Source organism: Physella acuta, unplaced genomic scaffold, assembly GCF_028476545.2.
Source record: "Physella acuta isolate Inbredline_101_S28 unplaced genomic scaffold, ASM2847654v3 ptg000839l, whole genome shotgun sequence".
NCBI lineage: Eukaryota > Metazoa > Mollusca > Gastropoda > Physidae > Physella > Physella acuta.
In genome coordinates, this window is record NW_026732356.1 from 31312 (window position 1) to 165742 (window position 134431).

The 134431-nt window shown below is 34.8% G+C and overlaps 12 protein-coding genes across 28 annotated transcripts; 7 read left to right on the top strand and 5 right to left on the bottom strand.

Moving 5' to 3' along the window:
* The first annotated feature begins 7038 nt into the window (after nucleotides 1–7038).
* On the top strand, nucleotides 7039–16508 carry LOC131951931 (excitatory amino acid transporter 1). The gene is made up of 9 exons (XM_059314385.1): nucleotides 7039–7174; nucleotides 7562–7760; nucleotides 8451–8658; nucleotides 9294–9562; nucleotides 9960–10086; nucleotides 10517–10750; nucleotides 11222–11416; nucleotides 11720–11854; nucleotides 12462–16508. Exons 1-9 carry the CDS (start codon nucleotides 7082–7084, stop codon nucleotides 12652–12654), a joined length of 1653 nt encoding a protein of 550 aa, XP_059170368.1. The 5' UTR covers nucleotides 7039–7081; the 3' UTR covers nucleotides 12655–16508.
* Nucleotides 16509–18755: 2247 nt separating this feature from the next.
* Nucleotides 18756–28964, top strand: LOC131951942 (EEF1A lysine methyltransferase 1). 3 transcript variants are annotated; one of them, XM_059314412.1, is made up of 5 exons: nucleotides 18756–18895; nucleotides 27163–27325; nucleotides 27583–27665; nucleotides 28022–28299; nucleotides 28823–28964. In XM_059314412.1, exons 2-5 carry the CDS (start codon nucleotides 27179–27181, stop codon nucleotides 28951–28953), a joined length of 639 nt encoding a protein of 212 aa, XP_059170395.1. In that variant the 5' UTR covers nucleotides 18756–18895; nucleotides 27163–27178; the 3' UTR covers nucleotides 28954–28964. The 3 variants fall into 3 exon arrangements, with proteins under 3 accessions (XP_059170395.1, XP_059170394.1, XP_059170396.1); XM_059314411.1 differs by having other exon boundaries at nucleotides 18794–18939; XM_059314413.1 differs by lacking the exon at nucleotides 18756–18895 and adding an exon at nucleotides 19334–19519.
* Nucleotides 28965–29640: 676 nt separating this feature from the next.
* Nucleotides 29641–34049, bottom strand: LOC131951941 (importin subunit alpha-1). Its single transcript, XM_059314410.1, has 12 exons — nucleotides 33940–34049; nucleotides 32869–32952; nucleotides 32535–32666; nucleotides 32252–32433; nucleotides 31875–32047; nucleotides 31673–31755; nucleotides 31338–31551; nucleotides 31127–31236; nucleotides 30837–31013; nucleotides 30572–30754; nucleotides 30222–30371; nucleotides 29641–30114 (listed from the first exon to the last, which is right to left on the bottom strand). The coding sequence occupies exons 2-12, from the start codon at nucleotides 32935–32937 to the stop codon at nucleotides 30016–30018; spliced, it is 1572 nt and encodes a 523-aa protein (XP_059170393.1). The 5' UTR covers nucleotides 32938–32952; nucleotides 33940–34049; the 3' UTR covers nucleotides 29641–30015.
* Nucleotides 34050–39148: 5099 nt separating this feature from the next.
* Nucleotides 39149–53806, top strand: LOC131951936 (centrosomal protein 43). 6 transcript variants are annotated; one of them, XM_059314394.1, is made up of 18 exons: nucleotides 39149–39269; nucleotides 40775–40828; nucleotides 40978–41032; nucleotides 41165–41253; nucleotides 41766–41909; nucleotides 42722–42736; nucleotides 43735–43791; nucleotides 44171–44303; nucleotides 45324–45347; nucleotides 46919–47034; nucleotides 47449–47606; nucleotides 47911–47946; nucleotides 48432–48512; nucleotides 49903–50078; nucleotides 50236–50310; nucleotides 50494–50536; nucleotides 50687–50828; nucleotides 51198–53806. In XM_059314394.1, the coding sequence occupies exons 1-18, from the start codon at nucleotides 39189–39191 to the stop codon at nucleotides 51276–51278; spliced, it is 1560 nt and encodes a 519-aa protein (XP_059170377.1). In that variant the 5' UTR covers nucleotides 39149–39188; the 3' UTR covers nucleotides 51279–53806. The 6 variants fall into 6 exon arrangements, with proteins under 6 accessions (XP_059170377.1, XP_059170381.1, XP_059170380.1 ...); XM_059314398.1 differs by lacking the exon at nucleotides 48432–48512; XM_059314397.1 differs by lacking the exon at nucleotides 47911–47946.
* A 359-nt stretch (nucleotides 53807–54165) lies between these two features.
* On the bottom strand, nucleotides 54166–62233 carry LOC131951938 (arginine/serine-rich protein PNISR). Of its 6 annotated transcripts, XM_059314400.1 has the most exons (13): nucleotides 61830–62009; nucleotides 60687–60785; nucleotides 60120–60365; nucleotides 59900–60036; nucleotides 59429–59542; nucleotides 58992–59190; nucleotides 58110–58300; nucleotides 57593–57781; nucleotides 57375–57486; nucleotides 56783–56836; nucleotides 56209–56367; nucleotides 54711–56118; nucleotides 54166–54320 (listed from the first exon to the last, which is right to left on the bottom strand). In XM_059314400.1, exons 2-13 carry the CDS (start codon nucleotides 60757–60759, stop codon nucleotides 54299–54301), a joined length of 2904 nt encoding a protein of 967 aa, XP_059170383.1. In that variant the 5' UTR covers nucleotides 60760–60785; nucleotides 61830–62009; the 3' UTR covers nucleotides 54166–54298. The 6 variants fall into 6 exon arrangements, with proteins under 6 accessions (XP_059170383.1, XP_059170385.1, XP_059170389.1 ...); XM_059314402.1 differs by lacking the exon at nucleotides 61830–62009 and adding an exon at nucleotides 62145–62233 and having other exon boundaries at nucleotides 54166–56118; XM_059314406.1 differs by having other exon boundaries at nucleotides 54166–56118; nucleotides 59483–59542; nucleotides 59915–60036.
* Nucleotides 62192–66240, top strand: LOC131951940 (ubiquinone biosynthesis O-methyltransferase, mitochondrial-like). The gene is made up of 5 exons (XM_059314409.1): nucleotides 62192–62490; nucleotides 64053–64317; nucleotides 64832–65074; nucleotides 65476–65635; nucleotides 66039–66240. The coding sequence occupies exons 1-5, from the start codon at nucleotides 62192–62194 to the stop codon at nucleotides 66176–66178; spliced, it is 1107 nt and encodes a 368-aa protein (XP_059170392.1). The 3' UTR covers nucleotides 66179–66240.
* A 635-nt stretch (nucleotides 66241–66875) lies between these two features.
* On the bottom strand, nucleotides 66876–73550 carry LOC131951939 (putative tyrosine carboxypeptidase MATCAP2). Of its 2 annotated transcripts, XM_059314408.1 has the most exons (8): nucleotides 73388–73550; nucleotides 72238–72450; nucleotides 71632–71867; nucleotides 71327–71477; nucleotides 70967–71135; nucleotides 70572–70739; nucleotides 70168–70448; nucleotides 66876–68926 (listed from the first exon to the last, which is right to left on the bottom strand). In XM_059314408.1, exons 2-8 carry the CDS (start codon nucleotides 72433–72435, stop codon nucleotides 68903–68905), a joined length of 1227 nt encoding a protein of 408 aa, XP_059170391.1. In that variant the 5' UTR covers nucleotides 72436–72450; nucleotides 73388–73550; the 3' UTR covers nucleotides 66876–68902. The 2 variants fall into 2 exon arrangements, with proteins under 2 accessions (XP_059170391.1, XP_059170390.1); XM_059314407.1 differs by having other exon boundaries at nucleotides 66876–70448.
* A 251-nt stretch (nucleotides 73551–73801) lies between these two features.
* LOC131951935 (guided entry of tail-anchored proteins factor 1-like) lies at nucleotides 73802–78100 on the top strand. The gene is made up of 5 exons (XM_059314393.1): nucleotides 73802–73933; nucleotides 76262–76427; nucleotides 76635–76702; nucleotides 77027–77141; nucleotides 77675–78100. Exons 1-5 carry the CDS (start codon nucleotides 73853–73855, stop codon nucleotides 77749–77751), a joined length of 507 nt encoding a protein of 168 aa, XP_059170376.1. The 5' UTR covers nucleotides 73802–73852; the 3' UTR covers nucleotides 77752–78100.
* Nucleotides 78101–78317: 217 nt separating this feature from the next.
* Nucleotides 78318–92149, bottom strand: LOC131951932 (lebercilin). Of its 3 annotated transcripts, XM_059314386.1 has the most exons (10): nucleotides 91984–92149; nucleotides 90999–91231; nucleotides 90103–90219; nucleotides 83722–83891; nucleotides 83237–83388; nucleotides 82029–82242; nucleotides 81370–81507; nucleotides 80790–80984; nucleotides 80177–80386; nucleotides 78318–79948 (listed from the first exon to the last, which is right to left on the bottom strand). In XM_059314386.1, exons 2-10 carry the CDS (start codon nucleotides 91144–91146, stop codon nucleotides 78923–78925), a joined length of 2370 nt encoding a protein of 789 aa, XP_059170369.1. In that variant the 5' UTR covers nucleotides 91147–91231; nucleotides 91984–92149; the 3' UTR covers nucleotides 78318–78922. The 3 variants fall into 3 exon arrangements, with proteins under 3 accessions (XP_059170369.1, XP_059170371.1, XP_059170370.1); XM_059314388.1 differs by lacking the exon at nucleotides 90103–90219 and having other exon boundaries at nucleotides 91984–92148; XM_059314387.1 differs by lacking the exon at nucleotides 91984–92149 and having other exon boundaries at nucleotides 90103–90290; nucleotides 90999–91124.
* Nucleotides 92150–92182: 33 nt separating this feature from the next.
* Nucleotides 92183–102591, top strand: LOC131951933 (glutamic acid-rich protein). Of its 2 annotated transcripts, XM_059314391.1 has the most exons (8): nucleotides 92183–92390; nucleotides 93701–93886; nucleotides 94498–94602; nucleotides 95145–95180; nucleotides 96253–98112; nucleotides 98543–98587; nucleotides 100815–100864; nucleotides 101034–102591. In XM_059314391.1, the coding sequence occupies exons 1-5, from the start codon at nucleotides 92346–92348 to the stop codon at nucleotides 98104–98106; spliced, it is 2226 nt and encodes a 741-aa protein (XP_059170374.1). In that variant the 5' UTR covers nucleotides 92183–92345; the 3' UTR covers nucleotides 98107–98112; nucleotides 98543–98587; nucleotides 100815–100864; nucleotides 101034–102591. The 2 variants fall into 2 exon arrangements, with proteins under 2 accessions (XP_059170374.1, XP_059170373.1); XM_059314390.1 differs by lacking the exon at nucleotides 98543–98587.
* A 2494-nt stretch (nucleotides 102592–105085) lies between these two features.
* Nucleotides 105086–110650, bottom strand: LOC131951934 (uracil phosphoribosyltransferase homolog). Its single transcript, XM_059314392.1, has 7 exons — nucleotides 110403–110650; nucleotides 109155–109197; nucleotides 108237–108306; nucleotides 107954–108016; nucleotides 107678–107839; nucleotides 107461–107559; nucleotides 105086–107282 (listed from the first exon to the last, which is right to left on the bottom strand). Exons 1-7 carry the CDS (start codon nucleotides 110606–110608, stop codon nucleotides 107176–107178), a joined length of 750 nt encoding a protein of 249 aa, XP_059170375.1. The 5' UTR covers nucleotides 110609–110650; the 3' UTR covers nucleotides 105086–107175.
* Nucleotides 110651–112836: 2186 nt separating this feature from the next.
* Nucleotides 112837–117669, top strand: LOC131951930 (transmembrane protein 216-like). Its single transcript, XM_059314384.1, has 6 exons — nucleotides 112837–112998; nucleotides 116160–116176; nucleotides 116571–116664; nucleotides 116835–116927; nucleotides 117254–117455; nucleotides 117648–117669. Exons 1-6 carry the CDS (start codon nucleotides 112947–112949, stop codon nucleotides 117667–117669), a joined length of 480 nt encoding a protein of 159 aa, XP_059170367.1. The 5' UTR covers nucleotides 112837–112946.
* The last annotated feature ends 16762 nt before the right edge of the window (nucleotides 117670–134431 follow it).

Below are 134431 nucleotides of genomic sequence, written 5' to 3' on the forward strand. Positions count from 1 at the left end.
GGTATTAAGTTGGAGGTTTTGTAATGTTTCACGGTATAAAGTTGGGGGTTTTGTAATGTTTCACGGTATTAAGTTTCAAAAATCTTTTTTTCAAATTGGAACTTTCGGGCACCTGACCTGAAGCCCGTGATGACCACGTCTGCAAATAGCCGGGGTCATCAGGTCGATTGTAGGCGTCTGCAAACATCCGGTGTCATGTTGTTCGCTTAATGGTAGGTCGCCTGGGTTCGTTGACTTCACACAGGAAGATTTAAAATATTTTTTTATTGTTTTATTTTGGGGGGTGACGGGGGATAATAAACCACCCCTCATATCTATAGAAAATTACAATTCAAACATACAGAATAGAATCAAAAGAAGTTGTTTTTTTGTTTTGTTTTTTTTTAATGCCCAAAACTTTAAAAACAATTTTCAAGTTTATATTATAATAAAATATTGAAGAAATATTTATGACTTCTTAGTTACTAAAACAACGTAATGAATTTTACTCCTGTAATTTAGACTAAAGTTTAATCTCTGCACCAGCCACTGCTTCTGTGCTGTCATGATTTCTGTGGTCTCTAAGACACTGTCACTGTCAAGTCCCTGTCACTGTCAAGTCCCTGTCACTGTCAAGTCCATGTCACTGTTAAGTCCATGTCACTGTCAAGTCATTGTCACTGTCAAGTCCTTGTCACTGTCTAGTCACTGTCTATTCACTGCCACTGTCAAGGCCTTGTCATTGTCAAGTCCCTGTCACTGTGAAGTCCCTGTCACTGTCAAGTCCCTGTCACTGTCAAGTCCTTGTCACTGTCAAGTCCCCGTCACTGTCAAGTCCCCGTCACTGTCAAGTCCCCGTCACTGTCAAGTCCCCGTCACTGTCAAGTCCCTGTCACTGTCAAGTTCTGTCACTGTCGAACCCTGTCTATTCACTGCCACTGTCAAGTCCTTGCCATTTTCAAGTCCCTGTCACTGTCAAGTCCCTGTCACTGTCAAGTCCCTGTCAAGTCACAGTCACTGTCAAGTCCCTGTCATTGTCAAGTCCCTGTCATTGTCAAGTCCCTGTCATTGTCAAGTCCCTGTCAAGTCACTGTCACTGTCAAGTCACTGTCACTGTCAAGTCCCTGTCAAGTCACTGTCACTGTCAAGTCACTGTCACTGTCAAGTCCCTGTCACTGTCAAATCACTGCCACTGAGCCACTCCCAAAGTCACTGTCCCTATTGTGTAACGGCTACCCACTAACCCACTATCCCAGTAGTGTGGCCTGTGTGATTTGGTTCCTACGGGCCGCACGATAAAAAAATGTGTTAGCTTTCTCGTTTGGCACCAAATGAGTGTGAGGCTGCCAACGCACATATTTAATTCCTAACAGATCTATTTTTTTATCGAAAGCGTCGCAATTAATGCTAATTTTTTTTTAATTAAACAATTGTATTTTCAATGTATTAATTTACCAAAACATGTAGCTACCACTGAAATATTCCATTCTTAAATTTACTGTACATTTTACATTGTTTTTTTTTTTTAAGAAGAAGAGGCAAAATTTAGGTTTCTTGGGGATTGGAGCGGGGGGGGGGTGAATTAATGAATGTTACAGCTATGATTCTTTCCCATCTACGTTACTTTCCCAGCTACGATACTGCCCCAGACACAGAACTCTCCCAGCTTCAAAACTGTCCCAGCTACGATACTGCCCCAGATACAGTACTGTCTCAGCTACGATACTGTCCCAGCTTCAAAACTGTCCCAGCTACGATACTGCCCCAGATACAGTACTGTCCCAGCTACGATACTGTCCCAGCTACGATACTGTCGCAGCTACGATACTGCCCCAGCTACAATACTTACTCAGCTACGATACTGTCCCAGCTTCAAAACTGTCCCAACTACGATACTGTCCCAACTACGATACTGTCCCAACTACGATACTGTCCCAACTACGATACTGTCCCAGCTACGATACTGTCCCAACTACGATACTGTCCCAACTACGATACTGTCCCAGCAAATGTTTACACCAATTACAGCGTCCAGACAGTATTTCTACGGCACACTTGTTGGATATTTACATCTACAACTGACGTCCTATCATCTGTCTTAAAATTATAACAGGTCTACTGTAGGCCTACAGTAGCCAGCAGTCTAATAAATCCTCAGCTCACAGTTTTTAAAGCCCGCCATAAAAAGTTTTTTATTATTAAAACAAACAAACCCAGCCCAGTAAAATAATATCACGACTGAAATTATTTTATTTAAAAAACGAATCTCTTTTTCTACGGTGGATGATTTTATGTGGTTTACTACCGTATCTGCTGATGAACGATTTGTTCATTACATTTGGATAGAGGGACGTCTGTTTCATTCGTACCGGCACTACGTATTCCCCAGTTCCTTGCAACTGTTCCTTGTTGTGTACCAGTTCAACTGTTCCTTGTTGTGTACCAGTTCCTTGCAACTGTTCCTTGTTGTGTACCAGTTCCTTGCAACTGTTCCTTGTTGTGTACCAGTTCCTTGCAACTGTTCCTTGTTGTGTACCAGTTCCTTGCAACTGTTCCTTGTTGTGTACCAGTTCCTTGCAACTGTTCCTTGTTGTGTACCAGTTCCTTGCAACTGTTCCTTGTTGTGTACCAGTTCCTTGCAACTGTTCCTTGTTGTGTACCAGTTCCTTGCAACTGTTCCTTGTTGTGTACCAGTTCCTTGCAACTGTTCCTTGTTGTGTACCAGTTCCTTGTAACTGTTCCTTGTTGTGTACCAGTTCCTTGCAACTGTTCCTTGTTGTGTATCAGTTCCTTGCAACTGTTCCTTGTTGTGTACCAGTTCCTTGCAACTGTTCCTTGTTGTGTACCAGTTCCTTGCAACTGTTCCTTGTTGTGTACCAGTTCCTTGCAACTGTTCCTTGTTGTGTACCAGTTCCTTGCAACTGTTCCTTGTTGTGTACCAGTTCCTTGCAACTGTTCCATGTTGTGTACCAGTTCCTTGCAACTGTTCCTTGTTGTGTACCAGTTCCTTGCAACTGTTCCTTGTTGTGTACCAGTTCCTTGCAACTGTTCCTTGTTGTGTACCAGTTCCTTGCAACTGTTCCTTGTTGTGTACCAGTTCCTTGCAACTGTTCCATGTTGTGTACCAGTTCCTTGCAACTGTTCCTTGTTGTGTACCAGTTCCTTGCAACTGTTCCTTGTTGTGTACCAGTTCCTTGCAACTGTTCCTTGTTGTGTACAAGTTCCTTGCAACTGTTCCTTGTTGCGTACAAGTTCCTTGTAGCTGTTCCTTGTTGTGTACCAGTTCAGCTGTTCCTTGTTGTGTACTAATTCAACTTTTCCTTGTTGCGTACAAGTTCCTTGCAGCTGTTCCTTGTTGTGTACGAGTTCAGCTGTTCTATGTTTGTACAAGTTCAACTGTTCGATGTTGTTCCCCAGTTCTTTGCAACTGTTCCTTGTTGTTCCCCAGTGCCTTGCAACTGTTCCTTGTTGTTCCCCAGTTCCTTGCAGCTGTTCCATATTGTGTACCAGTTCCTTGCAACTGTTCCCTGTGTACTGTACGTACACGAGTTCAATGTTTACAAGTTGAAGTCACGTGATACAGGACAAACGTAAGAACGGGTTTACCCCACATACAGCTACGTCATTTCACATATACCGGGGGGGAGGGGAGGTTAAACTCAGCCCTCACCCACACCCTCGAGTGTAAGGACAAAAGGAACATTGTTCTAGAAACTCAATCACGTGGTTGGAACACCTACGTTTTTTTTCTGGGTTTTTTTTTCAGTTTTTTTTAAATCGCATTTTGATATTTAGATCGTGAGAGCGACATGGGTATTTTTGGAATTATTACCTTTTGGAGATACTTATAAAATCGGCTTGTTTTGTTTAGTTTTAATTCGAACTTGGCTTTTTTTTTTTTTTGCAATTGTTTTTTGGTGATCCACTCTTAAGGTTTGTAGAGCCATTTTTGGCTGTGTGCAGAGTTTCTGGCACCTCATATTGTCTATCTCCAACTGTCACACGTTCAAATGACCAACTGACGCTTCACTGGCCCGCTGACCGGCGCACGTGACTGGTCAACTCGTTTTTAATTGGCCGGGTTATTTGATGGGTTCTTACTTCTTGTTTCTGTTTGACCAATGGCTATTTCCTAACTTCTGCATTTATCTATTCTGTTGGACCTATTTTGGAAATATATATTAGTTCGCGTCATCACAGACTTAAGTTGGGTGCTCGGTGCAAAACAATTAACGACCACCCTCCCCCCCCCCCCCCCCACCCCGACCTCCATTGGTGTCAAAGCTAGGCTTTTGTCGACCCGACTCTGATTTTCTACTTTCAGTAGCTTCAATACTCTGCTGTCAGTTACATCGTGTTGGTAAAGTCAGCCCTAATCGAATCCTAACCCCGTCCTTTTTTTTTTTTTTTTTTTTTTTTTTTTTTTTTTTTTACAACACTGGGTAACACTTGTTTTCGATTTTTGTTTGTTTGGTTAAGTTCTCCTGTTTCAATAGCCTGTTCAAACATCCAAATAGTTGTGTGTGTGTGTGTTTCAAGACGACTATTCTATTTAAAATGTTTTATTTTATTTTGTTGATTTTTAGTTCATTCACATTTAAACATATTTCAGTATTTATTCTAGCCCTAACCCTGACCCTAACAAAAGCATTCGCAGATCGTCGAGAACTTATTACAGAATGGATACATTTCTGCTATATCCATGAGACTGGGTATCATTAACATCCATAATGTATATAATTTGCCAGCAGTTTCCATTATGTATCACGTACTTGATAAAACTTTGCAGCAACATCAGGTCAATAACTGGGTACAATAATTTGTGAACAAAATATATATTTTACAAAATTGATATAGTAATATAAACACAATTCTCAGATATGATAAGTACTCTGGATTGGACATTATTGGTCAACATATGATATATATATATATATATATATATATATATATATATATATATATATATATATATATATATATATATATATATATATATATATATATATATAATATGAAACAACCAGAGATGGAATGGATACAATATTTTGACAACATCCGTCATCCCGCTTCTGGTATGAGGAGATCCACGGACGGATTGTAATTAACTAATTATTGGATGGAGCTTTAATTAGGAAGAAACCTGGTGCCCCTGTCCGTTGACGTGGTGTCACTTTCAGGTGACTCCCACCCTATGCTCACCCACCCCCCCCCACACACACACACCACCACCCCACCCCCACCACACACACACATCCCACACATACTTTCACAACTCTTCCCCCCCCCTCCCCGACACACACACACTCGACCCATATCTGCTTCACCCCAAGCCGTCGATGTTTTATTTGAGTGGGGCAGTGGGTTTGTCGGGTGGACGACCGGTGGGGGGGGGGGGTGTTGAAAATTACCATAAAAATCTCATCAATGAGCGATTTTGTGGAGAGACTTCGGCGTGACAAAAAATTATTTTTGCTCTTCTGGCGATTTTATTTTAAATAACTTCTGCACAAGATCATGCTAATTGTATTGGCTTGCTCGTGCATCAAATATGTAGTGTCTGTTTTGTTCAATAATTCTGTCCATCCCTTAATCGCCTCACCATCCTAAGTGTGTTTGGCACTTGCCATTTTAAAATACTCACAACCACTTTACAACATTCACAACCACTTTACACTTTACATCATAAATATTTTACACTCAATATCAGAACCAATTACACTCCACATCACAATCCCTTTACACTTCACATCGCAACAGCTTCACACTCCGTACTACAACCACTTTATACTTCACATCATTACAATTTTACGTTTACATCACAACCACTTTACACTAACAATGACAACCACGTTACACCCAATCTATAGCAGTTCTACACTCCATATTTAGCCCTTATTTAGACCACCCTGAACCTAAACCCAACAACACCATCCAGCTGTATCTAGCACAACACCACCAAAAACCCCACCAAACAAACTCTACTCTCACCAGCTGGGTTACATAACGGTTTGACGGTCACGTGATAAGTCTGGTCCTTGCTGGTTTTATCTTTGATAGAACAGCAAAGTACGTCGAGCAGTGCTACACAATTATTTGCTGTATAGCTGTTGCTATGTTACATGGGCCGCTTTGCTGCGCACTATTACATCGCACTTCCCCGATAACGATGCGAAACATCACATTCCCTGTTAATCTTACATCTGTGTGTGCCGAGGGTGAAAATATGTTTTTCTGTAAGTTTTACTTTTGGTCTTTTTTTTTTACTTTCTCTTATACGAAGCATAGAGAAAGTATTGTAATCGTGCAAAAAAAAAAAAACGAGACGACGTTTTACACCTCCCTGAGTCGAAAAAACATGGTTTTCAAATCTTGTTTCTCTTGGAGTTGGGTTTTTATTATAATTTTTAAACCCGACTTTTATAAAACAACGGTAGAAAATATTAAGATATACTTTAAAAGCGTGTTGTCTGTAACGAAAAAAAAACTTTAATTAAATGCGGATTTGAATCAGAGGTAGAAAGGGAAAACCTTTTTTTTTATAAAAACTGTGTCATTTTCGTAGATGTAAGCAGCTAAAAAATTAAAACCAGCTCTAATTGAAATAAACATGGATGGATATTTTGATAATATAAGTGAAAAGTCGTCACGTTCACTCATGGCCACCCTTGCCTCGAAAACCTGGCTATTTTATACTTGCGATGGTGGGGTCTTTTTTTCTCTTTCTGATCAACCCAAGCATTCTGAGGCTTGTAATGAGTTCATCACAGCTGAAAGAATAAAGCTACGGATGGGATAGCACTCTTAATACTAACCGTCTTTTGAATTATGTTTGTTTTATGAACCTTTCTCATATTTTGTTTTACAGATTTACATTTACTTATAATGATGGGCCTTTATACCGTGAAGGTTTCCACCCTACAACTGAAAGCAATAGACCTCTCATTTAGTTCCAATACTCCCAATGTTATTATCAAAAGACCTCCTCTCATTGAGTCCCCAGACTTCCAATGTTATTATTTTGTCCCCAGACTTCCAATGTTATTATTTTGTCCCCAGACTTCCCCTGAAGCAAGCACTAGAGGCCTGTAGATAGAGGACGATGGCGGACGCAGGGGAGCCAATGATGAGCTCGGACCAGAAGAACTCAGTCCGTGTGAAGCCAGTTGATTCCTGCGTCTCGTGTGTCAAAAGTGTGAGTTGTATGTGTGTGTGTGGGGGGGGGGTGTAGATTATATGGGAATTTTGTGAGGAGAATGTTTTGTGGGGGGAATGTACACTGTATGGGAAGTTTTGTGGGGGGAATGTAGACTATATGAGAAGTCTTGAGGGGGAAATGTAGACTATATGGAAAGTTTTGTTGGGGAATGTAGACTATATGGAAAGACTTGTTGGGGGAATGTGAGAGTATATGGGATGTCTTGTGGGGGAATAGACATAAGGTATTGTCGGGGATATCAGAAGTCTTGTTTGGGAATAGACATGAGGTGTCTTGTGAGGTAATAGACCCGGGAAGTCTCGTGGCTATACACAGTACTATCCACCATGAAATTAAAGTGTTTTATTCTCCTGGCTGCTCCAGACACCGGGATGGTGCAGAAAGAATTTGCTGTTGGTGCTGACCATAGCTGGGGTCATCCTGGGAATCATATTTGGCTTCTCCCTGAGATCAGCCCACTTATCGGGAGATACCATCATGCTCATCTCCTTCCCTGGAGACCTCCTAATGAGGATGTTGAAGATGTTGATTGTCCCACTCATCATCAGTAGTATGATCACAGGTCAGTCAAAAGTTCACTAGCAAAATCAAAATTACTTGATTACAGAATTTTAGCTGATTTGATTACACAATCCTGTTGACCTGATTACACAATCTTAACTGACTTGATTACAGAATTTTAGCTGATTTGATTACACAACCCTGTTGACCTGATTACACAATCTTAACTGACTTGATTACAGAATTTTAGCTGACTTGATTACACAATCTTAACTGACTTGATTACACAATCTTAGCTGACTTGATTACACAATCTTAGCTGACTTGATTACACAATCTTAGCTGACTTTTGATTACACAATCTTGGCTGACTTGATTACACAATCTTAGCTGACTTGATTACAGAATTCTTGCTGGTATTTTACACTTTAAAAACATAGGATAACATTAAAAACATCAAACTTGAGTCTTGTGGTAACTCTTCCAGTGTAGACAACAGTTAAGTGAAACATTTGGGAGTTGATTTTAATGTACTGCATGGCATTAATAGTTATAGTAGTAAAGCTTGTAAAGGGACACAACTCTAAATAAATTATTCTACATACCACTATAGTATAGTGATCCTAGCTCTGTTGTCTATGATCTCAGTCCAACTAGTTATTTTATTTAATTCATTTACTTGAGCACCTCAGTAAATATTATTTTTGTTTCAGTGTAAAATATTTTTTTAAATCTTTCCATCCCCACTCAGGCTTGGCCTCGCTTGATGCAAAGAACTCTGGCAAAATGGGTCTCCGTGCCATTGTGTATTACTTATCAACAACTTTCATCGCTATCATCCTGGGCATCATCCTAGTGCTGAGCATTCACCCAGGTGAATATGACGGGGGCATCAGAAAGAGGAGCAAGAAGCAGAAGCACCCACCTTCTTCATTGGACGCTTTTCTTGATCTCATAAGGTATCAATTTGTTTTGTGTATTTATTCACATGAAATTTTGAAGCAAATGAAAAAAAAATCTTTTCCTATTCTTTTACTGATTAGCTTTTTGGCTTTGGTGATATTGATTTGGTAAATTTATGTCATTAATTGCTCAAGACTTTTGTTCAGATTTTAGGCATGTTTGTAAGTGTCTGTCAAAATTTAAAGTAAATCTTTGACATTAATTTTTTTTCAAAATAAATATTACTTTCAAGTAATGTAAACTTTATCATGAAGGCAATTTAAAAGCAATATATTTGAAGATTCTACTCACTAAAAGAAGTGTTTCCTAGACTGCAAATGATAGCTAGCTTGTTGGTTGAGTTAGAATTCTCATCTACTTGAATTATTTAATTCATTCCATGACTTGCATTTCAATAAGTGAAGGAGATATGAGAAGGGGGGAGGGCTTGATATTGCTGTCTTTACATATCCCTGAAAAAAAGTGTAACTACACTTTAAAAAACAGCTGAACTCTACCTGTTCTATTTCTAGGAAAGATGTCCAAACTAAATGATTCTTATAGACGATAGCTATTTTCTTAATATAATTTAACAAACAATGATTGGACTTTTCTTTTGCCTTGTTAAAAAACAAAACATTTTTTTCTCCAGAAATATCTTTCCACCCAACATTCTCCAGGCCTGTTTTCAACACACACTGACCGTGTACACAGTGGACGAGCCGGAGGAGTTCATCACAACACAGCCCAACACAACCACCTCATCAGATCTCAACACAACCCTCGCCACCACCATCACCACCATCATCACCACCACACAGAGGACCATCATTGACAACTCCACCAACCAAACCATCATCACAGAGGAGGTAACTAAATGGGTGCGGACAACTCCAATGGCCGATGGAGTCAATGTGCTCGGTAAATTCTTATCTCATTTTTTTTAAAATACAATTTCTGCTGACTTCCTTAAAGATGTATAGCCTGGCTCATCAAGTTACGCTTGTTTTTTTTCTAATTTATTTTCTCTGTTTTTAACACCCAATTTTAAAGGTAAAAAACCAAAAACAGATATTAATATGATGAATTTATATCTTAAAAATTTAAGCTACTTTCTCATTTGTTTTGAAAATATCCTAATATATTTTTAAAGTAGACTAAATACATTACTCAATGATTTAAAAAAGAACTGTTTACCAAACTAAATTATCCTTAATTTTTTTAAAATAATATTTACCATTTGGTCAGCATTCTCAATCATTTATTAAGGGAGACAACTGCAAATTTTAAAAAATGACCTCTAGTGATTCTTTTTCAGGAATTATTACCTTCTGTACTGCCTTTGGAATCCTCATTAGCATCATGGGACCCAAGGGGAAGATCATGATTGATTTCTTCCAGGTCCTCAATGAAATCATTATGAAGATGGTTTTGATGGTCATGTGGTAAGTATCTTTTTATACCTTCAATTTTAAATCTAACTTCTTCATATGTAGGTCTGCTGCATATGTAGGACCTGTATATGTATTTATGTGTACATATATATATATATATATATATATATATATATATATATATATATATATATATATATATATATATATATAATATATATATATATTTAATAAACGCGTATATGTATGTATTTAATTATGTATATATGCATATATGTATGAGTATTTATAATTATGTCTATAGATATATATGTTTGTGTGTGTATATATATGCATCTGTGTATATATATATATATATATATATATATATATATATATATATATATATATATATATATATATATATATATATATATATATATCTGTATGTTATATTTATAATGCATATTTAATTAACAACTGTGCTGACTTGAATTCACAGGTACTCCCCAATAGGTATCATGTTCCTGATAGCAGGTAAAATTCTTGAGCTGGACGACCCAGCTAAGGTGGGCCAGCAGCTGGGCATGTACATGATCACCATCCTGGTCGGCCTGACCATCCACACTGTGGTCGTCTTGCCTGGGATTTATTTTGTCATCACTCGCAAGAACCCTTACCTGGTCATGTGGGGAGTTATCCAAGCCTGGGTTACGGCCCTTGGCACGGCTTCCAGGTCATTGACACTTACTTTTTTTATATATTTCTTTTAACATACACAAAAAATACTGCTGATAATATAAATATAATTGTAAGGGAAGGAAATAAATGATCTTGTACACTTGGTGAGAGGGTTGGTTTGTCCCTTGGTTAGAGATGAAGTGACAAGGGGGGGGGGGGGGGGGGGGGGGAGAATAATCTAAATGAACCAGAAAGCAGGGTATCACATTTTTTTACACTTTAAAACTATTTGTATGCTGCAGTTAAGCAGTAATTTTTTTTATTTTTGTAAAAACTAATAAACATTCAGTATTCAAATAATGAACCGTCTCCTTTAATATTTAAAAAATAAATGGTTTCTATTTCCATTTTGTGGAGGGGAGGTAATAATTGTCCAAAAAAGGTTGTACGAGTAGGCATTATTCTTTCATTGCACACGCGTGAATTTGAAAGTAGTCTGAACCTATTCTGATTTATTATCCTGCAGCACAGCCACATTGCCAGTGACCTTCAGATGTCTGGAAGAAAATCTACACATTGACAAAAGAGTTACACGTTTTGTTCTACCTATTGGAGCAACCATCAATATGGATGGAACAGCTCTCTACGAGGCAGTCGCACCAATTTTCATTGCCCAAATGAACGGAATGGAGTTGTCTTTCGGGAAAATAGTAGCAATCAGGTTTTGATTTTTTTTTTTTATTTCTTTAAAAAATTAATCAATTCTGAAATATTTTTTTCAGTACCAGAACAATTTATTCTCCTTTTAAAATTTTAAGGATACATCACTGTATTTAATCAAATTTTGTTTAAACAAAAAAAAAAAAAAAAAATTCAGTATAGTAACACAACCTTTTAGGTAAAGCTGGGATTGTTTTTAATAAAAGAAATGTTGCATGCCTCTCTATTCAACCATAATCTTGCAAGTTGTAGTTCAACAAAACTTGTGTTGTTGTGTTTTGATAAACCAATTATTCTCCCACAGTCTGACAGCTACGTGTGCCAGTATAGGTGCTGCCGCCATACCTAGTGCTGGTCTGGTTACCATGATCATGGTCTTAACCTCAGTGGGGCTTCCAGCTGATGACATCAGTTTGATCCTAGCAGTTGATTGGTTCTTGTAAGTTTTGCTTTAGACAGTAATTAGCTGACTCATGTTAACAATTCAAAGGACAAATGTAGACCATAACGTGGGGACAAAAAACATATTCAAAACGCAACACTTGTGTTCCTTAAAATTAAAATTTACAGATTTTCGTTTATGAGAAGAAGTAGAGAGGTACAAATATCATTACCATAAAAACCTGATTGCTTTTGGGCTAAGTTATCGTCAGGTAAAAGGGCATGTTAAGTTTAGACTCTTTAGACCAGAATTCAAATATTTTCAACATCCCTGTAATCTAACTCTACTAGTTCGCAACATGAACTTGAAAAAAAAAAACTTTTTTTTCTGTCATGTGACCATTGACACTGATGGATGCACTATTTATAGTGTACCAAAAGTTGTTTCTATTTTTTCATTGAGTTTAACAGACTACACAATATACACATAGTTCAAATGATGTTGTTATTAATATTTTATTTACATTTTTAACATGTTTTTTTCAATACTCCAAGGATGACTACCCCACATCTACTCATTATTTACACTATATATTTTTTTAATCCTCTAAGGATCACTACCGAACCTCTACCCATTATTTACACTACATTTTTTTTAATCCTAGGGATCGCTTCCGCACCTCTACCAACGTTCTGGGAGACAGCTATGGAGCTGCTGTTGTTGATCACTTATCTCGACATGAGTTGCAGCTTGACCGTCATGTGATTGATGACAACACTGATTTTGATATGCATGAGAACGGAAAGAGAAAGTCCCTAACCAACAGTCAAAAAGGTGGCATCGAAGCGCAACTCTAAATGGCTTCTATCAACTCAGACAATGAAATAAAAACAGTCATGGGATTTTTAGCTTAAAGAAATATTAAAATAACTATTTTTAAAAACAAATTTTAAAAACAGGTTGTTGATATTATTAAAATTTTATATTTACATGAATGAAGTGAGAAGATAGCTTTAAATACGGCAGATGTAAGAATGGGTAGTAGGCCTACATAGTACAAAGTAGAAGATATATATTTTATTAAATCTTAACATATTTTTATAAAAAAACTTATGACCACTAAATGTTTAACATCACATTGGAATATAGATTTTATAACGTGTAAAAATATTTTGCTGGTAAGTAAATTAGATGTCTGCGGTAAATTAGTTGAATTTTTTCTTGGGGTTGTGCAGTAATCAGATTATCAAGATTTTGTTGAGCTGTTATGGTCAGCTGTTGTGAATATCATCTTGTACAATTATATCACAATTGCACATTTTCATGCATCTTCAACTTAACAGTTTGGGCACCTTTCATGGCACTCACAAGAATATTATTAAGTCTATTAGTCACAGTCAACAGAGTTACTCATATAACAAGTTATGGTAACGGCTACAGGGGTCGTAATTATGTTTCCTTTTATGTTCCTTTAGAGTTTATATGTATCTTGATAGATAATTTAGTTATTATCAGTCACTTAAATATGTTGACCAATCCTGCAAAAGGCCCATTTCAACCCCATATATAATCATGCATGATGTTGCTAAAGAATTACTTCTAATTAAGATTCTTCCACTGATTACTAAAATAAAAAAAAACCTAGTACACTGTGAACTATCATCTTGTCCACTTTATTATGAATGTCTTCACCTTCCTTTGATCCAAACACACTGTTAACGTGTACGTGATCAATTTTATTTTAAATAGAAATGGAGAAAGATTGTTTCACTTTACAATAACTCTGAAACTTTATATAATAAATTGCATTGTGATAATTGTTTTTAATTACCATGATGCTAAGCATGATTTTCATTTTTTTTAACCTTGTATATGTAAAAAAAAAAATTAAAAGCTTTTTAATCTTATTCTGTTTTATTTTGGGGTAGCAGGTCTTTCACTATTTTGAGGCCATTTCTAATTCTAAAAAAACACTAATCCATTCCTTAATTATTAATTTCAAGTCAGTTCCTTAGTTCAGCAACTGAATGTATTTGAACTTCTCACTTTTAAAAGTTGTACACTCTCAATTATTAAAATTATACATTTATAAAATGTCACTTTTTTCGGTAATGATTGAAACCACTTGAATAATTGTTTCCATATTGTAAATACACCACGATGATGACTTTGAAATGTTATTATAAATATGAGAACTTTGTAATGCTTTTAATATCTAAATTATACATAGTCAGATATACTAATTCGTAGGCCTACTATTTCTAAAAAATTTAAATGTGCAGCACTAAAATAAATTGTAACTATTTAAAAATTTTAATTCATTTTTATATATTCTATATAATTGTATGCACTGAAAAAAATAATTATTAAAGAATTTTTTGTTTTGGAAAACAACTATATTAATTAATAAATGATATATTTATATAGGCATGTAACCTTAAGTGTTACATACTGTTTACTCAAGACAGTTTAAAAGTATTATTTGGGAAATAAATAATTTTGAACTCAAAAGGGTTTACTAACTAAATCTAGTTAATTTTTCCATTAAAATATGGAGGATCATTTTTTTTAAAACAAACATTTTTTTTCTATAAGAATAGTTCTAAAATAGCTTTTTGTTACATTAAATTTAAAGTTTCTCTACCTGCATAATTTCAAATTTGGTAAAAAAAATTTTGAGGAAGAATAAAGTGCAATATTAATATTACCCTTTGTACAATACTGATATCATTCTTCCATTCTTCCTACTGACAACTTGATTTCACATATAAGATGTCAGTTCTATTTTTATACCTTGTACCAGTTCAAGTATTTCTGATTATAAAACTGTTGAATATGTTCATTTTTGTAACCTGTGTTCAATTTTTGTTTACTATACCATTATCATAAGTACCAGATAACATTTTAAATGAGCTTTTGAAAATGTATAACAGAAGAGAATAGTTTTGAAAAATATAATGTATCTTAAAAAACTGTTTCTGAATCATTTTTTAAATTAATTTCTTTAATGAGGTTTGGAATTGAAATCATTTACAGAAACCATTTTTAAACTATGATAATTAATGTTATAAGATGATGACAATTTTTAGCATGTCCTTTTTCAAATAATGTGAGCTTGTTTTTGGATGTTCAAGCTTGATATTTCATTAATAACATGAGTATTAATGATAGCAAAGTTATGTAAATGTATATATTGTGTATATACTTTTTGTAAACTTTAACCTTCTTTTAACACTTGCTTCCATATATAATCCTACCTTTTCTTTCTGTTATTTGTGAACCTTAAACACTTGCATAAAAGGAAAAAAAAAAAGAAATGATACTTCATTGTTTTATATGACGTACATCCATTAATCTCTTCCTATTATCTTGTTTGCATTATTATGCAAATTTAAAGTTACAGAATTTACCTTTTTGGCAATACTGCTGTTGATTCAATTTATAAACCCTCTACATACTTTAAAATTAGCATGACCAAAAATTCACCATTTGAAGCCAAAATTCATAGTTTCAAATCATATCTTTAAAAAACAGCAAGTTTGACTAAGCATTGGCTGTAAAAAGTGTGTTATAAACCAAGCACTGCCTAATTCTATTATAAATGAAGTTTAACATCTTAAACTGATTTTTTTTATATCAAAATTAAAAGTTTTAATTTTGTTTTTATTTGAAGTTTTTATACATTAATAATTCAGAGTGGTCATGAATAAAACAATTTAAGCTGAATAATTTTTAAGGTTACTGCTGCTAAGTAGAATAACCTTTAATAGATGCTGGGAAAATATTTTAAATTTGTTTTTAAAAAGAATTATGTATATTATATTGTAATCACTTTATTTGATGTATAAACACTTTGATGAGGATTTTTTTTAAAACTGTTTTTTTTTTTTACACCTAAAGCTGTAGAATACTAGTTATTACTGTAATTGTGTTTAGGTTGTTTTTTTTAATTCCTGTGGCAATTAAACCATTCTTTTAACCTAATTAAACTATATAATGGATTTACTATTTGAAATCTTTAGGAAATATAATACTTCATTTCCTAATGCAGTAACCAATTTCTAACATACATAAAAGCACAGTTGTACTATAGTCTCTATAGATCTATATTTCCAGAGTTTCATTTTTTTTTTAAATTGTATCTCTTATAAAAGTTAATTTTATAAATAATATACACAGTACTACATACTGAACAAAGGAATTCAATATAAAGAATGATCTTTTTAAATTGTGATCTATCGGTAGCATTTAAAAAATTGACTTTATGGCAGCAGTAATTTGAAATTTTTATATTTTCTTTATAGCAGAACATTTAATAACTGCTTGTTCCATTGTTTGTTTTCTTTGCCATAAAGATCTTATTTCATCATTAAAATTGCCATTTGTAAAATAAACTTTTTACTTCTTTACTTATACCTAGAGATAGTAAGCTTAAATTTTGGTATCTTTACTTACATGTAAGCTGTTGTTTTTTTTTCCCTGTATTGTTTTACTTAGTATTAATTTTTTTTTACAACAGAGCAGGTCACTGCAGTTTAAAAGTACTTGCACACCCTAAGCTCTTGTTTATGTTATCTTTAGTCCTAGTATAGATGCTAATTTTTACTTTAACTCCAAAACATGTGACAACTTGTGTCTTTTTTTTTATTTACTTGGCATTAACTAAATGCATCTTTAAAAAAATAAATGTTTATTTTATTCAATAATGTCAGTTGTATTTTAGTCTGCATATTTCTGCATTCTCAAAACACTATATTTAGGCCTGTATTCCTATGTTATTACAAGGATGAGTCTTGCTACTGTACACACTAAAATGATTTTCAGGACAGTGGTACCTTTTTCAGAGATGAATTCAACTAAGCCATTGAAAACAATTATTTACAGCTAATGTAAAAAAAAAAAATCATCTTTCTGACACAGCAAACTTCAAGATTCAACAAGGAAATCTTCAATGCAATTTGTATGACTCAGTAGAGTTTCTTCCAGGCATCTCTTCGAACAAAATGAAATGTATATAGAAAATATATACTTTTAACAGTGTGTCCCGTCCCCCTGAAAAAAGTCTACCACCCCCCACCCCCCAAAAATTTCAAGTGCCCCCCCCCCTCCCCAGATGAAAAAAAGTCTGGAAGAAACACTGTGATTCAGACTCATTGCATGCATTCTTCCTCCTTCCTTAGTGCGTAGTGAAGACACAAGCAAGAACAAAGTGCATATTTGTTACCATGACAGTCTTCTCAAGCATTCTTATATATGCTATTTACATCACCCTTACTTGATAAGGGCTGTCGAAGGACAGATCTTTCTTGGACCATTGACTCAGGCTGATTACAAGTCCAGCCTTTGTTTGGGGTGTTAGATAGGATTTATATCATTGTTTATTATTTATACCATCCAAATATTTACTTTCTAGTTGGAGAATGACATGCCTATAACACATATAAAATCGTGCTATTCCTTTAGGTCTCTGAATTGTAAAATAAATACAAAATCAGTGTCGTTTTGAACAGCTCTTATGGAAGCCGTTCTCCTAATGCTGATCCTACGCTTGTTTACAGCGCGCATCGTACTCAGTTCATCAAAATGGCGTCCAGAAAGACTTTACTTTCTAGTATAAGTTGACTGGTTTAGTACTGGCGGAATCATTTGGTTGTTGAACCATCTGCTGCTGGCTGTGGGACGGATGTTTCAAATCGTCACCAGATCCAACAAACTTGATTAGTATGTGCATTCTCTTGACTGGCGTCTTCATGTTCAAGTCGAAGATGAAAATAATTATGATTTTCTAAAATGCAGAATAACTATTAAAATTTAGTTTAATTATTTTTTAAAAATACAAATGTGTTAAGACACATGTGTGCCCCCTCCCCCTCATCACAAATTTCTCAAAATATGAATTTTGATGTTTAATAATGTATATAGATCAACCGCATGGTCTGATGGTAGAGCTATGCAAAAGTCCTGGATGTTCCCAGTCTATCCAGCTCTGATAAGTATCTGATCCACTAAAATTTCAGGAGGGGACACTGTTAAAAGTATAGGCTATATTTTCTATATAAATTCAATTTCCTTCGGGAGGGGGGGGGGGGGAGGACAGTAAACTTTCTTCACTGTTTAAAAACAGTTCAGGATGAAAAAAAACTAATTTTTTTAAAGCTGTAAGGAATATCACCATTAGCATTGCATGTGTGGGGGAGGGGGGGGGGGAGTGAACCATGTAAAAGGGTGACACAAAAATATAAAGATACCAAACATTTTCTAGTTAAGTACCACATGATGGGCAGTGGTGAGGTATTCTAAGCTGCTGCACAAGGTAAGATCCACCCAGGGGTGCCACTTCTAGCGGGTAGGTATTATAACAATGGTCTAGTCATCAGCTTCATCAACATGTGTCTGTCTATGCAGTCACTTGCTGGTTGCAACACTTTTAAAATGCTGCCATTCAAACTTAATAAAATTTATTAAAACAGTTTTCTAAAACAAGAAATAACGGCTAAAATTTAGTTTCCTAACATTACTTTTTTTTTAATGCAAAAGTATGATGTCACACTATTTGAACCCCCCCCCCCCCATTTAATTTTGTTTGTTGAGTGGTAATGATGGCTTAGTAAAGGATGAGTGAAGCTAAAGATGATTTTGAGGGGAAGATATTCGGATGTCAGATTGAGAAAGCCTAAATAATACTAAATAAATTATTAATTAATGTTCTTGTTTGGAATTGTGGATCTAACTAGATAAGTCAAAGACCTAATTACAAATGAAAACTTTTGCTTTGTATGGATATTATATTTGTTTATTATTTTCATAATGCTAATGGCCATGGGCTTGTTATTAATTTATTATTCTCGCATTTTCGCATCCATCTTAAGATCTAGCCAGTGGCAGGCTACGCCTACGGCACGGAGTTTTACTTGAAAATAGTGTAGTGGTAACTTTGGTAGTTATTAGCAGTATAAAATTACACATGAGCTTCGTGGTTACAGACAAATTTCTCATCTTCAACTTCGTCTAACTCTAAGAAGAGTCTAAGACTTTCTAACTTTCTAGATCTAAGTCGTTTTAGCTCTCGACTTTAGATATAAATCTAGACCTATTGTGGTAGGACTAGAAGTTAATATTATAAATACAATTAAAAATTAATAGTAAGTCTAAAAGTAAAGTTATTGAAATTAAATTATATTTAAATTTTAACTAGATTCTCTAGAGTCTAGAGTGAGTCTAGAGATAGATCTGACTAGATTACTAGATTAGATCTAGATCTAGCTCTAGATCTAGTACTAGAAACTAGATCTAGAAATTGTTTTAGATTTAGATCTAGAATCTATCTATCTAGATCTAGTATCTTAGTAATATAGTATCTACACTAGCTACTAGATCTAGCTAGATCACTCAGAGATCTAGCTCAGCATAAGACAAGGACAAGACAGATTGGTTTGGTATTAATAATTAAAGTGCTTGTCTGCTAACCAAAAGTTAAAAGTATTGAGTTTGGACCTCAGTGTCTGCAGTACGTCCCTGAGTTCACACGCTCTGGTGGGTACCTGACTTGAGTTATGGAAAGTGAAAGCAGCTGGGTATAGTGCAGACCACACCATATGCCCAGGTCAAGAAACTTATGGACTCTCTACTTCAGTATAAGACTGTATAAGAATATAAGTATAAGGCTGAATAGATGGAGTTTTATGAGAATAGGAAATCATAACTTAACACTAAGTCACTAAGGTATTAAAAGTAAATTGATCAATTTTGAAATATACACACTAGGCCTATAGACATAATCTGTTAAGCTTAACATAAGCAGTGGCGTGCAGACCTATGTAGATGCCCGGGGCAAACTCAACCGGAAGATGCCCCATAAATACTTATATATATATATATATATATATATATATATATATATGTGACGAGCGAACATTTATCCTGCCGACAACGCCAATTGTAACGAGCCAACAGTTACCATGCTCGCAACGCCACATGTAATGAGACCTAATTGCCTGTAGTGCCACGTGTTAACGAGTTTAACCACTCATTCTAGACAACATTGACCACAGTATAGATACTCAAGATGCAGGTTCGCTATTGATCCTTTATTACATGAATCAAGAAATGCTTCATAATAACACAATAAATCAACAGGAATGCTTCTCAATAATAGTCTGAATCAACTGACCCCTAACAGTCCTTCACTAGGCTTTATATAACTGAATCCACATGTCTATAATCCTCCTTAACACAATACGGCTAACCCGTTCTATAACCGACTTGACATAGTCACACAGACTGACTGATCTAAGCGAGCGATGAAGATGGAAGAGAGCTCGCTGAAACGGGAAGAGAGAGAACGAGTCCTGCCGTGCCCTCCTATTTATGCCTTGTATCCGTACTCGTCCCCGTACTTGTATTCCTCCGTAATCGATACTTGTACTCGATCTCCGACCACCAGTTGCGTAGTTCAAACGTACAGACCGTAAAATAACATCTGCGTCCTATCCATCAAAGTTGACAGGCCGTCTGAATACCGTTTCCCAAAATAGCACGCGTAGCTTTGAGGTTGTTATCAGCCCGACCCAATAAGCCACCTGTTATCGGTTGCATCAGACCAACACCGCGTCTCGGCCTCTCGTTCGTTATCATTTGTAACTGGTAGTTAGGCCTACCCCAGTTACATCCACCCCTGCTTTTTTTGTGTGTTTTCAACCACAAACAACGCCTGGCAGGTGCACTCCTCCAAAGTCAATCGCACAGTCGTAAAAAAAAAATCTATTGTTCTACTCACTGTCCACGACGTTCCATTCGTATACGATTGACAGTTCTACCTATTTCACATATCAACTGTGTCTACATCATCTTCCTGAGACACAAAACAGTTCTAGAATTCACATCCACCCTTTCCATTTGGTGCCTTCACCAGTTCACTTCTATAGCTCTTTGAACAGTCTGTTTTCATACCAGCGCGACCATGAAAGAATTGATGGTTGCTGACAAAAAATTTCGTATTCCTTCTGTTCCTTAAACTTCTCCGCGGACCACTTATCTGATGGTCTACTGTCTCTCTGCTTCTGGAGGGACCGGGATCCTCATTGTTGCCGGTATCCTCCCCTTGCGTATCGCTGTTGTTCTGTTGATGGTGATATGGTTCCGGAATGGGTATGTGAATTTCCGTTATAACTTCCGGTTCCCTAATTGTCTTGGGTTTCTGTGTGTGTGACTGCTCTTCTTGCCTATTCCAATATTTCTTTAATTGAGCAATATTCGCCCACCGATCCGGTTTGGCGTGATCGATGGGTCTTATCTTAAAGGGGCCACCTGCTACTTTAGGCATCTCCACGACTTGCCATATCTCCTGTCCCCAGAGATCGTGGATTTTGTTTCTGCCTAACGGGTGGCTACGCAGTAATACCCTGTCATTCAGTTTGAGTGGCGGGTCCTTCGTCTGTATCGGCGGTTCCCTTCGCCGAGATTCATGTTCTAGTCTTTCCTGTACTACCCTGTACATTTCTCTAATTCTTCTCATATGTTCATTCACATATTCCAGTGCGGTGTATGAGCCAGTCATACTCTCCCTTTTTCCTAGGAACAAATCAAGAGGGAGTCGAGCCTCTCGTCCGAACAGCAACATGTATGGCGAAAAGCCGGTTGTGGCATGTGGTGTGCAGTTGTATAGATATACCAACTCTGGGAGAAAATCAGGCCAACGTTTTTTCTGTTCAGGTTCTAGCGTACGCAGCAAATCATGCATGCTGCGGTTGAACCGTTCACACTGTCCGTTTCCTTTCGGATTAAATGTGGTTGTTCTAGATTTGTTGATCCCGTAGTGGTTGCACAGTTGGTTAATTACTTCTGACTCAAAGGCCCTTCCTTGGTCAGAGTGTAATTGTCTTGGTATGCCATATTTGATGAACCAATGTTGTAATAAGACCTTTGCCACTGTTTTGGCAGTCTGATCTCGTGTGGGCACCGCCACAGTCCATTTGGTGAATACATCAGTCATTACCAACACATGTTCCGTCCCATCCGATGATTGCTCCAACGACGTAAAGTCCATAGCCACAATCTCTAGTGGTTTTGTCGCTAGTAGGTGTCCTGATGGCTGTCTCATTTTGACAACTGGCATTTTCGCATGCTGACACCTCACACAAGCCTCACAATGGCGTTTGACCTCCATTTCCATATTGGGCCAGTAACACCTCCGTCGTAATATTTTGTGGGTTCTGTCCTGACCCTGGTGTCCTGCCCTGTCATGTGCCAACCTTAGCACTTCTTCTCGTAATTGTCCCGGCACCACCACCTGGTGTATTGTGCCATCAATTTGGTCATGAATTCTCCGCATGAGAACACCATCCTTTATACTGAGACGGTTCCACTGACTCAGTATTTTCTTTGTTTCTCGACCAAATTGTTCTCTTTCCCTCCTTCCTGGGAATTTTTGTTCCTGGACGTGTTTCAATAGCGGTTGTAAGCCACTATCCGTTCTCTGGGCATCTCTTATCTTTTGGTGATTAAGGCAATTAAAATCACTACTGTCCATATGTTCGGGTTCCGTGGATATGTGCTCCACCCCGGTCTGCCCGTTTTGCATCACTTGTACCCCATGAGGGATATCTGTTGACGCTCTGACCTCACATATTCCTGTCAGTGTTTCTTCCTCATCACCCGGTCTCTCGTAAGGATTCCTTGATAAGGCGTCCGCATTGCCATTGGACCGCCCCGGGCGATACTTTATCTCTAGGTCAAAGAGTGCCAATTCTGCTGCCCATCGCTGTTCGATGGATCCCAGCCTTGCTGTACTTTGAAGTTCTTTTTCAATATCGGATAATTTCTCTTCAAGTCTTGTTTGAGACTCTTTCATTTCTTCTAGTTTGCCAACACTGTTCTGTTGTCTACTATTTTTATTTACTTCTTCCGATAACAGACACTTTAAAGATGAACATTTCTCCTGTGCTTTTGATTTGCATGAACTTTTCCTATCCAGTTTCCTGGTTAGACTTTGAATTCCTTTATTAAGTCTACCAATTTTCTTCTTATCATCATTTTTCTCTACCAACAAATTGTTCACTTGACACTTTTCAACATTCAAGTTCATTTCACAGTTCATTTTTTCCATTAGTTGTGTTTTACCTTTCTTTTTCTCCCTACTGTGTTTCTGTGTCATTTTGTTTACCAAGTCATTACCTCGCCGCTCTGTAGCCTTGACCTGCCTTACAGAGGGCGATCGTTTCACCGGACAGTACCGTGCCATATGTCCGGGTTGTGAACAAGACAAACAAATTGGTCGACCGTCTGCCGTCCATTGGAGTGATGGCTTGGCAGGACGCGGCCGTCCAACCCGTCCCTGTTTTGTCCCGTTCTTTTCCTGATTCTCAGCTGTTGACCTGCTTTCCAACCTCTCCAAACGTTGGTCAACCTTCTCTAGGTGGGCCAACAGTTGAGCCATCATGGTCTCCATCGTGTCGGCCCCTGTGGGTGGGGATTGTCTCTGTTCAGGCACAGAGACTTTGTCCACCGAACAGTTCGATTGGTCCTCATCCTCGGACCTGCGGATCGCTGAGTTCCTGACCTGAAGGAAGGTCAACTGCTGGTCTCTGTGGACCTCCTCTTTCAACTCTCTCCTTAAGATCGGGGTTGCTAGCCCCTCGATGAAATGGTCCCTCAGTAGGCGTACATCAATGTCCGGTGATTTGCCCTTTACCAAATCAAAGGCCCTGTTCATCCTGTGTGAGTACTCCATCACACTCTCCGCCTTTCTCTGCTTTAAGCCCACGAATCCCGATAGCAGTTGCACTCCCGACCGTCTCTCCCCAAAGGTCTCCATAATCAGATCCAGCACCTTATCTGGATCTGATTGGACGGTCCTATCGTGGCACTTAACCTCTGCCCTAACCGTTTCACCTATACTGCCCATCAGCAGTCTTAATCTTTCCTCTGGTGACATATGTCTCGAGGCCCAGGCCGCTTTGACCTCTTCACTGAACCTGTTGGTTAAAGTTGGGTCTCCGTCCCCGTAAAATTTGTTAATATGGGACTCTCTGGGTAGGACCACTATATGGGTCTGCTTCTCGTCCAGAGTAGACATTTTCTTCCTTAAGTACTAAAAAAAAAGAGTTCTTTCTTACCGTGTGTGTATGAAAAATTTTTCCTCGTTCCTCAATTTTCACAGTTCCTGAATGTCCGAATTCACACACACACTAAACACAGTTATGCACAAGGTTGACTATAGGTGCCTTAAACGGCAAGTCTAGTTGAATTCATCCTGATCGCAGCGCCAATTGTGACGAGCGAACATTTATCCTGCCGACAACGCCAATTGTAACGAGCCAACAGTTACCATGCTCGCAACGCCACATGTAATGAGACCTAATTGCCTGTAGTGCCACGTGTTAACGAGTTTAACCACTCATTCTAGACAACATTGACCACAGTATAGATACTCAAGATGCAGGTTCGCTATTGATCCTTTATTACATGAATCAAGAAATGCTTCATAATAACACAATAAATCAACAGGAATGCTTCTCAATAATAGTCTGAATCAACTGACCCCTAACAGTCCTTCACTAGGCTTTATATAACTGAATCCACATGTCTATAATCCTCCTTAACACAATACGGCTAACCCGTTCTATAACCGACTTGACATAGTCACACAGACTGACTGATCTAAGCGAGCGATGAAGATGGAAGAGAGCTCGCTGAAACGGGAAGAGAGAGAACGAGTCCTGCCGTGCCCTCCTATTTATGCCTTGTATCCGTACTCGTCCCCGTACTTGTATTCCTCCGTAATCGATACTTGTACTCGATCTCCGACCACCAGTTGCGTAGTTCAAACGTACAGACCGTAAAATAACATCTGCGTCCTATCCATCAAAGTTGACAGGCCGTCTGAATACCGTTTCCCAAAATAGCACGCGTAGCTTTGAGGTTGTTATCAGCCCGACCCAATAAGCCACCTGTTATCGGTTGCATCAGACCAACACCGCGTCTCGGCCTCTCGTTCGTTATCATTTGTAACTGGTAGTTAGGCCTACCCCAGTTACATATATATATATATATATATATATATATATATATATATATATATAAATATATAAAGCTTAGTTACAAAAAAAACAAATAAGTTGTGTTGGACGTTAATATACACAGAAAAGCATGTATTTAAAATATTGTACTTATCTTAATTGAGATGAACACGTTGACTACAGCCAGTTAAATCCAAATGGAATGAATGGTTGGAACTTGGGGGGGGGGGGGGGGGGGGGGGGGTTGGAAATGGGGGAGACAATTGCGGGACGTGTCGTGGTGGGGGGGGGGGGGGCTGTGATGCACTACAAAAGAGTCTCATCCGGTTTTATATTACCACCTGAGACCGCAGGGACAAAAACGTCCGTGTCTACAATTAGGGCGTCAGACACGCCTTTATTAATGGGATGTTTCTCTCTTGGCCTGTTTAGGAATTCCTATAGTGTAACTAATACAGGTGAGAGTGTGCATTGAACTAGAGATGTTTCAGATTTTTTTTCTCTAAACCACTTGGTCAAAACGTCAACTCTTTAAAGAGATGGGTGATGCTAGATACTCTCAAACTATCTTAACCTTGAATACAACAGAAGTGTACCTTGGTTTGCTAAAGCTGCCAGCTCTAAAAAAAAAACACTTCTACATCGGACAGTGTTTAAAAAATCCACTATGCTATGTCAGCCCTCCCTAGACTTGGACGCGTTTTCACAAATTTAACACCCAAGTACGCTTGTCTAGTTCAGGGGGGGGGGGGGGGAGAATAATCCACTAGCGGCTTCCATAGCCTAAAAACCCACACCGCATCCCCACATTTCATTACATCAATATGGGCTCAATAACTCTATAGATAGCTCACTATTAACTTTAAAGAAAGCTCTACTCAGAGTTAAAACACTTTAACTTTAACACTACTTAAAGCATGCTCCTCCTATTTGTAAAAATCAATATGGGCGCAATTATTCTGAATGATATCATTACAATGTATCGAAAACAAAATGTTTATTCGTATTCTTAAGTATGCTTATATAATGAATGAAAATAAATATATATTAATGGCTGCCAGTGGCGTAGCTACCGTAAATCTAGAGTAAGCAAAGCATAGGGGCCCAAGGTAAATAGGGGTCATTTTCCTTCTTTTAAAAAGTTAAAACTTTTACATTGGAATTTTGATATTTATTTTATATAAATAATTTTTTTAAAAATGAAATCAAGTTTTTTTTTTCTATTGTAGAAATAATTTAATTTCAAAAAGGCCACAAGTCCTTTCTTAGTGTACAGGCAGTGGCATTCAGTGTGTGGGAGGGCGGGCGACTAACATTATTAACATTGTTAATTTTTGCATAGGGGCCCGAAAATCCTAGTTACACCACTGAAGGCTGCCCATACAATTTAACAAAAAAAAAAGTTTGGGCGTTATTACACTACAAATGGCCATATATTTCACCAAAGATGCCCCAAAAATTTATAATAATAATATGGGCATAATTACCATTTGGATGCCCTTAAAATGGATCATAATGAAGAAGTACATTTTTTAAAAAAGCTTAAGAGATGCCCCCAGTGTTAAAAACGATGATTGGTGTAATTACTGTTGCATGTCCTTCGAGTGTAATACATGAATATAAGCATAATTACTTTCAAGATGCCCCTACAATATATAAAAACAAGATGGGCATACTTACTGTATGGATGCCTTTAAAATGTATTATAAAGTGAAGTGGGCATATTACTAAATGCTCATAAAATATATTATAATGAATATACAAATAATTACTTTAAAGATGCCCCTATAGTGCATAAAAATAAATATGATTTAATTACTCGACGGATGTCCTTGAAAATGAGTATAACGAATACGCGCATATTACTTTAAAGATGCGCTATTACAGTGCATGAGAATAATTTGGTCACAAGTACTCTAAACGATGCCCCTACACTATAGTAAATAAATATCACACGCATTTATTAAGGGAATATCATTGACTTCCATAGGACTACCCTTCACTGATGCCCGCTTTTTCTATATAAGTTTTGGTATACGGACAGTGTAATGTTAAAACGAGTGACAGACGATTGAGTGTTACAATCTTTTTCAGCGAGATCGCAAAACATATGGAAAGTTACGATGACACCATGACACGACATATCGCAACAATTTTTAAATTACTAAAAAAAAAAAAAAAAAAAAAAAAGGCTAAAAAATTTTTTTTACACCTCCGCTGGATGCCCCCCACTGGTGGATGCCCGGGGTCTGGGCCCCGTCCGCCCCCCCCCCCCTCTGCACGCCACTGAACATAAGTCATTTTTGTTATTGATGAATTTTGTTCAGGCCTTTTAACTATTTGTTTTAGATTCTAAAGAAGAAACATGTCTGAGTCAGATGATGAAGTTCAACTATCAGCACAAGCATTGGCAGCACTGCAAGAGTTTTACACAGAACAGGAGGCAGAGAAGGAAAGACTCACAGAAGCAATGTCTGGAAATGTTGACAAATTCCAACCTAAGGAAGACTGGGTGAGCACTGATGCACTAACAACCATTGGAAAACAAAAATTTTATTAATATTAAGATTTAAGCAAGAAATTATAATAACAAATACAATGCTCCTAATTTAATTAGCTTTGCCTAGTAATATGCCAGCACCTCATTATTTTAAAATCAGAATATTTAAACCTATCTATAAATTTAAATATGTAGCTTAAAGCCCTGTATTTTTAGGCAAATATAATTTTGAGCTTCTTCTTAGTGAGAAAATCCTTTTATCTTTCAAGCAACTTAGCCAATTTTGGTACGATGATAAAACTGCTGAGAGACTTGCAAAAGAGGCATTAACTGTTGCTGGAGAGGAAGGGAGGTAATTTATGTGTATGGTTATTAAAACAACTTGCCAATATTTACTTCCTTAAATTTGTTTCATTTAGGCCTACATTTAAATTGATCATTAATTTGATTATTCCAGTAGTCATTTTTCAGGCCAGACGGCATTTGTTTACACCTTGTAAGGACATGTATTCTGCAGTTGCAAATCTACTTACTCAGTATCTTTGATTGAACCCTTGTCAACAACTATTCATCACAAGACAATACAATTAGAAAATCCATTCATAGTTTTCAAAAAATCAGATTAGTTAATATTACTGTATAAAATGTTTCAAAAGTGTGAATTGTTTTACTCTACCCAAATTCTAACTGCTGTATTTCTTTTTACAGGATTGCTTGTGTTAGCTCACCTACAGTGTACAAAAAACTTCGAGAGCTCAAGTCAAACAAAATTGAGGCAAAATGTCTTGAATATGATTCAAGATTTCAAATTTACAATGAGGACTTTATTTTTTATGACTACAAAGAACCTCTTAGACTCGATGAAGCTTTAAAGAATAGTTTTGATATTGTCATCGCTGATCCACCTTTCCTGTCAGAGGAATGTCTCTGTAAAACTGCTATGACAATTAAGTTCCTAGCTAAAGAAAAAATTATTTTATGTACAGGTATATTTTATTGAAATTTTTATTTTGGTTTACTAAATTTTCTTCTGCTTTCAATTAACTCTTCAAAATGAAAGTGAAGTTCCCTTTACAGAGCTATTACTTTTTTTTCATTAAGCACTGTAAGACCAGCTCAGTGTCCTATCCCTTTACTTACTATTAGCCAAATACTTTGTTTTTGGCCCTAGTAGGAGGGTTAATCAAGTTAATGTCAAAATATAAAAAGGGGTTTTTAAGAGGTTAATGTATCGTAAGGAAAAGTTATACAAAATCAAAATATTACAATTCATCAGGGCCCAAATTGTTCTTAAATCAACTAGAGTCAATAGGGAAATTCTGGCTTTTAAAACTTTCATTTCAATCCACTCCCCACTTTTTTGTTTTCAGTCAAAAATCATCACCCTCAAATATTTGGCATGGAGAATTTTTTTTTTAAACCTCCAGTGTTAATATATACATTATGGCTTAATTGAAAGATGCAAAGTCAAAATATGCATTAATTTGATTAATCTTTAAAATATTTCAGGTGCTGTGATGGCAGATTTAGCGAAGAGATTGTTACAGGTTACCCCTTGTAAATTTGAGCCAATGCATGTCAACAGCCTACAGAATAAATTTATGTGCTACACAAACTATGAAAGTACAGGATTAAACTAATAGATTTATCATTTTGTTGTGGTCTTTCTTGGTTCCAATTGGACATGTAGCTAAAGTGTTGGAAATATGTTGATAATCATTATCCATGATTTAATAGGAGTAACCTTAGCAAAGTTGTTCACATCACATATCTAACCAGGCTGTGATTGTATTTGTAGAAGGAACAGACCAAGGAAGATACTGGTCTCGTTATGTAGTCTTTTTAATAGTACTTCTTATATCTAATCTCGCTGAATTGGAGTAGATATCCTTATTTCTATATTGAGACAATATTTCTATTAGATTTCAACCTATTAACACTTTATATTGATCTTTCTTAACTTAAATGCATTCAAATCAGATCTATAAAAGTTGCTTTTACTGTAAGGAACCACACTGATGATATGCTTAGTCTTTAGCAAAGAATGACATGTACACTTATAAATTATAGCATAGTAAAACAGGTTTCCAAAACATGATAAAATGAATTTGAATACTTAGTTTCAAGTAGCAGTTTTCTGTGTGATCATATCTCAAGGAACCCAAAATAGCAAGTGGAAACCAGGAAAAAAAAAGAACTTTCATTCTGCTGATTATCTAAATCTTGTGAGCTTATTATTTTTGCATATTTAATTTCTAGGAGAGATTGCCAGTCAATTTAATTTTAAAAAACATCTAAACCAGAAACATGAAAAAAAGCTTATTAACTTTTGTTTGACATGTTTAATACAATGGTTACAAAAAAATGTAGACATACAAAAAACATGTTTCAAGTCAAAAGAGATAAGAATGTGATGCAAATGTAGATGAAGACTTTCTTGTAGAAGTATTGTGGAGATGCAAGGCACAGCAAATGTAACAAAGAACAAAGCACATACACCTTGACATGATTACAAAATTTGTTAACAGTAGCAGTTAAGTAGCATTATCACAACAGTCAGTATTAAAAATAGTGACAGATGTTTCAAAATAACAGACTAAATTCAGAATTTCAAGATAAAAATATTAGTATATTGAGTCATATAACCAAAACAAAAATAAATTATTACTTTTGTAACAAACCTAACATAAAATTTTGGAAAACTAGAAATTGAATCCCTGAGCTGCATTGATATTTTCTGTACTAAACTGATATTGATTAGACTCTGCATCTCCTTCTGGTGCAAGATTTTCATCCTCACCCTGCAATAAATTAAAAAACAGGATAAAACACACCTATATAATCAATATTAATCCAAGGTAAAATAAATCTGAAACACTATTTGCAAGAAAGAGTTAGAAAGACTGACCTCTTCACCAAAATATTTCTCAATGATATCATAAGCCTTCTTGTAAACTTGCTGGTTCTCATGATTCTGGAGCTGTTCAATTTTATCAAGACCACCAATCTCTTCTAGCATTGTACAGATAGGCTCTACTTGACCAACCTTATCTGCTGCCTGAATATGCAAAGTTTTTTTAATATTCAACATCTACAACTATATACTCATACAGTACAGTGAAATATTCACACAAAAACTGCTGTTAATTTATCAGGACTATTAACAAAACATGGACAAATACAATAAACTTTACATAAATGCCATGAAAAAGTGATGCAAAATGTTCTCCAAGTAAAACACTAAAAAACAATTGTTACCTGCAAAATGTTGGCAATGCCATCCATCAAGACATGCAACAATTTAGTGTCCTTAGATGCTAATAGATCACAAAGTGGTTTGAGAGCTCCACACTGCACAACATAGCTGATCTGTTGTACAGTTCCTCCTGATGTCAAGTTGGTGATGGCCCAGGCAGCTTCCTTCTGGCTTTTGAAATCACCCTACAAAATGTTTTAAATTTTTGTTAATAAATTGGTTAAATTCAATCCAGACAGCTATTTCTTTAATATAAACACAACTTACTGTGCACAACACTTCAATGACTAAAGGAACAAGATTGTGATCAATAACAGCTTGAATTTGTTCAGTAGATCCAGCTGTAATGTTTGACAACATCCAACAAGCCTCCTTTTTGATGCTGGCCTTTATATGCTGCAACAACCCTGGCATCATCTGTAGTACATTTGTGTCAACAACAACCTGACAATGAGGAAAAACATGTTAGCTAAAACTTGTGCATGTGTATTGAAGAAATGAATTAAGTCTGATTTAAAATTGAGATATAAATGATTGTGAGCTTAAGTTAAATTAACCTGGGTTTGAGAGTCATCCCCAGTAACAATGTTGCCGATCGTTCTCAAGGCAGGTGTAACAACGGCAGCATCGACACTTCCCAACAACTCTACAAGCCTTGGCACAACACCTTAAACAAAATTTTTAATACAACAGTTGAGCTATATTCGCTATTAATCTCATTGGAAATGTATCTAAACTAAAAGATAACTAAAACATTCATGAAAGTACCTGGCATATCAACAACCTCTTGGATCTGATTATTAGCACCATCTGTTATATAAGAAAGGGCCCAGCATGTATCTGCAAGAACTTCCTTATCTGAATGCTGGATAAGTGTGGCAAGTGCAGGTAAGCATGCTTTGATGGCTTTCATTTTTGGTGGAGGATTTTTGTTGCGACATAAGTTGGAGAAAGTCCAAGTCAAATTACGGAGGAATGCAGGCTGGAAAAACAATTCAGGTAAATATCAGGAACATACAAAGGGTCTTATTTTGATAAGAAATATATACAAGTGTTATATAGAATAAATGTACATAAATTATATTTAAATATAGACTACATACTGGAGCACTCATGTCTACAAGTCTCATAAGAGGTTCAATGATGCCATTTGAAGTAACCATATCACGCATTTCAGATCCATCACCTGAAAATGGATTAGACAGTATAGGTTAAGTATCCATAAAATAGTTGGCTAAGTGAGAAAACAGAGGCAAGTGAAAGTTATTACAGACCTAGAATAGTAAGTGTGAAACAAAATTTTACCAGCAATATTTCCAAGAGCCCATATACACTGCTCAACTAAATTGATACTAGGTGCACCCAACAACCTAATAAAGTGTGGCACAGCACCAGATCTAACAACTGCCTGTGTTTGTTCAGAAGTTCCTGATGCGATATTGGTAAGTGCCCAGGCTGCTTCAAACTGAAGGCTTGGCCTGAAAACATTCATAAAGTTTTAATGTGCAAACTAAATACCGTCTTACATAAAAATATCCTACTATTCAACAATAATAATGGGTATGATACGATGACTGACAGGCAAATTAAAAAGAACAATCTTCAAAATTTTTACTCAAATGAATGACAACACCAAGCTGAGATTTAAATAATCTAATATACAAAAAATAAGTAATGCCTACTTGTCATTGCAATCAAGGAAAGAGACAAGTTTTTCTACAAGTCCAGCCTCAATCACTTTATCTATTGGTGGATTTTTCTCCTTAGAAAGCAGCTTTCGCACTGCAACAGTTGCATTCAAAACTTTATTGGCATCCATGCTCTTAATACTGGAGATTATTTCAGACATGGACATGACGATTTGCTGTACAGAAGTAGTAATAGAAATGAATTATGTTATGAAATCAATTTTTTTTAAATATTCAGTGCTAGACTAAAAATACACTAAGATCAAAAATAGCATGCCTTATTTTGTTCTTGTAATGGACTAGTTGGCTCATCATCAGAAAGATCAACATTTCTTCTTTTCAATAGAGTCTCTTCCTTTTTTTGCTTCCTTATTTCAACAGATGTTTCAACACGACGCCTGCGCAAATCCTGTGTTTAAAAATTAAAAACAAAATAAATTGTAGGCCTACTACTTAAGATTACTGTAGACTGTAGAGGAACAACCAACATTCAACAAAACCTGGTAAACCTGTGATAATATGTAATCTTATATTAAAACTACATTCAATAAATAATCCTAAAATATTACAGTTATTTGTCATTAGGCCTATGCAATTTAAAATAGCATTACCTCTATGTCCTTTCCTTTGTTCTTGTATGCACTTATGCGTGCATTGTGACCATGTGCATTTTCTGCCATTTTCTAAATTTTATCCTGAAACAAAATAATCATGCTCTTGATAATGATATCAATAAACAAGATATAATCTAGAAATAAAGATTATTTTAGAAAAGTAGGCCTACAGAAGGCTCAGTAAGCGTAACTCACAATTGCAAGGCGGTTAAGTTTGTATTGTTACAAGTATCTCCCAGCTATTGCCCGAGCTATGACGTATGCTGATAATTAAAGTCAATGTGAACTCAGTGAACCCGCGACCATGTAAGGATTTTTCTCCCGCTGTCGATCACACGATATTTAATTGGAACAGTTCTAACGCTTTTTTATGTTTTTTTTTTACCTTTTCTAATTAAAAATCACATTCATAAAAAAAAAGTAGATCTTGTGTTTTCCTAACATTTTTGTGTGTTTTCGGTTGTGTTTATAATAAAATACGCTCAACTGGAGGTGAACGTGAGATGGGGGTAGGGTTGCTTGGTGTCCAGTTCAAAACTGGACAGTCCAGTATTTGAGCAGACTGTCCAGGATAAAATAAATATAAATACTGGACAAGTATATGAAATAATACTCTGTTACCCCCCTTCTTCTGCTTTGCTGCATACCTGAGAAGGGAAGGATGGAAAGGTGTCCAGTATTTTCGGAAAAGGTATCTGGCAACCCTAAGGGGGGGGGGGGGGGATAAAATATGCTAAAATGGAGTTTTACCCTGCTTAGACGGCTTAGTCTATCAGCTAACTAAATCGAAGCTGTATCTAGATCTGGATTGCTAGAAAGTAGAAAGATTAGATTCTAGATCTAGATAATCTAGATTTAGACTAGATTTTAGATCAAATTCTTGAAATTTCCTGTGACATGGCTGCTGGCAAAATACAAAATTTTTGAAAATATTCAATGACCCAGCCCACTTCTTTCTTCTAGATCTATACGTAGATCTAGAATAAAATATTGGAATTAAAATTGACACTAATAAGTAGATTTTCACTTTTTAAATATTAATTATTAACATGAAATTAACATAACTACCTAAAGGATGACTATCACTTCTTGACAACTTTCTTGTGCAGGCTTAGTATTCAAAAACCGTGTGGCTATGAAGGTTTTGAATTTTAGCTCGCTTTCTAATTAGTAGATTCAGTATCGACAACTAAAATCCGTATCGATACTTTATTATTTTTAATGTCTAAATAATAAAATATTAATTAGCGTGGCAGTAGGAGATTTTCTAATTATTAAAACAAACTAATTAATAGTTTTAAACAACAAATAATTACACCAACAATCACATAAACCAATAATAAATTTTAGTCGTTCCATATACTATTGCGACTCATTTCTTGAAACTCGATTATTATGTTATATCTCAATAATTGATTGGCTGCTATTTTTATCCACTACGTTGCCACTGCTAGCCGAGGGATTGACAATTTTTACATGACATTTGCTAGTCCTAACAAAAGTATTAGTAAAATTCATAACTTTCCGTTTTAGTTTTAAAGTAATTTTTTTTAAACAGCGATACTCGGGGTACATCATGCCACCTTTGACATTAAACATAACCTGCATTAAATTCACATTGAACCACACCGATAGTCGTGATTGGGGAGAAGGGGGGGGGAGGATAACACTAGGGATTAGAAACGTTGACGAGATAACAATGCGTTGCTTTTTTTTCTGCTCGCATTGCTCTAGATAAGAATTAAATTTATCTTTACGCAGAAATTAAAATAATCCACCAAAGTAAGGTAAGAGGTGACACTACTAATTAGAAAACAAAAACAAACAATTTTATCGAGAAAATTGTGGTATGTTCAATTGAACATTGACTAATGAGTATAATTAAAATCAAGATTATATTCCCCATCCATGATGCCATTCGGCAGATAGTGGGGGGAGGGACAATAATTTAAAAACTTCCAAAATGACAACAAAAGCAATGTAATCTATAAGTTTGTTTTATAACTTATTATAGCATGATATCATCGGATATAACATTTTATGCGAAAGATTATTAATGGGTGCTGTGCAAAGTTTGCTTTCAAATTTCCCATGAAACCGGGGCACTTGAAACTTCCGCGGGGCTGGGGAGCGGCGAGCAATGTTAAAAGAATATATTTTCTATATACATTTTATATTTTTTTCTATTTCGTCCGGTGGGCAGAGTCGTAGCTAAGGGGGCGCCCCGGTCGCAGACCCTAGGGGGCGCGAAAACGGTAGAAAAAAATGTAAAAGCTAATTTTAAGCTGCAGTTTTGAATTATAAACAGTAAAAGTTAAGAAATGTAACGGCTACAAGCTTTAACATACTGATTTAATTGTTTTCTATATTGTATAACAAATACCCTTAAGAAACAGTGGTCGGGAAAAAAACGCTTTCCGTTTTTTTCCTCGATGGCGGCGCTTTTTCGCTAATTAAAATCGGAAGGATTTACACTGAGTTGGTGAGTAGATAACCTTTATCACTTATAAAAGAAAACAATTGTATTAAAGCGTATTGTACGACTGTGTAACCGTAAAGAAGTTAATGACGTTACAACTGTGTCCTAGTTGGTGGGGGTGGGGGGCGCTTTTTCGTCTACAAAAATAGCAATAATCTGTAATTGATAGGCGATTCAATTACTCTTTTAACACTTAGAAAAGAAACCAATTGTATTAATTTAAAGCGTATTGTGTAACAATAAAATAAGAAAAAAGTAGTGGGTGCGGGGCGCTTTTAAGCCAATGTAAATAGGAAGGATTTGCACTGGAACGGTGAGTTGATAAATCGTTCAACGCTTAAAATAGAAACCAATTGTATTAACGCGGAATCTACGATTTCACTAGCTAGTTTTGTTAGGAAATGACACGACACGTTCTTTGTACGATTCTCTCAACTAAGATATCAGATCCTTTTACTTGATTGCATTACATCTTGCCTAGATCCATTGTATTAAAGAGAAATACATATCACGGATTATTGCGTCACTATATGATCAGTAAAATAGCATACCGTTGGAGCGGGTGGGTGTAGTTGATAATCTTTGGCCGAAATTTTAAGAGCTAAGAAAACTATAACACGGCTTTCTATATTTAAAGTTGCCTAATAAACATGTTTACTAGAAAATCAGTATATTGTACAGAATAGACATTTTTTTATTGCCTGTTTCATAACAAGTCCTAATACTGCAATTTTCATATAGATAACTATGGTAAACTGGTACAACACTACGTCTGCTACTGCTTTGTTACTTTGTTCAACCTAACTGATAAATTAAAGCTGTGATATAGGCCCTACTAATATCGAAATTGTTCTAAATACACGACCACAATTGGACCAACAAAGCTTGCACCTTGTACAAACTGCAATCTAAAGTAGTACTTAACCTTTTTGGAGGTACCAAACTCCATCAGTTTCATATGCGCATTTACCGAACCCTTCTTAATAGCAGTGGCGTCGCTAGGTCGGGTGTCACCCGGTGCGGTACTTCTTGGTGTCACCCCCTATATATATATATATATATATATATATATATATATATATATATATATATATATATATATATATATGTGTGTGTGTGTGTGTGTGTGTGTGTGTGTTTCTGTCGGCCTAAATAGGCCTATAATTCAAATATATGCCGCATACGCGTACATGTATGTGTATATGCTATTTTTTGCCTTTATGTCACCCCCTAAATGGTGTCACCCGGTGCGATCCGCACCACCCACCTCGCCCTCGCTACGCCTCTGCTTAATAGTTCTATCATCCACACTGACAAAATCCGATTGTGATTCACATGGGTTGGGTGCGTGTCTTGACCTTCGCCGAAGCCCTGAGAGCGACTCACAGAACCTCTGGTGTTTGATCGAACCCAGGTTATGAATCGCTGCTCTAAAAACTATATTTTCTCCTTTTATTAGTTTCGGCTTCATGAGAAGCATAAGCGTATGCAACATTTCGTCAACTCACTTGATTTATAATATGAAGATCGACCCCTGATAATTTCAAACGATTTTCTTCACGACTCTTCCTCTTTCCCCGTGGACTTTACACCAGCACCTGCTTAGTAATGTTATTTGCTGTCTTTCTGTTACTATATATATTATTTCATTCTCCAACAGTTTCTTCCAGGCATCTCTTCGTGTGGGGGTGGGGGGGGGGGGCAGAGCGCCCCACCCCCAAGTCTACCGCCCCCGAACGAAATGGAATTTATATAGCCCCCCCTCCCGAAGAAAGTCTACCGCGGAGAAAAAAGTCTGGAAGAAACACTGTTCTCCACTCTCTGTAATCACCTAGCTCCGAAACATACAATAAAAGATACTTCACATTTAGCTATAGATCTTGATTGCATTCTTTTAACAATGCATTTGAATTTCACATTGGTTTAGAAAGTTAAAAAGCATTTCATTATTTTCATCGCTAATGATTCTAATCTGAACGTCATGCCACTATCATTAAACCGGTTATGACTGCTTTTTCAACCAGTTAAAATGGTTTTGCATTTGTAGTTGACATCTCCGAAACCCAAGGTTTCGCAAATGTTGTGTTCGCTGGATTCCATTTGTTTCCTCTAGCTTGTTTCATTATATAATCAACCAGTCAACGAAATACCCATGTCGTATCCCAATGTGTACAATAACTTTTTTTCTGATAACTTTCTATTGTGTATCACTTGAATAACCTTATTCTAACAAACTTATGATCCAACTAAAGACTGGCCTAAACAAATTAGCACCTGCTACAAACTACCTCCTAAACCTAAATCAGGAATATTTTAAAAATATTAATCATCTTTTTTATAAGGATAACGCATCTTGAGGGAAATTTCATTGGCGTCAAGTAAAGCTTTAGGGAACGAAAATCAAACACCGTGATTATTAAATCTTTTCCGGACTGTGAAAAGATCGTGAGACATTTTACATATTTTTAGTGTTTACTAAAGAAAACAAATTATTTTTATATCCTTATTTTCAGCGAAAATTTTTATAAAGATTTTTAAAAAATATTGGTTTTGTTTATGTATCTATTTTTAGTAATTCAGAATTTATTCATTTGACACTAAATAGGCTATGACTTAAATATTTTCTTTCAAAATGATCAGTAGCTCGCGTTCTTTCAACTCCTTTGACATCGGCAAAGGAAACAGAGTGCTCTGCACCATGCTGACTGTCTTGTGTTTCCCCATCTTAAGTCAAGTACCCACCATAGTTGTATGGACTCAAGGACCTACCACAGACTTTCCCGGTCAGCAGCTGTAATCTGAATAATTCAACTACGCCCCCCCCCCCCTCCATCACACTTAGCCTAACCACTATCGTTGCTAAAAATGTTCAAAATTTTCAAATACAAATATAAAATAAATGCTGACGAGTTAGTCTATCATGAAATATTTGCCTAAAAAATAAATTACAATTTAAAAAAAAAATATTTTAAAATTTTTATTAAAAAAACATTTTGAAAGAAATCACACAATTTAATCACACAAGTCGACTATGGGCCACGATATAGAAATAAAATAGTATGTTCGTCAAAAACTCGTATATACACGATCAAAGCGCGTTTGTATAGGTGGCGTTGACACGATTCGGGCCGTATCATGCCGTATGTGTATCATGGCGTCAAGGTTTACATGATGTAAAAATATCACCATACCGATACGTGTTATCTTGCTCTGGCACACTTTGTTACTTGATCTATAATGTAGATTCTATATTGTGCAGTCGTAATTGAACTGTCATCGGCCGCTAGTTCTACCGTCCGGTTTGACAAAATCAGATCGCAAATCATATGAATCGGGTGTGTGTCTTGCAGAGTTTCTTCCAGGCATCTCTTGGGGTGGGGGAAGCCTCCCCGAACAGTCTACCCCCCCCCCCACCCCGAACGAAATTAAATTTAAATAGAGAACATACTTTTACCAATGTCGTCTCCCCCCCCCCCTGGAAGAAACACTGGTTCTTGACCTCTGCCGAACCCCTAAGACTAGTTCACCGAAACCCTGGGGTTCAATTGAACATATTGAGAACCACTGATCTAGTGGTACTGCTCACTGAGATTTTCTTTTTTTGGGGAGAATAGCGCTAGTTAGGAGAATCCGAGAAACCCAAAACTAACAAAATGCGCATGCGTCCAAACATGTTTTCATATGCAACAAAATGGCGCATTCGTTGCTATTTACTCCTCATTTGGCAAACAATTTGTGTGAAAATAGATTTTCCTATTTTAAAAGAATGAGAGCAATCTAAATAAACTACTTTTAATTAAAAATAATTGTGTGAATAGATATATTGTTTATTAAAACCATGTCTGCAGATGAAGATACCGAGCTTAGGGATTTAGTAGCCCAAACTCTAGAAACAAATGGGACACTTGGCAAATTGAGGGTGAATAAAACTGTTTTGCATTTCTAAAGGCATTTTTTCTCTGTATATACTATATAAGTGTGTATTCGACACTTGTGGAATGAGATCTAAAAACTACGTTTGTGACAGTGACATCACTCACGTCTTCTCGTACTTCTTACTGAACTTACTCATCATTACTTGTCTTACTCTCCTATCTTACTCTATTTTTAGATTTTAGAATTTTTAGAGTTACCGAAAATACTAAAAACATCAAATCCATCAAAAGTTTAGAGAAGTCTGACAAAAATTTCACAATAAAGTGCTTATAAAATCACATTTGTTTTAGTTTTAATTTTAATAAGATTGCTACAGTACAGATTTAATTGATTTCTATGAAAGTGGTTTTCGAAGGTTGATCACAGAGTTCCTTTACAGTAAAGTACGGTAGTGTGTACAGTACACTGTACAGTTGTACAGCCAATCAATGACTGTCTTATGAAAGTGAAACTTCAGGTTATAATGTGGGCTTGATGAAAATAAATGAAATGTAGCCTTAAATGCAAAAAAAGTATTTTCAATTTCTCTGCTTTTACAACTTTTATTAGATCTAGATCTATATGGATTCTACAAATATTGAATTTCTGAATTTTTTCAGGCTTGAGTTTTACTTTTTATATTCTTTATAGCCACGTTGATGGCAAACTAGAAAAAAAAAAGCCAATAATAATGGACCCGATCTTGTCAACTCAACTATCTTCATTATAATGAAAGTTTAACACCTATCTGCACTAAATACACACAGAGAAACATCTATTCTAAAATAAGTAACATAGAAGAATACTCATATCATATCTAGAACACAGTGGCTGCTGTACAGAACTAACATACACCTAACCTGGTAGCATGAAATCACTGGACTTTATAACTGTACACAACGTATGATGACACAATGACTACAGATACTGAGGGGTCAAAATGAATTAATGGGGCAGGTTACGAAATAAAATAAAAATATCACCCATTCATCCCCTTCACTTCATTTAGGAAGTGATAACTTCAAATTAAAAAAAAAAACTCATGTCTTAAGATGGATGTAATCTGGATTTTAATTTTATAGAATCACACCCCATAGGAAAGTTGACATGCAGTACTTAAGTATTTTGGAGAAAAACAAAGATGTCGGACTTATTGTTTCTGCTCTCGAATGACGAAGCAATGTTTAAATACAATTATTCCTTCAGTTTTCACATGCAGAAATTTAGATGGATTGGCCACACACTCAATCTGTCATAAGAAGACAGGACCTCACAGGAAGCTACAGTGAAAAAGAAAAAGAGACCAACCATTGAAGACCTGGAGACATGACCTAGAAAAAGTCACCAAGAAAATTGGATGCATCTGTGGACTAGATAGATATGCCTGGAAATCTCTTGTCTTTAGCCTATATCCCAACAGGGCAACAGGCTAACCTAACTTAATACATGAGGAGTGTCATTTTCTGTAGTAGTGTATAGCCTACATACCATCCTTTTTTCTCTATTTAGGCACAATTGAGGGCAAGTGTTTTTTTAGCTCTAGAAGATCAAGAAAATGGTCAGGTAAAAATCATAATTTTCTTGTTTTTTAAGCCATTGGTAGAAAATAGTTACAATTAAGGTATCTACATGCATTTAATAATTTTTTTTTCTGCATTTACAAAAGATTTTGATTTACTTTAAAATAATTTTTAATATTTTTTTTTTTACAGAGCAAAGCTCCCTTTCTTAACAAGAACTTAAGAAACTTCCTGTCAACAAAAGAAGGTAAAACTAAAACACTAACTGAAAAAAAGACTTCATAGCTTAATTAAACAAAATTGTGGCCTTATAGAATAACAAGGTATCAGTGATTTTGATATATTTTTCTTAGCAAGTTACAATTGATTTTCTTTGCAGGAATGTTGGTCACAAGTCTGGTGCAGGAGTTTTTGGAATTCTTCAATCTAGAGTTTACATTAGCTGTATTTAAACCAGAAACAGGGCTTGTGAGTTAACATTTAAATATTTTCCTTGCTTTAGAGGGGAGGCAATAACTATGACTTTTTAAATATAGTCCTACATTATTATAATTTAGAATAAATTAAAGATTAAAAAATTAATAATAACATTGCAATGAATTCGAACAATATATGAATGTATCTTTTAAATATTTCTGAGTCATTACATATTCTGCACTAAATAAAGATTTCTGAATTGATTTAGTATATAAATATTTTTATCACAGTACTAAAACAAATTGAGTTTATCTGATGAAATGATTTCACTATTTTGTTATCTCTGATATGTATAGTCCCATATTTTATTAATTTTTTTTTCTTTTAAGTTTTTATTTAAAAATATCTAAAACAACTTATTTCTCATTTGACAGCTAATTTTAATTAGTTGCAAGCAAAAAGGTTCTGAATAATGCTTAGCTACAGCAAAATAAGAAGAAACAAATTTTTGAGTTTAAGTACAAATATTACAATATAGAGAAATGTGTTCTCCCTTTTTACAGGTAGAATCAGAAAAGAGAAGTGAGTTATTGAAAGCACTGGGCATACAGCCATCAAACATCCCACCCAACACACCGCTACTCTCTGCCTTAGTACACAGTCAACATTCATCATCAGGTGCAGGGGATGCTGTGTACATCTCAAAGGTAAGCTAATCATTTAACACATGATGCTATGATATTTATTTTGAATAGGCACTTAAGAAATGTAATTTAAAAAACTGTAATCATTTAACACATGATGCTATGATTTTTATTTTGAATAGGCGCTTAAGAAATGTATTTTAAAAAACTGTAATCATTTAACACATGATGCTATGGTATTTATTTTGAATAGGCACTTAAGAAATGTAATTAAAAAAACTGTAATCATTTAACACATGATGCTATGATATTTATTTTGAATAGGCACTTAAGAAATGTAATTAAAAAAACTGTAATCATTTAACACATGATGCTATGGTATTTATTTTGAATAGGCACTTAAGAAATGTAATTAAAAAAACTGTAATCATTTAACACATGATGCTATGATATTTATTTTGAATAGGCATTTAAGAAATGTAATTAAAAAAACTGTAATCATTTAACACATGATGCTATGATATTTATTTTGAATAGGCACTTAAGAAATGTAATTAAAAAAACTGTAATCATTTAACACATGATGCTATGATATTTATTTTGAATAGGCACTTAAGAAATGTAATTACAAAAAGTTTGTTTTAGAAGAGTATTTCAGAAACATCGGATTTCTTAGTGTAGTCATTGCTAAGCAAAAAAATGTAACATCTTTGTAAAATTGTTTTTCTAGACACAAGGAAACTAATAAGAATTAGCCTGTGATTAGTTGTAATATAAAAAAACAAGATGCACCCACCATGGGAACCTACATTGTATATTTTTGTTAATAGTTTGTCTTATTGGATATTAAAAAAATATTTTAAACATTGTTCCAGGCAAGATCACACAGGGTAATAATTTTATGCTGATTTATTAAAAAACCTTCGTTTACCAATTTTTTAAATTAAAGATGGACATACATAACAACCTTCTAAGCCAGTTTTTATTATGTTACGCGATCTAAAAAAAATGTATCATGCTTTTGATTTAAATTTGGGTCAATAATATATTTTCACACATTCTATTATTGCTTTCTTAATATTGTATATGCACACTCTAATATAAATTAATGTTTTGAAATATTTTTTTACATTCTTATTATGAAACAATAAAGTTTTAGCTGTACACAACATGGTTAACAAAACAAGTTTTATTTTTGGTCTGTTAATGCTAGCATCAGATGTGTCTAGAAATAAAATTCATGATTACCGAAAATAAAACAATTGAGGAAAACAATCTCAAACAACTGATGGACTCTAAAAGGACTGACCAGCAGATAAGATAGTACCATTAACAGCATATCAAATAAATCTAGATGACTGAAAAACAAACAAAACATTCTTAAACAATGTATGTTGGCTTTCAGGTTCTTTGATCCTTTTTAACGGAGAAGAGTGTTTTAAAAAAAACATTGTATTGTAACCTCTGTTTTAAACATTTTATAATTATATAGCAGCAGAAAAATTTCTTTTTAAAAAAAAAATTTAACTGTATGTTATTAATTTAACTAATTACCTTTTAACGTGCTTTTAAAATGTTTTCTCTTTAAGTACATATACTGATAGTACATAAAACTTTACTTTATACATCAGTTTAACTTTTTTTATAGTAAATTCAGTGATTTTATTATTTACATCACAGAAATTTGATTTTTAAAATTCATAATAAAATGACTAATTACAAGTGTTTTTAAAAGAAAGTCTTTTAGAGAAATTTCTCTTTTTGTCACATGATCAGTAATTTAAAGTGTTTTTAGTGTGTTTTAGTTGTAGACATAACATATGGGACTTTATAAAGCTTAAGTTTAGGTGCAGTTTAAACAAGAACTAATTAATTTTTTTCCCTGTAGGACTTGACTGAAAAACAAATTGAAGAAGCCAGAAAAAAATTTGATTATTATGATAAAGTGAGTTGTTTTCTCATGATTTATCTCTGAACTGTTGTTTTAATTAAATTATAACAGTGGCTTCCAATATGGGGCTATTGATTTCGTTATGTAGGATGGCATTGGTGATGAAATGTTATAGAACTATTAATTTTTAGTGTAGGATGGCAGTGGTACTATGCCATTATGAAGCATGGCAGTGATGCTATAGAACAATTACTTTCTTTATTCAGGATTGTAATGGTGCTATAAAACTATTACATTTGTATGTAGGATGGCAGTGGTGCTATACTATAGACCAATGCATTTCTGTTATGAAGCATGGCAGTGATGCTATAGAAAAATTACTTTCTTTATTCAGGATTGTAATGGTGCTTTAAACTATTACATTTGTATGTAGGATGGCAGTGGTGCTATAGAGAAAGGAGAGCTTAGAGAACTGTTTCTGGATATGTTTCCCAGTTTTCACCGCAATATGCTGGAGCGCTATGTCAATGATGAATTTGCTGCAGTGGACAGAAACTTTAGTAACTGTAAGTCTCAATCGTTTTCTTTTATTTGTTGTCTGGGTGTTGGTTAGGTCCTTATTAGTATTAATAATCTGATGTAAACAGGCATTCAGAGATGTATTTGTTGCCCATATCCTACTTGGGTTTATGGTTATGTTTCTTGGTTGTTTTTATTCTTTTGTTTTATCTTTTTTTTTAAAATGCATTAATAGCCACATGTAGGCATTCACTTGTTTATCTTTAAAATGGGTTATCTGATTTATATTTATCTGATATATAAATACATTTTTTTAGTTGTTGTGTAAAAATTAACTTTTTATTATCTCTTTTATTTTGATATGATGTTCATATTTGATGTTATATGAACAACTTTGGAAATATATCCTTTGAAATATCCATCTTTTGAAAGCACATTATTAACAATGTTCAAAACATTTTCTGTGAATAAAAATTTTGATAAAATAGAGTACACAAAATTTAATTTTCTTCTTAACAGAAGATCAACCATTTCTAATTAAAGGATCAATTAAAAGATTAATCACTATTCACTTGAGACTATTTTCACATTAACTGTGGCTGGTATTGAACCATTGCACATTTCCAAGTTAAAACTGGTACACCAAAATGGTGTCTTCCATACACTTTCTTAGGAATATTTAGAAGCTATGTGACAATAGTTTGTACTACTACAAAAGTTCACTGAATTAAAACAAAAATAGGCTACCTTTTCAAATCAAGCAAATTATTAAGAGTAATTTGCTTGCCTGACCACTGTATTTAAAGGGATTGTGTGGTCAGCATGATGGAAAGCTGCTTTTATTTTTGCTGAGTCAGATACCCTTAAATAGCTGGGTGGACTTTGTGATGTCCTATGGATTTGGATCTTTACTTTCCCCAACTAGTTAGTTACCCAAGCGAGCTGTGTAAACTCCTTGTCCTATTGACTGAAGCCTGGAAACTGAACTCTAGACAAATGTTTTTATTATTCTAGAAAATGATGTGTGGTTGAGGGTATAATCATGTGGTATTCACCTTGTATTTAAGCTCTATATTCACTGACACCAAAAGGTAATCCGTTTCTTACCCGCATGCCATCTTCTTGTTGTTTTCTCTAACAAAAATGTACATAACTGAACCTCAGTTTGTGCAGGCATGATTCAAGTTAGGCATGATATAACAAGCTGCTCACTCTTGATGTGGTTAGGGGTTGTTAGTTAGATGTGTCTCACCATTGTTAGGGATTGGAAAGATGTCTTTGACTGATGTGTAGGGGTTGTTGTGTTAGGTAGATTACCTAGCTCTTATGTGTTGGGTAGATTACCTGTCTCTCATGTGTTGGGTAGCTCTCATGTTTTGGGTAGATTACCTAGCTCTCATGTGTTAGGTAGATTACCGACTTATGTTGGGGCTGTTGAATTCACCTCACTCTTGTGTTCACAGTGTTGGATTTAACTCACTAGAATTTTTGTGGCTCATTGAATATGTATAATCATCTCACTAGATAGTGTTTGGATTATTGGATAGACATATCACACCTTTAAGTTGTATTGACTGTTATATAAAATAAATGAACTTTTCATGTGTGTAATAGTTGCTAGAAAGATATATGGGAGGTATTAGGTAAATAATTTTTTTTTTCAAGGCAGTTCTGGAATGGATTATTTTAAATTGTGTTTATATTGGTACATATTCACACAATCTACAAGTCACCAAAGCTTAATAATAAGGCTGAATTTTGTGACATGCATGGGCTGCATTATTTCAGACACTGAACTGCTTATATTAAACTGAATAGAAAGCTTAGATTTTTAATTAAGCATATGGAGATGATAGCCATTGTCGATGTTGTTTCTTTTTTTTTTAAGTTTTGAAAATGTGTAGTAAAAATACAGAGATTATCATTAGACATTGATAGTGAGTGCTTTAAAAAATTACCACTTGTGATATTTCTCTTTGAATGTATGCTCAATAACTACACACCTTCCTTAACATTTTCCTCAACTCATCTGTACTTTTAAAAATATTGTCATTGTTTCTCTCAGCACCATTCAATACTACACATTTATTAAAATAGATGGAGAACTTGCATTGGATTTTTAGTTGTGTTTAAATTATGATTTCTAGTAAGTCATTTGCCTAATTATTCAAAATACTAATCATTATTTTAAACATTCAAAAATATAAGGGACTATGTTTAACATCCCCCTCATGCACTTTTATGTATTTTGCATTATGAAATGCAGATATTGCCTGGTAAACTATGCATGGAGTTTCTATCAACTAGTTTTGAAGATGCATTATAACGATTGTTTAAAGTGAGATGAACGAGTTAGATACTTTTCTATAAGTAATTAGTTTCTGGTTTTGTAAGGGTTAAATATGTATTATTTCATTCAGTTAAATGTAGATTGTGTATTTTGGCTTATTGGCTAAACTTGACAGCATTCACTTTATTTAATCACATTTGAAATAGATTTTAATGCAGAAATTAATTATTGGTTCTTTAATATCCATAATTTATTATTAATGATTTGCCTTGTTAATTCAACAGCTCTTCAACCAATGAAATTAAATCTATTTTATTTTCAAAACTTAATTGTTAATTTAGATAATTCTAGAATTCTTTCTGTTGGTTTTAGCCATAGACTTTGATGAATTCCTGGGCATGTACAAACGTTTATTCTTGCTGTGCCGAACTGTGGTGTCAGATGATGTGGCAGGTATCATCACACCATCCCAAAAACCAGATGTCAAGGTTTGCTTTTATTTCTCCCACTTTTAAAAAAATATTATTTCTTAAATTATCCAGAGTATTCTCTTGACAAGTTTACGTTCATTATTCAGACAGTGTTTTAAAAAAGTTCCCCTTTCACACCTAATAATGCCTAGGGCAGGTGAAGTAGAGTTCAAGTTTCTTGACCTTTGTATATAAAGAGATGGTGTGGTCAGAACTATATACAGCCGCCTTTATTCAGAGACATCCTGCAGTCTGCACCAAGATCTGAACTTAAGACATTCGGGTTAGCATCCAAACGCTCTACCAGTTGACCATGCCATTCCATATAGTCAAGCTACTAAATTGTAAATCAAGACAGTTCTTGATGAGTAACAAAAGAAAAGTTCTCATGTTTAATTATTCACCATGGTGTTATATTTTACTGCATTAAAGTTACCAAAGCAAAGTGACAGCAGTGATCATGAGAGCAGGAAGTCCCCTCCCCCAGACAACGGCACATCAAACCCACTGAATGATGGGAGTGACATAGAAGAAGATTCTTTTTTTGATGACCACCCACCTGCAGCGGTCAGCTTTAGTACCTTGTCCAGGTGAGAACAAATAATTCAATTTGTTGTTAACAAGTAGGCCCCTATTCTTCGTTCTTTAACTTATATTTTACTAAACTCAATTTTAACAATGATTACGCTTGTGGTCATTTTTTGCATTTTGAATGTGAATAAATACCACAGTTATATAGTTCTCCGCGACTGCAATAACCAATTTATTAAATTTTAAAAAAATTAATTTTTCTAAAATACTTTCATTTTATTGTATTCTTTTTTTTTTATTTTAAATTTTGTTTTTCAAAATGAGAGACAATTAGATATTTTTTGTTGCTATACAATATTTCAGTTTTATCTCCGAGAGATCCAGATCCACATTTTTAAGGTCTCCACAGTTATGTTTTTTTATTTACCCATTGAGCATTTGATTCAGCATTTTTGATTATGTGAACTGTTGGCTGACAAATAATTTCCCATTATTAAAAAATAATACTTAAAACATTCAATATTATAAAGATGTTAATATTGTCTCATTATAATCAATACTTTTTTAGACTGTTATTTAATGTTATTTGGAATAAAGAATAGACTTACATATTTTTGAATTAACTATGTTAACAAAATTAATATTCAACGCTTAGCAAACAGTTTACACCATTGCATTTTGCATTGAATGCTTATACAATTAGTTTCCTTTGAATGAACTTCATTGCATTTTGCAACTTTATTTTCTGAATTTGGATCCTGAGATTTTAATTCCCCACTTGATATTTCTCTACTGCTGCTTAACGCTGTGATGGTTACATAACAGTGCAGCACTGGGGTGATCATGTAGAAAGCATGGGGTAATGTGAGCTTTCAATTTGCTAGTGTTCCAGCTGAGAGTGTGAGCGCCGCCGTCACCAGACAGGCCAACCCCTACCAGCCCCCTCACAGGTCCCAGCAGCAGAGGTAAATGGAATTTGCTGTGGCCGCCTTCATATCACCCCATTTATCACTGCGCTTTTCTTTCTATTTGCTAGTCAGGTTGTTTCACTTTTCCCCCAGTTTATTTTACTGTAACATTATATTTAAAAGTGAAATATAAAAATGCAATGTTATATTTAGTAATATAGATTAAAAAAGTATATTCTATAAAAATCTTTCAAGTCATATTGCTAGCAGAAATTATGTGTGTGTTTGAGAGACTGATATTTGCCAAAGTTCTTTTATTAAGCATTTTTTCTGCCTACCAAATGCTTTTACTTAAAGCCATACTCATTTTTTGTCTTTTCTTATTGTTTGACAAAATGTGAAGTAGAAGTATTAGATTGGAAAAAACATTTTGGCTTTTTAATAAGTAGTTCTCATTAGTCAAACCTGGATATACTTCATCACAATTTTTGTAGTCATAAATTCAGAAACAACCCATAGAAGATGGGCTTTAGAATGTAAACAATATTAATGTTATGGGTGGACAATGATAGATTACATGTACCAAAGTCTATGCAGCTGTAAATCTAGATTTAATTTTCCAGTTTCACACCTTAAGCATGTTGAAACCATTGAATGCATTTTTGACCTGCATGGGTTTTAAGTAATTTCAGCGCAAGATACTTGCGGCCCAATAATACAATAATACATTATTGATACATTATAAGTTAGATTATAATTTTACACATTTTTTTCTTGGATGGATGTTTATGAATCTAAATGATTCATTGATATGAATTTAAAAGAGCCAGTGTAACTACTATCAACTGCATGGGTTCTCTTACAGTTGTTTCAATGCTTAGCATGTTAAGGATTGTCATCTCTGCTAAATTTCTTAATACTTTTTTGCCCTTTTTTATTTATACTTTAATAATTAATACAGTGCTAAAAATTCAGTTTGAACTTTAGCATGCTCTCTTCATGTAACTTTTCATTAAACTTATTTACCTACTTTGTTTATAGAGCTCCTACATTTAAAAAAAAACAATTTTTTTAGCATTTATATGGCATTTTATTTATTGTATTTTCATTTTTCTTATTGCAGTTACAAATTCAACTTTTTTTTGCCTTTTAAATAGCCACAGTTGTATTTCATTACTTTGTGTTAAAAGCATTTGTATTTTCTTTAACTCATATATTCCTCTATTATCAATATAACTTGTAAAACACAAAATTCAACAATTTTCAACATTTATTATTCTTAAAATGGAATTTAGTCCTAAATGCTAGACATCCACAATGGCCGAATACATTTAAAAAACACAGATGTCGGCAATGATCAACATTACATCTCAGACATAGACTCAATGTGACACTGTGCTTGAATTCAGACATAGACTCAATGTGACACTGTGCTTGAATTTCTCAGTGAACTAGAGAAGAACCGTGACTTCCACACAGATACAAAGCTGAATGGGGAATCTGAGAAGGGAAAGAAGTCTGGCAGTGGTTTGAGCTCACTGAATGGCCTCCCTTCACTCGGAGCAGGGCGAGCTTCATTAGCAGGAGCTCCACCCTTAACTAGACCCAAGTCTCCTGAAAATGGTAATTAACATTTTCAGTATGTCATTTTATTTTTGAATGTACCAATAATTTGTTATTACACAAGTGTGTTATTTTGTTGCAGTAAGAGTATTTGTTGCTTAACTTAGAAAAATTACCTATTTTGAAAATGTTATTTTTTTATATTTATTTCTGATAGATTCACGGATGAATGATTCAGATCTAGACAAAAACCTGAGAGAAGTTGACAAAAGGATTGTAGAACTGGGACTTGGTAAATCACATAGTTGTTTTGTATAACTAAAAAAAGTCTTACTAGAGTTTTATACAAGTAATGGACCCTGTCCCTATTATGAATTTTATTGAAACTGAAAATTATCGTAAAATAATTTTGTATTATAGCTGTTAATTTTAATTTCAATTTAATAAAAGTATTTCATTCACTGCTCTATTTTAGATTCTCAAAATGATGAATTTGAATATGAAGACGATTTTAGCGAGTGAGTATAATTGTGGAATAAATGTTTTTAAAATTTATTTTAAAATCTCCTGACTACTATCTCTTGTTGAGATTTCTTCAGCTGTTGCTTATAAGTAGTCAGTAATTGATTATTTCCAATGCTTCTTCCTTTTCTCCTACTTTCTAAAAGCATGAGCCAAAAAAGCCCAAGAAATGTCAGAATAGACAACAAGCCAGAGAATGGCAGTGTAGCAGAGGAGATTGATGATGAGGAAATAGCAGAGGATATTTCTGTAGAAGCTGATGACTTAATGCGCAGTGAGAAAAGTGGTGTAAGAAACATTTATTTATTTCTCTTAAACCAGCCAATTAAAACAACACTGAACAAAAATCAATATCACTTTTTAGGAATCTGTTTTTCAGGATTAATTTCGGCATTAAAAAGAATAAACATTGTGGCCCACCTTAAATTAAAAATCTTAAGTTATGAAAATAGAAACTTTGATCACTTAAATGGATATATTTTGATGAATAGTGACAAAACAAGAAGCATATCAATTAAACTTCAAAAATGATGAAAAATTTTAACAGCAAAAATAATATTAATTAAATAATTATCAGCAATTTTAACAGTTAAAAAGAATTTGAATCTAATTATCTTGATATATATTGATACTAAGGCTTTACACATTTGATTACAGTTTGATGACCTGACAACAGATCGCAGCATCTCTCAAATAGACGGAGGCTTTGATTACATGGAAGATCCAATATTGCCTTAACCCCAGCCATTGTTTACTGCCCTATCACCCTCATCTGAAGACGTACTCTCAGCTAGATTTATCAGCAATAAGAAATCAACTAAGTTGGTTGAAAGCTGTTTATTTGTCTGCACATTACAGCTTTGCCTGTTATGATAAACCTCTAACAATTATAAGAAGTTAGTTTTAATTACCACTAAGATCAAAATGAACGATAATAGCTTCTGTATAGTTTGTACAAATGCTTGCGATCTTCTAGTAAATTTTAAGCTTGAATTACCCATTGAAATTTTAACCCTGTTTGTTTGATTTTAAATCCAGAGTAGTATTAACATTCAGTAATTGATTTAGTATTAAATGTTAGATATATTAGCAGCTATTTGGATGGGAATGTAGCAAAGTATGTTTAGCCAGTAATGAGCAGTAAATAAGTAATTAGGTTTTAAAAATCAGTTTAAACAGTCATTTAGTACAAATACTGTTTCAATATTTATCCACTTGTCTCATAACTTTTAAAAAAACTTAACCTTTAACCTTTAATTTATTTCATATAATAACTATGCTATTTAATACTTTTTAAATAGATCAGTTAGAATTTCTATTTTATATTTCATATATTTTTATTCTTTACATAATCACATTTTAAAAAGAGCAAGTTTAATGTGTTTCATCAACACCCAAGACTTAACAAAATGACACCATTATGAATTAAATGACGCAATATAAAAAGCAAACTCCTTAACTTGTTATGATTTGCCAAGGGAAGGTTAGACTTTTTAAAATCTGAATTCAGTTAACTTTATTCAAGTTAAAGTATGTTTATGCAGTTACAGCTAAATAGTAAAATAGACTTGTCTCAAGTGTTTTCAGTTATTTTCATCCCATTAACTTATGTTAAAATATTTTTTTAATAGCTATTACTATTATGAAATATTTTTTTTTACTGTACTTATTTTTTTATTTTTCTAATTTAAAATATTTATGTATGTAAAAAGTATTATCAATAATTTTTTTTTTGCTTAACTGCAGCCAAACAAAAGTGCACGCTCAGTGTAGGAAAAAATTACTTGTTAGGCATCGATTAAGTTTATATAATATTTCATTTACTTGTTATATTTGTAATACTGTCTTATTCCTTTTTCTTTCTATTGTTAATCAATATTACCATATTTAATTTAGCATTCCTTCAAATCAACTTAAAACTTTAAAAACTAATTTACTAAATATTTAGGATCTGTAGCAACCAGTTCATCACAAAACATTTAGGATATGTAGCAACCAGTTCATCACAAAACATTTAGGATCTGTAGCAACCAGTTCATCACAAAACATTTAGGATCTGTAGCAACCAGTTCATCACAAAACATTTAGGATCTGTAGCAACCAGTTCATCACAAAACATTTAGGATCTGTAGCAACCAGTTCATCACAAAACATTTAGGATCTGTAGCAACCAGTTCATCACAAAACATTTAGGATCTGTAGCAACCAGTTCATCACAAAACATTTAGGATCTGTAGCAACCAGTTCATCACAAAACATTTAGGATCTGTAGCAACCAGTTCATCACAAAACCTTTAGGATCTGTTATAACCAATTGATCTAACTAGATCTGTAGCCAATTAGTTTGATTTTAACTAATTTATATCAAAGAGTTTAATGTTTTTTAAATGTGAATGTTGACAAATAGGGCTTGATTTTCTTATATCCTTAAAGTCGAGAAACATTTTGCACAAATTTTCTTGTGCAACTTTTTTTCTTTAATCTTTCCAACAATTTAAAAAAAGTACATTTGCTCATGTTGATTCATTAGGTTACAAACTCAGCATAGCTGATCAACTTTTGAAGACCATCTCCATATAAAACAATTCACCAACACTTTGCATATTGCAATTGTAAGCATTGACAAGGTATCTTCAACATCACTATGAATATTTTTATTTATTTAAAATGTCTGTACATTTTCCTGTGTAAAATACAGTGCGTTTTTTTTTTGTGTTAAAAATTACCATAAACAGATTTAATGATAATGCTATTAGTACTAACATTTATGTAGGGTAAGCAAGTCTAAAAACTTTTGTACTGGTAGAAATTGTTAATACCAATGGTTGTTATTGAAAACATTCCATAACTTTGTCCATTGAAACAGTAAAAATGTTCAAATTTACAGAAAGTAGATAGTTTGTTTATAAACTACTAGCAATTTCTTTCTTTTAGCAAGTTTTTGTTATGACTTGTTATTTTCTTATCCTAGTGAACAAGAAAAATAGTTTTTTTATTGCTGTTTTGAAAACCGTAGTAGTATTCTATGCCGTCCAAAAAAATCTTATTGTAAATAACTGCATGATATATAAAACAAGCAAAAGTCAAAAATTTTAGACAGGGTACATTGATTTGCTCAATGCTGAATATTTATCTTGCATGAATGAATGAAAGACTAAACAAGAGAAAATCTTTGTTTCTACTTAACTGACTTTACTTGGTCCTTTGAAATAACTCATTTTATAACTTGTATGTATATAATAAACCAAACCTAATTAAAAAGTATTTAAAAAACTCTAGTTCTTTGTTTTTAATTTTGGTGTTGGGATTCCCGCAAACACAATTGAGGATATATGTCAACTGGTTATGCGCCATTGACTGATTTCAGCCCCAGCTTTTACTTTTTGGATTTGCATCCATAGCCTTTGTCCAAACAAGAACTATCAGGCAGCAGTTGTTCTATTTTGGGGTTGTCTCTCCTAGAAGTAGCCATGAGTTTACCTACTGGACCATGCCGCTTAAAAAAACAATTATCATGCCAGCCAATAATCTGCTATTTTACTGAATTGTTTTTTTACTAATATTAATTTACACCAGGAATGTAATTCTAAAAACTAAAATGGAAATAAATGAAATAAAACAAGAAGAGAGGGTCTAAAATTTTAATGCATCAAAATAAACCTATTATACATTGAATTGCAAACATACAAAATATTGTAATGATTTGTATAAACAAACTATGACAATCTACACAACATGTAACAGCTCACACATTTCTTTTATCTCCTCCTTGATGATGATCTGAAAAGAAAAGAAAAAAATTGCTCAGAAAAATTGTCACTTATGTTAAAAGCCACATCGTGGAAGGAATGACTGCACTCTGGTAGGTCCAGAACAAAAAATAGCTATGGGGAACTGTTAAAAAGCTTTTTTGCATTAAGAAGTATATATAAAAAAAATACTTGAATGAATTTGTTTATCTTTTATAACAACAGTTAAAATGATGTAATTAGGATACAAACTGTAGGAGTACAACTAAAAGTAAGTTGAAAATTAGGATGCAAAGATGCTGACCACTTGACCTGTAAGATTAAAAGTGATACCATAGGTTCACCACCTGGTCAGATGTCCTCTGACAAGTGTGAAAGAGTAAATCAGCCTAATTTAGGTTATAATGAAGGGCTTGCATACCTTGATCGAGATCTAACGTTGCGTTTTCCCTTGGATGTCTTACCGCGATCCCTTCTCTCCTTATAATTATCCTCATCTCCCCCCTCTTCATACTCATCTCTGCTTCTGTGACTCTTTTCTTTGTGCCTCTTCTCCTTTGACGGAAGCTCTTTCTTCTTCCGTCGGGAATCCCTATCACTCCCAGAGGAAGATCTGGACAGCTTTCTCTTGCTAGACTTTGAAGACCTGTGACTTTCATCAACTGTACTGCGGCGTGAGGATCGCTCTTTATCTCTACTCCTCTCCCGTCTAGGGTAATCATCCCTACTTACACTTCTCTTTTTTCTAGATTTGCCCTGGTCTCTATGTCTGTCACGGTCTCTGTCATCATCAGAGTAGTCTCTGTTTCTGTCGTGGTATTTGTCTCGGTCGTAAGATGGGCTTCTTCTATTTCGACTACGACTGACACTACGCCTATCTCTTTCCCTGCTCCACCTATCTTCACTTCTATCTCTCCTGCTACTTTCTTTTTCTCTAACATGTCTTTTCTCTACGCTAACACTACGTTTCCTTTTTTTCTTCCTCTCCCTGTACTTATCTGAATCATTGTCTTTCTGTTTTGATTTACTATTTGCATCTTCATTTTTCTTTGCCTTTTTCTCTACTACACTTTCATCAACTAACCTTTTGTCAGGACTACTTTTTACATCTTTAGGAATATTCTCTTCCTCCTTTAACCTAGAAGAACTGGATTTTTTCTTAACATCTTTTATTTTTAAATCTTTTTTGGCGGGTGTATTTTTATTTTCTACTGAAGAAGAAGATGATGATGAGGAAGAATAAGATGATGAAGATGAGGATGATTCTGAACTACTCTCATCACCATTTTCTTCTTCATTATCACTACTGCTGCTGCTACTAGATGATTCTGAATCGGAAGAAGAGGAATCCTCGCTACTTGACTTCTCCCTACTTTTAGATTGAATTTTATTTTTATTGCTAGAGCTATTGGCTTTCCCTTTACTATCAGCAGTTTTTATCACTTCATGTTTATTTACAGTTCTTTCTTTTTTAGTTTCTGAACTATTTTTTCTAACTTTGCTATCTTTTTCTTCTTTAATATCTTTACTCTTTACCTTCTCCCTTTTATTTTTTCTCTTATCTCTATCATCACTTGAATCACCACTAACTCGATGCTCACTAGATTTTTTGGACCTAGCCACTTCACTTTTGGAATCATTGTCTACTGAGTCATCTCTTTTAACTTTGCCTGATTTAGAGTCACTGTTTTGTCTGTCCGTCTTAACGTTTTTATGATCAGCCCTATCACTATGGCGCTTATTGCGATCCTCATCTGCCTTTTTGGATGATTTTCCTGAAGAAAGCTCTTGTTTAGACTTGGATCGGTCTGGTGTATCAACTCTGCCCCCTAGAGATTGGAGTAATATTTTTTCATTAGTACTACTTTAACCCAAAGAAAAACCCTACAGAACATTCAGATTAACACACCACGGCTCACCTCGGGGGTCCTCCTCACCATCACTGTAGGTGCGTCTCTTTGCAAAGTCTTCTTTCTTACGGCGGATCTTTTCCTCCAAGTCTGAATCAGATTCTGTATCATCATCATCTCCTGCATCGTTTTCCTCGTTATCGCTAGCATCACTGTCATAGCCCAATCCTGTCAAATGGTAACAGTCTTATAATGCAGAAACAACTATGCATATACCAAATTTCTGTCTGAATTATTTACAAAAAAAAAAAAAACAACAACATAAAATGCAAAATTATTTCGGCTTGTTTTACTCCCCAATTATAATACCAGTCCTATCCTTGGCCCTGAAATTAATCCCAACCCTAAGTCTTGCAGCAAGTCAGGAAGAAAGCAAAAACAAAATTTAAACAATACTTCATTTTCATGTTAGCAAATGTATGCCAATTTTTTTTTGTTCTCTTGATCAAAGAGATATTAAAGTAGTTTAAAACAGTACAAAGTTGAAATAAAAAAAACAAAATCATAAAAAAAAACAAAAAAAACAAATGTGATGCAACAAACATGGTAAAATTCATCTGCATTACAAAACTGTCACACTTACCCAGGGAGGTCAAAGAGGCCAAAGCCGAGGAATTGGCAAGTTGCTTTGCAGGAGCTTGGATATAATTACATAGAGTGACATTAGTGTGGAAAACAACATGACATAACAAGACACTGACTGCATGGAGCCACAGTGTGGGGGGTCACCATTGGCTCCATCACTCTGAAAGAAAGCTAAGAATTGTAAGTTGCGCTGTGGACAAAAATACCTCCCCAGTCACCTTCTAACATTGTACAGAAAAACTGTTTATGATACTTGAGTTGAGTTCTGAAAAATGAGCAACTTGTTTCCTCATTTGGCATTTAACACTGCCTAAACAGGATTAAAATACTTACCATTCTATTAAACAGTGCAGGCATAAATTATAGAAGCGAAAAAAAAAAAAAAAACACATCAAAGGAATAAAATAAACCTCATTTCAAAAGTACAATTAGCTTGCTGGGGAGAAAACCAAATTTCCCAAAATTTCAGCATAGAAAGCATTTAAGATGTTTTCAATATCAAACTATTCCAAATAATCTTTATCAGTTATTGGGAAAACTTATTAAATTTGAGCTAAAACTTTTCTATCCAGATCTGTGATGACCACTACCTTTCATTGCTTTTTTTCTAGCCCTCTGATACACTGATGTTGCTACTGCTCTGATTTCTTCATTGGTAACTTCCAGTAATGTTTCTGTCAACATTCTCTTCACTTTAAGCATCTGGAAAAGAAAGATTTTATACTGTCAGACACATTGAGCAAAGGTTCTTTTACACATACAGTCATTTAAAGACAGAGTGATGGGTTAATGTGGAACACAGACATACCAATGCCATTTCCTTTTCTTCCTCACTCATAAAACTGCTAGGTGATGGTGAACGCTTCTCTACTGGTGATTTTGATGGTGTGTCAACCTCTTTTAATTTAGGTTGTGGAATTAATATTGCTTTCTCTTCCTTTTCTTCATTCATTTCTTCTATTTTACTTGCATTTTCTTCTTCTTCATCATCAGAATCCTGAAATATAAATGAATAAGAAGGTATATAAACGAAACCAAAACCTCCAACCTTTCAATTACTAAAAGATAACCCATGATAAAAACTGTCAACAAGTTCAGAGAACTGACCTACAATACAGAACTAAGATAACAGACTAAATGTCTTGGGCTGTTTAATGTGTAGTTTTCAGTACTGTATAATTGTTTTATGATGACATAACCAGTATTTATTGTTTTACCCTGTCCCTCCTCAATATTACAATCAAGAAAACACTTTTTTTCTCTTATGATCATTTAATTCAAGTGTATAATATATCTATACGTATCAATTTATCTATCAAACTTACAAATTTGCTTTTCATTGGGTTGACGTCATCCCCTGAGTTTTTCTTTATTAAATCCCTATTCTCATTTTCTTTTAACATTGCATCTCTTTGTTGCTTTGATTGCTCTTTTTCCATTTGTTTTTGTTTTTCTCTTTCCATTTTCTCCAGCCCTTCTCTGATCCATGCAGGAAGAGCTCTCCTCTTAGCTGCATCTTAAAAGAAAAAATAACAAGTTCAATTGTATAAATCCTAGACATTTCATTAACCATAACACTATCTGTGGTGTTATCAGATGCATGTCTGAAAAGAATATAATGTAAGAGCAGACCCGCGGCATATCATACGCCGCTATTTAGTTGTTTTATTTTCTACTTTTCAGTAATTCATAATTTGTGAATTCGACAGTACCAATGATGCCACTGAAAATATTTGCTTTAAAACACTATCAGTAGGTCGTTAAGGACGATACTACCCCCACCCTCCTTTCCCCCAACCCCTACCCTACACCCCCCCGTGGAAGCAGCCTCCTCTTAGTTACCTCCCCTAAGTTTAAAATCGTTTCAAACTAAATTATCTGCCCCTAATAGCGTGAACCACAGCTGACCAGACCATGTAGGGGTGGGGTGGTAGAGAGCGCGATTACAGCTTGTTTTCTAGCGTCTCCAAGAAGAGAATTATATATATATAGATTACTGTAGGAAAAGTTCCCTTTCAGACACGAAGATCTATGAGGCTAATAAAGAGCCCATCTGTTTTTTTTTGTCTCTGAATATGAAGGGATAGTGTGGTCATCTCTATGCCCAACTGCATTTATTTTCAAAGATTGATGGACTATGGCATGCCTATGGATTTCAAGCCTAGATGAATTACTGTATTGAAAACAGTGTGCTCAAGTGCACCTACCAATACTGCCATCCTCTTCTTCAGAGACTGGATCTGTTTGTAAATGGTTGTGTCGACCAGGCCGATGATTTGCATGGTGTGAATGATGGTGAGCTACTCGGATAGGGGGATCTGGGAGGATTGCAGGTTGTGATGAGTCACTGTCTCCGGTTTGCTCATCCCAGTATTGCATAAAGTTGGCATCTTTGCCAGTCACCTCCTACAAAATACACATATATATGCAGTGACCTTCTATACAAAACCAATACATTTGTTAGTAACATCCAGTAAAAATCTTTGTTAATAACTTGCCATACAAAAAAATATGATAAAACATTGTTATTTAAATTTTTTAAAATTATAAATTAATCTAATTTTATAACTTGCATATTCTACACAGCTATGAGATGCCAGTCCCAAGTTGTTCTATTATGATAAAAAAATCCATTGGTAATTACCTGTCCCAATATGGCCCCAGCGAAAAAAGGAGGAAGTCCTTGTGCAGACATTACCTGATTAAAAAACATTGGACCACCAGGTGGAAATCCAGTCATATCACCACTAAATCCATCCTAATTAAAAGATATAGGTGAACATATTTCATGGTTAAAATTTCCACACTTAGTCATTCACATCATCAATATAAGAAGAGTATTTTTATTCTATTTGGGAAAGTAGTGTGTTTTATCTCTTGAGGTTGATGTTTTAGAATATTTAAATAAAGCATAAATAGTAAGCACAGTTTATTCATTCTATTTGGAAAAGTAACGTGTTTGATCTCTTATTGAGGCTGATGTCTTAAAATATTTAAATAAAGCATGAATTTTTGGGTACAGCATATACATTCAATTAGGAAAAGTAGTGCGTTTTATCTCTTATGGAAGTTGATACCAAAGAAAGTTTTTAAAAAAGCATGAATGTTGGGATACCTTGTTGGACACTACCTGTGATCCCATCCACATTTCCCCAGCAGGGCCTGGAGGCCACCATGATGGCTGCTGCTGTGGCACCCAGTTAGGCTGGCTAGGAAACTGTGCAGGAACTGATCCAGTACCAGCTGCAGTAGCTTTCAGTCACAAAATTTAAACATTGTAAAGTTGAGGTTTTATGTTCAAACAGTCAATAACTGTAAATAATAAGTAGGCTTACCAGCGGCGCCATCTTCTCCATCTGAAGCTATGTCCATGCTATTTTCATCTTGGTCATTCTTTGGTTTGTGTACAGTAACTTGTTCATCCTCTGGTGGTGGAGGTGGGGGTGGCGGCGGAGCAGCAACTTGGGCATCTAGAGGTGGCATGGCTGCGTCTGGACCTCCCATCATCATCATCATTGGGGGTGGAGGACCAACTGTTTCTCTCTGAGTTATCCATTGTTTTGCTAAGGCAGCCCAGTCCACTAAATAGCAGTTTGCACATTAGATTATTGATAATAAATCTTTCATTTTCAAAAGAGAAACAACTGGGAGGTTTTTTGTAAACCTATGTTAAACAGTTACAAAGGAATTATAAATTATAAATTTTAATTAGGTCTATTCTTTCCTAAAAAGAAAATTTAAAACCATATGGCAAAGATTATTTTTATATTTTTAAAAAACCATTTTAAATTTATTATATGGAGCTAGCCACCAGAACACTTCCAAAAATTAGACTAGACTACAGAAATATGTAAAAAAAAAGATAACACCATTTTCCATTACAAGTTCAGAAAGCAATTTACCTTGCTCGTGTGGTATATTCTGATAGTCTGCTTGTTGCATAGACCATGTTGTGCCATACGGATTAGCCCACATTTTCAATGTTTGGACGGCATCAAATTCTAATGAAAATATATAAATAGAAGTTAAAGTATTATTAAGTTTGGTATTTTGATTGAATCAAAGTCAAGTAAAATGTCTAGTGATGTTAATAATATTTAGACAATAGGCCCACGCCCCTATATTATAATAATTATTTTCTATAGGCCCTACAACCGTTAATAAAAAGTCAAATTTAATTTTAGTAGGCCCTTTACTCCTATGCTATAGTAGTGGCCTATAGGGATGATTGAAGATACCAATGTCTAAAAATAGACTCTTCCAAAAAATTGGTGTGTTAGGTTGTTAGTGGTATTGTAATTGTAATCTTGACTAGTTTTATTATTAGAAATTGAAATTAGGGTAAGCATATGGTAGGACTAGGGCTGGGTCAGGAATTGGGTTAGCATTGTAACTGACATTACGTCACATAAGAAAGCCATATGTTAATAATTGTTATATGACGGGATATGTGTATTTTAGATAATTACAAGTATCTATGTCAAGTAACCTAACACACACCTTTTTAAAGAAGATTCTATTTATTATCGGACACTGGTGTCAGTAGTGTCCTAGGCCTATAGATCTAGAGACCTACTGCTAGAAAGTAGAAAGATCTAGATTTAGTCTAGATCTAGTTAAGTCTAGTGATGTAGATCTAGCTCTCTAGAATTTTGGAGTGTTGATTGAAAATTTGAAATTCAGACAATTCAGACAAATAAACTGACAATCATGAATCATCCAACCAATTCCAATGATAGCACCTGAGGCCTGAGACTAATAAATAGGCCTACTTAATATATTATTTATATTGCTTATTAATATTTATATTACTATTACTAGAATAGAACTAGATCTTGTATTTGCCTACATTTTTTAACTTCCATACATTACATAATCATTACAACAATCAAGCAACATTGTAGATTCTAGAATCTAGATCTAGATCTAGATGGACATTCAGTGACAAAAGTATAAGTAAAGACAAGTTTTAAAAAGGTTGGCCAAAATCCAGACTCGAGTGAACCAAAAAAATATTAAAGAAAAAATTACTCTTTCATACATACGCGATTCGTAGTCTTCTAAAAGGATTTTAGTTTTAAATACAAGAGTATCTAGATTCTAGATCTAGTAAGTATCTACTATTTTTATTGCATTAAGAATAGATACAGTTATTGTGCTTGCTAATAATGCCAGTCTGTAGACTCAAGTCCGATTACTAAAAGCGGCCATGTAAATATTCCCAGACTACCGATGTGGTTTCCTGTTGATTACAAAACATTCGCTTTTTTCTGTTAAATCAATCGCTAGAGAATCTCTCTCTAGATTCTAGAGATTGAGACAAACATTATTATTAGAGACAAGTGTGAATTTAGGCTTACTGTAAATTGACTGAATTATTTTTCTGTTAAAAGAAAGTTATTTAAAAATGAGCTTTCAGCGAATTTGCCAGCAACGTTTGTTTCTTCCGGTAAGGTGCTTGATAAATGCAAGTCAACAGCAAGCAGGGTGCAAGTCGACTGAAACTGAAAGATGGATTCATAACCAGAATGACCCCCAAACATTCTCTGTGTTTTGGAACCTTTTTGGAAACTACCACAGCTTTAGACGATTTCACATACTCAAACCTAGAACAGAGAATACTCAACATACTAAAAGAAAATGTCCCTATTGCTTTAAATTACAGAGGTTTACTGGTAGCACATCAACTTCATCAAGAGGAGACAAGTACTAAACTTTTTTTAACTTCTCTAAATTTAACTTAAAACTAATTAATTAAAAACAAACCGCAGAACCCTAACCCAAGCCCTAACCCTAGCGCAGCTATTACAGTCACTGCCTATTTTCTGCCGGAAAATCTTTTTCCGAGTAGTCTGAAACTTAATAGACATCTTCGAGAATAGGTGTGTTAGTTTGTTGGTACTACTTGGTATTATTATTAGCCCCAATATTCTTATTATAATTTTTATTTCACTCACAGGTTTATCTTTATATATTATATATTCTATAAAAACATTATATAGGCTACATCTATATAGTATATAGATCTATAAGTGTTATGGTAAAAATATGTTTAGGCTATTTTTTTATGTTTAGGCTATTTTTTTTATGTTTAGGCTATTTTATATGTTTAGGCACTTGAAATTTGCATATATATATATATATATATATATATATATATATATATATATATATATATATATATATATATATATATATATATATATATATATATATATATATATATATATATATACATATATATATATATATATATATATATATATATATATATATATATATATATATATATATATATATATATATATATATATATATATATATATATATATATATATATATATATATATATATATATATATATATATATATATATATATATATTTATATATAAAATTCCGTTGGTGGGGGGAGGGGGGGCTTTGCCATACCAAAGAGATGCCTGGAAGAAATTCTGGCCCCCGAACGTATATTTGATAGTTAATCCGGCCCTCGGGCTGAAAAGTTTTGAGACCCCTGGCCTAGACCATCGTCTTGCCTTTTATATAAGATTTTTCCAATTCTCTCTCCTGCCACAAACCACAACCCAATTCATCATCTTTTTCTGGTCATGCCCAAGACATGGGCAGATTAAGTATTCATCTGTTTCAATTACCCCTCTCAGCAACTTGGGGGGGGGGGGGGGAATGATAATGTGATCAACACTATGCCCATGATCAAATTGGTTCCTACAAAAACAGGTTTTCAAAGTAAATAATTGGGATTGCAGAACTTTCTTGTTGCATCTTTACTTGTAAGCCCCCTATTCATCCAGCCATTCTAAATCACAAAATATGAATAATAAAGTCAAAAGCAGTGGTGTATATTGTATATCACTACCCCCATATATAACAATATAACAAATGATAAACCACCACTGCATTATGTTATTTAACATTAATATGTGCAATATCCCTAAGAACAGAATGAATTATATGCATTAGGCATAATTAGTCGGATGTATTGAAGTTTGTCAGTGTCTCTCCCAATGTGAAACCTGCTTAAGCCTTGATGTTTCCTTCTCATTTTCCTTCCAATGCTAAGAAATAAATCAATTAAAATCTACTCTATGGCTATGATCATAAGATATTAATAGACAATCTAAACTATAAAAATGTTTTTATTTTCCCATTAGTATTGGGAATTGAGGTGAAATAAGAATTTTAACTTCCTTTTTACAAAAAAATTGCTCGTATAAATCAATATATTTCTATGTCTAAATATTTTAGTATTACAGAAGAGAAATCATCTCAACGCCCTAAATCTAATTCAACAATTGACGCAGATGAAGTGAGTAAATTCTCAGCTCTGTCAGCATTGTGGTGGGATGAAGGTGGAGAATTCGAAGCTCTGCACTCACTAAATGATTTGAGAATCCCCCTAATCAGAGATGCACTTGTCTCAAAGAAAAAACTAGATCAGTATGATGTATCTAAGCCGCTGGAGGGCTTTCAGATCCTTGATGTAGGCAGTGGAGGTGGATTGTTGTCTGAGGTAATATTATTTACGCTTCACTGTGTAATTTTGTTGTTGTAGTAAATTTAGTTTTGGCATAAAAAGGGAATAGTTTCTTAGGTAGTCCCACTATAACACAATTAGAACCTCAGTGAAGTCACTGTGCTTTCTTTGATTAAAATATTGTGTTGTCGTTGCTATTGTTAATTTAATTTTTGCAGTGCAGTGGGTTTGTTGTATTAAGTACTATGATTTCCCAAAGTGTAATTTGATAATTAAACACTGAAATTTATGAGTAATAAGTATTTTATACCTAATGGTTCATAGGACAGATACATAGATTTAATCTCTATCTCCTGTGTCCTCTGACATGAAGTGATAGTTTACTCTTGATGATTGTGTTTTTAAAAATTGATTGTAGCATAGCACTTGGCCTTGTCATAGCTATTAATGTTAAGTATTGAGTGTGAAATCAAATAGTTTAATAACTACTGAAGGTAATACAATGCAGTGTAACTGTAAAGAATACATGTTTATATATATCTTTTAACAGCCTTTAGCCAGATTAGGAGCAACAGTAACAGGACTAGAAGCTTCAGATGAAAACATTAAAATAGCCCAAGCCCATTTGATACATGATCCCCAAATTAAAGACAAAATTAGCTATTACCAGTCAACAGTTGAAGATTTTGTTCTGGCCCATGAAGCCAAATTTGATGCAGTTGTAGCTTCAGAAGTATTAGAGCATGTTGCAGATGCACCAACATTTGTTTCTGCTGCTTGCAAGCTTGTGAAGGTAAAATCCATTCTTATATGGCTATGACCTTTCATTGTTTTAGTTTTTTTTATTAAATTATTAGATTAGGGGACAAAAACTTCTTATTTTTACTTAAACTTCTTGGTGGTTTTGGTAAAAGATTTACAGTAAAATATACAATGAGCTACACTAAATGTTACAATTATTTCTAAACAATATTGAAATAGCCGTAGAAACTTCCTAAAAATATTAGCTTTACATTTAACCTTTTTTTCTGATGAATAAGCTGACGATCTAATAAGTTTAACTTCTGTATTTCCTTTAACAAGCATCATAGTGGTCCTGACCCTTATATTCAAGAGTTAGTAGTAAGTTTATGTATTTTATATTTGAATAAAAATGTTTTACAAAAGTTACCCGGTGTTTTAATGTTTTTTTAGCCTGGTGGGTCCATATTTTTTACAACACTAAACAAAACTCAGCTGGCTTATGCTTTCGGGATAGTAGTAGCAGAAAATATTCTTCGGCTAGTACCACCAGGAACTCATGACTGGGAAAAATTTGTTCCACCTTCTGACCTACAAAATATGCTGGAGAAAAGTGAGTTGCTAAGGTTGTATTATTGTCTTAGACAACATTGAACCCCTAACTACAGTACAGGTTTCCATGGTGTTTTAGCATTCCATGCAAAGAATTCTGTTTTTGCGTTTAGTTAAAATAAAAAGAAATAATTATAACATACTTGACTTTTTAAAAATGTGTAAAAGTTAAAGTTTAATATATTTTTCAGGACTTGTCATTTTGTTGAATTAAACATTTTACTTATTCATTAATATAGTTTAAAAACTGTATAGCACTTAAAAAATAAGATATAGTTTATATAATTATTTACAAGTGTTACTAACATTAATTATTGTCTTTTTATGAAAAGTTTTACCATTCCTGAAGTCCAAAGTTTTTAGTTTTAAAAACAAAATAATTCTCATATTTTATTTACTTCTAGATAATTTCTCTGTGAGACTGGTTCATGGGATGTGGTATAACCCATTAGGCAAGCGTTGGTCTTGGGGAAAGGACACCAGCATTAATTATGCCATTCATGCAGTGAGATTATCCAGTGGGGATGAAGGTGACACAAAATAGAATGTTCGTCTTGAGATGATTTAACTCATTACTCTCACATAAATAAAGATGACATCTAGAAGCATTGTTTGTTCAGTTTTATCAAAATTTTATATTCTGTTTTCTCTATGTAAAACAACCCTTTAAAAGTGGTGGTCATTTGGGCAGAAGGGGGTTAAATTCTCTAAAATATCAGTGGTTTACAGCTTTTGATGAGCTTGTTATTTTTTAAGCTTTTAGTTGTTTTAGAATCACAATTTTAATATATTCTCAAAATGAAACAATGGAATATATCTAAATTAAAAGTAAATAGGCCTATAAATAGAGATATATATTGAATATTGTTATTTTGTTTTGTTTCATTTAATTAAAAAAATGTAACCCATCTTGCTCACTTTTCTTAAACTTCATTGATCAGATTATGTTGGATCATGATAGTAGATAATGTCTAAACTACCATTAAAACAACTAAATAAATATAAAAACATTTGGCACTAAAACTAAATGTAATTTTTTTATTTGAAATCTAAACATTTATACATGTTGCTTTAAAAAAATATGTCTAATAATGTTGATAAAAAGATATTGAATCAAAAAAGTAAAATCTTGTTTAAATCAAGGTAGTTCCTAAATTGCTTAGTAACTATCAATCATGACAGTAGAAAAATGTCTAAACTACCATTACAAATAAATAAAAAACATTTGGCACCAAAAGGAATGTCATTGTCAATAATTTTTAATAATAAACATAAAATTCTTTTTTTTTTTAAAGCTGCACAGTGCAATTATCTTTACTAATGAAAAGTTAAGAAATAAAGAAAAAATATTTACTAATTTTAGGTACTCTGGTATCATGACAGTACAAAAATTATCCAATCCACCGTTACTAATAAATTGATATAAATTGATATATGGCACTAGAATGTCACCTTCATTGAATTTTCCTAGTTTAAATTATTTTCGATCACTCCGCTAAACTAAAAAAAAAACCTGCGTTCAAAGCTAGGAAATAAAAACAAGTAAAAAATAATCTACTTAAATTAAGCAATGTAAAGGATATTGAACTATTTCAATACATTTTGTTCTTCTATATATATAAAAGTAGAGTAAATCTGTTGCTTCAAAAAATATGTGAATGAGAATGTGATATTCAAATAACATAAATAAATAAGACCATCACAAAACTGATGCAAAAACAATAAAAAATAAATTAGCCATTTGTAGTCCGCATGAGTGAATTAAATCATTAACAATTCACACTTGTAAATGCATGTGTTAAATTCAGCCAACTTCATAAATGAGGATTAATAATGTTTGATTAAACAGCCACAAGTGAAAAAACATAAATATCTTAAATTAGATTTGTTTAGTTTTAAAAACTTGGATACTTTGTTTAATGATTTATTCATATATGACAGGAATAAAAATTCCTTTTATAAGTTCACTTACATATTTTAACATACTATGTGAAACTTTAAATGATGTTCAATGACAGAAATCTGTATTTATAAATAATTGTATGAACAAGTCATCTTTAAATGAGACAACCCACATTTGTAATTACTGATAAGAAAAACTGTAAAATGTGAGTAATTTTACCCAGGGCAATAAAATTAAATATAAAATAAACAAACAAAAAATGTATGAGACAGATATTAGCTTTACAATGTTTCAAAGCCTGTTAAAATTGGCTGAAAGACATGGTTTGTTTAGACAGATGTTTATGCCATTAATTTAACAAAATAACTTATTTTAACACCAGACTAGTTTACTGAAAAGGGTTTTTAATAAAATCTGACCAGACTTCTGTAAAGCATTCAATACCATAACAAACATAAGCATCTACAAACCAGGTTCATACATAGACCATTGATAGTACATTTCTCTTGTATTTTCTGGATTTTCTTGTATTGTATGGAATAAAAATGGTCAATTTTGTTATAGAAAGATTGATATCTCCTATAAATATAGCAGTATTTAAAATTGTATCTGATATTCCAAGAAATATTGACATATGAATTAAATTAATAAATTAATTATTTAGAAAGATGTTTAGTTATTATTTCATTACTTGTCCAACAGAATGAATTTAAGATTCAGCATTATTTCAAATATTTAACTGATCTATAATTATAAATGCTAATTCTAAAAATGTTGATTGTTAAATCATGTGGAGGGGAGTAGAATAAATATATATATATGTAAGGTAAATAAGAAAAAGATACATGTATGGAACAAAAGTGCGTTACTTGAGTAATAAAGCTATGGTTAAATGTTGAGTCATTTAGATTAAGGAAGCAATATTTAAAAAAAAACCGTTTGATTTTCTTGAGAAATAAATTTTGGTACATCTTTGTTAAAGATTAGAGATGAAATTTTGTATACGGCAATAGTCAGACTCCTGCTTGTTAATTAATTAAGAGAAAAAATAATATTCTGTCTTAGTTTATAGTTAATCTACACCTATTGCATAAAAACGTGTGGAAGTCCAAAACTATGATATTCTAGGCAAAATCACAAACTATATTTTGATCAGGTTTGGAAAATTATTATAATTAATATAATACACAAATTGCTAAAATTATATTGAAACTTTTGGACACTAAAATACTTCTAAAGTTAATGGCAATGGTTGAAACACACTTGGGTAATTAATAACTTAGATATTTTTGATTAATTGATATTGAAAGGAATTGGTTAAATTGTTACAATTACAATTAAGATTTATGCAAATGAATAAATACCTTATAAAGGCCAGCAACCATGTTTCTGAAATGATTGATTTGCATTTATTTCAAATTGTTAATCTCCTAAGTATTGTAAAGTACATGACTTGTATTAAACACATTTTATAGGATCAATGTCAACAAGTTATCGGATACCAGCAAAATGCATTATATGTTCTCTGTAATAGTCCTCTTGAAAGTTACTTTCTGATAACCAGGAGATTGTATAACAGTTTTTCTTTTAACTTGCATCAACACCTTAACCATGACGTCAAACTGAATCTGATAATGTGAAGCACTGTTGTGATCACATTGGAATAAAACAAAATATAGCTCTCAAGCCATTGAGTTAACATGTACCATAGAAATATTCTAAACATTTGAACACTAGAGTATATAGTTGATGAGTCTGTCATGAAAGACAATGTCATTTTCCTGATTGGATCTTAGTAAATTAGGTGAGTAAAAACAAACATCTGCTGAACAGGTAAATTGTTCATTGTAAATAAAATATTTTTATAATGTTTAAGTCTGAATAAGTTTGCGTATACACATTTTTTTCCTCGCTAATGTGTCTGGCCCATTAGAAAGGATAGGTGTTTCTGGCTGTTGCTGTGTGGACAAACTGAAAATGTTTGGATGATGACCTGAAACATTCACTTTATTCAACGATGAACCCCTACTGAGAAGTGCCGGCAAAGACTCTAAACTTGAATCTTTAAACTGACACAATGGCATGATTGTTTGTGTTACCCCGCCATCACCGAAAGCCCCTTCAACATCACCTTCTTTATTCTCTGGGTTTTTTGCAAGCATTATCTGCCTCATCAGTGATTCCTTATAACCGCTATCATTATTTGACCAAACATGTTCTCGGACAATATTTTGTAAACTTCTAATCCTCTCGTTTAATTGACTGTCCAGCTCAAGAATATCAGAGCAGATTTTTCCAACCAGCTGAACTGTTTTCGAGCTCTCTTCTTTCTTCTTCTCCTCAATTCTGATAATTTGATGACGATTGACAAAGCGTTCAGATAATTTAAAACTTTCAACCATCTCTTCATGTTGCACCTTAGCTGCTTTTTTTTCTTTATCAAATGTTCCATCTTTAACCTTACTATCTGAGGCTGATTTCTTCATATCTCTCAAAACAAGACGAACCTGGCCTTCAGATCTCTTTAAGGTGGTAATTTTAAGTTTCTCTGATCTCATTTTGTTATCATTAGCATCCACGCTCAGTAGTATATCACTTCTTTTCCTAGACAACTTCATTTTTGAGCTCACCTTTTTAGGTTTTCTAATCTTTGGCTTGTCAATGTTATTTAAAAAATTGACATAAATTTGTGGCGGGACTTGTTTAGGGTAGCTCTTGTCTAAACCATTGAGGACTGACATTTGTTTAAGTGTGTTTTTGTAAGCTGTCATATTGTGCATGAATGTCGGGAGACGAATGAAGTCTTTGCGAACAACTCTCTTTATTCTGTCCACTTCATCAATGCAGATTTTCCCAGACATCAACAGGTTAAAGTCTATTTTGTCAATGTTTCTAAGAATTGAAACTGCACCTGCAAAATAATTAAGCAAAACAATTGCATTAAAACATAATGAATTTTTAAATTTTATAATAGTTATAGTAAAACAAAATAATATTATATAAATACTTAAACCAGCATTTAAAAGAAAACAACCTTCAAAATAACATTGATCATTGGCTAAACCTCCCAGGTGATTTGGATCAGACAGGCCTCGCTTAACGCGCATGACTTGCTTCCATCTGTAATCAATATTTGATGTGTAACGACCAATGTGGTCAAACAGTTCTTTAAAGTTATACTCTGCTGATTTGCATACAGTATCTAAAGAAAAAAGAATGATTTTTTAAAAGTTATATTTATTTTATAAATCACTAAGGAAAAATAGATGATACATATATTTTGATGTGTTTTGTGAAGTTTATATATCAATTATTTTTATCTTTCTCATTGTAAATTAATAAAAAAACATTTTTTAAAATAATTAAACATAGACTTCTGTTTTTAAATACTGCTTAAGTATAAACACAGAATATTAGTATCATTCTTACAGTAAGTGAAAGCTGCTCCCCAAAGAAATTTAACTCTTCCTCGTAATGCTGTATTGACTGAAGCCAACCCTTCTTCTGTGCTCTGACTTTCAAAAGAACCCATGTTGCGTAATCCAAACTTAGATCGATCTGAAAACCAGGGCTGGAGCCCATCATTGAACATACGAAACTGCATTGAGTTAATTCTTTTAATAATCAATTTATGTGGATTTCCTGGAATGTTACTAATTTCTAATTTTAGAGACGAAATTTTCTTTTTCTTTATGTAGTTAGATATTGTTCAAAATACTGGATTTTTTTGGTTTATAAAATTACAATTTAAAAAATTAAGGACTAAAAAATAAGTATTTAAAAGGATACAAAATGAGTCCCAATTTCATGGTCCATTAAACAGCAAATTCCACTCTCTCTCATATAGTTATTTTCATCAGAAGAATTGATCCATAATGAATATTTTCTGCGTTCAGGTCTGTTTGCATTAACAACTGGACCACGCCATACCATTTTAGCACTGAAAATACATATTAAAAAAATGATTTCAATACAGAATCCAGTTGAATGATTATTCAAAAACATAAGAATAATTAGTTTCTAATGATTTCTTTTTAGTAGAATCTACATTTTGAGTATTGAAATTCTTTTAATAAATATTTATGGCATAATACCTGCAAGCTAAATTGTCACACCAATGAATTTTGAGAGATTCTGATAAGGCATTTTCTTCAATGTATTGTAACAAAAGTGGTGTTGCTTCCTCTGTATTTATACGAGGACCATAAGCATGTTCTAGATAATTCTCTCCATCTCCATACTGATTCCTAACATGCTCTAAAATATACTCTGCCTCAGACAATAAATCAAATCGAATTTTGTTTTTTGCCTTGTTTGCTAATTCAGTAAGCTGAAAAGCAATATTTAATCAATTTCAATAGATTGAATGAAAAGGTTTGTTTTAAAATTTCAAAACCATCCAATAATACAACCCTAATATTTCCTTTAATATGAGGTTAATATCACAAAAATATTATTAACCTAACTATTTTAAAAGAGTCCATTGTCAGATACTGGTAAGAAAAATATTTTGAAATGAAAAATGTTGTCACTAGTACAGTAAGAAGATTTATATTGAAACTATCTGATTTTTTGTAGCAAAAAGCAATCAAATGTTATTTATTTCACCTTAAAAAATAAGTGGGAGTGACAAACTATAATGATCAATATACATTTTAAGCAACATAAATGATATTATTTGAAACAAAATAAAAGCTCACTTTTGACGGATCCTGCACTTCAAAATTAGGAGATATTCCTGTTCTAATAAATTTAGCCTTCTCTTCAGCTAAATTGATAGGTACCGACAAAGGATGTGATGTTATAACTGTTTCCTCAACTTTAAAAGTCAGGCCTGTATATTTTGGCACATAAGGAAGAACTTTAGAAGATGCTTGGCCTTTTTTCTTTTTGGTCATCTTAGTAACTTTTCACTAGAATAAAATAAATTACGTCAGAATAAAATCAATTAGGCATGTGTGTGTTGCAGTAGAAAGTACATGTTTGCAAATCTTCAGAACATAAACTGAAACTTTAACACAAATCTGGTTTTGAGGTTGAGTCAAGCAAATAATTCCTCTTGACTTGGATAATTAAAAAAAGGCAGCAAGGAGAATAAATCACAAAACAGTATGTATGTGAGAGACCTACCCTCCAGATCTAGAATTGAGTTTTGCACTAATTGACTTAATCGTAGCTAGATCTACCTCTGCTGCAAGCTACTAAAAGTGACTTAAGTCTAAAGACTTATACTGATTATACTGTAGTAAATTTATTAATTTAGGCCCCTAGTAATAGTAATAAAATAAATAGTTATTCAATTATTCGGCAGTATAAATATAGATCTAGTATTAGATCTATATAAAAAAAAAGTAAAAGTAAAAGTTTCCCTTTCATACCTGACGTTCTATGGGGCAAGTGAAATAGAGTTCACTTGTTTCTGTGACCTCGACATATGAAGAGATAGTGTGGTCAGCACTATGCCCAGCCACCTTTACTCTCCCTAATGTGAGTTAGGTACCCATCAGAGTTGGGTGGACTCAGGGACAGTCTGCTGACTTGAACCCGTTTTCGAACTCGAGACTTACGGGTTAGTAGTCCAGCTCTCTACCGCTAGACCACTCTCTCCGTCCCTTAGATCTATATATAATAATATATATAGTATATAGTTCTAGTATAACTTATAAATATTCAGTACTATTCAGACAATCTGTCAATCTGAACTTCAACTTTTTATTTTAAACTTGTCTTAGCTCTTACTTTTATCTTAGTCTCTTATTAACTACTCTTAGTCTTAACTAAAGTATTAACACTAAAACGTAAAACAGACAACAGTAACACGATTATTTTATTTATTAAAGGATATTTTACCCATTAGATTCAGGTAGATTATAATTATATAGATCTATGGATTCTATGTAGACATAGATCTATATCTATATATATATATATAATAATCCATATATATTTAAAGGCCACTTGATCTGCTTCTCAAATTTGTTATTAAAAATCATTTACACCATGATTAATCATTCAAACTAACGGTTGCTAAGGTCATTAAAAATAATAATAGCTATTTATTTACAAAACAAACAACTGCAATAACAAAATTAAGAAGTGGATATCTAAATTACATTTTTTAAAATTCTAAAATAAGCATTATAGTGCATTATAATATTGTTAATCGAAAAAGTTACATTTTAATGTAGTGAAATTTTAAATTAAACTATTAATATTTGATACACAATCCGAGCACGGAGAGTTTTTTATGCTGACATCGACAAACTATAAAACAAGATTCGAGAAATCTAATGAAAAGAAAAAAAACAACCGAAAATGTATCTTATGTTTTTTGTGTTTCTCCTAGAACTAATATTTGCTTTTATGCCGTTATTCGTCGGGGAAATAACTAAACTGGTAAGTAGATCTAAATTCATCATCATCATTATCATTCCTTTGTGGTCTGTGCCCAGCTGCTTTCGCCTCCTCTTCAACCGTTCTTCTCCATGTCCATGTCTTCCTCGGCCGGCCCACCCTCCTTTTTCCTTGGGGATTCCAGTCTCTAAAGCAGGGGTCTCCAAACTACGGCCCGCGGGCCGGATGCGGCCCGCGAGGTCCTCTCATCCGGCCCGCTAAGATCTTTTTGTCTACGGAAAAAACTTTTGTTAGTGATGGCTGAAGAACTTTACACAGAAAAAATCAAAGACATGCCTGGAAGAAACTGGCCCCCGAACTGAAATTTGATAGTTAATGCGGCCCTCGGACTGAAAAGTTTGGAGACCCATGCTCAAAAGCATGCCTTGCGATGTTTTCTTTTTCCTTTCTTAATGTGTGTCCGATCCATCCCCATTTTCGGGCCTTGACATCTGTCTCTATTGGCTGTTGCTTTAAAGTTCCCCACAGGTCTTTGTTTGATATTTTGCCTGGCCATCTTATTTTAAGTATTTAGTATAAATCTATGTCGCAAGCATTTGTTTACAAATTCCTGTAGCTTATCAGTATTTGTCTTCATGACCCTCCAAGTCTCCGAGCCATAGAGCAGCACTGCCTTGACATTTGAGTTGAAAATCCCAATTTTGCTCCGGAGTGACAGGGCCGTGGACCTCCACATCGGGCGCAGTGAGTTGAAGGCACATCTAGCCTTGTTGATACATTGATACGACATTTTTTGTCCTTGTCTGCTCCCCCGTCCTTATTGATCACTCTTCCCAGATATGTGAATGTGTTTGTTTCACGTAAATCTTCTCCATTTAGCTGTATGGGCAGGTCCAGGCTGTTATTGATTCTGATGACCTCTGTTTTATTTTTATTTATTTTTAGTCCAACTTTGGAGGCTTCTTCAGATAGCCGATTTAGTTTGGCTTGCGTATGTTGATGCTTGTGAGATAGTAGGCAGATGTCATCGGCAAAATCAAGATCCTCCAGCCTTTTGGTGAAACTCCACTGGATTCCTGTGTTGTTTTTTGTGGTTTTCAGCATGATCCAGTCGATTACCATCAAGAATATCATTGGCGATAGCATACATCCCTGTCTGACTCCCGTCGTCACCGTGAATGGTTTTGTTAGTTTTCCCTTGTGTATTACCTGACAAGTGGAGTCTTCATATAGTTTCTGTGTGATAGATATAAATTTTTTGGGTATTCCATAGTGGCTCATTAACTTCCAGATAGCATCTCTATTCACATTGTCAAACGCCTTTTCAAAGTCGACAAAAGTCATGTATAAGGGGGATTGCCACTCAGGGGAGTGTTCGATAATGATGCAATGTGGTCAGTACATGACCTGTCGTGACAAAAACCAGCTTGTTCTTGTCTCAGCTTTTTGTCCAAGGCATCTCTAAGTCTCTCTAGGATGATTCTTGTCAGCACCTTACTTGGGACTGAAAGAAGCATTATCCCTCTCCAGTTGTTGCATTGTGTCAGGTCTCCCTTCTTTGGCAGTTTTATCAGGTATCCCAGTTTCCAGTCAGATGGGATTATCTCTTCTTCCCAAATCTGCTTAAGTAGAAGATCTAGATTAGTATGATACAATATCATACGACCTACTTTAATACCGAATTCGAGTAAATTGAGGGGTCTTGATAAAATGCGAGACGTGAAAGGGCGAGGCAGTAGAGTGTAGAGTAGGGCCGGTGGCGGTAGGGTGCCAACACGGCCTGACAGTGAAAGTGCCACTTGCCATTTTCGTGTTGCATTTTACCCCCACCCAATTGAGAGCTTGGGGGGTAAATTTCGCTGATATCTGCAAAACATTTACTGCATCCAAATTCCAACGTGCTGAAGATTTACATAAACCTTCATGGGTGTTGGTAAAATGCGAAATGTCGAGTCGGTTAATTACTAATAAAATAACTACTAGTAGAGTAGTAGAAGTACTATTTACTAGTAATAATGACGAGAAGGATGCGAAAACTTCTGGTCACATGACATTTTTGTCTCACATTTTACCTCAACCCGATACTTATGATGGGTAGGGGTAAAATGTGAAGATGTATGTGAAAATTGAAAATTATACTGCACCCGATTTACAATGAACTTTGATACAGACTTCATCAAAAATGTTTTGTTTGTATTGTTATAGCTTTTGATTTTTCCATCGCTAGAAGTGCTGATGATTTATCAACTTCCTTTTGTGTCAACTTTGAATACCATACGCCATGCGTCATATTGCTGAATGATAAACATTCAAATATTATTGTTACTTCCAAAATATTTGAGTTTTAAACTCATTTAATATTTATTTCAGCTATCACGGCTAATTTATAGTGTAACCAATGAAGAGATGAACACAAGAGCAGAAATAAAGGATTTAAAAGATAAACAAGCTGGTATTAGTGTTACTGATGACTTTGCCAGTTATGCAAGGATCCAAAGAAAGGTTGACAAACTTTTACTTGTGATTAAAGAAAAAGGTAATTGATTCAACATAAAAAGCAACTATATACTCAAAAAAATAATACTCTTAGGCTGCTGAGTAAATGTAAATATAGAGGCTTACATATTTCAATCCAAATTTATTAATCAGCATTATTGGAATAAAAGTTTTTTAAAATGTGGTATAAAAAAACATAAAAAAATGTTTTATACATTATACTGAAATAGTGTGCTCTATTTGACAGGAAATGAAAGGAAGCAGCAAATCACTTACTTACGAATGGGAATTACAATTGGTATTTACTGCTTACATGTGAGTGGAGATCTTTTTAATTTTGTCTTGCTGATCTGTGAACAGTTTTGATTACCCTAGCAAATAGGCCAACAAATCAAGTGGAATTAACCTGGTTAAATGAACTAGTTCTAACATGAGAAATCAGTTTAATCCTGTTAGTCTAAGACAGAATAATCATAACAACATAAGGGGTTAGTTTAAACTGTTAGTTAAGGAATAGAGTTAAACCACCATATAATTCTGTCTCTTTAAAGAAATGGAGCTTACACTACAGAACAAAATCACTCCAGGTCTATCAATATATGTATTGTTTAGACCAATTTTTTGTTTGTTTAATCCTAGGTTATCATACTGCTTACTTTTATGATCTTTCTTCGAAATGAACCTCTGATGTTGGTTGAATCATCTTGGTTTGCACCATTTGGAAAAATAGTTGCATTTCCAACAGGTATTCCTGGTAAGTATATTTAGCAATCTATCAATATAAAAAATAAATGTCTATTTATTTGTCTTTTTATGCATTACTATACCTTTCACCTGATTGCCTTGAAACTTTGAAAAGTTGACTTGTCAGGCTTCTACAATTGATGACTAAACCTAACTAGGCGTTGAGCCCCTGCAATAGTGTAACCAGTGGCTCCCAAGACATGGAAGGTGGTTGCCATAAACTCAATGCTTTCATACAGCATGCCTTAGGGTGGTAGTGTGGACAAAGCTGTGCCAGAAAAACTAATATCCAAGAAATATAGTGCTGGTCTTATTTATATTTAAATAATACATATTTAGAAAACAGTGTTACACTTCTATAAATACACAATTAGTAACATGTTGATGAAGCCCTTATAAAATGTTTCAACACTCTGGTAAAAAGAACTAAATCTTATGTACGCTAGTTTATCATATTTGGTAGTTCCAAGTATTAAATATAACTAGTTGAGTTTTAATTATCATCATATCAGTTATATTTATAATGTAAAAATATCTTGACAGGATCTGTAGGGCTTGGCTGCTGGATGCTAGTATCAAACACAGTTATTTCCAGGTTCAGGACGTTAATTGGCATCTGAACAAATTCTTAGGCAGACTCAACTTTTGGATGGAATGAACTTTGAATGTAGAGTAACATTCTCAATGTAATTTGTAAATATTTATTGCACTGATCTGCCACATTTCAGTTTTATGCTATGTGTGTGAAATTGTTTAAGGTTTATTTAGCATGACTGTCTTGTTATGTAAATATAAAATATGGTTTAAAAAATTAATTGCTGGTAATTTTAATCTCTGTAAGTATAAATATATGACTATTTCAAGACTATTGTTCAGTTTTAATAAAATCATTGAAATACTGTCATTGTTTTATTTGCTGTAATAGCTGAAATGGCTCGTGTTGAAATGCCCTGATAAATACAGCACTAACTAAAACAAAGATGCTTAAAACAATAAAAGCAAGCTAATTAGTGTAATAATTTATTTTCATGTGAATATGTGACATTTGAACATTTATTTTACTGCCTGAAGTAGTGAAAACCAGCTGTATTATTACTAGTTTAGATTGACTAAAGACAACTGCTAATTACAAATCAATGAGAGAATAATATGCCCTAACAAAACAAATTCATTATTAATAACAGGAAAAAAACAGCATGGTTAAAAAAATTCCACTTTACCTTAAGGTCAAAAATGTATGAAATTTTTGTTGAAACACCCCCCCCCCCCCCATATTTGTGTGTATTTATTTATTGTAATCAGTTTAAATAAAAAATAAATTAACTTAATTGCATTACAAAGCTAAACAATGTCAAAACATTTCTTGTGAAATAAAGAGGCATTTATAAAATAAAATTGTATGAAATTAAAGTCATATTGGATGTATTAAAATGTATATGACTTTAGAATATAATATATAATTTAACACAGTCAGTAGCTATCCTGACTTATCTCAATAGCTACCCTGACATTTTAAAAAGTAAACTATTCATTTTAAAATCAAGTAAAACAATGTTATGATTCAGTGACATTTAAAAAAAAACTGGACAGTAACAGAACCTTTAGATTAAAAAATATGGAATAGGTTTGATCACAGATTGTCTGTTTTGAATACCACATGAAGACATTCTTTATTATTAATAAATATTAGGCAAACATTTGGAATCTTGTATTACAATTTAAAATAAAGTATATATCTATGGACAATTATCACACAGTTTTTGGTATTGCTAAGTGAATATAAAATACTCATTATAAAACCACTTCTTCAATTTCATCGTCAAAGTTGCTGACGGCTGTCACTGAAGGCTTTGAGGAAAAAGTGTTTACATTCTGTTGTCGTTGTCTTTTCGGCAAAACTTTGTTGGTAGATGCAACGTCATCATCCACTATTGCTGCCCCTCCACCATATAGGGCAGTTTTCTTCTCAGATTCAAAAACAGATTTGTTGCTTTTGCTATTTTTTGGTGGTGCATCCCAGGGGAATGTGGTGTTGGAGCTAGTTTTTTCTACCTTATTGTTGGGAGAGTCACTCAGTAAAAATGGGTCATCTGTGTGCTTGGATGTTTTTGTGGCCGTGGCCTGAGGACCAAATAAGTTTTCAAGAAGGTTGGTTGATTTTTTATCAGCTTTTGTCGTGGAGTTGGAAGTGGAAACTGGTTTAAAAGGTGAGTCGTCGTCATCAAAAAGAGATGGCTGCTTCGTTTTTGTGTTGCCACCAATTTTAGGTGGACCAAATGATGGCTGGTAACCTGCGCTGTCATTTGAAGGCCGTCGCTTCTGGTGTTGTAAATAAGGCACTGAGACATCCTCGTGGGCAGGTTTGCCTTTGTGTAGATTGTTGATGGGTTTGGTGAAAGAATACTCTTTCGGATCCCCCCGCTTAGTGGGGCTGCTCAAACCACTTCCATTTTGGAAGTTATCCTTGGGTTTCATAACAGGAGAGGCAGGCGTGAAAGGGTCATTGCTCTGTTCGTTCATAGAATTCAATTTCCTAAGCAGCTCATCCTTTTTTCTTCTTTCCTCTATCAACATTGGATCGTTTTCCAGCCTTTCTTTCTCCATTTGCAGTTTCCTCTCTTGTTCAGCTTTCTCTGCCTCCCTCTTTTCTTTTTCCAGTCTCTGCCTTTCCTGCTCCTCTTTAGCCAACCTAGATTTTTCCTCTTGTTTACGTCTTTCTTTTTCTTCTTTGTCTTTCCTTTCATTCTCCTCACGTTCTTTTCTCTCTTTTTCCTCTTTCTTCTTGTTGTTTTCATGCAATTGTCTTTTTTCTAATTCCTGTAAAAAAATGTATGTAAGTTTTAAAATTTATTTCCACAAAAAAAAAAAAATCCATTAAAAATTATTAACCATGCGCCTTATGATAATGTTGTTTATAATAAAGTTGCAAAGCCAAATAAAACTTAAATTTGATTGGATAATTATCAAACAAATTAGCTAAATAATTAAAGATGTACTTTTTATAAATTTTTTGTTTCATGTAGCGGTAGTAATTTTTAATCCTACCTTTTTCTTTCTCTCTAATTCCTCCTTCTCCTGCTTCTCCCTATTCTCTCTATCTCGCCACTTCTTATCCTCTTCTTCTCTCCTTGACTTATCTTCCTCCACTTCTCTGTCAGGGTTGTAATAGGATTCTTCTGATGGAGAAGTTGCATCTTTCTCTTTCATTTCTTCTTCCCACTGTTTTCTTTTCTTTCTCTCTTGTTCAGCTTTCAACTAGTCAGTTTTAAACACAACAGATTTAACACCATCAAACACAAATTTCCATTTAAAAATAACACTAATTTCAAGAATTTTTAAGACATGCTTTCATGTTAGTTTTTACTTTTTCACAAGTGGTCAACAATTTAATGTTTATGTTCTGCATGTACCCAGAAAGTTACAAATAAACCAACCAATTTAAACATTGTTAAAGTACCTATTCCTGCTTTAAAAAGAACAACTTAAAGCAATAAACTAATTAAACACAAAATGTTACTCTTCTGTTTGGTAAACTACTTAAAGTTTTTTTAAAGATAAAAACAATAACCTAAGTATAATTAAAACCAGGCATCTCATAAATGCCATCCCCTTCCCTGATGAAAAATGCCTCAAAGAAACACTGATTAAAACTAGCTACCTCTTTTTGTTTCATCACCTCAGCCCGCCTCTTCTCTGCATAGAACTTGGCTTTATCTCGTGGGGTCAACTCAGTGAGGGAGGTGGCCTTTTTCTTTGGCTTTCTCGAGGGGGAATTATCTGGCGAGTTGTCCATTGAGGAGTGAGTTGGTCGATTGCTATAAATATTTTTCATTTCAAGAGCTCTTTCTTTATCCTAGAGAAAAAAAAGTTATTTTAATTTTAACCAAGACATTTAAAACACTCAGGGAAATCAGTAATTGAACTAGGTTAGATAAATAAAATGTCATATGTAAAAAAAAGTATATTCTGGTAGCATGATATAATAAACATACAAAGATTTGAAAAGCAATTCTTCTGGAAAATCATTCTAAATTAACAAAAAATTACCACTCGCAGATATAGTTATAAAAATGTATATCTGCCAAAATAATAAGTTTATATAGAATAATATCTACCGATGATGATGAGATTACACTGATGCATATCAATAACTATGCTGAGTAAATATATTTAGAAGTAAATCTACAGATAAAATCATATCATTAGAACAGTGTATCTAGTCATTTAAATTCAATCACCTTCAGCTGGTTTTCCAGTTGTAAATTTTTCTCTGAAAGCTCGTCCAACTGCTTTTTCATGTCTTTCTGTCTGGCCACCTCAATCCCCAGCTCATGTCTGTGGTTTTTCTTCAGGGCTTCCAGATGTCGAGTTAGTTCCTTAAAATTGCAAAAATTCAATACAACAAGTGCATCTTATGGACTATAGGCCTGATTCTTAGTATGGGAAAGGGGGTTATAAGTCTATTCTTTTTTTCTCCACAGTATGGCATGATCTAGATATCAAAAGATAATTTCTTTTATTTCTCCATATGAAATAATATTCATAAGAAAAAGGAAATTTTTTTTACAACAGTATGGGAAAAAAAGATAATGATGTAGACACTACAGTAAGGGATGATCTAGATATCAAAAGATAATTTCTTTTATTTTTCCGTATGGAATAATATACATAAGAAAAAGGAAATTATTTTTACAACAGTATGGGGAAAAAAGATAATGATGTAGACACTACAGTAAGGGATGATCTAGATATCAAAAGATTATTTCTTTTATTTCTCCGTTTGGAATAATATACATAGGGGAAAAAAAAAAGGAAATTTTTTTTTCACAACAGTATGGGGGAAAAAAGATAATGAACTAGACACTGCAGGATGTTAGGTAAATTATTTTAAGCTGACCTTGATCTTCATATCTTTCTCTTCCACGTCCAGCTCAGCTTTTGTAAGTTTGCGACTCAGCTCGTCGCGCTGCATCAGCTCCTTCTCCTCACACATCTCCTTGTATTTGTTCATCTTCTTCTTGACTCTCTCCAGCTCATCTTCAGCGTCACGCAGGTAGCGATCAGACTTATCAAACTTCTCCTTCAGCTTCCTATTTTGCTCTCGCAATGACCTATAGAAGCAAATATTCAAACACTGCAATGACCTATAGAAGCAAATATTCAAACACTGCAATGACCTATAGAAGCAAATATTCAAACACTGCAATGACCTATAGAAGCTAATATTCAAACACTGCAATGACCTATAGAAGCAAATATTCAAACTGTAAACACTGCAATGACCTATAGAATCAAATATTCAAACACTGCAATGACCTATAGAAGCAAATATTCAAACGCTATCTTATATGACAAACTATACACTGCTACTGTAGAACTAATTCATCCATCTTGATGTTAGGCTTTTTTGGAGATATAATATTTTGTTCTAAATCAGCCAAAGAACAAGGCACACAAAAAATGTAGTTTTATCTTCTACCGGGGATGGTGTGACCTGGTGGTAGAGAGCTAGGCTGCTAAACCGAGAATTTCGAGTTCAAATACTGGTTCAAGTTAGCAGAATGTCCCTGAGTCCACCCAGCTCTGATGGGTACCTAACTTGTTAGGGAAAGCAAAGGCGGCTAGGCATAGTGCTGACCCAACTATCCCTTCATATGCCGAGGTCCTTGAAACAGATGAACTATTTCATCTACCCCATGTGTTTTGCACAAGGACGTGAAAAGATGATGATATCTTCTTACCATTATTACCCACTGATTCTATTTAATTCTACTTAGTAAATAGTTCTCTAATAAGAAAAATAAAAAAATAACAAAGGGATGGAACAGACTTGTACTGGTGGAGCTACACAAAACAAATGTAAATCAGGAAACCAAATTTATAAATTGAGCAAAAATTTCGACAACTGAGAACAATTATTTCAAGTTAAACAGTTGATAGTCCAAATAGCTTGTCATTAAAAAAATGTTTCCCCATCATCAGCGCCGTTATGGCAAGTCATATAAAGTGGCCTTGAAACACAGGTGATGCAAAACAGGAAACTATGCTAACCTGTTAACATCAAAAGCATAAGCAACAAAAACATCAAAAATACAATAGTGTTACCTTATTTCATTGTTATGTTTTTCCAATATACTGGGCAGATCATTTTCTTTCTCTTCAATTTGTTTGATAGCTTTTTCCTGTCTAAATTGCATTCTTTTGTACAGTTTGTTCTCTTGCTCCAAGTCTCGAATTTGTATTTTCATTTCCTCAACCTACAGAAAAACACACATTAAATTCAAATTTATTCTGGATATTAAGTTAATGCAAGCTACATGGATTTATTTCATCATCTCAACCTACAGAAAAACTCATTAAACTACATAATATATTCTGAGGTTATACTTTAACACTAAAATGTTTTTAATCAAATTAATAAAAAAGATTAGCTTGCATTTAAGGTGCCTTAATTAATAAATATATCTTAATTTATCCTTAAGTTTCCAAAAGTAATAAGACCTTTATTTTATATTATTAAAATAAGTTTCATCTATTTTAACAACTCAAAGATTTGAGCAAAGTTTAATTGAAGTTCAGATTTAATGTACCTTGTTCCTGAGTTCGTTAATTTTATTGCGGCTGGCAGACAGCACTCTGGCTGTGACGGAGTCATGACCTTTCTTCATGTCAGCTGGCTCGCTGGATCGGCTGTTCCCCCGTCGTTTAGCTCCCCTTCCTCTCCCTCGTCCCCCACCATACACTTTCCCCTTGCCTCGAACTGTGAAATTTTTATTAAACATTTTGAGGGTGTGCAAAATATTCATATTTTCTTATTTGAAAAATCATCATTGTTCTTTTTGTTATAGAAATTTGAATAGACTTTTAAAACAAAATTAGAATCAATCTATGCGCAGTAACCTAATGCAATTGGAAATTTTAAAAAATGGGATTTAATCGAGAAGGAAAAAAAATTGATTATGTGGTACGGAAAATATGCCTTTGAGTAAATTTAGAATCTCTTAGCAACTGTGTGAAGCAAAAAGAAATCCATTTAGCAGTTATAATGAAATATTAGAATCCGTTAAAAAATAATTAATTAGCATGTTATAAATAGTAATGGTTATAACGAGCTGTTAAAAAACAATGCATCAATAACTGTCATTTAAAATAACAATCAGGTAAGATGGCAGTTTGGTGTAACGACAGGTATAATGACAGGTGTAAAAGTTAAAGCATCAATGTTAGTGTGCTGAGGTGTCACAACAGTGTTGATAGATGTAATGTTACATTATGTGATGTCATAACAGTGTTGATAGATGTAATGTTACATTATGTGATGTCACAACTGTGTTGATAGATGTAATGTTACATTATGTGATGTCACAACTGTGTTGATAGATGTAATGTTACATTATGTGATGTCACAACTGTGTTGATAAATGTAGTGTTACATTATGTGATGTCACAACTGTGTTGATAGATGTAATGTTACATTATGTGATGTCACAACTGTGTTGATAGATGTAATGTTACATTATGTGATGTCACAACTGTGTTGATAGATGTAATGTTACATTATGTGATGTCACAACAGTGTTGATAGATGTAATGTTACATTATGTGATGTCACAACTGTGTTGATAGATGTAATGTTACATCATGTGATGTCACAACTGTGTTGATAGATGTAGTGTTACATTATGTGGTGTCACAACTGTGTTGATAGATGTAATGTGACATTATCACATCCTGGTGTGTGATGTCAAGACATCATGACAGCCAGGTAGGATGTAATACTATTGTTGTTATTTGTCATGTCAGGTGTGAGTAACACAGTACAGATCTACGTTGATGTCACAAGATCACAGGTAAGTGTGGGTCACAACATCGCCTATAGTCAAGTGTGATTAGAGGTGAGTGGATGTCACCTACCTACTCACAGACGTTCTAGGTTCTACTAGCATCCAAGGTAACAAGTAAGAGGTCAGACTAGGTTAATTCACTTCTAACCTGAACTCTAAACCCATCCCCGTAGGTTTCAGTATTAACACATAACACCTAAGGATACAGCTTCGTTTAAAACATTTCATTTATCAACTTACTAAGTGTAAAAATCACCTCACAGTGGTTGTGGTTGAGGAAATTGTTTACGTTGATCTGCTATTTGTTAAGTGCAATGGGTGAATATATTCAGTTTTCAATCAGTCTTTAAAACAACGATCGTTTTGTACGACTATTTTAATTTTATTTTATACAGGGGAGGTAACTCTAGTCATTTAGTTTATTTTCTCAAAACTCCGACACAACGAGACACAGTCAGTAGTTAATTAATTCCAAGTGCGAACACACAGCTACCTCAACCAATGCGCATGAATATGTACGGTAACGTTGTGTGCATAACACATTTACTCCCCCTTTGTTTTTTTCTATCCCACGCGTGGCCGTATCACAATAGAACTGTTCAATCATTTAACAAAGGGAAGGAACTCACAACAGGCCAAGGTTATAGATAACTTCCCTTTTTATGGATACAATACATGCATGACTGCTCCCTGCTTAATAATTCATTACTGCTTAGTTACAGGGATCTAGCTACGACAAATACGTTTGTTTATGAACCTCGCGTGTTTTAAATTCACTCAACCGTATGGATGCCCATCCAATAAGCATGTTGGTTTAAACAAAACTCATACGGGATATCAAAAGTAAACGAAATTAAATCATCCAACCTTTTCCCGATCACCGTATAGGTTTTTTTCACTGTTACCAGTGTTATACCTTTATTCTTAACATTCTACAACAAACTTTGTGGGACGTAAGACGTAGTGTTAAAACTACCCATTGCCATTGCTGTAGTTTTAGATACAAGTGTGCCACATTGGCGCTATTACTGACCAATGAACAGTGTCGTAACACGTCTACCGTCTACACACGAAGGCGCATCGGCAGAAATAAATTTTAAAAAATTGTGTCATAACACATAGGCTGTGTGTTAGAAAAAAAACCCACCACACAATGTTGTTATTCTATGAGCACATTTTAGCGGTATAGCTACACACTTAGCAACTTGGCAGACTCGCGAATTTTTCCTCTCGCTGTAACCGTCCCACCAAACCCAACTGGGAGATGAATTCTGGGTAGCGTAGCAAAAATAAAAATCGGGGCGTGTCATGATTTCATTTTAACCTCACAATAAATAGGCATACATGCCACATAAGATTATAAATTAAAATGTTCTAATCGACACTTACAAAAAAGAATATCATCAATAACTGACAATACATGTTCAATTGTCGAGCCAGGTTGTGGGGCGATTGAAAATTTTTTGCCAGGAGATATCACGTGATTAGCCATTTACAAAAAAAATCTAACATCTACACAGTGGACAAAAATATAAATGTTTGTTTCAACCTCACCCCCCCCCCTCCACGGCACCCACAACCAACCTCTAGTCCACAAACTCAACCCCTTGGCCACAGCCCCCACCCACTCCTCTAGTCTCCAACACCTTGACCACAGTCACCACGCCCTACCTCCACAGTCCCCAAAACCAACCTTAACCACAGCCCCCACCCACCACCCCCTCCACAGCATCCAACAGCACCCCACTGCCACAACCTCCACAGCACCTCACTGCCACAACCTCCATACCACAATGTTACAAACCCAACCCCTTGACCACAGCCACAACAATCACCACCACAGACCCCCCCCCCCCCCCCCCCCCCCACCACCACTCAACACTTCACACCCCAATCTCTTGACCACAGCCCCCAACCCTTCTTGACCTAATTCCCAACAACCACCGCCACAGACCCCAGCCCCTTGACCCCAGCCCCCACCTCCACACTCCCCAACCATCAAGGCATACTAGAGGCTACATAGTAATCCTGGTCACAAGACATCAACAATACGCGGCGTGGCAACCATAATATTATAATAGTGGTTTCTGTTTCGTCATGGGGGGGGGGGGAAGGAAAGGGAGTGCTGTATACGTGATCGGAGGTGGGAGTGCCCCCCCCCCCCCCTGAAAGAGACACTGCCACAGGCACACCGTGTGGTCGTTCAAAAATAGCGTCACGCTATTTTTATCCAGTATCGTCACACATCGTTACGAAATCATAAATCTTCTCCATTTCCCTCACAGATGAGTGACGTCATTCACGGGCAACCCCCCCCCCCCGGTGCTACACTAGTAGAGAGGTAACCTTTCCAAAGCTTCCCTAGGGTTTTGTTTTTGTTTTTAATATTTGATCACGTGAAGAAGGGGTGTCACGTGACCACATCTTGAGCTATGGCAACGGTTGATGCCGATACTCCCCCGTTTATCTCTTCATTGTTCCCCTTTATCGATTTAACGGTTTGTCGTGAACGGCGTCGTTATTAGCTCAGATCGGATCGATGTATCCACAGGCTCTAACACAGTGATTTACAATACCTCGATGGTCAGCAAGACATAACAATAGGGGGAGGAGGAAGGAGATCCTATGTCATCCGCAGTGTTTCTTCCAGACTATTTTCTCCGGGGGGGGGGGGGGTGCAGTTCATATTTTCGGGGCGGGGGGGGGGGGGGGGAGGGGGGCGAACTACATTCCCCCAACCCTCCCCCCAGCCACACGTCATAAAATGAGACCCGCCTCCGAACAAACACAAAGACATCACAACCCCCTTAGTCCATCGCTACAATGTTTGTTCACTTGTATACATTGACAATGGCAGTTTCTTTCCCAGGTATCTCTTCGACCCCCCCCCCCCCCCCTCCCCACCTTGAGTACATCCACTGACGACCCCCCCCCCAACAAAATTGAAATATACAAATATTTTTATAGAAAAAATATATACTTTACCCAGTGTTCCCCCCTCCAAATCCACCCAGAAATTTTAAGCGGTCCCCCTCCCCCTCAAAAATGTGTGAAAGAAACCCTGTACATTGGGCACACAGAAAACTGAAATCATTGCCAGTACAAAATCAAGTAGGCAGAGGTCAAAGTTCACTAATTTGATAGTAAAATTTCTCTTGTTTGTACACAGCATATTAAATGAAAAGTTAATGACCAAAAAACATAAACACAGAATGAGGTCTGCAGTCAGCTTTAATAATTTGTTTTAAAACCTGGTGAAGGACTACTAGATCTACATTATATTTCTTACTCATTACAAAAAATTAGTTCCCTTCTCCTATACTCCAGTAACGGCCCTTTGACTATATGCTATTGATTAATTAGCCTAAAAATATATTTACATGATATGGGCAGGTTGTTTTTACAGGGGAGTAACTCTATCTGTCACAGTTGGATAATAATTATAGACAATTAAAGGAACAACATGGTTAATAATACCTGATCATCTATTCTAATTAGGCTGTTGATTTAGCATTTTTAATATAATTAATTTCTAACTGAATTTTGTCAATCAAGGTGAGGGTGTCAACTGTGCCCAGAGCCGGCGTTAGGGGGTGGCGAACGGGGCGGTCGCCATAGGCCCCGCGCTTGAAGGGGCCCCGCGCTTCAGCAATGTCATTGTTATCTGAATTAGTTTGTAAACTTAAAAAAATTGTTGCTGAATTCAATTGGGAAAAACTAAATGGTCGAATGCCGACGTTGTTGATTGTTATAACTGAGGCCACGGTTGATGTTGGTGAGTTATCACCCACCTGAACTGGGACAGGCCGTAATTCGATACAAAAATAGTGTCACACCTCCCCTTTGTGTAGGGTACGGTCGCCTGGCATTTGACCTGAGCTGACTGGAGATGGCGGTCGAGAATTAGCCCACGACGTAAAGAGATACCCTATTGTATGCGGACCCATGAAGACGTCCTTTTAGTGAGCAGACGGGATGTCTGCAGTAGACAGTTAGTGACCTGATGAACTCTAGTCCTGATTTTCTTGTTGTAGATGTCATATAATGTCGTATATGTACAGTGTTTCATCCAGATTTTTTCCCCCGGGGGGGGGGGGGGGGGGGGGGGGGAAAGGGGCACTTGAAATTTTCGGGGGTGGGGGGTAGATTTTCTTCGGGGGGGGGGGGGGGGGGGCGGACACTGTTAAAAGTATATATTTTCTATATAAATTATATAAATTTCATTTCGTTTTCGAGGGGGGGGGGGTCCCCCCCGACGAGATGCCTGGAAGAAACTCTATATGTAGACCGGTATAACAAAATTAACATTCACTTGCGTGCAGAGGGGTGGGAGGAGGGCGACGAGGGGGGGCGCCTTAGGATCTATATCAGGCGGCATTAAACAGAGTGATTTATTATTTTTTGGAAGAAAGTTAAAACTGTTGTTATGTTGTGTCACCATAAGGATTCACCCGTTCAATAATTAAGACAATACAATTTTTGGTTTTAAAATATTGTATGAATTCTAAACAAATTTTGAAGTCTATACTGTTTTGATACATCAGACCGAGTTCGCTGTATTGTAAACTTTATTTTCCTAATTATTCGGCACGTGATTAAATTTTCTTAAGTGATTTGGTATGAATTACATAACTGTCAAAAGTGATTTAATATCTTAGCAAAGGAAAAAAAAAAAAACTACGAACATTGGGTTAATACATGGGAGAGATAAAAATCTGTTATTATAGTGGAAAGTTTGACATTAGCTTATAAACTCCAAAACATTTGTGTTATTATGTGTACATCACATTATATAGGCCCTTATACACACATATATATATATATATATATATATATATATATATATATATATAATGGAAAGGCCCCGCGCGGATGGTTGGCCCTAGGCCCCGCGTATTCCTAACGCCGGCTCTGACTGTGCCCCCATGTAATGTGGGAGGTTAGGTTGGATATGTGTAAGAGAGAGAGAGAGAATGTGTAGGGCATGTTCAAGAACAGTCAGCTGAATTTCAATCTTCAGTGTTACATAAGAAACTTGTTCAAGATCCAAGCAAAATTTGATAACAGGGAAATAAATCAGAAAAAAAAACAAACCATGAAAGTTAATACAAAATCCTTCAACTTTACCAGTGACAGCATTTTTCATTGGACACAAAGTATCAGTAGTCTGGGCGTTGAGGCTTGTAAGAATATTTGGCATGGCTAGAGTGTTACTATTGTTCCTCTCTTCCTGTGCCTCGCCATCTTTTGAATCAAACAAATCCTCTGTTCCAGACTTCTCCATACCAATTTCCTACCACATCAATTTCTCACCACTGTGTTCCAATCAAAATTTACTGGCACAACATTTCCAATAGTATATCTTGTGCAACAAGTGATGTGAATCAAAAACTTATGTTGGTTTGATACCAACACAAAATAATGGGACATGTTGATTACCCAAATGTATGAAATAATAAGTTCAAACACCACTTTTTTTTTTACAAGATATTAGGGACAATCAACAACTAAATTGTAATTTTTCTAAATTGAAAGCTTCCTAATTTGCAAGCCTTTCAATATTTGATATGATAATGAGTATCACACATAAAACACCATTGATTAAATGCTTTTTCATAAGTGTGAGATTCTTTATACTACCACACTTAGAAAAATTCTCTTAAACACAACAAAATAGTCTATAATTTTACATTAAATAAAACCATGCATCACAGTGCTATGTTTTAAAAGGCTAATCAAGTGAAGCTTGTATACAGAGTAATTAGCATACACAATTAAGAAATTCTTTTGCTTGGATACCAAAATAGTACTAAGACTTAAGTGATTGTAAAAAAAAAAACCAATGATATCATTTATATAGGAGGATATGACTCTTGGAAACCTCCATACATTAATAGTGGAACTAGAAGAAATGTTTTTGAGATAATACTGTAGCTTACATAATTATCTAAATTCAAAATAATTCTGGAAATGATGAAACTATGGTGTTGACTGTTTTAAAAAGTAAATAGGCATATACTTACATCTGTCTTGGTAGTACTGATGATGGGCACTTCTTCTTGATGAGGATTCTTTCTGGGGTGTTGGTGTTCTTTGGTCTTCATCACTTGCAAAGTCATCACTGTATTTGTCATCTTCTTTATCGCGTCTATGAGTATACTGAGCACTCATTTTTCAATGATTGTCAAAAAAAATAAATCTTTTCAATCTTGTCAACTTTTGAAAAGGCTCCTTAAGTTAAGCTGATGCCCATTTCCTGAAAAAAAACAACAACATACAGAAATATATTACCCACAATATTGGATATTGTGGTTAGGTGATAATCTTACTAATCTGTCAAAATTCAAAACTAGGCAATTGATAAAATACTTTTTAAAATGAATTTAGAATAAAGAGTCAATTTAGAATGCTACTTGTTGACAAGCCAAACCTAAGTATTAGTCCTTCGCTCACTCCCTAGGATGCAATAAATTTGTATTAGTATTTAGATCTACTATCTACAATACAGTCTTTCAAATGTGTGAAAAAAAAACCCTACTAAAATTCAGTTTAAAAAATAATAACTTTTTAAACCTTAAACACTTTCTAAGTTACCACACTGCTTTCCCCTAATATTCCTAGATCTAATAATCACAAGACAGAGTGCCAGGGCAGGAGTGATGCCATTTATTTTAATTTAATTTTGTTTAATTTAAAAGTACAACCCATAACAACTTGAAATTAATAAACAGAAATGTAGATTCTTAGGTAAAACCAAGAAATAATGTAAGATATAATTTAAATAGGGCCTAGTCAATACATATTAAATAGTAAATATAGTAGGCCTACTGAAATATTTAAAATAGCTATTTTTTACTAATACTAATGTCTATTTCACTATTTTTATTGCTAGTCTAGGAAAAAGAATCTAGATCTAGATCTAATTAATTAAAAAATAATTTTAAATATAATAGGGTTATTTTTAAGATTCTAATATAAAAAAATAAAACTTAAATAAGTCTTAATTACCCATTCCAATACGATAAATGAGCTCTGTACTTTACTACTTTTCTTATATAATTGCACAAAACATAGCCGGTGAAAATGAAATAAAATCAGGTATGCAGAAAACAGGCAGTATGAAAATTGTTTACTTGCCCCAGCAACAAGAATACTATTTACACTTTGTAGAAAACGTCATAGATTTATGCGTTCAATTTTGGAGGATCGAGCTCTTCAGCTCACCTTTAAATGACGTTTTATGCACAATAAGTAGAAAGTTGGTAGAACTTCCTTAATTGGCAGTCTAAGGAAAGTTCTGCAGCTTTCGTCTTTAATATTTATCCGTCCTCCTCAAATTGCTCCGTGCTTTCGAAATTTAAACAATAAACATGAGCGTCAAGGTGTTCATTAGTAATTCTGCTGTTAGCAACGAGGTAGCTAATTGAAAATAATTTTTAGGCCTAGAGAATGAGAGCGTAACTTAACTACTAGATCTAACTAACGGTAATCTATCGTTTTGGGTACGTAAAATCGCCCGCGACTAGTAATGTGAAACACAGGTGACTCTTTACATTTTAATAATTATTTCACATTTTGAGGAGGATTTATGTTTTGAAAAATACAAAAATGTTTCCTTGTTTCATTTATGTACCTGTTTTTAAGCAATTGAATTAAAACTTTTCAGTAATAAATGAACACCAGCGATGTTTCCAACAGATGCAACCATGCTCATTTACTATAGCAGCCATCTTGTTAAAGCTTTATTTCTATAGACATAGTCATAGCGCAAGATTCAGGCGGAAGTCACTCTATTTTACAAATGGCTGCTGTTTATATAGCAAATCTTGCTTGCAGACACTGCTGTTTAAAGTTAATTTCTGGCCTATATTGATATATTTAGCCATTGATTTAGGTTTATTATTCATTTATCTATAATATTTGACACAAACATATCACAATATACTTCTATTAAAGCCTTGACAATGAGGTAACGTTTTCGTACATTAATAGCCGCGGGTGATTTTACGTACCCAAAACGATAGATTACCTAACTAACTAGCTAGCGTAACTTACTAAAGTTACCAACTTGAACTTTGCTAACTTTTATTTAACTAACTACTTACTGTCTTACTAGATCTAAATACTAATATCGGAATCGTAATTATTAATTCATTTCATCAAATCAACATTCAATATCACCATCTCAATCTCATTATCTCAGTCTCATTAATTAATGAAGAAATTGTGATGTTCATCAAAGTACTGTGAATACTGTGATGTTCATCAAAAAAGTACTCAAAGTTCAAAGGGTCGGTTTGAAATACCTGACTGAATTGATACATAGTCACATACATACATAATCAACATTCAATATCGCCATCTCAATCTCATTATCTCAGTCTCATTAATTAATGAAGAAATCGTGATGTTCTTCAAAGTACTCAAAGGGTTGATTTGAAATACCTGACTGAATTGATACATATACTTAAGTTAATGACATTAAGGTTAAGTTAATGTCCATTTATTTTACATTGTATAGAAGAAACTAACTCACAATAAAATAATGTTTTTATTAAATTATCATATATCACATAGGCCCTCTATACCATACGCCATACAGATACAATACAATAACATTCATTAATTGGAAATCTTCCCTTCTCCATGTCTTATACTGTAGCTTCTGCACCTTTTCTCCTAATTATATTCCTCAGATGAAATATATCATAATTATTATTTATAGGTTAGGAAGAAACAACAACATGTCCAAGATATCCTGAGTGCTTTAAAAATTCCATATGATGTGGTTGATGTCCTTGATCCTCGCAATGATGAACAGCTCAAATTTATGCACTGCAATGCCAAACCAATGAAACCAAACCAGAAACCTGTGCCACCTCAAGTGTTTAATGGAGATGATTATTGTGGGGTAACTGTTGGCTTTCTTTCATTATTTATCAGAATAATGCCTGATTTTAGACTAGAGATACATTTGATAGGTGTAACCATAATTCTGGATGTGAAGTTTAACAAAAAAATAATTTGATTCTTTAAAAATTAATATTAACGTCTATTCATCTCTCTTCTAACCTTTAAAAAAAGTTTACAGATAAATCACATTTGTGTTATCTGCAATGTTATAGAAACTTTTTTTAAAAGGTATTTCAGCTTTCAAAACTATACTTTTAAAGGGAAGTAATACTGTTATTTAGATCTTCACACTAATTATAAAATACACAATTTAGAATCTCATTAAGTATTTATCGTACCAAAATTTTTGTTTGTGTTTAAGTCTCTTTGTACTTTATTAGAAAATAAAAAGAATTTAAAATATACATTTTGTAACACTTTTTTTACTTCAGTTTTAGTTTTACTATAGTTTTAAAATCAAAATGTGAAAACATTAAATTTACTTTGCATCCTCTCTATATGTTTGGTACCCAAATAGTAGGATACAACTTTGTTTAAAATATCTGACATTAAAAGCCATATAGATCTAGAATAATCTCAATTACATTGTGGTTTCTAATGATGTTTTAGGATTATTCCAAATTTGTCGAGTCATTAGAATGGGATCAGTTGTATGAATTTCTGAAACTTGAAAATCCAAACAAAACTTCCAAGGCATCAGTTGTTATCACCGGGGTAAGTTGGCTTCATTTAGCTATTTTTACTTGAATATTGTTTATACCTATTACAATTATTTTGTACTGTTATTATGGTATCTTTTTTCATGCTTAACTTCACTTTTCTGATATAAAAAATAAAAGACCTCAAGACTTATCTATATATAACTTTATTATATATATATATATATATATATATATATATATATATATATATATATATATATATATATATATATATCTATATATAACTTTATTATATATATATATATATATATATATATATATATATATATATATATATATATATATATATATATATATATATATATATATATATATATATATATATACATATATATACAAATACACTTTTCTACTGTTCATTTGTATCTTTTTACATGCTTAACTTCACTTTTCTGATATAAAAAATAAAAGACCTCAAGACTATATAGTGTTCAGGCACTAGGACTGTATTTAATTACCGCATAACTAAAATGTACGAAATATCTTATGAATGTAAACTTCTCAATGTAAACAACCTTTCAATGTTAACTCTAGGAAGATGAGGAGGAACACAAAGAAAAAACTGATCAGGTACCAATGTTTGCTGTGGCATGGTTACTGTATTTATACATTTCATTCTGTAGCTAACTGACCCCTTCATACAGTTAGCCAATTAACAATACCTCCATATTTTACATCATAGGAGCTGTATACATTTCATTCTGTAGGTAACTGATCCTATCATACAGTTAGCCAATTAACAATACCTCCATCATATTTTACTTCATAGGAGCTGTATACATTTCATTCTGTAGCTAACTGATCCCATCATACAGTTAGCCAATTAACAATACCTCCATCATATTTTACTTCATAGGAGCTGTATACATTTCATTCTGTAGGTAACTGATCCTATCATACAGTTAGCCAATTAACAATACCTCCATATTTTACATCATAGGAGCTGTATACATTTCATTCTGTAGCTAACTGACCCCTTCATACAGTTAGCCAATTAACAATATTATATTTTACTTCATGGGTTAACTCATCGACAGTTTTTTTTATTTTTAGAAAATTATTATTTTTGTTTTCATTGCAATAACAGTGGGTTTTTAAAATTTATAATGGATAACTCATTAACTGTTTTTCTATAGTTTTTTTTCTCTTTACAATAACATTGGGATTTTATTTATAATGGATAACATGTATATATACGTAGTTCTACAAATTCATATATTTTAAACTGATTATAGTGTATATTAGCTTAAACATTTTCTTTGCTCATTTGTTAGCAACACAGTTATAAATTGATTTGTTATGTGATGTTAAATACAACACTAATAATCTTCACTATCAGTATATATTCACCAGTGGTAGATAATTGTTTTCTTGTAATTGGTTTTTGTTACTTTCTTAACGTGGAACATCGTCAAAAATAAATTATTTTACTTTTAAGTTTTTCACGATTGTTTGGTACTTAAATTAAATTTAAAGGGAGTAAAGTTTGTAGAAAAAGAATAAAATTAAGTAAGAGTAATTCAAATTTTTTTTAAAAATATACAAAAATATCTTTACACAGTAAAATAAAATTACTGACCCCCATACCCTCTCTTTACTATTACTTAAAACAATTCTTACCAAAACTTTAAATTGCTTTTAGTCAGAAAAATCAGAAGGGGTTGAAAATGAAGACCAAGATAAAGAAAAAGTTGAAGAGGAGAAAAAGGAAGGGGAAGATGCAGAAAAAACAAAGGAGGATGAGCAAAAGGAGGAGGATAAATCTGATGAGAAGAAAGAAGAGAAAAAAACTGATGAGCAAAAGGAAGAAGAGGAAAAGAAAGACGATCCTTCAGCTGCATTTAAAAATCGTTTCAAGAAACCATTTGAGGATGAGGAGGAGGGACTAGATCTGAGTGCATTTGAGGAGAAAGAGGAAGAGAAAAAAGAGGTTGAAACCAAAGCTGAAGAAAATCCGGCATCCGCGTTCAGAAATAGATTTAAAAAACCGTTTGATGATGAGGAAGAAGAGGGGTTAGATTTGAGTGCTTTTGAAGAGAAAGATGAGAAGAAGGAAGAAACAAAAAAGGAAGAAGATGAAAAGAAAGATGAGCCTGCGTCTGCTTTTAAAAACAGATTTAAAAAACCATTTGATGATGAAGAGGAAGGGTTAGATTTGAGTGCTTTTGAAGAGAAAGATGAAAAAAAGGAGGAAGTGAAAAAGGAAGAAGATGAAAAGAAGGATGAACCTGCATCTGCCTTCAAGAACAGATTTAAAAAACCATTTGATGATGATGAAGAGGAGGGACTAGATTTGAGTGCTTTTGAAGAGAAAGATGAGAAAAAGGAAGAGATAAAGGAAGAAGAGAAAAAGGAAGAAAATGTGGAAAAGAAAGACGAAAAGAAGGAAATCAAAAAGGAAGATGATGAACAGAAGGATGACCCAGCATCTGCCTTTAAAAATAGATTCAAAAAACCATTTGATGATGAAGAAGAAGAAGGCCTGGATTTAAGTACATTTGAGGCAAAGGATGAGGAAAAGGGAGAAGAACAAAAAGAAGAAAAAGAAGAGAAAAAAGAAGAGCCAGTAAATGAAGCCAAAGACACAAAAACTGAGGAAAGCAAAGAGGACTCTACTCCTTCTTTTAAGAATAAGTTTAAGAAACAGTTTGATGATGAAGAGGAAGGTTTAGATCTTTCTTCTTTTGAAGAAAAGAAGGAAGCAGAAAATGCTGAAGAAAAGAAAGAAGAGGAAAAAGAGGAAAAGAAAGTAGAAGAAAAAAAGAAAGAAGAGGAAAAGGAGGAAAAGAAAGAAGAGGAAAAAGAAGAAAAGGAAGAAGAGGAAAAGGAAGAAAAGAAAGAAGAGGTAAAGGAAGAAAAGAAAGAAGAGGAAAAGGAAGAAAAGAAAGAAGAGGAAAAGGAGGAAAAGAAAGAAGAAGCAAAGAAAGTAGAAGAAGAAAAGAAAGATGACCCAGCAGATTCATTTAAGAACAGATTCAAGAAATCTTATGAAGATGATGAAGAGAAGCTAGATCTCAGTGACATCAAAGAACAAAAGACAGAAGACTCACCATCAGAGCCTGAAGTTACCAAGAGTGAAGAGGCTGGTTCTGAGAAGGCTGATGAGAAACTAGAAGAAAAGAAGGAAACGCCCATAGAAAGTGAAGAAGAAAAACCAGCATCAGATTTGCCAAGGTTTAGAAGAAGGCAGATTGAAGATGAAGAGACACCATTGTTTGAGGACACAGAGAAAAAACCTGCTAGTGAGACTTCTGATGAAAAAAATAAACAGGAAGAAAGTTCAAAGGTCGCCGATGAGAAATCTGAAGAAAATGAGAGAGAAGAAAGGAGGAGGAGAAGGAGAGAGGAGAAAGAGGCTGAGGCAGCTGGGGAAGATGACAGAGAAGCCAGGAGGCGAAGACGCAGGGAAGAGAGGGAGAAAGAAGCGCCTGTTGTTGAAGATGAAGACAGAGCTGCTAGGAGGGCAAGGCGTCGCCGAGGTGGCGATGATGCCTAGAGGGAGGTAAAATATATCCAGGCATGGAGTGATCCAGAGTTTGCAGTGGTCTTCCAGCATGAAGTACCTGATAGACATTTAACCGCTCTTGTCTTAACAGTTGAAGGAATGAATGGTCAACACTTTTATAGTTTTTGCCAGTCACGCATGTTATGAAAAATTGACTAACCGTTTTCTAGATTCTCTTACAGAAATGAGAAAACTTAGACCAACCCTAGCATGCATCAAGTTGTATTATAATTACGAAAAATTCTAACTTGTTTGCTTTTAATTTGGTTTTCTTCTTCCTGATTTTAATGTACACATTCTTGAAACCTCTCATTAATTTTATTTAATGTTTTAATGTAAATACCCTATCTTGTTATTAACTCATTAATATGTGACCCAAACAAAGCTAGAATGTAATTGTGTGTTTATTCACTAATCATTTTCTCAGGGAAAAGCTCATGATGAAGATTAATTGTTGAGAAATAAAACACAGGTACATCTCTTGGATGTTTCAGAGCATGACAAGGTAGTTGCACTTAACATATTTCAACAATGTCGTCGCAACTACCTTGGTTTGCATTTTATGTTGTACTTTGTAGATGAGTAGTTTTTTTCTGGTATATTGTTTCACTTGTATTTAAGTTTTGGTTTCTTAATTAACTACATTTGGAAAATAACCAGTGTATTCTAACGCCCATATATCCGCCTAAATATCAAGAAATGTTTACTGTTAAAATACAGTATGCATGTCGCATAAATCCAAGGCTTAGATTATGTACATGCATGCTAATACTAATAGATGCTTGTACTTAATATATGTTTAATGTATCACTTTGTACAACTGTATGCTTGATAATTATAGTAATACTGAAACATAATATTTGTATATTTAAACATTTTATACCTTATATTACAGCGCCAACATGGCTTTTAATATATTTCTTAAACTGGGTAATTGTTGGGTTAAATATTACTTTTTTTTTTTAAGCTTGAAAAATTTGATTTAGTTATCTGTAAACATTACAATTTGCTTTTGCTTTATTAAGCATGTGCAGGCTGTTTAAAATCAAACAAGTTTCAGTTTTGCCTCAGTTCATACAGTTTTATGCAACTAAATAAAAAAAGCATACACATATTTGTATAGATCTCAGTAAAGAGATCCAGCAGGATATGCTCGAACCAGCGGTTTCCAAATTTTTTTTACTGCGCTGCCCTATACAACGATCTTGGAGCCTTTCCAACCTCTGTCCTATTGATTAGTGTTAGGTGTTCTGGAGTTTAGCACCTGTATTAGACACATTAAGATTAAAGGAAGGATTAAGGAAGTAGAATTAAAGATGTATTTTTAGGCAAACAATCAAAGTTTTATAAGTGAGTTGTACTGAGAGTGAGAAATGAGCATGGCGGTGCTTTCTTTGTGTACTCACTTATATACAATGGCTTTAGTAAACAAAAAAGAAAATGTGATGCGTATTACATTAGAATCATTGATTAAATTGAACTTAAGTAGTTAAATCAAAATGAATTAAGTAGTAATGCAGCGGATAGTTTTCTATTTAAAGCCAAATGATGATTTCAAAAAAATAAAATATCTAAGATTTCTCATATTTGTATTTCAAATAATAATAAAAAAGTAAATTTCGTCGTAGTTAAAGGGAAGCAAGTAGAACAATTTTGTATTCAATGTAAAACAGCATTTCTTTCAGTATTGCAGTTTGTCTACATGTGATCCATCTAGACTTAAAAAACAGTAAATTAATTAATGAATTACATTATAGAATGACATTAAGAGTTTTTGCGCCTTCTCTAATACTAGTCAGCACCTCCCAGTTTGGAAACTGTTCTCTAAAACTACTATAATACACAAAAGGAATTCTTGATCAGGGCAACTTTCAGTGTTGTACATTTGTTATTCTGCCTTTTGTTTGTTGGTGTAGAATGGCAACTCCTGTAAATACTCTCTTTAGACCTTTTTATTTTTTAAGAATGGATTTTTTTTTTTTTGTAATATAGCTTACGATTTATTTACTTTTGGATAAAGAATTTCATTTGGAATAGGACTTGTAAGTAGAAGTCACGAACTTCTCATTCTCATATTTGCCAGCGGGTATTTTCCAATCCAAATGTGAATTTAAAATTGGAATAAATTGTAATTATAGACTACAAGAAGTAGGCTAGCGTAAAGAAAAATTTAAGCTAAATTGAGATTTTTATCTTTAAAAAGTACAGTTAGTTATAGGCCTACTTTATTTGAATCCGTAACAATATTAATATAATATTAAAATATGTAATATTAATAGACTATACCAACCCGTACGAAATTTGATTCTATTATAGAAAAAATGTTATAATTGTTGCATTTTTGAACTCTTGGTGTTTTAAATCTTTAAGCGAGGCCTAGAAATAAATAGCTTCCATGTTTTTTGTTATCAATGGAAATCATGTTCACCACAATTAAGTTAAAAAATGTATCTTTCCCTGGCTAACATTGAAACATGATTTCAAATTTAAGTGGGATAGAACGAGACTTACAAGCCCTTTAAATGGGTAGTATATTTTACTTTAAATAATTCAAAGGTATGTTTCAACTTGTTTTTAGTTGTAATCTAAGCAGCTAACAAAATTCTTGGTAATCTTGAATTTGCAGTTAAAAACATGACAGGTACCCAGCTGTGCTGCAGCATGTTGTCCTAATTGTGTATTATCTTTTGTTTCCACAGAATCCTTATTCCTATGACAATACAAACTAGTGTGATGTTCATTTGCCCTGGTAAATTTTTCTTTAATTTGTATTAAACAGTTAAAAAAACAATCACTATCCAGGTACCATACAAACCAGGCATCAGATATTTTATATTTATAAAATGATGCTGAAATTAAAATAATTTAAGTTTCATTAGTTGCATTCAAGACTAATAATTTTTGTTTTTAATTTGTAGAATACATGTGATGTTTTGAAGACTGTGTGATACTTAGAGTTGAATCTCGTCCCTGATGTACATAACCACGTCTGTTGGCGGCATTTGTTGCAGATGTTTTAGAATAGCCACCCACTTGTTTTGGATTTTTTCTCAGTCGTAGTAGTTATACATTTTTAAAGTTGTATGAACATCTAATGTATAAGATGAATACAATCATGTAATAATCTTTAGAATGAATATGTATGTAGGAATTGTTTGTGTATATACAATTAAGGTTGATTGTGTGGATGTAATGTTAAGAGAGAACTTGAATTGTTTTTAAAAATACATATACAGGTAAGTCCGTTGTCTTTGATAACTTGTGACTATCCTGAACTAAAGGAAAACTACAGGCACAAATTTTTTTTACTTTGCTAAATTTTTACTATGCTTTGTCCAGTATTTGCTGATCCTTTCAATTGCTTAAATCTCAAACTTGTAAGTAAATGGTAGATTTTTATCATCATAATAGAAAGTATTTTCCAGAATTGGTTGAGAAAATTGCTCATGTTTTTTACAATAGTATAATAATTTCATTGCCTAGTGCTTTTCCTTTAAAAGGATGGACAGGGGTGTGTAAATGTCCAGTGTTAACCATTAATTTATTTAGAATAACACATTTTAGTATTTATCAGCAATGCAAGGGCACCTAACTTCTTTCTTAAACCACTATTTCTGATACATAATGAGGGTTCAGATCACCATAACAAAATAATAGACATTCTATTTAGCTTTAAATATCTTTTATACAAGTTGTAAAACAATGAATTTCCCAATTGTTGCTTTCAATGGAAAAAATCAATTTATCTTTTTACATATATAAAGCTTTGAGCATAAGTTTACATGTTTTATCTTGAATTAAAATCATTGATCTTTGTGTCAAGCAATTTTATGACAGGTAACAAATAATTTGATTGTAGCTCTCTCCATGACTTAGTGGCTAATGTCAGCAAGCTTTGCACCCCTGGAAAATAATTATTGTAATCAAAACGTCTCATATTATTCAGTCTCATTAACTGAAAGCTATTCAATTGTTATTCAGTTTCCCAGCTAATTATTTAGTTGTGTGAAAAAACAGGTTCTAAAGATTGTTTTGTTAAATCTCTCATGCATGTTTTGTTAATATTCAAAAATAAGAAATATGATGTGATATACTTTTTACCTTAACACCATTATACAGTAAACAGTTTTGAAAACTGAAGTTTGTTTCTCCATCTTTTGCAAATGTTACTTTATCTTAAGTGAGCTCTATTCTAAAGGAATCTTTATAGTTGTACAAGATGCGTACTTAGTTATAAACCTATACATACATCTGTTATCTCAACCATAAGTGAGTACTATAATGTAAGAATAAGTATCTAGCTAGACAGTATAAAGCTAGAAGGTTTACATAATTTCTAAAATAAACTAATTATAAAATAATATTTTATTTTTATACTAAATTGCCTTTGTCTAAAATAACTTTGGTAGTAAAGTTATATGAAAAAATTAATGCCACATCCCTCATTTCAACCTCAAAATAAAATTGTTCATATTTGCTGAGTTTTTGTTTGCATTCTCTAGATGAAAGCTATTCTTCAGCTGTAACTAATGGTACTACAAAACAAGCTACTATACAGTGGTTACACAGATTTTATGACAATACTTTTATTAGAAAGTTAGACACAAGTTTTACAATTATTTTTGCTGAATGAATAATATCAGAAGCAATGCCTAACAAAGTGCAGTTCCAATAGATATACTAAACAATTTAGACAGACTAAAATTAATGTAAAAAAAAAATGTTATAACCATTTTTTCAATTGAATGATATATTTTAATGAATCTTGTTAAAATAACTTATTCATCTTAAGAAATACATTAAACAAAATATACTTTTTACATCATATAATAAGCAGCTGTGCAACCATCCTCCATTTTTGTGCTAATAAACCATAATAAAAAAGTAGGTGTTAAAATGAAAAATAAAAAAATAATGTAAGTTGTTGCAAATACATAAGCTGACCAAAGTTTGAAAGTATATATAGAGAAATATTTAAAAAAAAATATTTTGCTTATTACCCCAACCCAACTTTAAAGCTACACTGACAAAACAAATTGTTAAGCAAAAAAAAAACTTTTATTTTTCCAGTCAAGTCATATTCATCATAACTTTTTTCTTTTGTGCATTTTGATAATTGCTTATGGCCAGAATGTTGAGCTTTACATTGATATATAAAGGTTGGACTTGAAAAAGTCATCTATTGTATTTTCTGGAAATATTCTACAAAAAAAAATTAGTATGTTAACATTAAAGTATAGTAATTAAAGTAAAGTTTAAAAAATTCTCTATTTTACTCAAAATATACATTAAAGATATTGTAATAAACTGGTCATCCACTTAAGATAAGTAAGTGTTTATACACTGAAAGGAATGTTACAAATCTTAGAGTGAACTTATTAAGAAATTTTTTAAAAATTTAACAAAACAGAATTGGATACAAATATTTTAATCCTTCATTCAAAATGTGTATACATGTACAGTATATGAGCCTACAACACAATTTTACTTCAGTGTTTACAGTAGATCTTTGCTTTCATTTAATGAAAATGCATCAAGATAACACACAGCATAAAATGTCACATGTGTGTTTAGGTTGACTATGACTAACATTTTCTATTCTAATCTATGGAAGTTACATCATAACAGAGTGATAGTTTGATTTTTTCTTTTCAGAATTCTTAAATGCTGTTTTTTTTTTTTAAATGTTATTTGAGCACCAACAAAACAACAGAGAGCATAAACATTTGTAGAAAAACTGAGCTGAATTGAATAATTTTTTTATTAAAAATCTGGCAAAGACTACACAATTCTTCAATCACATTCCCAGATATAACTTTAAATATAAACCACCTAATGGTACTCAAAATAATTTTTCATAAGTGGATGACCTTATGAGCATGTAATATACATTCATGTAGTAGAGCTTACATGGAATAAAACTTCAAGTTCTTTAAATGCGATTCATCATGATTATTAGGATAAAAAACTAAATTTGAGATTCAGACTTTCTGATGATGTCATTAACTTAAAAGTTACAGCTTAAAGTTGTGTGGAATATAAAATACATGTAACAAAAATAAACCTATCAAAAAGCTTTACAACAAAGAAAATATTAACAATGAAATACAACAAAAATAATATTAAAAAAAAACAAACAAAAAAAACAACTGGGAATCAGCAGGTTTTAAAAATAAAATACTGTCATCCTTATAATAGAACACAGCAGTAATACCTTGGTACTTTTTGTTACAAATGTTTGTTATCAAAGAAAAATAAAACATCTTGTAGTTTTTGTTAGCTTGTCTACTTCAAACTGATGCCATTCTTAAATTAAGCTACATCTTTACAAGTAAAAATATATGGAAGAATGAAACAATATTGAGTTGCCAACTCAAAGTTTTTTTTTTGCTTGTCGCTGTGAGAAACAATTACACATTTACAGACTGACAAACAAATGCATACTTCCTAGACCCTTTTCATTGGTTGCTGAATGTTTAGTGCAGGCTGAATGATTTTATACTGGAAGATAAAGGCTGACTTCTTGGAATGATTTCAAGTGCTGCAGAGTGCAATAGCAGGCACAATAGGACTATCTAATACCATCTTTGTTCCTTGGGAGTCTAACAGGGCACTATACATAAAGAAATGTACATCATCACTCAAGTATACAAACAGGGATTTTTGTAACCTTCACTATGAGATCCTAACTAAAAATTTGGGTCACCCAGTGCATATGAAATATTAAAACAAAACTTTTATAAAAGTATTACTCTAAAAACAACTAGATGATTTTTATGTAAAGTTATTACTTAAATTATCAAATCATGCCATAATATTGCAACTTCAAACATTACAAATTGGAAGAACCTGTTTATATTTTATTTGTCAAGAACTGAATTAAGTAAGTGTAAAGCTATGTAAAAATATAAATTACAATTTCTGTAGAAAAACTTTTAATGCACATACTAGTAACGTTTCTCTTATATACCAGAGGAAGTTCATGTTGAAAACAGATGTATATTAAGATCAATATGAACAATAAACGAGGTATATCATATTGCAAGAAATGGAAATCAATAAGTAATGTACCTGTTCCCGTAAAGTAAAGTACCTGATACAGAAAACATTCAGTAACCAAGTCATTTAACATTGTTTAGAAAATCATTCAGAAAAAAAATGTCACCAGCCAAAGTTTTCTTCTTATAAATGAATGGTACGTATGTGGCAGCCCAAATTATAAAGACCAAGAAAGTCCCTAACTTTAATTTTAAGGTTGGCTAGTTCTATTAAATTCCTTCTCTTTTTCTGTTCAAATCTGATAAAAATTAAAACAGAGAAAGACCTACTTTTATTTTGAGGTTAGTTATTGCTATTTTTTCTATTTATATGTTCTGGTCTGATGGTTTTCAATTAGCAGCAACTTGTTGCCCCCAGCTGTCTTTACAGTAGAATGATTTCTGACTCTGCACACCCTATCTACAGGACAGTGTGCACTTATGGCCTCAAAAACCCACCCTACAAGTTTTCTAAAACTATTGACATGATCATACAATTGTAGAGAAAAATACTTCATACCAAGAACAAATGTTAGATGTATTTTTAAACAAATTTACAACAAAAAAAAAATCTAACTAAATCGACAATTCTTCCGATATTTATATGTGATTACATTTCATAACTATCACAATGAATGCCAAAGCAATAAAACAATTTTAAATTAGGACCAAAATAACCATGGTTTGGGAGTGTTTTAAAAAAATATAAATAAACACATACAAACTATTTTACCTAAGTTTGATTACATGTTGCTTCTATTGTTTACTACTTGTGAAGTGACAAACAATACTTGAAAACATTTAAACTTGGCATGGGATACACCACTACATGAATTCAAACAAAGCAACAAGAGTCTTAGTTTATCATACATGTATACAGTTCATAATAAATCCTATACTGGTACATACAAATGAACATGAATGGAAATGAAATTTTATTTTTTTAAACCTTGTTTTTTGTCTACAGTAGAAACATATAAAAAAAAAACAACTAATGCCTGATGTTAAAAAATTATTGCACAATTTTGTACCCAAAGGCTTTAAACAGATTCATGTCTGGCATGTTCTAGATTAAATCATGATTAACTGAATTCCAGGCTACTCAAAATTTGTATCAAGTAGGAATCTCATTAAAAAAAAAAAACCAAATGCAAGAACCAATTTACATTTGTATTACCCACAAGTTGTATATACAATAACATGCACTCGATTAAATAAAAAACAAAAAGCATAATCACAAAGCATCAACAAACTTTAACATTGATAGCTGGTTTTTATAACCAACCTTTAAGATACGACTAATAGTCTAGTACTGATCAAGTTGGCATTAAAAAAACAATGAAATTATTATAGGAATACTGGAAGATACATAGTCAATAACTCTTTATAAATGTTTTTTTAACTGCATTGTAGGCTTGAATATGGGCAGACATAATTTATCCATTTAACAACAAATTGAACAACATATTCGGCTGGAATTATCAATTACAAATAGACAATAATAAGTTTATTTACAAAATTTCATATTTGAAGTAAATGTTAGATTTGAAGCATAAACCATTTTTTAAGTGCTTTTTGAAATCCTTCAATTAAAAATAAGGCGGCTCCCAGTTTTCCACTTGAAGATGTCATACACCAATGTAGTTTTCTTAATAGAAGTGTATACATGAAAAGAATTCTTCTAGCCTATGTTGTCTTTAATATATAATTGGGCTATAATCTTGTTTGAACTTTAATTCTAAAATTATGCTACAAATGCAAACAGCCTTAAATAATACAAGACTTTTTTAAAAGATGAAGAAAAAGATATCGCAAATTGAAATAAAGAGAAAATAACTTGATTTAAAACAACTACCTGAAGTATCAGCTCCACTCACTTCTAAAGGCATCAAGAGTATGATCAGGAAACACATGACTGGTGAGTTCAAATTTTACACAGGGGAGGAAACAGAGTGGTTGCCTTGTAAAACAATCACTTGAATCCAAATGGAAACAAGCTCAAAATCCACATAATTGTTCACATTTAATCTGTGCCAAAGTATTTCTGTCCAAAGTGAGTGGGGGCAACGGGGTGGACTTCAGATGTCAGTATGGTCATCCCAGGGAACTCTGTCACCAACTGGTTGGCAGCTAGGATTCAAGAATGAGAAAAACGTTTTTTAGTTATGATCAACCAAAGATGCAACAGAGTAGCAAGAAATTGAGTATTCAAAAAGAAAAAGATATTCTAAAATAATATTCTGTAAAATTACATCTAATTAATTGAGAGATAGGGGAAAAATAAAAATGAGGTGATGATACTACTTACCTTGTGGTGTACAAAACAAATTTAATAAAATAATGTTGGCTTCATTGACATTGTTCTGCTGTAAGATTTTGACGGCTTTAATAACGGTGTTGCCAGTACCTGGGAAAAACAATTAACTCTTTAAAAAAATAACCCAGCTTTTTAAAAAAAATATTGCATATCACTTTTTAAATAAAAATGAATTTCAACTTAACAGAAGAAAAAGATGACTACTTACACATAATGGGATACATAAGAAGCACTTTACGCTGATGAATATCTTTTGGGAGGTTGGCATAAACAACTTTAGCATCGTGTGTGTCTTCATCGCTCTGAATTAAAATTTTACCAATCCTCAATGAGCGACAGCAATCCCTTAATCCTTGCTCCATCGCTTCACCTAAACAGGATAATGAATGGCATAGGGAAGCCCGATCTTTATATTTCAGACATAGCGCACTTCAAGACAAAGTATTAACTAATTTGATGCATTTAACAAATTCTTCCCACTTACCACTCCGAACAATGCTCACTCCACAGTTTCCTTTCTCATACCTCAATCCATCATAGACCTGACCTAAAAATAAAAAGTGCTATTTCTATAAAAATAAACGAAACACAAGTAGTTCTTACAAACTCTAAAATGCATAACTAGAGCTTTATTTTTAACTTGCCTTGGTTTGTAATTGACTTTTGAGAATTAAGGTTATAACTTGAAGACATAATCATATTATAAGCTTTATTTGATTGAAAAAAATTATTAAGCTTACTCATAACATGTTAGAAAAAGGTTTTACCTGTAGGTGTGACAACACTGCATTTGCGGTATGGAAGTTTGTTAAGTCCCTCTTCAACAATTAAGCGAATCTATTAAAAGAAATTAATTAAATGTATTTTTCTAAATTATAAATAAATAAAAAAAAATATGATAGAATGAAACATCTATTTAAAATATACTAGGACTACTATAAACAAACACAAAACGTAATCAATAATAATCAATGGTACCACTAGGCATGTGCATAGGCTCAAACTCCACAAGGTGTCACCAAAAAGCAAGTGACATCAAGGTGAAAAATTGTTAAATTGACTGTGATGATAGTCATTTTTCCAGTTAAACGGATAAGGAATATGAGTTTTAGTAATCAGAATGACACCATCAGACATTGGAGAAACAAAAACACAAATTTTACTGATTTCATGTAAACTATGTCGTATGGCCCAAGTATGCGTATGAGGGGGTGACACCATCTAACAGGTTGCAAATTATCAATCAACCATTTATGTGTGACAATGATAAATTCTTTGACACATGCTATTGCCTACTTAAGTGGAAGGGTTGCTCGAGGGGATGACACCAACTTGTAAAGATGTGAAATTGATTGCTGCTTTGAAAATTTGCGTAATCTCTTTATGTTTTTAAATGCATGATTAAAGATATTTTGGATGATATTTTATTACTACTACATGACTAAAAGCAATTCTTGGTTATTGGCATTGAGGATTAAAACTGTCAATTTTTCAATAATTTTTCAGACAGTTTTTTTTGCTTGAAAATTGAAGGTGTCTATTCTATATTCTATAGTATGTTTCTGAGTTGTTTGATACATGACCTAGTAACAGAAATGAAAATTATTAGGACTAATAGTGGCACTACCAAAAACAATAATACTGCACTCCAACATTTTGACCTAATAAACTTTTAAAATATTTACCAGGCGATCAGCGTAGAAAATGAAGTCAGTCCTTGGTGTATTTCTGAAGTATAAACAAAAATAATACAAAAAACAGCCTATTTTAACTATTTAATCTATTTATTTTTAACTATAGGCCTAAATGCATAGTGCTGACCACACTATCTCTTCATTAGTTCATATGCCGAGGTTGAACAAGTGAAGTCTACTTCACTTGCCCCATAGACAGTCAGGTTTGAAAGGGAAACTTTATAGGCCTAAATATTAAATTTAATTAAATGATATTTAGGCCCCTGCCCCTAATGCTTTTTACTTTTTTTTTAGCTTAACACTACACACTGCTACAGGCAGGCTGCCGCTACACTGCGGCTAGAGCAAGTTCTACAGGCACAGGTAAATCTTAAAGTATAAATAATAGCCTATAGAAATAGATTCTAGTCTAGATCTAAAAAATTGTCACATTCATTGTCGATTGTGAATCATTTCAATTTCAGGTAATCTATCGTTTTGGGTACGTAAAATCGCCCGCGGCTATTTATGTACGAAAACGTTACCACATTGTCAAGGCTTTAATAGAAGTATATTCATGTCATACTTTTGTGTCAAATATTATAGATAAATGAATAATAAACCTAAATCAATGGCTAAATATATCGATATAGGCCAGAAATTAACTTTAAACAGCAGTGTCTGAGAGCAAGATTTGCTATATAAACAGCAGCCATTTGTAAAATAGAGTGACTTCCCCCTGAATCTGGCGCTAAAAGCTTATAAAAATAAAACTTAGACAAGATGGCTGCTATAGTAAATGAGCATGATTGCATCTGTTGGAAACATCGCTAGTCTTCATTTATTACGGAAAAGTTTTAATTCAATTGTTTAAAAACAGGTACATAAATGAATCAAGGAAACATTTTTGAATTTTTAAAAACATAAATCCTCCTCAAAATGTGAAATAATTATTAAAATTTAAGGAGTCACCTGTTTTTCACATTACAAATCGCGGGCGATTTTACGTACCCAAAACGATAGATTACCCAATTTCAATCAATGAACAATGAAGTAATGAAGTTCGTTAGTATCAAAGTCAGAGTAATAAAGATTTATTATTCACCAATTGATGGCTAATTAATTAGTAATTACTGGATCAATTTTAAAAAAATAGTCATTCTTACTTCAATAAAATGTGTAAAATGTAACAAATAATGATTCTAGATTCTAGAATCAAGAAATCTAGATTTACGACTTCTAAGTTCTAGATTAACTCACTTGTCGCGGATTACGGTTAGCAGCTCTCGAACTCCATCGGTGATTTTTAATTTTATAAAATTTGGACCAAAATCCAAATCTTTATATTCAATTTCAGATTCAGTTACTTTCAAATCGTCCAAAACTTTAGATGATGGTATGACATCAGGTTCCATTGTTTGTAAACAAATCAATTTCTTTCCGTCTTCCTCGTGGTGCTCCGGCATGATTAACTGCGTGTAACGTCGCACTCTTGAATCAGCGCACACTGTGGCGATTTAAAGTTGTTTTTTTAGGTCACAGAATTAGTTATTTTTAGGCCATTTTAGGGCGGTGCCAAAATAATTTTCACACGTCTTTTATTAAAAAGTTAGAATATAGTAAAAGTTAGTTGAATGAATGAAATATATGCTCCAAAACGTGTTATTAAAATAAAGAGATTTTCTTTTGTGTTTATGCCATATGAAAATGATAAACTACTAGATCTAGATTTAGTTAATATTCCTTTAACTTTAAGGCATTTGATACAAACAGTGTTTCTTCCAGACTTTTTTCTTCCGGGGGGGGGGGGGGGGGGCACTTGAAATTTTTAGGGGGGGGGGCGGTCACCATTTGGGGGGGGGGGGGCGGACACTAATAAAAGTGTATGTTTACTATATAAAATCCATCTCGTTCGGGGGGGGGGGGGGGGCGTAGACTTTCTTCGGAGGAGGGGGGGGGGGAACGGGGACGCTCCCCTCCCCCCAAGAGATGCCTGGAAGAAACTCTGGATACAAATATGCTTATTACAAAACGAAATTCAAAATGAAATTTTCCTCAAAAAATTGGAAAATGTAGGCTTTATTAAAAACGTGCATACAATTAAATATCTTATTTAGATCTAGTGTCTAGATCTATATCAAGTATTTTATTTTTTCGGGGAACGAACTTGAAATTTTCAGAGGGGGGGGGGGTATTTTTGTTAAAGTATGCCTAGATGCTATATATTTTGTTTATAAATTATATATTCGTTCATTTTGTCAACTTATATATATATATATATATATATATATATATATATATATATATATATATATATATATATATATATATATAGTCGGCAAGATAAAAAAAAAAATTTTTTGTTTGGCTTGTTTTACATCTCAATAGTCGAGTAAAAGAAGGAGTCCGAAGGAGGAGGAACCGAGATCAAACAAACAAACATAGCCGAGTACTCAATTTACAACTTTGCAAGCAGAGTTTCTTCCAGGCATCTCTTCGAAAAAATTCTACCGCCCCCCCGAACGAAATAAAATTTATATAATTTATATAGAAAATATATACTTTTAAATATACCACCCCCCACGAAAATTTCAAAAGCGCCCCCCCCCCCCCCCCCGAGAAAAAGGTCTGGAAGAAACACTGTTTGCAAACTTTGGCAATGTTATGCCATATGTCATATCTTTATAGGATTCAAATATCTAAAGATTTACAATTTCCTCTAAACTGTTATATAGAGGGATCCGTATAGTTTTTCTCATGATTTATTTTGTCTGCCAGCACGTGTGTGCAACGGGTTCACCTTTCAGGATCGTGTCAGATGAGCTGTCCATTGAGGCGATACCAATGTCTAAATCCTTCATATTTTTACTATTTGCCAAATGATCGCATCTACCACCACCTACAGTTGCTTCTAGGTGTCTCTTCGAGAGTGGGGGGGCACTTCCCATCAAAGCACGCAGTCAATTTTTTAAAGAATATATATATATATATATATATATATATATATATATATATATATATATATATATTATATATATATATATATATCGTTACCGGTGCCGCACCCCCTCCCCGAAGGGGTAGCAGAAAAGTCCGCCACCCCAGAAGTTACAAGTGACCCCCCCTCCTACCCCGGAGAAAAATTTTCTGAAAGAAAAACTCCCTGTTAGTACTTATCTCAAACCAATGCCATCAATATTTTCTAAAGCGTGTTAAGAACTCTTGCTATTAAGATTGCGGATGCCAAATTTGTTTATATATCTGAAACAGCAATAAAAGTCATAACTACTAGACTTAAAATCATTGTTCCTTTCAGACTTTCTTTCTCCGGGGGGGGGCAGTTGATATTTTCGAGGGGGGGGGGGGGCGGGACACTAGTAAAAGTATATGTTTACTATATACATTCCATCTCGTTCGGGGGGGTGGGGGCGGTAGACTTTCTTTGGGGGGGGGGGGGGGGGGGCAGAGCCTGCCTTGAAGAAACTTAAAAAAAATAAAACATGCTACACAATGTCTGATTCTGATTTCGGACTTAAATTGCCAATAATGGTAACAAAGCTATAAAATCAAATATACCACAACATAATTTTCTGTAATAAGTATTAATAAAAAAAAAAGTAGAATCTAGTCACTTTGGTTTGTGAAAAATAAAAAATCTAAAATTTAAGTAGTCTTACTTAGAAATTATATAAACAATTACCATCTATATAATTTGCCTATTCTTCTACTGAGCGTTATTAAAATTTAAGGACTAGGCCCTTTTGATTTTATCATTTCATCGCTTCCCAACCATATCGCGTCAAAATGGCGGACGGGCAAACCCAGAGTTCTACAACAGCGCAACAAGCCAGAAAAGGTAGTCTAGTTTAAAATGTTACTTATATTTCTACAAATTGTTAATAAACCAATAAACATTTCAATGAATTAAAAAAACAACAACTAATGAATCTTCTTCAGTGGCCTAGATCTATCTTTATTTACTACAATGACACCACCAAATCTTAAAACCCAGCTTGACTAGACTAGACTTGTTGATAACAAGATATCATCGGATATATTAATAAAATATTTTAAATAGGCCTAGATCTAGATTCTAGACTATATTCATCATCACTCAGATCGTGATTGGGAGACTAGACTCATCATAATAATTAGTCTATTGTCTATGATTATGAGAATAGGCCAAGGACAGGTCTAATAACTTTAATAAGTAATAGGTTTAATTATGGATTTTTTAAAATAAAATATTCTGTTATTTCAAATACACTATTAAGTTCCTTACCCCTTAAGAGAACATTTGACACCACATTTAAATATCTAGCTTACTCAGTTGACGAGAAAAGAGAGAATTTTAAAATTTGTCTAGAATGGAAAATGAATGACAAAACCCACGTTCTCGATCCCTGCCGGCATGGCATGACGTCGTGAACTGGTGTGCACAAGTTTTTTAAGGGGTGTGTCAACTTAGGTTATTTACTCACCGGAAAATAACAAAAAAAAAAACCAACTGATTTATAATAAAGCTAGATCTAGTTATTTATTAAATTGGTAAAGGAAAATGTACATTACAAATTCTACTCTACATGTTATTCATACCATTTTTTTATGAAATAATGAACACTTGCATAACTCAAATTACCATAAAAAATATTTTTATTTCAAATTCTAATTTTATTAAATATGCTTAAAATAATATGATTGTTATGATAGTCTATAAATACAAGAAATAGGCCTAACTCAATTCACATTATATTGAGTCAACAGTGTGGAAGCTGAAGTTCATACACGGTATTAGTGTCTTTTTTTTTTTACATTACATTTTTTTTCATATTGAAAACGTGACGTGTAATTTTTTTTTTAATAAAATCTCCAAACATCGTCACTCGCGTGATTGCTTGCTTATGTTTACTATCCCGCGGGTGAAAAATCCCACCACGGTCGAGGGGTCACTGTGCGGTCAGCAGGCCTGTAGTACACGTCATAGAATGAACACGCGTACTCGAGATCGTCGGTGTCTTCACTTCTCTCTCTCTCTTTCCCCCCCCCCCCCCTTCTTCAAGCAAATTATAATAGAGTAGAGCCGAATGGATACAAAACTAACGTTACTAAGACTAATTTTAAAACTTAGCTTAATTTTTTTTGTCTACTCTCTTAAAAGATAAAGCAAATGTAGTTTAATGTAGTAAGGTAAAGTAATTTAAATATTCAATATCAACTTGAAGTCGATCTATCTTGATAAAATCTGTCAAGAAAAAAAAACGATAAAAGATCTCCACCCTGAACTTAAACCAATTGTAATTTTAACAGACGAAAATGATGCTCGCGCACATTTTTTTTTAACTAGATCTACGTCTAGCTTTAAAAATAATAAACACATAAACGCTTAAAATGCCCGTAAACAGATTATTTAGCGCCAAAAAAAAAAAGGCCGCTGAACAAGCATTGTTTAAAATACGCAGCAATGAAAAAGGCTAACGGCCTATCAAATAACTCTAAAAATCGCCCGAAATTAGGCCTAGCTCTGAAAAAGGCCACTGAACGAGCATCACTGATTATATAAACGAATAGGCCACGCAGCGTTGACGAGGTTAACCACCGGTCACGAATTAAATTCAACGCAGCTAGTGTCGGCCCACAGTGAAGAAAAAAAATCAATATAGGCCATATTTTAATAAAATTACTAATACAATAATAATTTCCACAATTTTACTTTTTCTGCACACGCTGCAGTTGAATTATAATTAAAATACTAGACTTAAAGGTTCATTCCGCAAAAAACAAAAACTAGTTGTTTCTGTGAGGTAACTAGCGTAACAATGACGTCACGATAGTAAACAACGCGGACAGAAATTTCTGCATTGGTACCTCATCCTCATATTCGATTTTTAAAAAATGTATCAACATATCTGTAATTAATCATTATAAATATCTCAATTATATATTTCTGCATTTGTACCAGGGGGTTTCGACCATGTACTGGGCCGTTTAAGGCGGCAGTTCAGTTTTTCCCAAGAGTACTCGACAAAAATAGCGTGTATTAATTAAAACCACGTATCTCGTGAATATTTCGAACATTTTAAGGCATGGCGTCCATTTAGTTAGCATCTCACATTAAAATAATGATGAGATTTTGCGATATTAGCAGTTTTTTTCATTTGTCGTGTAACGGACCCCTAAAAAAAACGAAAAAAAAACGCAAAAAACGACGAGTGACGTTTCAGGGTCAGAGGTCATCCCGCCATCTCAGCCAGGAGACGATCTAATAAGTAATACATTAATTAATTAATATAGATTTTCAGATTGATGTGTTTGCGCAATCATGTGACAACGTAGATCTAGATTTAGTTGAATACTGTTGAAGCTACTCATCATCATGAGTAGTAGATCTAGATCTACTTTAACTTACTTTAGGCTCTTTCTAAGTATAAACTATAAAAACTTCAATGCTTAAGATTACTTAAGAACTAAATTATAAGATTGTTTATATAAAATGTATACTCATCACAGGCCTTAGGTCTAGTAGTAATATTAATTTTAGAAATAGTTGGGCCTGTAATACTGACTATACATAATAATAACTTATTATTTTTGGTAATTTTCGTCTTAATTTACTTTATCCATAGTCATATTCACATACTCCGTGCTAGATTACGGAATTATCATCCTATCCTATATATTAGTCTATAACAAAAATTATATTCCAAACAAAACTATAAACAATTTTTAAAGGTCACATTTTTAATAAGGCTTATGTTAGAATATGGAAGAAGATTACCATGATTACTATTTTCAACATTGGAAAATAAGGCTGATTATTATTTGGCCTATTACTGATTATTATAAATTAATGGGTATTGAACAGTGAAGGCAAAGACCATCCTATATTTATTTTTGAAAAATAAAAATCTAAATACATGTCATTAGTTAAGCATCAATGAAATAGTATTTATTATTATTATGTTTGATATTTCAAATTTTGCGTTTTTCACCTACTTGTTTTTCCTCTTTAAATTTCAGGTCGGACACAGGCAGTAGTATCCTTTCATGAAAAATATGATTTTGTTTTTATTATAATTATAACTTAATAAAGTAAAACAAAAAAAACCAACAAAGAACCAGTGTCCTTATAAATAAACTAAACAGACGGTATTGCAAACTATACTATTACATTTAATTATTTGTTAATGAGCTAGCCTGATGTTTGAAGTTGAATGTATCATTATTTGCAATATTAAATATTAGTTATATAATTTATGAGTGTAAATATTTAAAAATATATCGTTGCTATGTTTCTCCTCCCCACAAATACGGAGGACTACAGCTTTAAGTTATGGCTAGGGTGCGGCTTATTTGGGTGGTGATATTTCTGGTAGGTTTAATAAAGAGGTATTGAAGTATGAGGCTTGTTATACCTTAACTACACTTCAGAGGTCTTCACTGCCATATCAAATTTTACTATTTCTAAATGGCTGGTACTTTGCATTCTTTTTTGTGTGTGAGATTTTGCTCTTTGTCTTCAAAGGTAAACATTGTATTATAGGTTTAAAAAATAAGCATTTACTAGAAAAAATATATTATATTACCATTTATCACCTTTATAAAAATATCAAAATTTCTACTGTAGGATGATTAAAATTAATTTCTGTACAAATTTCGTCATTATTTAAACTATTAAAAAATCTGTTATTTCAGGAGAAACATTGCCATATGCTACCAATGTCCTTGCAGCAGAAGTCATTTTGCTCTTCTTGTTAGCAATTGTAGAAGTGTTGCGTTTATTTTTTGGTAAGTTGTTTATTCAATTTTAACATGAGATAATTTTAGATAAGTTTTTACATTTATCATGTTGATTGATTTCAGTATCTTAATTTGTATTTATAGGTATTTTTAAAATGATATTTGACCTTTCTCTTTTTCTCAGTGAAGCCAATGTACTAATACATTTTTTATCGCAGTTAACTATGAAAAAAAAATTACTGAGACTATTTTTTTAAAAAGAAAATGTAAAAAATATTTTGACCATAGTATATCATCTAAGTAGATATGAGATATTCATCTGAAATATATAAGGTCAAAAAAGCAAAATTTTTCAAATCCACACTTTCTTCTAGGTCGAAGAGGTAATTTAACAGAACAAATCATGGGTGTTCTAGTTTGTGTGATACTCAGCATTGCCTCAATATTTGGAGTGCTCTTCTTCCTATTGTGGCAAACATATGTTCTACGTGTGGAGATCATCCTCACAGCAATTCAGTTATTTTTTATTGGCATGGAACTTATCTTTGGTATCATATCCATCATTACATTTGCCAAGTAAGGTTTTTATATTTTGTATGGTTATATGATATTAATTAATTAAATAGTCATCAAGACAATTTATCATGATCATATTTTAAGCCATTGAAATTGCCAGGGGCATTTAAATAAAACATACAGCTGTTTAGTCACAACAAAATGTCATCTTGTGTACACTAAGTATATTAAATCATATACTTTTTTCCACAGCAATGATTATATTTTCACCTAAGTAAAGTTGCACATTTGTTAAATATTGTTTTACTGCTGTTTTTGTTCATGTTTTTTAAAAGTTACTTGATAAGTTTCCCACAGCTGAACATGATATTTTCTGTTTAAAACTTTGAATAAGATAAACTGTAATATTTAACAAACATTTATTCTACTCTGTATCAATAATTTTAAAATCAGTTTTAATATAATTTATATGGTTAATTTTTTTCCCAGTTATATAACCAAATGTAAATTAAAATAAGTAAAAAAAATAAAAAAAATATATTTCTCTATATTTTAATTCAGCCCTTTGCAGATAAAATACTATATGCCTGACTGACAGAATGCTGTTTAATTTCAGGGGTGCACCATAGACTCATCATACAGTTTTCATGGAGAAGTTGTATGAAAACCTGAACTCCACTCCACAATTAGTTCATGTATAAATAACCTTGTCAAATGTAAATAATTTATATTACACACCAGAGTAAAATTCCCATTCTCTGATTCTTGTAAAATATTTGTATTATATTTTTGTGTATGCTTAATTTTATGACAGTATTTTGGTTGTAAGAAGCTATTATGTGATATTTTGTTAGTTACTGGTACTATTCTAAAAAAATAGGAATCATCTAAAAGTAAAACAGGCTCTTTCATACAGTTTCTACTTTAATAGTTCTGCTGACTGCACCTATTTATGTGCAATTACAGAAGGGGGGTGGGGGGTGTTGCCAAATATGGTAATCAAGGTTGTAGTAGTAAACTGGTTTTGGCCTTACAACCCAGAGAACATGCAGGTAAAGCAACAGAAAAGTAAACTTGGTGTATTGTATTTTTTAATTCCACACTTGAAGTAAAACTCAAATTAGGGATTATTTGATCCTACAGTTCAAGTAAATCTTAATTTTCTTATATAATCAATGATTAGTATACATCTGAATGCTGGATTGAAGTTAAGTTCAATTTGATGGTGTGATGCTGTTCTGGTGAGAGTATAGATCTTGCAGCATTGCTTTTGTCATATCATTCTCAATTTTTATTTATTTTTGTCACCGATTATAATCCCATTGACCTCCCTTAGTGATTGTTAGCTTTAAAATAAAACTGTATGTGCCTTTGTAGGAAAGAAATATATATTGTATGTACTGATCTTATTGGTTTGTTTTTATTATATGTTTCCCAAAATTGAACAGTATGTTATTCAGCTCTTCATGGTGATCATTTCATTTGTGAAGCTGCAGTGTTTCGTTGGGAGGGGAGGCGGGGGGGGGGGGGGGGAGTCATTTAAGAGACAGATGTGATATGTGGTTTTATTAGCAAATAGTCTGTGCTATGTGTTTCACAGGCGAATCTGTTCTATGTTGGTTTTTACAGGCAATTAGCCTAAGCTATGTGGTGTTTTTTAAAAGCAGATGGTCTGCATAGTTTGGGCAAACACTCTAGTAAAGGCAGTATCTTCAAGGGTTTAACTTATATAATTCTTACACAACTATATTTAACACTGTTAGTTACATATTTAAAAAAAAAAAAACTACTTTTTTTCACATACATATTGATAATGTAATATATGGGATGACATGATCGAAGTGTAGAGCATATGACTACTAACATGAAAGTCTAGAAATTAAGTCTATAGAATGTCCTTAAGTCCATCCGGCTGTGGTGGATAACCTACCCGACTCGGCTGGGCATAGCGCTGACCACACTATCCCCTCATATGCCAAGGTCACTGAAAGAGGTGAACTCGATTCCACCTGCCCCATGGACCGTTAAGTTCAAAAGGGTAATATTTATTGATAATATAAATATAATGAAAACATTTCAACGATTGATATGCTATACATTTCTGCCTCAAAATAGAAGCAAAAAAAAAAAAAAAAACTTTAAAAAGTGCTTAAAACAAACACTTGAGTAGTCATGACAAAAAGTCATCAACATTTTTTCTTGTGATGAAATAACTTTATTTCTGCTCAGTTCAAAAGAAAAGGCTACAAGATGATAGATATTATAAGATATCGTGTACCCACGTGACTTTTGTACGTGTTCTGTCCTCAATTTAATTATGTTAGCTCTTAATCTGATGTAATACTAAGGATCGCGTTAACCACAGAACTTTTGCTTCCAAGTCATCAGTCATGAGATGTCTGTTTGCTGTCTGACTGATGTTGCTGGTCAGTGACCTGTCGCTCAAACAACTTGACCAAAGCCTGGACGCTAGGGTTTTCGTCCAAATGGGATGACTGCGCAACCGCTACCTCTCGAACCGGGAGTTCGCGTGCCTCTGACCCATTTCGCGCTCTGCTGTTTGGCCTACTCCGGGTCCGCGGGCCGAAAGGTGTCTGTTCTTGGATGTTACTTTCATCAGCTGTATCCGACGGGTCGTAGGAAATATTGACGGTTTCAGAGCAGTTGGATATTTCATTAAATGGCTTAACTTCCACACACGGTATTCTTTTCCGAGACAAGTTGTAAAGTTTATTATTTTCATTTGATACGTGTTGGGAATTCGGTAATTTATTAAAATCGCGAGTGACCTCCCTTGAGCTAATTTTATCTTGTTGAAGTGCTTCGGGAATTCGCGTTTGATGTGAAGCAATCAACGAGCGACATTGCATTGTTCTGGCCTTGACGTCTGTGCCAACTGGACAAGAGTAGGTGTGTATCTGGGAGAGGGACGGAGATTCATCGGGCACCAGCAGCCTCTGAGCAGCGTGGTAACCACTGCAGTTGTAGTTGTTTTGGTTGTTGAGGATCCAGTGCGTGTGGTAGGCCTGGTTGGCCTCGTTGTACGTCTGCTGCAGGGTGCGGTATAGGGAGGAGAGGCTCGCTGGCTCGGTAACCGGTTCACCCGGCCTGGTCCTGTCCTGGCCTCTGTTCAAACCCCGCTCGTTCATGACGTGAGGGCTTTTGTTTATTTTTGACGTGAGATCTAAGAGTGTTGTACTCAAACCCTCGCCCGTGTCGTTCAGCGAGTTTTCATTCACCCATGACGCAGCCCCGCCTGTTTTTTCATCAATTGGAGAAGTGCTACCACCACGCGAAGGTGCACGTTTCTCCACTACCACGTGATTGACCACGTTCACGTCATAGTTGGGGGGCGTGGTTGTGGCTGGGGCGGAATCTTGTGAGTTGTTGGCACCGCAGGACGGTTCCTCGCATACCGGATCTGCCGGCTCGTCCTGTTCCTGCTGACCGGAAATGACGAGACGAGCTGTTTGTTTAGCGTCATCGCAGCTGTGACGTCTACAGGTAGCCTGGGTTGGGATCCCGCTGTAGTTGACATGCGCGGCAGCCCCGTGTAACCTCTGCGGAATCTTCTTCGTGACTTTAGGATGCAGTGGGCGGTTAGAATTCAGCGTTTCCTGGTTACCGTGTGCTAGGCTGACGGCACGTTTGCCAGCGGTGTTGTTGTTGTCTGGCTTGAGTTTAGTCACACCGACGCTCCGCTGGTCTAGAGTGGCGCTGTTGTTCTTCTCGCGCGCGGGGATGTTTCTGTTGAGCGACATCCGGGTCACCTCGCCCGGAGCTTGATCCCCGTGTTTCTTTTTAGAATACACAAAAGCGGAAGTGACGTATTTCTTGCTGGCAAACGACCGCAGGGGTCTTGGGCGTATCACAGATCTTGCGCCGAAGGTGGATTGTTGTACCCCGGAAAGGCGGGCCGGCGGTTTCAACCCTCTCTCGATTGGTTTCGGTTCGTTGGCTATTGAAGTCTGATGCTGCTCGGTCAAGCAAGAGGCTAACTGAGACGGACTCACACAGGGGTTGACATTCCTCAGGTGAGAGGGTGTGCCACTTCGTGAGAGTACCTGATGAGGTGTGCCACTGCGTGGGAGGACATCTTTCAAACTTAACGACTGCGCGTTCTTTAAACCTGGGACAGTGGACTGCAGCTCCTGACCTGAGCGACCTTCAGTCCACTCTCTAGCCGGCAGTTCAAGTGGACGATGTTTGTTCGATAGAAAGACCGGCCTGGGGTTGTTTTTGCCAGCTAGCCGGTTCAAACTACTCGTTCGCCTACACGCCATTTGGTTCGATCGACTGCCAACGGGTGAGAAGGTCTTCACTTTTCCGTACCTTGGGATTCTGCATTGGGTGATTTTTTTAATCACTTTAGGATCCTTATGAAGATTGATTCGGATTGGTTCGCTTACATTTTCCCAAGATCTACCCGATAGCAGGTTCCGGTTGTGAAGTGGTTGTTTCTCAACTTTTGGCGAGCATCGAGAACTCTGGGCGTGTGTTGATTTAGCGGAGGACACTCTTTCTGTCGGGTCGATGCCTCGCTCCGACAGACTCAAGAGGTCGTCCTCCAACTTATCCACAGCCATGATGTCTTTTATCATTACTTTCGCCTCGCTTTTGATACGACTGAACGGGTTATCTTTGTTCAGGAGTTGTATTGCCAACTGGTGTGGATCAGCCGAGAGGCGAGGTTTGTTCGCTGACTGTGGCGGGTTGAGGTTCGAATCCTTTCTGTCAGAACCGTCAAACAACTGGACGAACTTGCCAATTTTCCGGCTGATTTCGTGATCGTCGTCAGAGGTGTACTCAGCCTTGCGTTTCTTGCTGAGGAGCGATTGCAGCTCGTTAACGAGGTGAAGGGCGTCGGCGTTCGATGCTTGCGACAAGTGAATTTGCGGACTGGTCCTGAGTTTGTTTTTACTTGTCGTTTGGTAGCTTTGAACGCTGCTGTTGAGCGCCACGGTACTTTCCTTATGGGGCCCAGTCTTGTCACGACACACCCCTAGCTTGATGTGTCGCGTGTCTAGATCAACTTGACGAGTGTCGGCGTTGAATCGATGAGTGTCGGCGTTGATGTGGCGCGATTCGGCGTCGTTGTGGCGAGCCTCGGCGTTGTTATGGCGGGACTCGGCGTTGTTATGGCGAGCCTCTGCGTTGTTAAGACGGGACTCGGCGTTGTTAAGACGGGACTCGACGTTGTTGAGAGAAGATTCAAGTTTGTCGCCGTTAACACTCGGAGATTTCCGATGCGATTTGATGACGTTACTCTGGGAGCCGTCTTCTAACGCGCCGAAACGAAAGCCCATTGTCGGCTCGCTGGCTTTTCGTCTCAGTTTTTTTCTGTTGGTAGGTATTTGACTGTCCGTTTTACGCCGGGTATTTCCACTGAGCTTCATCTCTCTCTGTTCTTGATTCTCCTTCGCTTGAGTTTGGTAGTAGTTGAGGATGGAGCGCATGCAGCCCGCGGGGCTGATGTCTATGGGGAGCTGCCTGTAGATGTACATCGACTTCATCTCCTGCAGGTATTTCTCCCTCAGCTTGTCCACATCACCCAGCAGGTGCCGGGCCGTCGTCTGCGGCTCATATTGAACCTCGCTGGTTTTGCTCTGGACGAGACGCGGGGTGCTGCCGGTAAGATACTCTGTGGTCTTACCACTCGAGTGCACCATCGCTTCTTTGCTCAGCTCCTTCTTGGTCTCGGGGCTGCGGCTTGAAGAATGCAGCGCTCTGGGCGAAGCTTTACGTGACCCACCCTGCTTGACGGCAACATTCTCATTGACCTGCTTTGAGGGTCGCTTCTGCGCGCTTTCTTGAAATTCGTTAGCTTGCTTCGTCTTCTTCCGGTGGGGTTCGTTCCTACTCGGGGAATCTCGATCGGCCCCGCGAGCCGAATTGAATGGCTTGCCTTGTGCTTCACGAAGAGAGCGACGTTTGTTGTTTGGTTTTGAAGCTTGAATAAAAGACGCCTCACTCGAGAGTAAGTCACTGGGTGGGCTGTCGTTTGCGGCTCGCTTTTTGGCCCCTTGTCTGAGGAAAAGGTCCTTGTTGTCTGTGTTGGATGTGACTTCCAGCGACAGGGAATCAAAGCCCAGTTCGGGAGAAGACAGCCCTTCAATAGCCGAATTGGCACTTGTTTGTAGAGACTTAACGTACTCGTTGTTAATGATACGTGGGTTGATGTAGTCCCCGCTTAGCGGGTTGGAGTAGTTCTCGTATGGACTCAAATAACCAACGTCTTTAGATTCGTGGTTTTCTAGGGGGTACTCGTCGTATACAAGTTTGTTTTTATTTTCTGCGCTTTTCTTCATACATGACGTGAGGTAATTTTTCTGCTGTGTTTCGGGATTTAGAGCATTGATGATGAGTTTAGCCTTGAGAAGCTTATTGGCGCGTTCCCGCAAGTTCGCTTGTGTAATCAATGCTGCCCCGGCTTTAATGGGAAGTTTTCTTAGGTTATTTCCCTGACCTGCGACCAGACGAGACGCGGATAATTTTACCCGCCTGTCTACACCAGGTTTCACGTGCTTGTCCATGCGGCTATCCAACGGTTCGTTTCTTGGTCTCGTGTTCTTTAAATTACAGCCCGCGTAGTTGCTCGTGAAGGTCCCGTGGGGGGCGGGGTGGGGTTCGGCGGCGTTTAAAGTCACGAGGTTCGATAGAGTGTTACGGAATTGGCTGAGCCGGCGGGACCAGGCGTGTCTGCCGTGTTTGTCCCCGCCTGCCCGGGGGTCCTGGGGCGTGAACCCGGTGGAGGTTTTAGCGTCGCGATGGTGAAGTGGGATCCGCGCATGCGCATCTGTCTGGACAGGTCCGTCTGGTGGTACATCATGCAGATAGCCATTACTCGAGTTCTTCCTGTTCTTGAAGTGCAGCTGGTTCCACAAAGCGACCTTCTCCGTCCATTGCCTCGCTCTCTGCATCTGTATGCGCATTAAGTGGGAGCTGCTCGGGATTATACTGTCCTCACTCTCGTTGCATTTCTCCCGAGCTTCCATTTGCTCATCCTCGTCGTCACAACATTCGTCACAACATTCAGGCTTTTCGGCGTGTCTGCGGAGTGTGTATCTCTCATCTCTGTAGCTACACCGCTTGTCGTGTTTTGATCTCTCGCTTGACGAGTTGAACACGTGACCGCTCCCACGTTTTCGTGAAGACCTCGGCGGGTCAGTTTGCATCTCATGGTCTATGACGCTGCAGTCGTCACCAGGTTTGGCTGGGATAGTCCTGGACTGCGTGTTGGTTGTGTGCGATTCTGTACCCCGCACTGTGCTGGAGAACTGGACATGCTTGGTGGAGGATTTCTTCAGGACGGGGATTCTACTTTGGCGTGGTGGTTTGAGAGACGCGTCTTGTTGCCAGCTCCCTTCGCGACTTGCTGTGTCTTCAGATTCACAACGCACCTGCTTCAGCGAGTGCTTGTGGTTACTGTAGCGGTCCGTGGCCCTGGGGAACACCGACCTCCCAGTAGAAGTCTTACGTTTGTGGGCCGGCCTGTGCTTGCTGTCAGACACGGGGGACCTCTCTCCTAACTTGAGATCCACGTCACACGACTCGTTATCGCTGTTGTAGCGAAAACAGTACACGTTCTGTTTTGACTTGCGATGTTTGCTGACGTGTTTCTCAGCGGTGCTGGCTTTGTCTGGGTTCCTCTTCTTGCACGGTTCCTCTACCTTCTCGCCAGATCCGCTGGAGTGGGCGTCGTTCCACCAGGGCCTTCTGCTGTCCGAGTCTGACGGAGCTGTGGCACCATGGTCCTGGTTAGAGAAGCTTTCTACAGGGCGGTGATGCTCATGGGATCGTTTTGTTGATCTGTGAGAGCGAGGGTGGAGTTTTGGCGAAGATGTAGCGGACTTACCACTGTTAGAGGGATCATCGTACTCGTCTGCAGTTCTAGACCTTCTTTTGGGGTTCTCGTCAGGCCTGGTTCTTTTGAGTGATGGCTTTATGTCGGACACCCCAGTCTTGGCAGACACCCCCTTATCCACAACACACCTCTCTGGTTTTGGGTCTAGTGGGTGGTTCAGCTCCACCTGAACTTGTTTATGTCTACCCGACGACGAAACTTCATTGGATGGAATCGTGGTGCATTTTGAATTACGGCAATTTTCTCTACTGCTGCGTTTTCCCTTAGCGACATCTTCTTCTTGTTCCTCCGGCTGTGACGCCATGTGATGGACATCTGTTGTTTTGTTTCTGGCTTCGTTGCTAGGCCCAGCTTCATGTGTTCGATCTTTAAGCAGCCGACGGTCTCTCTCATGGTTTGGATTGACGTTGAATCGGCTGTTTTCTTTCTCAACCGATATTTTCAGCAAACCAAGACGATCTCGCGTCGCAGGCTCGACCTGGTTGACGAAGTAAGTATCGCTGGAGCCGGGCGCCTTCTTCAGATCGTCATTGTACGCGGCCTCATTAAGTTGACTCCTCCCAGTCGGCGAGTCTCGTACACGTGGTGAGCCTCGGTCACGTGGCTTCTCCCCACCAGTCGACTGCCGTCTGCTCACTAGCGTGGCCAGAACTTGCGTGGAGACAATGTCCAGCTTGCTGTCCGAGGCTTGTTGTCTGAGGCGGAGAGAGGTCGCGGAACTCTCCGCTTCGACTGTTGGCTGGGGCAGAGGCTTACAACTTCCGCACAGGGCTGTCTTAGCACTGACTTGGCAGGCTGCGTCTGCTACTTTACTGAAATCTTCCTTGAGCACAGCGACGTGCTCCACTATCTTACTCGTTGCCGCGACTGTTTCCACATGCAAGTCAGCCGCATGTTCAGTTGTTGGCGGCATGGGAACATTTTGTTGTTTCTTGGCCGTGTTTGGATGAGTTCTCTTAGTTGCTTTTTTCTTGATGACCTTCGAGCCGCGCTTCTCTGTCCCGCTGCTCTCGAGTTTGTTTGGAGCTGTGCTCTCTGTATTCACCGTGTTGTCGCTGGCGGCTTGTAGTTGTTTGTACTTCAGACTATCGCTGTTGTCGCTGAAGGCGGGGAGTTGTTTATACCTCTGGTTGTCGCTGTTTTCGCTGGCGGCGGGGAGTTGTTTATACCTCTGGTTGTCGCTGTTTTCGCTGGCGGCGGGGAGTTGTTTATACCTCTGGTTGTCGCTGTTTTCGCTGGCGGCGGGGGGTTGTTTATACCTCTGGCTGTCGCTATTGAACTGCCCAGACAACAACGCCGAGGCCGCTTCCTCCACCGTGACCTGCGAACAGCTGGTGTGCGACATCCTACTGGCTGACCACCGCACCGAGTTCCTCCTGTACTTGACCTTTGACTGGCTTAAACTGCTTCTCCTCGACGACGATTTATCCAAAGACCTGCTCAAGTCCTGCTGGTTTGAATCTGTGAGTCTTGTAGCCTGGCTGGGATCGTCCACTTTCACGTAGCCAGCTTCAGATATTTGCGTGAGTGAGTCGGGGCTGGTCACTTCTATAATCTGACTCTGATTGACGTGAACCGGGCGTGAACGGGACTTTGTGGCTTTAACTTGTATCGGCGGCTTTGATTCGTTCTGGCTAGAATCTGAGGCTACAACGACGTGACTTCTCGAACCCGTGTCAACCACGCATTTGATGGGCGGGGCTTTCTTTTTGTGAATCTTTGGTTGCATGCCATCCGGAGGGAGAGTCTCCGAGGTGGTGACTTGGTCTCGGAGATTTTTGTCCGCTCTCGCTTTGTTTGATCTCTTATCGGACTTGCCCCTGTGGGACAAAAAGACAAAACGGCGCGTTATTTTACGTTAAAAATACGCGAAGAGGCACCAAGGAGTTTTGGTGTTGGAGACAAGGCTTACAGTGGAAAGATGCGGTGACGATTTTCTAGGATGTGGACCCTCGTCATCTAGTGGTAGAGTGTACCTTGGCTAACATGAAAGTTACATGTTTCGAATCACAGAGCGATTCAGTGAGTCCCTTACCATTTTACCGAAAGTAGTCCACTACTGTACTGCCCCATGTAAGTACCCACCATACTGCCCAACGTAAAGTCCCCTACTGTACTGCCATACTTAATTTCCATATCGAAATGCCCCCATGTAAGTTTTAGTGATTTGACCGAAATCCCCCCCCCCTCCCCATGTAAGTATTAATGATATTACTGGTTCTATCGATCAGTCAAGTGACTTGTTATGTGACTTACAGTAAAAAAAATTGTGACTTACACTTCAAAGTCATCAAACAATCTTCTCACTCCAGCGCTTGTATTCGAACATTCTGGAAATGTAAAAAAAAATACATTTACACTGGATGTAGTCTGGGAGAGGGTACTTGTGGACATTAGATAATTGGTTTGGAACACAGTTATAGGGATAGTTAAAGGGTGTGTGGTTAGTGACGTGCTGGTGCTAGAATGCTAAGGATGTACAAAGATGTTACGAAACTGTGATGTATGGTTACATAAATTACACTAAAACGCTTGCCAAGAAATGTGAAAATAAAATATCAATGAAGTTAGCCACACAGAAATCGCCACGATCTATCATAGAAAGCATGATCAGAGCCTCATCAAACTGCCAGTAGTGGTCAAGTCTACAGAGAGCTTGACCAGAGCCTCATCAAACTGCCAGTAGTGGTCAAGTCTACAGAGAGCTTGACCAGAGCCTCATCAAACTGCCAGTAGTGGTCAGGTCTACAGAGAGCTTGACCAGAGCCTCACCAAACTGCCAGTAGTGGTCAAGTCTACAGAGAGCTTGACCAGAGCCTCATCAAACTGCCAGTAGTGGTCAAGTCTACAGAGAGCTTGACTAGAGCCTCATCAAACTGCTAGTAGTGGTCAAGTCTACAGAGAGCTTGACCAAAACCTCATCAAACTGCCAGTAGTGGTCAAGTCTACAGAGAGCTTGACTAGAGCCTCATCAAACTGCTAGTAGTGGTCAAGTCTACAGAGAGCTTGACCAAAACCTCATCAAACTGCTAGTAGTGGTCAAGTCTACAGAGAGCTTGACCAGAGCCTCATCAAACTGCTAGTAGTGGTCAAGTCTACAGAGAGCTTGACTAGAGCCTCATCAAACTGCTAGTAGTGGTCAAGTCTACAGAGAGCTTGACCATAGCCTCATCAAACTGCCAGTAGTGGTCAAGTCTACAGAGAGCTTGACCAAAACCTCATCAAACTGCTAGTAGTGGTCAAGTCTACAGAGAGCTTGACTAGAGCCTCATCAAACTGCTAGTAGTGGTCAAGCCTACAGAGTTTGACCATAGCCACATCAAATTGCCAGTAATGGTCAAGTCTACAGTGCGCATGGACCTAACAATACATCAATACTCACGCGGTATGTTCTTGAAGTCCGCCGTTTTCTGAAAATAAAATGTGTGAGTTTTACATTAGCATTACAAGAATAATCCACCAACAGTTCTCACATAGACTAGTATCGGGAAAACAAATTCTTGGACACACATTTTTTAATCAAGAATTAATGCCCTCGGGAATTAGTACTTCGGGAACTAATGCCCCTGTTAAGAATTTATGCTTTTTAGAACAATTACTCCCAAGATTATGATGAAATAAATTGACTAATTCTATGTCTGGTATTTAAAAAGAACCACAATTTAAACCGATACTGATCGCATAGATATTGTACAGTTGGATTGGTTTTGACTAGATAGTAACAGAGTTTCTTCCAGGCATCTCCCCCCCCATCCCCCCCCCCCCGAAAAACGTCTACCGCACTATTTACTAAATATAATTTCCGCCCCCACCCCGAAAAATTTTAGTCCGCCCCCACCCCCCTTGAGAAAAAAGTCTAGAAAAGACACTGATGAGCAGTCATCCAAAGGTAATCAAATATAATGCGACTTAGACAACACTGTTGGCTTTAGCTGACATTTAAAACTGTATCATTTTAGGAGTCTAGTCAGCTAAAATATGCCCTTAATGTTCAACAACACTGTTTGACCAGCTGAAATTAAAAGTCTCAATCAATTAAAATATGCCTTTAAATGTTAAACCATACCCGATCTTTGGACCCGAAGACCTTTCTACAGCTCCACCACGATCTGAAATAAGATATAAAAGTTGGACTCAGCTGCAAGACAATAACAGTCTTTAATTAATTAGAGTAAAGCTAATTTGAGCTGCAAGATAATAACAGTCTTTAATTAGAGTTAAGCTAATTTGAGCTGCAAGATAATAAGTCTTTAATTAGAGTTAAGCTAATTTGTGCCGCAAGATAATAACAGTCTTTAATCAGAGTTAAGCTAATTTGAGCTGCAAGATAATAACAGTCTTTAATTAGAGTTAAGCTAATTTGTGCTGCAAGATAATAACAGTCTTTAATTAATTAGAGTTAAGCTAATTTGAGCTGCAAGATAATAACAGTCTTTAATTAGAGTTATGCTAATTTGAGCTGCAGGATAATAACAGGCTTTAATTAGAGTTAAGCTGATTTGTGCTGCAAAATAATAACAGTCTTTAATTAGAGTTAAGCTAATTTGAGCTCCAAGATAATAACAGTCTTTAATTAGAGTTAAGCTAATTTGTGCTGCAAGATAATAACAGTTTTTAATTAGAGTTAAGCTAATTTGAGCTGCAAGACAATAACAGGCTTTAATTAGAGTTAAGCTAATTTGAGCTGCAAGACAATAACAGGCTTTAATTGAGTTAAGCTAATTTGTGCTGCAAGATAATAACAGTCTTTAATTAGAGTTAAGCTAATTAGTGCTGCAAGACGTTAACAGGCTTTAATTAGAGTTAAGCTAATTTGTGCTGCAAGATAATAACAGTCTTTAATTAGAGTTAAGCTAATTTATCATATGGCATGTCTGTCGAGGCGGAAATCCCTTTTAACGACGGAACATACACAATACAACGGAAATCCCTTTTAAAGACGGTACATACACAATACAACGCGGGTTATGAGAGGACAAGAGAAACACTCCATTTACCCAACTTCTAAAATAAACAGTATGTAGAACGAAAGGCCGACAAGAACAAAATTCCTATAAGACAAAAGACAGACATAGTCAAACAGACCGACACTAAATGAGTCGACTGGACATAAGGCCGACAGACTAAAAAGTCCGTTGTACCTTACGGCCGACAAACCTCATTTCCACAACTCAAATATTTGGACTTCTCCGCGATATTATACTAGAGTGAGACAAGGTAGAGGGAAAGACGAGCTAGAAATGACTTACAGAAGGAAGAGCATCATTTGGATGATTGGACGCGACTTACAGACAAAACATGATTGGACGCGACTTACAGACAAAAGATGATTGAACGCGACTTACAGACAAAAGATGATTGAACGCGACTTAAAGACAAAAGATGTTTGGACGCGACTTACAGACAAAAGATGATTAGACGCGACTTACAGACAAAAGATGATTAGACGCGACTTACAGACAAAAGATGTTTGGACGCGACTTACAGACAAAAGATGATTGGACACGACTTACAGACAAAAGATGATTAGACGCGACTTACAGGCAAAAGATGATTGGACGCGACTTACAGACAAAAGATGATTGGACACGACTTACAGACAAAAGATGATTGGACGCGACTTACAGACAAAAGATGATTGGACACGACTTACAGACAAAAGATGATTGGACGCGACTTACAGACAAAAGATGATTGGATTACAGACAAAAGATGATTGGACGCGACTTACAGACAAAAGATAGACGCGACTTACAGACAAAAGATGATTAGACGCGACTTACAGACAAAAGATGATTGGACGCGACTTTAGACAAAAGATGAATGGGCGCGACTGACAGACAAAAGATGATTGGACACGACTTACAGACAAAAGATGATTGGACACGACTTACAGACAAAAGATGATTGGACGCGACTTACAGACACAAGAACGTCACCAGCGTGGCGCCCGCTATGACGTAAGGCACGGCCTCCTCAACATGCTCAAGCACCCACTCTTCCGGTGGGGGCGGCGGGGGTGGCGCGATCTTCTTCTCTAATTTAGCCATGTCTCTTGTGAAAAGAAGACTGATAATGTATTCTCCTAGCTCCATCGGCCCAATTGGTTTCAGCTCTGAAAGTCACAATTTGGTCAGTGTTAAGTATAGAGAAGACTGATCATGTATTCTACACAAGCGATATATTGACAAGCAAAATACACACACACATAAGCACACACACGTATATAATATTTATATATGTATGCATGTTTTTATGTATATATGACTATTTGGTCAAGAGGGCAGTTGAAGTAGAGCTTATGTTTCTGTCTCTTCTGTGAATAAAGGGATACTGTATTAGTGTGTTTCATCTTACGTGAGTCAGGGGGTACGCATCAAAGTTGGGTGAACTGGTCCGAACTCGAGACTTTCAAGTTAGTAGTCATGCGCGCTGTAGCTCGACCACGCCGTCCTATTATTCTGGATGTGCTTAGTAAACCAATTATGTGTTTATGTATCAACCCTAAGCTTAGCCTGGACATAACCACCAACGATTTGCACGCCTGATATTCCTCAAAACTACATTTAAAACTACATTTCCATCCCATACAATATTATTATGCATATATATATATATATATATATATATATATATATATATATATATATATATATATATATATATATATATATATATATATACAATTATATATAATACAACTAATCAAAATACCACCGCCATCCTCGACTGAAGCATGAACTATAAAACCGCACACAGCATTTGATCAAGTAACTGACACTAATGTTTCTACTTGCCAAATACTTCCAATAATTATACATACATTTCTATCAAGTTTGGAAGAAAGGCATAAGCAACGATTGACAGATTACAGATATCCTTCACCTTTTTATAACTTGTGCACAATTTTATAATAAACATATCGGCGATTTGAGAAAGGTTTATAGTTCGATATTATTCCTTATTGAATAGTTTATTATCGTTTATTGTTTATTGGCATAGCATAATTTATTGTTGTCGTATAGTTTATACATTGTCACATTATTGCTTATATACTGTAACAGTATAGTTTATTGTCACACTATAGTTTACTATCATAGTACATCGTATAGTCGCAGTATATTATCGTATAGTCACAAATCATATAGTCTATGCATTTGTATAGTCACGGTGTATTGTATGCTAACAGTATATTCTCTAGTCACAGTATTTTGTATGCTAACAGTACATTCTCTAGTCACAGTATATTGTATGCTAACAGTATATTCTTTAGTCACAATATATTGTATGCTAACAGTATATTCTCTAGTCACAGTATATTGTATGCTAACAGTATATTCTTTAGTCACAATATATTGTATGCTAACAGTATATTCTATAGTCACAATATATTGTATGCTAACAGTATATTCTATAGTCACAGTATATTGTATGCTAACAGTATATTCTATAGTCACAGTATATTGTATGCTAACAGTATATTCTATAATCACAGTATATTGTATGCTAACAGTATATTCTATAGTCACGGTGTATTGTATTCTAACAGTATATTCTCTAGTCACAGTATTTTGTATGCTAACAGTATATTCTATAGTCACAGTATATTGTATGCTAACAGTATATTCTATAGTCACAATATATTGTATGCTAACAGTATATTCTATAGTCACAGTATATTGTATGCTAACAGTATATTCTATAATCACAGTATATTGTATGCTAACAGTATATTCTATAGTCACAATATATTGTATGCTAACAGTATATTCTATAGTCACAGTATATTGTATGCTAACAGTATATTCTATAGTCAGAATATATTGTATGCTAACAGTATATTCTATAGTCACAGTATATTGTATGCTAACAGTATATTCTTTAGTCACAATATATTGTATGCTAACAGTATATTCTATAGTCACAATATATTGTATGCTAACAGTATATTCTATAGTCACAATATATTGTATGCTAACAGTATATTCTATAGTCACAATATATTGTATGCTAACAGTATATTTTATAGTCACAATATATTGTATGCTAACAGTATATTCTATAGTCACAATATATTGTATGCTAACAGTATATTCTTTAGTCACAGTATATTGTATGCTAACAGTATATTCTATAGTCACAATATATTGTATGCTAACAGTATATTCTATAGTCACAATATATTGTATGCTAACAGTATATTCTATAGTCACAATATATTGTATGCTAACAGTATATCCTATAGTCACAGTATATTGTATGCTAACAGTATATTCTATAGTCACAATATATTGTATGCTAACAGTATATTCTATAGTCACAGTATATTGTATGCTAACAGTAAATTCTATAGTCACAGTATATTGTATGCTAACAGTATATTCTATAGTCACAATATATTGTATGCTAACAGTATATTCTATAGTCACAGTATATTGTATGCTAACAGTATATTCTATAGTCACAATATATTGTATGCTAACAGTATCTTCTATAGTCACAATGTATTGTATGCTAACAGTATATTCTATAGTCACAGTATATTGTATGCTAACAGACAGTGGCGTAGCGAGGTCGGGTGTCACCCGGTGCGGCACTTAATGGTGTCACCCCCCCAGAGACATAGAGACCCTTCCCAGGGACAAACTTTCAAATTTTCGATTTGCACCCCCCCCCCCTCAAACTTTCGATTTGCACCCCCCTCAAGTTTTCGATTTGCACCCCCCCCCCCTCGAGTTTTTCTCTATATATTTTGCTATTTTTTGCCTTGGTGTCACCCCCCTAAATGGTGTCACCCGGTGCGGTCCGCACCCCCCCCCCCCCCCCCCCTCGCTACGCCCCTGCTAACAGTATATTCTATAGTCACAGTATATTGTATGCTGACAGTATATTCTATAGTCACAGTATGCTGTATGCTGACAGTATATTCTATAGTCACAGTATATTGTAGAGTATGTGTGTTAAGTACTTCGATTGAACAGCTAGACCCACATAAACAAGAGCCGATAACAATATTTTAACATCGGATTTTCAGCTATGACGCAGGGAAGGATTAGCTTTGTGGTTTAAGTATATGTATAACCCGCAGTAAATCTACATATACGAATCTAGCTGTACGAATACTAATACATTCGTCAGTTAATGTGGGTCATTATCGTCATTTCTCGATAAG

Bases quoted from the DNA above. Each gene is read 5' to 3' on its own strand.
- LOC131951931 (XM_059314385.1), top strand. From the start codon at position 7,082: ATGGCGGACGCAGGGGAGCCAATGATGAGCTCGGACCAGAAGAACTCA. The intron at 9,563-9,959 runs GTAAATTCTTAT...ATTCTTTTTCAG, and splicing joins CGATGGAGTCAATGTGCTCG to GAATTATTACCTTCTGTACT. The intron at 10,751-11,221 runs GTCATTGACACT...ATTATCCTGCAG, and splicing joins GCCCTTGGCACGGCTTCCAG to CACAGCCACATTGCCAGTGA.
- LOC131951942 (XM_059314412.1), top strand. From the start codon at position 27,179: ATGTCTGAGTCAGATGATGAAGTTCAACTATCAGCACAAGCATTGGCA. The intron at 27,666-28,021 runs GTAATTTATGTG...TTCTTTTTACAG, and splicing joins GTTGCTGGAGAGGAAGGGAG to GATTGCTTGTGTTAGCTCAC. The intron at 28,300-28,822 runs GTATATTTTATT...AAAATATTTCAG, and splicing joins AAAAATTATTTTATGTACAG to GTGCTGTGATGGCAGATTTA.
- LOC131951941 (XM_059314410.1), bottom strand. From the start codon at position 32,937: ATGGCAGAAAATGCACATGGTCACAATGCACGCATAAGTGCATACAAG. The intron at 32,048-32,251 runs GTAGGCATTACT...GAATGTTTTCAG, and splicing joins TTCCTTGATTGCAATGACAA to GCCAAGCCTTCAGTTTGAAG. The intron at 31,014-31,126 runs GTTAATTTAACT...CCTCATTGTCAG, and splicing joins GGGATGACTCTCAAACCCAG to GTTGTTGTTGACACAAATGT.
- LOC131951936 (XM_059314394.1), top strand. From the start codon at position 39,189: ATGTCTGCAGATGAAGATACCGAGCTTAGGGATTTAGTAGCCCAAACT. The intron at 47,947-48,431 runs GTCTCCACAGTT...TCAATTTGCTAG, and splicing joins TCCAGATCCACATTTTTAAG to TGTTCCAGCTGAGAGTGTGA. The intron at 50,829-51,197 runs GTAAGAAACATT...ATTTGATTACAG, and splicing joins TGCGCAGTGAGAAAAGTGGT to TTTGATGACCTGACAACAGA.
- LOC131951938 (XM_059314402.1), bottom strand. From the start codon at position 60,759: ATGTGGGCTAATCCGTATGGCACAACATGGTCTATGCAACAAGCAGAC. The intron at 60,366-60,686 runs GTAAATTGCTTT...ACTGCTATTTAG, and splicing joins GAATATACCACACGAGCAAG to TGGACTGGGCTGCCTTAGCA. The intron at 59,191-59,428 runs GTAATTACCAAT...TGTATTTTGTAG, and splicing joins CTGGGGCCATATTGGGACAG to GAGGTGACTGGCAAAGATGC.
- LOC131951940 (XM_059314409.1), top strand. From the start codon at position 62,192: ATGAGCTTTCAGCGAATTTGCCAGCAACGTTTGTTTCTTCCGGTAAGG. The intron at 64,318-64,831 runs GTAATATTATTT...ATCTTTTAACAG, and splicing joins GAGGTGGATTGTTGTCTGAG to CCTTTAGCCAGATTAGGAGC. The intron at 65,636-66,038 runs GTGAGTTGCTAA...ATTTACTTCTAG, and splicing joins ACAAAATATGCTGGAGAAAA to ATAATTTCTCTGTGAGACTG.
- LOC131951939 (XM_059314407.1), bottom strand. From the start codon at position 72,435: ATGACCAAAAAGAAAAAAGGCCAAGCATCTTCTAAAGTTCTTCCTTAT. The intron at 71,868-72,237 runs GTGAGCTTTTAT...ATTGCTTTTCAG, and splicing joins AAGTGCAGGATCCGTCAAAA to CTTACTGAATTAGCAAACAA. The intron at 71,478-71,631 runs GTATTATGCCAT...ATGTATTTTCAG, and splicing joins TGTGACAATTTAGCTTGCAG to TGCTAAAATGGTATGGCGTG.
- LOC131951935 (XM_059314393.1), top strand. From the start codon at position 73,853: ATGTATCTTATGTTTTTTGTGTTTCTCCTAGAACTAATATTTGCTTTT. The intron at 76,703-77,026 runs GTGAGTGGAGAT...GTTTAATCCTAG, and splicing joins TTGGTATTTACTGCTTACAT to GTTATCATACTGCTTACTTT. The intron at 77,142-77,674 runs GTAAGTATATTT...ATATCTTGACAG, and splicing joins ATTTCCAACAGGTATTCCTG to GATCTGTAGGGCTTGGCTGC.
- LOC131951932 (XM_059314386.1), bottom strand. From the start codon at position 91,146: ATGAGTGCTCAGTATACTCATAGACGCGATAAAGAAGATGACAAATAC. The intron at 82,243-83,236 runs GTAACACTATTG...TTGCTTCTATAG, and splicing joins AAACATAACAATGAAATAAG to GTCATTGCGAGAGCAAAATA. The intron at 80,985-81,369 runs GTGATTGAATTT...TTTTTTCTCTAG, and splicing joins AACTGGAAAACCAGCTGAAG to GATAAAGAAAGAGCTCTTGA.
- LOC131951933 (XM_059314391.1), top strand. From the start codon at position 92,346: ATGAGCGTCAAGGTGTTCATTAGTAATTCTGCTGTTAGCAACGAG. The intron at 93,887-94,497 runs GTAACTGTTGGC...ATGATGTTTTAG, and splicing joins ATGGAGATGATTATTGTGGG to GATTATTCCAAATTTGTCGA. The intron at 94,603-95,144 runs GTAAGTTGGCTT...TGTTAACTCTAG, and splicing joins CATCAGTTGTTATCACCGGG to GAAGATGAGGAGGAACACAA.
- LOC131951934 (XM_059314392.1), bottom strand. From the start codon at position 110,608: ATGCCGGAGCACCACGAGGAAGACGGAAAGAAATTGATTTGTTTACAA. The intron at 108,017-108,236 runs GTAAAACCTTTT...TTTTATTTTTAG, and splicing joins CAGTGTTGTCACACCTACAG to GTCAGGTCTATGATGGATTG. The intron at 107,560-107,677 runs GTAAGTAGTCAT...TGTTTTTCCCAG, and splicing joins TCTTATGTATCCCATTATGT to GTACTGGCAACACCGTTATT.
- LOC131951930 (XM_059314384.1), top strand. From the start codon at position 112,947: ATGGCGGACGGGCAAACCCAGAGTTCTACAACAGCGCAACAAGCCAGA. The intron at 116,665-116,834 runs GTAAACATTGTA...CTGTTATTTCAG, and splicing joins TTTGCTCTTTGTCTTCAAAG to GAGAAACATTGCCATATGCT. The intron at 117,456-117,647 runs GTAAGGTTTTTA...TTTTTTCCACAG, and splicing joins TCCATCATTACATTTGCCAA to CAATGATTATATTTTCACCT.